Here is a 144,179-nt window from a genome sequence, read left to right as displayed (position 1 = left end):
TTTTGCTAAATAAAGCCTATTCCCAATTGTTTTCATTGTAACTATGAACCCATCACCACAATTCTTGTTTTAAAAACCCCTGTGAATGTAAAAGAGCAGCATAGTCCAATACAGTGACACTTACTCTGTTTATTTATCAAATCAAACTGTGTAGACCTGGCTCAGTGGATTTCAAAATGCAGTGTGTAGGAAGAGATACAAAAAAGTACAATAATCAACCATCACTTACATTTCTATACAGGAAAACCAAGATTAAACAACCTTTTCTACATTTGAGCAAGAACCTTAGAGGAAAAACTACCAAAATTTTTTTTAGATAATGCGACCTGATAAAGGGGGTGGGAGCATTCTGCTCGCATAGGACTGAGCCCACATGGTGGAGTGGAGCAACCCAGGAAAAGGTACAATTGTAGAAGAAGACGCCACATCCCCATCTCTCTGGACATCAGTACACTGCGACGACTAAAGAGTTAAAAGGCACCACACAATACAAGTCACGAGGAGATGTTGCCACACATTTGTAATGCTGTAACCAACAAACTTTAAGGCGGATGTCATGTGCAAAAAACATCTGGACTATGTGTCACCCGTCCTGCTCAGTGCCTCTCCAGTGAACTGTGCTTTGATTCCTTCTTTCAAAACTAGTTGACAGACATGTGGGAAGGTTGACAGAATGATTGCCTCATCACTATGTTGCTTGGTATCACAGGCGTGTTCCAGGCTTGTGGCAGGTGTGAGGGGGAAAGAAGGACTGGAGGAGGAAGATCTAGTTCCTGTAGCTTTTGCGTCCTTCTCCCTCCTTGAGGAAGGTCCATATGAGGGTGTTAACGATATCAGGCTGGTCCTGCTGCAGCCAGTGACTGGCACAGGAAATGATGTTGAGACGGAAATGGTTCCTTATGTAGAGGCGGCAAGCTTCGGCCATTTCCTGCTCCAAGAAGGCGTCGCGCTCCCCCCACAGCAGCAGCACTGGAGACCTGACATGGTTCTGATTCAGGGGGAGAGAGCTATGGGGGGGGGGGGGGGGGAGGAGAGAATAGGTTCATAGTGCTGTGGTATGGGATACTGCAGCTGAAAGCACAAGTCACCCGCTGATTTTGTGACTTCCATCAAAAGGAGTTTTATCTGATATTCTCTGAAAACCTTGAGCTCATGTATTTAGCTGTCAGTTCAAGGCCAACTGGCTGCCTTGTTAGTACAGATGTGAAACTGTCAGCAGTTTGGTCGAACAGCTGTTATTGGGCCAAAATATCAGACAACGGGCCAGATAAGGCCCATTTAAGGCCTTGTTCTGTCTTGAATCAATGTTTGAATATATTCCTCAGAAGTGCCACAATCCCATATTTACCCTGGTGCCAGTAACTCCAGGAACGTGCTGCAGATGGAATTTGTTGTCCTGTGTTTTTTGGAATGAGAGTACTTGTTGCCTTTACAGTATTTTAAAGAGAACTGTAAAGTCACAGCGGCAAACACCCTCATGTAAATGTTGTGGGACAACAGTTCCACCACAGAGTTGTAAAAATATTTCTTAGATATTTTCTTTTTTCTTTTTTTTTTTTCCAATTTCTAGTGCTGGCACTGTCTTTCTTATGTGCAAATTGAATATCGAATCCTGCTTTATAATCAGTTTTGTACAAGACTCAGAATTACACAGGAGTGTTTTTTTCCCCGAATGCATTGCATTTTCCTGATACAAAGAACATATACTAACCCTGAATAATGTTGTGATTTGTCTCACATTGCTGGGAGACCCCTGGAGACCCCTGAGAGGACTGTGAGAACTGTAAGAACCCCCCCCCCCCCCCCCCCACTACACTCTTGACAGGATAAGGAAATCTACTGCACACAGAACAGATGGATGGCTGTATGCTTGTGCATGTGTGCCCCTGCTGCTTAGGTACTCTTGTGGAGAGGCTAATTGGGCATGGGTCAGATATATCTCTTTTACGTAAGCAAATAAAAGCTATTCTGAGATAACTCTTGAAAAGGGAGCAGATGGTGAGCTCAACCATGCATGGATAGTTCTCATAACAAAAATTGCTTTCACTGAGCTTTGCTTTGATCTGATTTGCTGTTGTTATTCTTAGGCAGCAAATCAGTCATGTAGACATAAAGATTTGACAATTTTGGGTGCTTTACTAAGACGCTGTTGGGTTGTCTCCCCTCTCAGAGCTCTAACAGCAGAGGGCGCCATAGAATCCGTTAAATCATGTCAATTCAACCTTACAGTATTATGAAGTGTGTACAGTGCATGCAGTAAGTACATGATAAATCTTTTCTTCCCATTTTTCAGAGCTTTAATTTCAGAACATCTCATTAAGTTGACCTTTGCACACAGAAGCATCAGAGCTTTGACAATTTATCTTTCGTTAATTGTGGAATGAGTTCAGTTTTTCGCAGCTATTAGATGCTTGCACTATTTAGAATTATTCAGAAAAACAGACACTGTTATCGTCTCTATTTTCACCCTAATTAGCTTATAAATGGTGTGAAAATATATCAAAATTCATTACTGATAAGCAAGCGTCTCCCAGCAAAACAGTTTAGGCCTTTTCACACCTATTCATCACACCACCAGCGTGCAAAGGCCTTGAGGGTGAATGTTTGTACTTGATCAGGCTTGAACTTTTTTAACATTAAATGCATGCATGCATCAAGCCCTTACAACATCAGTTGCTGATAAAAATCATTGTAACCAGGTGAATCTTCTGAGAATAATGTTGGTACATTAGGCAACATTCCCGTATTGCAGGAGGATGCATATTGGGCATACTCTACGAGCAGTGCTAGCTCTCTGCTTGACTTCCCAAATGTTTTCAGGAAAAATGGATCATATTATGACTGTAACTCAAGTACTTTCACAGGGTCTGTGAGATACCCCAACACAATGAATCCATTCTTTTACAGCTGAAACGATGACGACTGAGTAGTGTTTCCATTCTATTGGTTTAAATTGTGACTCTAATCAGTTAAACCCTAAATTTAGTCTTATTGACAGGGGGTAAAGCTGGACGGCTCTTTGAAACCCCCTGCTCCAGACATCTTTGTCTTCTTCTATCACTCACCCAGACTTTCAAAAAAAGATTGTTGCAAAATTCTACACTACAGCTCTCAGGAGAAGTTTCACATCACTATCGGACTTTACTTCCTTCTTGTAAGCTTGCAATAAAGGTTAAAGTTCTGTCATGTGTAAGAAGAAAAGCGTCTTTTTAAGGTGTCCTTTTGATTTTATGTTTACCTTTGTTGAACATACGGGTTAAAAGAATATTTCACCTAAAAGGTTTGTTTTTTCTTATCAAGTTCTCAGAAATAGGTATCCTGAGGTCACGACGATCTTTTTTTCCCTTCTTCCAGTGCCTTTATGAGATTCCAGAAAGCAGAGTCAGTCATGTATATTTAGCTTTAAGCTAAGTGCAACACTGTGTGAAGTATCAGTTAGTAAACAGCTATTAAGGGGTTTCTTGCGTTCGTCATCTGACACCAATCAAAGTATTTACTGCCACAGGCTACACTACATATGGTTTGATGCTGAAATGGTCTTCTGACAGCAGCATGACTGCTGCACTAGCTTAAACTTAGCCTTTAAAGTGTTGAAAGTGAACTCTTAACCCACCTGAAAACATTTCTGTAGTAGTTGAGGGCTCCTGTCAAAGCTCCCGGCTGGGAGAGTGCATACAGATAGGCCTCCAAGTCCTCAGCAGTGAGCCAACGGCCTTTCCTCCCTATCCCTGTGCTGCGGCTGGTGAACAAAGCCTTCAGAGCCTACAGTGCACACAGCAGAAAACACTGGCTGAGTCAGTGTGACAGGCACGCTTTGATCCAAACAACAGTTTCAGAGGGGCATCCATGTCACTGTGATGTGAGTCAGAAAGGCTACTTGGTGTGTGCAATCGGCTCTCATGACCTTCATTCACAGCTCTGGCTCTGTGACGTAGTGCTGGCTCAACAATCATACCTGCTGTGCTTCACTTCCTGACTGCAACTCTAACACAGGCATATGGGAACGTTATGTCACCAACATTTAAAGGTCTAGTGTGAAAGATGTGGAGGGATTTTTCTGTCAGAAATGGAGAACAATATCATCAGTGTATAATTACATGAAACTAATGTTGCTTTCAATCCTGAGATCTTCGGTCTACAGTAATTCAAATGAACCCTGGGGTGTTTTTCTTATAGTCCATATCGTTTGAGCTGGTGTGAAAGCAAATAATAGAGCATGCAAAAATAGGGATCTTGTTTTGCTTCCATCTGAACCCTAATGCATCTGAGGATCCGGTCATGTGAAATCACATGGGATCATTGTATCATGTATTAACACGCTGTGAGATGGCAAGAGGGGGAGAGCAGAGGATGAGCAGTAGGAGGAGTCGGGGGGCATAAAAAGCCAAGTAAACTCTGTGTTGTAGTTAACCCTTTTGGAAATATAATTATTATACAATTATACTATAATTAGTATCATTATCTATCATCATCCTAATCATTTAATAATAAAAGTGGGGAGGTTTGGAAATAACAGCCTCCTGTTGGAAAATATCGTGAACAAAATGCTCTCAAATAGCTCAGTTTGATGTGCTCAAATGCTATGATTACACATTTTCCGCATGGCTGTTGATGCTGTTGTCCTCTACAGTGTTCCATCTTTAGAATTCCCAACGATCCCCTTAACACGATAAATAGACTGCAATGGCATACACTGATGCACAATGCATATTAACATGTATACATGCGTGTGCACGCACGAACACGCACACACATACACACACACACACACACACACACACACACACACACACACACACACACACACACACACAACCTTGACCTTGAAACGGCTTAAGCCCACCTTGAAATCATTGATGGATAGCATGAGCTCCGGGAAGCGGGGCAGCTGGAAGAAAAAGAAATGACTGGATTTCAGCAGCTGGCTTGGGTGTCGAAGAGCATAATCTGGAGGAGAGAGAGAGAGAGAGAGAGAGAGAGAGAGAGAGAGAGAGAGAGAGAGAGAAGAGAGAGAGAGAGAGAGAGAGCTGTGCTGTTTGATTGCATTTAAGGACCAGTTCTGCAGGGTGGAGGACGTGATAACACTCAATGACGTTGCCACTCCTGCACCAGTTTAACCAGCTGTTCCGGCCTCACATTAGCCTCCTGTAATTAGCTTCTCATCATCCTCCCCACAAGGCAGATGAGATTTAGCCAGATGGACAGAAACAGAGAACTGAAGTAATAATACTATCATTAATTATGATACGTATGGTAATAATCCAGTGAAGTCATACCCGCATACACAGAAGGATGAGGACAATTCAGGACAATGAGTTTGGTCACCATCTCTGGATAGTGAATGGCGAAGAGCCACGCGATGGTGCCTCCCCAGTCATGGCCAACAAGGCAACATCTGTTGTATCCTTGGAGGAAATCAGACATACACAAGACAGTTAGAGTCACCGCTGTCTGACAGCTCTAATAGGAGCTGTTTATGAAAGCCTGCCAGACTCTAAAAATCAATACTGTCCTCACTTCTTTATTGCTGGCTTCCTTCCTCAGATGACATTTACACCCATCAACTGGATGTAATTCATGACACACAGTGAATGCAGATCAAGGTCAAGGCACCCTTCTGATCACATTACTGAAGCATTCCTCTCACACTAATCCCCTTACCTGTCCCAGCAGCAGAAACACCCCCACTATGAATCATCTCCACTCATAGAAACATTCATATAAAATGTGCTTCGGCTTAGGCGACGCTTTTGGGAAATGACTATGGTCACGGAGGCCAGGGATGCGTCTTTCAGAGTTAATAGACCTTCTGACAAACATGGGAAATGGGGAAAGGGAAATACTGCTTGCCATGCATGGCAACCCTAACCCTAATCCATACATGTTTTCTTTAAGTATATGTCTATCCATCTTTTTGCAATCAGAATACAATCAAATTGAAATAAAGTTAAATGAAAGACTAAATGAAGACTACAGGTAACTTTTAATGCATGGCTTGGTGTCTGATCAGAGAGCCAAGATGTGGTCAAATTGTTGCACAGGTAAGTTTGTAACTGGGGTCATAATTTGCACTCCTGGATGCTATGAATCCATCTGTTTTCTGTAAATGTGCAGAAATATTAGTCTTGAGGAGCTGTGAAGCAGCAAAACACATAACACACTTCAGCGAGAAAGATATTTTAAAAGCAGTCGTAAAAAAAAAAACACTCATATTGTCAGATGTTTAATTCGTGTGTTAAAGTTTGGTTATAAGAAAATAATTAAGAAAGAATGTTGCTGCGTGGAAGCAGCTTCAAGCCAGCGAGCAGGCTCCCCTGTGGTTGTTAACATGAAGCCATCACACTGCTGTCTCTCTCAGCACAGCGTCCCGGGTCCAGTAAGAATGAGTCACAGGAAGTTGGTCATGCTGTGCTGCAGGCCTGAGGGCTGTCAGCAGCTTGGGGCTGGTAAACAAGTTTATTATAGACTCAAGACAATGTCACAACAATGTCCTCTCCTCTGAGTTATTTCTTACCTAAGTACTCAACGATATCCTTGATGTCAGTGACTAGGTAATCGAATCGATAACTGTCAGTGGAAAGAGGCAGGTCAGACTCTCCATAGCCCCGCATGTCGATGGCCACCACGCGGAATTCACTCTTGAACTCACGCAGCTGGTAGCGCCAGGAGAACCTGAGACACATAAATGGACAGAAAAATTATTTATTTTGTGCATTTCTACCAAATGCCCCACATATCAAATGAGATAGTCCTCAATTTGTGCCTTATGCATATTTGCTTTTCATGACAACAATGTTCATTCTTTCACCATTTACACTCCTACTTGATAGGAGTAACACACAAACTCAATTCCACTGAGCTTGACAAAAAAAATCGATTCTCTTCAGTCCTCTGTGTGCTCATTAGAGAGTTGAGACCCATATAGACCTGGTTACCACTAGTTAGCTTAGCATAATGAATGGTAGTAGAATTAGCTTAACTTAGACTTTATTGTCCCCTAGGAGAAAATAGAAATCTATCTTAATAACATTAATAAAATGGAGGGGGGGGGGGTCCTTGGCTATGGTTGCAGGGATCAAGCTTCTTCCAAAGTGAAGTGTGCACACCTCCATCAAAAGTTTTCAAATAGATCAGGTTCAGTGGTCTTGGTTTGCCAATAAGTAATCCTCCTCATCCTCTCTTAAAAGGTTGTCCTTGATTAGGAGCAACAGTCGCTTTTCTAGTCGTCTGCAAAAGTTTTGCTGGCCGAAGTAACAATGGGGCTTCTGAAGGGCTGTGTGAAAACACCGCGTCGTGGTGCTGACTATGTGTCTGACTCTATTATCACATCATTTTAAATTGTTATTCCAGTCCTTGTTCCAATTTACAGACCTTGCACATGTAGTATGAGGTACATCATGATGACATTCATATTTGATGAAAAACATAAATGTGACTGAGTGTGTCACCAAGTGATTCATGACAATATTGAATTAAATTAAATAAAATAATGACTATTTGAATTAACACAGTATATTTTCACAATACCGAGTTCTGATCACAGTGAATTTCATTGTCATTCAGACATGATACATACGTAGCACAATGAAATGATGTCACAACAGGCTCAGTTAAAAAGTAAGAGTGAAATGTTGTGAAGACATAAAAATGTAATTATAGTAAGACATCAAATTTATCCTTCAAAAAACAATCAAGCGTGCTACCAAAAAAGTTTAAAGATCTGAACTTTATAACTTGTATCAATCTTGGAACCAAAAACAGTTCAGTGTTGTAAAAATATCAGTTTCTGTATCTTCAGGCACCCCCTGCCCTTTGGCAGCCCACTGCAAGGCTAAGACAACCTTTTCAGCTCCTCCTCTATTAACCTCTGTCAACTCATACACCTCTGGAGATGTCCTCAACTGAAAATGAAAAATGAAGAAAAAAGATTTTGATAAGAAATTCTGGATGAAGCAAAAATGAATGGATCTGTATTGGGAACTGTATTTTGGCACGATGGGAGACCAGCTGAGAAGACTTATTATGAGCTCTTGCCATGGGGACATACAGTGCCATGATAATTCAGGTTTTTTTCCCCTCTGTCTCTCTGCTCTCTGGAGCTAAGCACCTCCACACATGCACGCACGCACGCACACACACACACACACACACACACACACACACACACACACACACACACATACACACACACATACACACACACATACACACATACACACACACAGAAGAAGGTGAGAACAACCAGCATCAGTGTCTCTGCAGCTAGTTAGCTGTGCAGCTGCCAACTTAGTTTGTCGCAAGATGTCGAAGGAGAAACTTTTTTGCAAGTGAATGTCTTGGTGTCTCCTCTGTACAGCAACCAAGCAGCAAGCTAAGCCAAAAACAGGGAGCGTGATGTTGAAAATCCCCCAGGTTCCCAGGGGAACCCAGGAAAGACAGGAGAGGACCAACACAAGCCCTGACGCAGGAAAAGGATGGAGGCCAGGGAGGCAAGCTTGCCAGCAGCAGAGATTCAATTTTGAGCAGAGATGTGTGTGAGGAGGGTGACATATTTAAATATTCCACCTTGTGCACATCACGGCTGTGACTGAAGTGCAACTGACTGGTATCTATGATGCTATTGGCAGGCTGACAGCTGGGGTGAATGACTTCTGTATCCTACATGAACTATGCAACAAACATGGTGCAACTTCTTGAAGGGGCCCTCGAGTGATATTTCACCCCGTAAAGAGATAGATAGCTAGATAGATAATACATTGATAAATGAAAAAAGACCGGAATAAAACGAGCTCTATGTTTTATATCATGCAAATCAATGGACTACTACTGCAGACTCAAAGCCACACTTCTTACAGGACGAGTAGTGTTCCTTGATGAGTACACTGAATCTAAATTGTCAGATCCCTTTCAACTCTTATACGGCACATAAATGAGAATAAACAACCTTTTTAAACATTCAGCTTTCTTTCCAGTTGAGTGAAGGTCACCGCAGTACAACGGAAGCTGTTTGAGATTCTAATCCACACACTGATGTCATGGACTGGGATGATTTCCTAATTGAAGATCTTGTCTGCTACAGAGGCTCCTCATCAGGACTGAAATACCACCGCCCGCCCCCCCGGCCCTCAATTCTCAGATCTTAGAATATAGATGAGGTTTAATGCAAAGCGAGCCCCTCTGACACACAAATAGACTCTGTACCTCCTCATCACTAAGAGAGAATTAGCACATTTTAAGAAAGTGTTAAGAATTCTCTCCAAACCATCTTACTGACTCAGCAGAGGAGTTCCTGTGAAGAGTACGGCAAGTGAAGCAGGAACTGCTCGCCTCCACTGCTAATTAATCCTGTTCTGTCTGCAGCTAAGATAATAGGAGATATGGGCAGCCTTACAGCTCTTGACAACTTCTTTGGCCTCAATACAGGAGCCACTTTTCATTTTGCATCAAGGGGGAAGAGATCTGAACGCTTTGGACACTTTTTACCCAACGGCAAATCAGGCTTGGGGTTTGTTTTTGCAGCCCAGGAGCCAGAACAGAAAGCTTTACTGCTGATCCATTAGAGCCAAGCTATTCACATTGTTTTACAGAAAAACACTGAACACTGATCACAAAAAAAAAAATCTAATACTCTGGTTGCCTTTTTCCCCCTCACGTACCAGAACTCGGGGAAGCCGTGTAAAAACAGCATGAGTGGCTTTCCCCTCTCTCCAGCAGCGACATAGTGAAACCTGAGGCCGGACTCCTGATGGAGAGAAGACAAACATGTATTTACACATGAGCATCAATCCAAAGGCACTTAGTAAACACAGCAGAGGATATTGATCAGTCACCCTTGAATCAATGAAGCTGCACTGCAAAAGACAGGTTGGTTGTCAAGTTTTCATGTCTGGTTTAAAGTAACACATCAACATTACTAGACACAGTAGCTTAGCACAATGAATGCTAGTGGATGGCAAGTGAATAGACGACAAATTTTTCCGGTCAAGAAAGTAGTTCCCATGTATCTGATTCTAAAATTATTCGTAATTCTAAACTTGTTATGTACATGTTATGCACCACCCTAGCTATATACACTTCCCATCCACTATTCTTCACAGTGCTAAACTAACTAGCAGTCAGCCGGACTCCGAGGGGCTCAGCATATTTACGAAGCACAGAGGAGAGAAGGATATCTAACTTCTTGGCTCTGGGAACGATGCACATTCCCAAAAAAGTTGCCATGTCCTTTTAAAATAGTGCTGACTTGTCCATATGAATGTTAGAATCATGTGATGCCCAAACATCCTGTGAGGAGATTAAAGTAATACCATTAGCAGAGACAGTAGCATACTGTTCAATCAACACTTCTTGGTCCAAAATGACCTTTGAAATGTTTCTTCTGCAGTCTGAGTGACTCAGTTTAGTGAAAATTGTTCCTCTTTGATTAATTTCTCCAGCTGAGGCTTGCTTGCTAAGTAGATGCAGAGTCACATGAATATTTCCAGCTTTGTACTCCACATTTTTACTTTCTCTATTTCTTGGATCCAGCTATACTTTACAGATTAACATTTCATATACACGGATTACACAGCTCAAGTATACAGCCGATAAACCGACTTGCTTAAGGGCAGTTCTACAATGCCTCAGTAATCCAATTATGTCACATATATATAATAACACAGGAATGTCCTGTTGGATATTACACTTGTTTTTAGACTATTAAACTATCAATGACTTGTTTTTAGTATGTCATAACATTTACTCTGAATGGTCTTAAAATATACCTCTAAACTTGCGGTATTACACATCTTCCATACGGTATATAACATTAGTTATGAATTCTCATCACACACTTGACTGTGGTCCTCATTGTAAGATGCAGCCATTTTCCTACAATTAGTTCATGGACGTATGTTGCTAGAGCTGCAGCAATCAATCAAAAGAAAATGATCTGTCCATTGTTTTGATCACTGATTAAAGGTCTTTTTCAAGCAAAAAAATCAAACATCTATTGGTTCCAGACTCTTAGATATCACAATATGTTGTTTTTTTTGTCATTTATGATTGAAAATGAAGAGTTTTGGACTCTACTTGAACATGACACTTGGTGCTGCGGGAAAGTGCACAGAGCATATTTTATAATTTTCTTGACATTTTACAGACTGGTTTGTTAGTCTGTCAAAAAAATTGTCAGAACAAAGGATGGATAATATATATATATATATATATATATATATATATATATATATATACACACACATATATATATATATATATACACACACACATATATATATATATATATATATATATATATATATATATATATACACACACATATATATTAGCTGGATAATATTCATATATATTAGGTATTTTGGGGTTTATGAGACTACCCCCCAAATGTCTGCATAATAAACACAAAAAAATCCTGTTCTTTTTGTAATGTTTAGCAATACAGATTGAAGGCTCCTTTCTTTGTAGTCCATTCTAGAATTTCTCCAAACAAGGCCACCCCGACAAAGGGAAGTACAAAATTAGGGGGGGGAGCATGAATGGGTTAATTCTCCTGACTTCAGAAAGGTTTAGTATGCTTTCACTCTCCACAGTTTCTACTGCAGCACTCACTTTGACCGCAGCAAAGGAGAGAAACGTATCCCTTCTCTTATCTAACCCACATCTGGACTACTAGAAAGCCTTGCTTAGCTGCCTCAGGATCAGAACTTAAGGCCAGGTTCAGGATTTCAGATCTCTGCAGCCAGATTTCTGTCAAAGACCAAAAGCTTGTGACACATTAAAACTCTAGCCTCTTCACTCTGGTTATTATTATCATAATTTTTTTTTTCAAAATAAGTTGCCTCTTTGTCTTTAAGCTTTTTCAGCAATGGTACCTCGGCTCTGGAACAGCCTTCCCAAGTAGTTTTGTTCTGCTGAAACTTTCCGCTTTTAAATCTTGTCTGAAGACACATTTTTTTAATAGAATTGCCTTCATATCACACAAGTCTCTTTGTCTTACCTGTCTGACATTTTATTGTCCTATTGTGCTGATTTGTGTTGAATTAGGAATGCACCATAATATCAGCACACCATAGGTATTGGCTGATATTCTTAAAAATATACTGTATTGGTATCAGTCCAATTGCTTGTATTTTTATCTTCCCAGTTTGGCTCAAGTCTCTTGTTTGTTCAGAATCTTTGGGAAACAGCTGTTCATAAATGATTCATGGGCTTTTCAAGTTTTTAGGACACACAGGGTTGAGTTCTGAGCTTTAAAAATCACATTAAAGTGGTGTATTTTTGTCCCCTTGACAGGTTTAAGGTACATCATCAAGTTTTCTATGCAAAATTTCTCTCTTCAAAGGAAAACATTACAATATTTCATTTGTAATTTAGTCAAATTGAAGTAAAAAAAATAATCAAGCAATAACAGTAACAACAAACATAATAGGGTCTTCGCCCGAAGTACCTTCAGGCTCAGGCCCTAATAATACATTTTATTTGTAGATGCCTTTCAGGACACTCAAGGTCATTGCACGAAAATCGTCATAACAATACAAAAAACATCAAAATAATATAAAGTGCAAAAAATGAAACACTAAAGTGTAAATACAGTAAAGAAAGTACAGATACCTCAAGATTATACTTAAAAGTACAGTGAAAAAATAGTTTACTTTCCACCATTCTGTGTACAAAATATGGATATACACATAAACGTGTTCATGTATAGATAACATTAACATGGGTTAATATGGAATATTGGCCAAATCGGTTGTAAAACATCTAATTAAATGAGTCTGTTTTAAATTCTTAATACATACAGCTTCACTTGATTTTAAATACTTTTAGCTTTTTTTTCCCTTCTATTTAAGTGATCTTATAATTGTGTGCCTGCATTTCTGCTCTTCCTGTTCTATATTTGCTCCCAATTTCTTTCAGGCTGTCAGTGGAACGCCTGGCTGGATAAGTGCGAGACAAACACAGTGATTGGCCTGTTATTACTCGCTCCGTCACTGCCACCAGGCTCTGGAGGACAGGCATGCCATATATTGATGAGAACTCATGGCTTGTTGGTTGCCTGCTGCAGCAGCGACGGCAGCAGCAGCAGGCTGCTCTGGTGTGGATGCCGAGGCTGAAGCAGGCGTGAGGCGGAGGAGGAGGAGGAGTGGAGCTGTTCTTCAGCACCACCTGAGCGCGATCCTCCGACACACACAGCCGCCTCACGGCTGCTTAGAGATCGGGCCTGGTTGGTTTCTCACGACGCGACACACCACCAACAAGGTGTATCTGATAGCTGTATATTCTCGCGACGCACACACATACAGCACACGCACGCACACACACACACACACACACTGACCAATAACCTTTCATGTCCAAGTGCATGTGTGTGTGTCTTACCTTGATCCGAACATAACAGTGGGTTCCCAAGGACGTGTCATTCAGACAAGCTGGGGGAGTTTCACGAATCCCCCATTGGAAGGTGGTGGTCGGCCTCAAGACGAGGTTCCAGCAAAGTTTCAGCAGGGCTACGATGGTGCAGAGAGCACAATAACCGTATATCAGTGACCAGTACCCCAAAACTCTGACGCTCAGCGCAAGTCTAAGGAGACACAACAGCAAGTTGTGGAGCACTCTCGCCATCTTCACATTGCCGCAGGAAATCAATCCAGATCACGTTACCTATTGATTGATTTCTGATAGTTGGTGCTTCGTTGTTGCAGAGGCGGCGGTGGCGCGTACATACGCGTGTGTGAACTGAAGGGAGGATCCCAGTGAGCGTCTGAATGGGACCGAGGCAGGATCACGTCAGACTGCACGCTAGCGTGTGACAGCAGAGGTTATTCGGCAGGCAGGAGACGGTGTTGTTGACTATACAAAGCAAGTCCGGAATCGAGCCGTAATACACTCGACGCAGTGGCTCACAGGGAAGGGTGTCAGAGCGGCGTCGAGGCTGTTGGGATGGCAAAACTGAATTAAAAAGACAGCACACACTTGTTCTAACGTCTTAATAGAAATATAGTCCCGTTAACTCCAACCATGCCTCGAACAATAGCGTCATGTCGAATAGCTGATGCAAACACAGGTGAGCGACTGTTAGGTGGCGTTAACCAGGCGACCAGGCACCACTGCTATGGAAGTCAATCACTGCCATCGTGGGCGGAAAAAATCCCCCAAAAATCTATACTGTAATGAGAAACTTAATCAAAAGAAAGGCTTCATTTCTCAAGTAATGTTGGTGTTTCGATCAGCCTATTTGGATGTACATTTTAAAGCCACTGCAAGGAAGATTCGTTTTCTTGAGTTTGGTGGTCCCAGTGGACAAAATTGGTAGCATTTTTCCAAAATACAGACCACATTTCCCGATAGCCTCAGCCCTTAGCATCCTAATAATCCCCACTAGTGTGTGCTTTCATTAGGGAAGTATGTGGAAGCAGAGCTGGCTGCTAGCTTTGTTTTTTTTTATTCACTGCTGTTCGGAGGATGCACAGCGGCAGCTCAGAATAATGTGATGTCACAACAATACATCTGTTTTTTTTTTTCATTTATTTAAATCGTGCCAAAGCTAAAAATGATCCGCCTTTGTGTCACACATCTCAATGGTGGAGCTCGGCTTGAAGATCAACTCCAGTCGAGCCAGATCTTCTGAGGATAATAATAATAATAATAATACATTTTATTTATAAGGCGCCTTTCAAGGCACTCAAGGTCGCCGTACAACAGTTTAAAATAGATAAATAAATAAAATAAAACATGCACGATTTAAAAGAACAACAACAGAAGTCCCTAGGAGAGCACAAGAGAGGGCATTCAACCATACGCCTGTCTAAAAAGGTGAGTTTTGAGATGATTTTTGAAGGTGTCAATGGAGTCAGTGTTTCTGATGTCAGGAGGGAGGGAGTTCCAGAGGCGAGGGGCAGAGCAACTGAAGGCTCTAGCCCCCATGGAGGTTAGACGGAAGGAGGGGACGTTGAGGCTGATGGAGGAGGAAGACCTGAGAGACCAGGTGGGAATGTTGGTGTGGAGAAGGTCTGACAGGTATGAAGGCGCGAGGTTATGGATGGTTTTGAATGTATGGAGGAGGATCTTGTAGTCAATGCGGTGTTTTATGGGAAGCCAGTGGAGTTGATGTAGAACGGGGGTGATGTGACTGATGACAGGGGTTCTGGTGATGATTCGGGCAGCTGCGTTCTGGACCAATTGAAGCTTATGGAGGAGTTTGTGTGGGAGACCAAAAAGAAGTGAGTTACAATAATCCAGACGGGAGGTGACGAGAGAGTGGACCAGGATTGCAGCACTGTTGGGAGTGAGAGATGGGCGGAGACGGTTGATATTCCGGAGGTGGAAGTAGGCGAACCGGATGGTGTTGTTGATGTGGGTATGGAATGATAAGGTGGAGTCGAGGACGACACCCAGACTCTTAACCTGAGGGGAAGGGGAAACGGAGGTGTTGTCAATGGTGAGGGTGAAACTGGGATGCTTGTTGAGTGTGGATTTGGAGGAAATGAGGACTACTTCTGTAGTAGAAGATGGGATGGGCTCAGGGAGAGGGGACAAGGTCGAGGTGGTAGATGGCAGCTAACCAGACAAGCGGGAATCAAGTCCAGGAGGACAGAACACCTCAAATTCACCGATCAACAGCCACTTAAACCTGAAGCAATATCAGAGCCCAGATGTGGGGTACACCCTTGACAATTTGCCAGTCCATCCCAGGGCCACTGATAGAGACAAACACTTACATCTAAAGACAAATTAGACTCCCCAATTAACCCAACTAGCATGCTTTTTGCTCCTGGGAAGAAGCCATAGTACCTGGAAAGCATACAAGGCCCTGCGGTGTGCTGGTGGATTTGAACCAGGAACCTTCTTGCTGTGAGGAAACAGTGCGAACCACTGCAAACTCATGCCTCCCATTCTCCTAAAATGTTGGACATTTTACCCAAATATTTCTCACTGGCATAACAGCTTTTTAACTAAACTATTTAACAGTGATGATTCATAGGCTAAATTATCAGACCTCACTTCTGACCAGACAGATCAGCTCCAAGAGAGAGTCGCATCGAGGCGTCCAGGACTAATGTTTGGAATGATGGATTTGCACATCTGGTGCTCTTGTTCTGGCCCGTGCAGCATGGAATGAGCCAGGCGCCAAGCATCAATAATACCAGCATGCAGGAAATGGATAGTATGTGTGCTGGCCATGCGGGCGTCCAGGTGAAGGTGACAGTCTGATGATCCCCAGCAGCGGCAGAACTGTGTGGAGGATTTCTTCCCTGACACTCTGGGCAACTACACACAGCGTTCAAACCTCGTCAGCAAACGGTGATGTGAAGCAAGAAGTCCAGATTGATGCAAAAATGTTCTTCTGTACATCCTCATGCCCATCCAGTATCTTACACACTGATTTATTTACCAGCATTTGATTGCTGGCTGTAGTTTATCTATTTGTATTCACCCTTTCTGTCAATTTGAGATAACTTTACGAAGTCAAATAGTTGACAGTTCATTAAATTGAGAAATGAAAGTACTGTACTCAAGTTAAAGGTCCTGTAAGTGAGGACAAGAACATAAGTCACTGTGCTCAGCAAGAACATTTTTGTCCTCTTTAGACGTGTGTGAAGGCTGCTGTAGTAATCCAGGCTTGCAACATACAGTATAGGCATGCGAACTGGTTTCTGATCAAATCATGGAGTAGAGTAATATCTTTATATGTACAGTTAAAAGTCTGGCTTAAATCAGGAGCCAGGATTACCAGCACCATGTATTCAGCCAAGTACTCGGTGGGTAGCGGGAGCAATTACAAGAAAGATCTGCCTGGGTCGAGTTCTGCTGCAGAAGAATGCTGCTTTTCTCATCTACGAGGTATTCCTGACAGTTTACCGTTGACGTGGAACAACTCAGCACTGACCAGATGTGTCGTTCTTCCCACAAAAAGTATTTAGAATTGTGTTATTTCCCTATAACAGAAATAACAGCCACACTTGTAAAATACCTACATCCCAGTTGCTATGGATGAACAATAATCATGTATAGCTATTAATAGAATAGTAAGTGTATGTATCCATCCATCCATCGTCATCTTCCGCTTATTCCTACACATTAAGGGTCGTGGGGGGGCTTTGGGGGCTGGAGCCTAACCCAGCATCAACGGGCGAGAGGCAGGGTTCACCCTGGACAGGTCACCAGTCCATCACAGGGCCAACATACAGAGACAAACAACCATTCACACTCACAGTCACACCTACGGTCAGTTTAGAGTATCAATCAGCCTCGTCCCCTCTTGATGTCTTTGGACTGTGGAGGAAGCTGGAGTACCAGAGAGAACCCACACAGGGAGAACATGGAGACTCCACACAGAAAGATCCCATGCCCGAGCCGGGGCTCGAACCCGCAACCTTCTTGCTGTGAGGCCACAGTGCTGACCACTGCACCACCGTGCAGCCTGTAAGTGTATGTATGAGCATCAGAAATTTATACATATCTTGGTCCCCAGGGCTTGACCTAGGCTTTGTTTTATCTAACAAAAAAAATCCAAGGTGATCAGCATCATAATATTTGAGAAACCTCAATCAAATACATTGAGTTTTTTTAGTACGTGTGCTTCACAAACATGTAGTTTTCATAATTCCTCCAAGAACGTAACGAAGTCACACAAGGAAACAACTGTAACTACTACAAAAGTCTGAAGTGAAACCCGTCCCCTCAGTTTCATGTAAGTTTTGATGCTTGCTTGAGGTGGTTTTATCCTCTTTCTCAAAAAAACAAGTGCAACCCTCTGACGCAGCGAATCATTAACTCACGTGACTGACCACCTGTTTCCGGTGCCATCACCTTCATGAACATTCCCAAACTTTGTCTCAATACAGCAACATAAGCAGTACCAGAACACTATTAACGACCACCATAACTTATTCACGTGAAGGTAACCCCGAGTGTGGCTGGCAGGTAGCTGGGAGGAGGCTTTTCTTCTTCCACTACATTACGGTTACAGCCATGCATAATGTTGTATATACCGCCATCTACTGGCGGCATTACGCAGCCTATGTGATTTTTCACCAAAGCAGTCGACACAAAAGAGACAAGGTGACCGAGAATTCCAATTTGCTTGCCAATTAAACAAATACACAATGATGGTTCCACAGTGTCCTACTTTCCACAATAAATGAATCATTATTTTGGAGAATTAGATTAGGACATTATATTGTGATACCAGGTCACTGTCTCCATAAAGCATCTCATTGTATAATTCAGGTTTACAGGTTCTCTTTTGTCACTACAATGGTGGAAATAGGCGTCAATCAGCAGGGCTGATGACGTCATCCCAGAGGCCAACCCTGGAGTTTGCATCACCACATGGGCTCGCTCAACCAAAAGCCAATGTGATTTCTATAGTTGATTTTGGATTATTGCAGAAAATAACTGTTGCAAACAAGTTTGAGAGACTTCACCTCACAATTTTGTTCAGGAAGTTCTTTTAAGTAAATTCAAACATTATTAAGTAAATCCAACCATTAGAGGAAGAAAGCTAAAGTAATGCTATTAACAAACTAAGACTTGAATAGACCATATTTTAGGCATTTATTCAAAATCTAATTAATTTTACAACAAAGGACTCAAGTTAAGCAGTGCTAATTTTTATGACTCATTTCTGCGTCATTCTATAGACCCTTTCCACAGCAGTCATGTTGACATGTAATAGAGCAAACAGGTGAAAAAGATCCCATTCTTCTTAATGTGCCGCAGACATCCAGTGAGATCCAAGATGGATGCGGACAGCTGCCTCAGTGTGTTGGTGCGCGCTGTTTTGTTTTATTTTGTGTGTAAAATTTATTACGCACTAACAGCACCACAACAAATTCCTCATTTGTGTAAAATGGTACTTGGCAATAAAGCTTTTTCTGATTCTTATTCTGTGGGTGGCACGGTGGTGCAGTGGTTAGCACTGTCACCTCACAGCAAGAAGGTTCTGGGTTCGAGCCCCAATTCGGGCATGGGATCTTTCTGTGTGGAGTCTCCATGTTCTCCCTGTTCCTGTGTGGGTTCTCTCCAGTACTCCGGCTTCCTCCCACAGTCCAAAGACATCAAGAGGGGACCAGGTTAATCCAGACTCTAAATTGACCGTAGGTATGAATGTGAGTGTGAATGGTTGTCTGTCTCTATGTGTTGGCCCTGCGATGGACTGGTGACCTGTCCAGACCTCGCCCATAGCTGCTGGGATAGGCTCCACCCCCCCACGACCCTTAACAGGAATAAGCTATGTAAATATGGATGGATGGATGATTTTGGCTTGCCTACACGTAACAAGGACATTAATGGTGTTATAAATCATAAATGACATGTCAAAATGGCTGCTGTGAAAAGGGCCAACTAGAGGCACGTACCCATCGTGATAATGAAGCCTGGGAACTTACCTTGGCTCAAGCCCTAACATCAGTAACAGCTTGAGATTTCATTTAGGAATTTTCTAATTAGAGGCCATACAGTTGTAAAGGTTACTATCAAGTAACCAAGTATCCATCATCACCACCACCAAGTAAGTTTTTCAGAAAACACAAAAAACTGGAGACAAAACATCATTAGGAGTTGTTTTAGGCAAAAAAGAACCTGTCAAAAATTGACTTTAGGCAATTATTTTAAGAAGATGACAATACTATGGCTTCTATCAATTAATGTGTCACTATAGGATTAATCTTGATGTGGGTGTTTCAGTGGTGCCTGCTGGTATCAGTAGAGGAAGGGGCCAGTGGCTGATGTATTTCAGTATACATATTTCTTTTTCCTGTGAGGAAATAAATGTTAATCATATATACAACAGTGCAGCATTGCTGCACTTAAATGAACTGTTTCTTATCTGTACTCACTGATGTTCTCTGTCCGCAGCGTAATTCTTAAATGAAAAATGTATGAACTGCATGAATATGCATGAAGTGTCTATGCACTCAACTACTGTGCGTCTACATCTGCAGATGGCAGGATCTCCTTGTTTCCAAGAGTGCAATTTTATTAACTTGCATTAGATTAAAAAAAAAAAAAAAGTTAACATAGCCTTTTTGGTAATTAGGTCTTGTGAGCAGGCATCAGGCTGCACCTAAAAATGTAGTTAAGTGACTGGATTACAAGACGTTAATAATCAAAAATTTGTTTCCAGGGTCTGAAAATTCCCAGCGGCTAAATCTATCAAACAGCCACCTCAAAGGTTCACCCTATAAGGATCTGGTACTTTTGATTTGCAGGGGGGTTAGGATTGCTCAACAGATCACGTGGATTAATATTGGATTTTGTGATGCCAGATTGCTTAGTGAAAATAGCTTTATTGAGGTTAAAAAAAAGCCCAAAAACTATTATATTAGCATATAACAAACTGGAACATATAATATACTGCTAATGTCCAACTTTGGAACATCCAGAACTGTAAGGACAAAAAAGTGCAGTGAATGCATAGATAACACAATGTTTGGCATTTTCAAGAAGTTAAGCAAATGAGATGAATACAATCCTGCTTTGAAAATACTGGCAAAATATGAATTGTTTGCGCTTTATAAAGAAGACAAAAATGTGCATGTTCATATAAACTAGTGTTTTGTCAACATTTAGAGTCTTTTTTTCAGTCAGGATTTACAGAAACACAGTGATATGGTTTTAAACAGAGCGGAGTAACAGCAAAATTAGAACTTAACACTTCAGATTTCAGAAAATATGACAAGGTGACATCTTAATAACAGTGTACACATCTATGAATCAGCTTGTCGTTCACAGCTGTCAACCAAAGGACGACTCCTCCGAATATCAACCAGGAAACGTGGAGAATTCAGGACAGTGCTTCACCCAATCATCCCACAATCAAAAGTGTATCAGTGCACACATTTCAAATTTAAGTGTTTTTTTTTTTTTAAACATCCACATCTCAAGAATATATAGAAGGTTGAACTGACGGCTCAATCAATTCCCTGAGTCAACACAACAACACATCTTGCACTAATGCCAGATGGTTTCAAGTACATCCCAGGTGGTCTCTAGTCCAGGTTCAGCTCAAATGTGGTCATGATGTCCTGCTGCATGGTCATGTCAATACATGACATCTAGGAGAAAAACAAACCACAGAAGCAGTGATGAATTAGCCAACAGAAACCAAAATATCATCACACCTGGACAGACACCCACAGCCTCTCTCCTGCGACGTTCCTGCTCTTTTTTGCGGGCCATCTCCCGTTCATGGTCCACTGGGAGGGGTGTGACTGGAGGCTGCCTTCCCATGGGACACTTTGGCTTTAGCTGCTCAACGTCTTCGGGAACATCCGAGGTAGTGGTGCAGATGGGCTCTTGTGACTCACGACCCTCTTTACAGAGCTGTAGATCTTTATCTTCTTGGGCAGGTAAACTAGAAAGGGAAGGGCCTTGTCATATGGAGGAAAAACTCATGTTTTGAAATCCTCAGGGGGAAAAAAAAAGCCTTCACAGCGCGTCTGAAATATAAAATATAATGATACAACAACAAAAAACAAAAAAAACAAGAAGCATACTGTATCTATAAAAAAAAGAATCTGCGGGATGTGTGACTACCTCTTTTCAGGATTTTCTTCCATCTGCTTCTTCTTAAGAGCTTTTTCGCGTTCTTCCTTCTCGATTGCAGCCTTACGGAAGTGTTCAAAGCTCTCCCTTGATGACTTGATAGCGGCCGGGGTGACTGACTGTTTTACCAATTGAGCCCAAGACTCTGCATTTTTCAGTACAATGTCCTAAAGAACACAAACAAACAAAAAACACCATGTTGAAACGGGTTAGGGGAGCGGATACAGGAACTATATTAATACAGTATGTATAGCTGGTCTATAGAACAAGTACTGACATGATTTTATGATTTTAGCAGAGATGTTTGCGACATCACTGGTCCAAAATCAACTACTAGTACCTAAAGGGATTCGTTTCAATCATGTCTTCAACATTTAACTACTAGAAATGGATACAGAAAGCTGACTCAGCCAACATAAACCATAATACACCCTCGTCTTTGTTTAGTCCGTGCCCTTCAGTTATTGTGAGGAAAATGTTAATCCTCAGCAGGAGAAGTACTGTACCTTTTTGGGGCGTTGAAGTTTCTCTTGTTTACTTGCAGAGTTGGAGGGAGAAACATCTGTCGTCTGACGGTCAGGACAATCTTCACTGCATCTGAAATCTGCAACAACAATTCTCTTATAAGGCGTGAACTGTAAAAGAATTAGCTATTAAAAACATAGTCATTTCAGTATGTTAAGTGACTTACTAGGTTTCTTCTCTTCTTTCAGGTGTAGTGGACTCTCACTCAGAGGGGACAACACCGACCCCTGAGTGCAAACAAATAAAGGTGTTATTGCAGAGTGATATAAGGAGTGTCACACTTCCAGCTCTAGAGCTTAAAATTTATAGTGTTCAATTTCGGCCATCGAAATCACAAACATGGAGCATAGTCCTCTCTCCACCCGTCTATTTGAACACAGTCGAGGCACAGTTGAGAGTTAATGTGGTTGCTGGTGGCCTATATTTACAAGACACCGCGGCCGCTGTTGCAGTCAGAGATGATGGAGCAAATAAGGCCGAAATCAAAAAGTCATGGGAGTGTCAGAATTCTACAGATCTCCAGTAGTGGTCATGACCAGGATCAGCACGGGTATTTATAGTGTATCCTGCATTTTAGGAAAGAGGTGTCGTAAAAATACAGCAGTGCACGTGTGGAGTGTTGTCGTTTCATCAGTGCTACCTCAAATCTGGTGGCAGCCCAGTCCAACAGAACTGCTGGTGATAACATGGGCGACAACAGGGCAGACAAATCTGTCAAAGAAATGACAATTATGTGAGAAATGTGGAGCTCAATTTGACTGTCCACTCATCCGCAGTGACTAAGCTAACATAACATTAGTCTGTCCACTTTAAATCAAGTAACAGGCGGATGGGGGTGAGGGGGGATACAACTGAGGGGGAGAGTTCTCATGTCCTGACATTGTGCCTCTGAAGGACACTGAACATACGAGAGAAAGAGAGCAGGTAGCCTGAGGAGAGCAGGTGGTGGAAATGATGAGGGTTCCTTTTGTGATGTGGAGCCACCGGCAGTGAGGGGAGGAAATATGAATGTCAATGAGAAACACGTCTAAGAGGCTGAGAGTGACGAAGCTTATGGGAGGTATAGCTGAAGGGAGCTGCTACAAAATGCCAGGATAGAAGAGGAGATGATGCAGAATATGAACAGGCTTTCAGAATCATTAAAACCTGTTTTAACTGTCTAACATGATTAGACTCGTAATGAGTATTGTTTATATTTTGTTGATTCCTACATGATTGTCACCTCTGCTCACCAGTCCTCATCAATCAGCTAACATTCCTGAGCAGTTTTCTCTGGGTTTTTTTTTTTCCATTAAAAAAAAAAACTTTTTAGGCTGGAAAATAACACATCTGCTGATGCGGTCAGGGTGGCATTAATGCTCACATTAGAAGAGATGTTTCGCTTCTGTAACAGATGACAGTGGCACTCATCGTGCATAGAGTGTCAAATACATGTCAAGTAAAGGTGGAAACTCAAGAAAGCGCCATTAAAACCACCACTACTGTTGTTTGACACTGTTCTCTACCTGGAAACTGTGAGAAACAAATGCTGTCATTGATCAGAGGAACTGGTGAGGCATGTGACTCCAGCAGATCAGTCAAGTGAGTCCTACTGTATTTTTGATTGCTATCACTTTTTTTAACAGTATATACAGTACCACTCCTAAATTCTAAGTACAGTATTCCCAATTCCAGAAAAATATCAACCTGCAGTGTTTCCTGGTTTACGGCTTAATGATAAATCATTTCATTTTACTGCTGAAAAACTAAAATAAAAAAATAAATTTAAGGTGCTAAAGTAAATTCACGCAAATTTCGTGGATCTGCAGAAAAAAAGGTGCAGGAGCATTACCAGGAGGTGACAGAGTAATTTCACCGCAGGTCAGATCGGTCTGAGGTGATGTCCCATGACCTTTTGTTTGTGTTTCCGAGGGCTGCACAGCAGTAGGAGGCTGACACTTCTCGACTGAAGCTTTCAACGAACACTTGCTCTCCAATAGCTGCTTGCTACAGGCAGCACCAGTTACCTTCAACTAAAGGAAACATTTCATGAGTGTATTTCATTGTAACATGTTGGTCTTGGCATCACTCATGTTAAGGTCAACATTCAAGAAGTAGATGTGTTTACCTTTTTCTGGAGCTTTGGGATTGACGCCGCTCTTTTCTGCTTCTTGGTTTTTGACACTGAAATACATGTGCATTGAGAAACCATACATGGGTAGATATATTGTACAATATAATAATGATTAACCACAAAATAAAATAAAAACTGATAGTTAGGACAAATGACTGTGATAGGTGCAAAAACATGACAGTGTGACACACATGTTATTACTGGATGGTAAAGACAAGTCTCTTTATCCCACAAATATGCTTTTGTTGTAGCAACTTTATACTATGAAATAGAAAATGGTTTTTTTTTCTCACAAAAGTGGCCAGGAGTGGTTACAAGGGAACATAATAGTGACAAACTCTATGTGCAAGGCACCGAGTAAGAGCAGGACCAATATCTGTGGCACAAGCATGGCTGGTGTTGGTATGATGATACATGTGCTTTGCACACTGAAATAAATGCCAGGGAGGACTGAAGGTTATTTTTACACCAGTACCAAATCCTGAATAAAGATCTGCTCTGACTCCACTTTTGGATTTTTATAAAAATTATCTTTAGATTCACCTCCAATTGTATAAAAAGTACTCTTTACAGTGTAATGTGGTCACTTCTTTGCGCCTCAGAACACAGAAAGAGCTGTTTACAGCTAATTGAGACTGGTGGCTAACAACAGCAAAAATACCCAAAAATGTCAGTTTACAAACTATCAAGCACATCATTCGGTATAATCCACATCTTCTCTAGCCATCTGTTTGCTCAGTAATCCACCTAAACTTTCATTTGAGCTAAAATACAAACGACCACCGGGCGCAACCGGGAATGAGCGAGGATGAGGACGAGGGAGTTGGTTCAATTTAATGTGCCAGTTGGTCGTACTCCAGCACTGGAAGAGTAATGCAGTAAGTTAATTTTCTGCTTTATTTATTTCTTTAAGGACGAAGAGATGTGAACTACAGAGTGAGAGGGCATCTGCTAAGGAGAGCAGCTGACCTGATTCAGAGTCACTGCTGTCTGAAGTGCTAGGCTGACTGCTGCTGCTGCTGCTGCTGCTGCTGTTGTCAGAGCTGGATGAAGAACTGCTGCAGCTGCTGCTGCTGCTGCTCTCACTGAGGCAGGGCTGACAGCTGAAGTCAGGGGATGCAGTATTTTTAGCTGTTGACAAGAACACAGGTAACTTTGCAACTGATGAATCACGTGTACTAGTGACAGTAACACCTATGACAAGATTCAGTTCTTACCTACTGACTTTTTCCTCTTAAGCATGTTCTTCAATTTACTGATAACCAGATGTCTCCCAGAATCCTTTGATTTCACACCCTGCACTCCTCCTGCAGGCTTCACCAGCTTCTTGTCTGCAGGACAGAGAGGAGAATAACATCCCATATTTATAGCTAAGAAAAGAAACATCCGGCTGTTTTTGGCGAGCAGGATTGATGTGGACTCACTGCTAACATTCTTGCTGCCTTTCCTCAGACATGCAGCCACAAACTTCTGCAGGGCTCTCAGTGTAGAAGGCTTGAGCAAGTCAAAGTCAACCTCAAGCTCCTCCAGAGTGGTATCTTGGAAACAAGCCTCCCTGGCATGAATGATGCTCACCAGATTACCCAGTTTGGAACCAGGCAGCTGGTTGATGTCAGATTTCAACTGCTTCTTCTCGTGGTAAGTCAATGGTATTGAGGAGACCTCTGCCTCACATTGGTCTGGTTCTCTATGAAGTTTGTTTCTGTTACCATGATGACACATGCACACACACATCTATTATTATCAAGAGCAAAAGCTAGGAAAATGTACAGTTCATTACTTGTTTGACTGAAAGACTGAGCATACATACAAAGTAGAGCTCTTGCTGTTGGTCATTTCTTCAACATTACATTTGTATTTTGCAGATTTGTCCTTTAACCTAGCAATGCTCTTTTCTTTCTTCCTTTTTTCCTTTTTCAACTTGGCTTTCTTCCTTGGTTTCATCAGGGGGTCATGGGTAAGTTTGTTCAGCTGATCACTTACTGCCCTCAACTGAAAACACATGAAATAAAATCCATTTAAAGTGAGTGTGTTCTCCAACAATCAATCACTGCCACGTATAACACCCACCCGTTCCTCCAGATTGGCCAGCTGCACAGCCACCACTTCGGATGAACTCTCTGACTCTGACGAGCTCTCACTGTCTGAACTTGAAGAGGACGACTGACTGCTAACTTTAACTTCTTGTTCCTTGTCAACTCTTGAGCGAGATGTGACACAACCCTCAGGCTCCTGTGGAACCTTCAAATATCGTGCCTCAAAAACATCCTGCAAGAGATATAATATCTTATTTTATGGAAGCAACAGAGGTCACGTCTAATACTAAACTCACCCTCTCAAGGATGTGGTTCTTATTGTTTTTTAAGTTGCATATTCACTTAGAATGACGCATGAGCAGAGTCTGACACTAGCAGGCTGTTTTTCACCTACATATCTGTGTTCACCAAAAATCTAAGTTCAAAGCCATGATTCTGGGAAATATGCTTATTGCCCATCCTCCCAGAGCCAGAGAAAAAGATCCATAATCCAATCTATGTGTGCATCAGTTTGCTTAGATCCTCAGAGATCAGCTCACAGCTAGTAAGCTCCATGTAATGAATGGTAGGGTTAACAAACAGATAAGGTGTTGGATATTGATTTGTCCAGAGGTAATCCTCCTCATCCTCTCTTACAAAGTCTGTCATGATTAGTAGCAGCAGAGACTCCCGGTCAACAATGTTGTTGTTTGTTTTAGTTTATGTACAATGGGGAGCTGGAGGTGCTGCTTCAAATCACTGCAAAAGTGTATTGAATGAATTTTGATGGCGACACGCAACAGTTCCCACCCGCTACCATTCATTGTGCCAAGCTAAATAGCAGTCGGCTGGTCTCTGCAGGCACCCCCCCCACCCCCCCCAAAAAAAGGCGTGTTCCTTGAATGATGAACATACCAACAGGATTAAGAACATCATCACTAGGGGAGCAGCTAATTCACATGTCTACCGTGAATACACTGAGCGTGAACTTGACAGTCAAGAAGGGAGGTCACTAAACAGATGAATCTTGCATAACTGTTACATTTGGCTTTTGCTGCAGATGGTGATGTGACAAAACTAAAACCCCACCTGCAGTTTTCTTGCCATGTAGACGACTTGGTTTGAGGGTGGATTGTATTTGTAACAGTTTGAGAACATCAGTCTCACATCAGCGGCAAACTCTTTTGCATTTGCATACACTTGCTGATCCATTTTTTTCTGAGGAAAAAAAGGAGTCTGAGTTACTAATTGATTCTCGATACGAAAATACAATGAAACAAAGTTGTGTTCTCCAGTTCTTACCCTCACAGTGCTCAGGTCCATAGGCTGCTTGATGATGTCATGATAGTCTGGCAGGTTTAATGCAACTACATCCACAGGGTTATAAAATGGCCATGCGTATGCACAGTGCCTCTTTGAGAGCATCTCCTTCAGGATGTCATTGCAATACCTGAGCTGTTTGGACGTCTTGCCCTCAAAGGCAGGTAAATCTTTCTTTGGAGGTTTGATAGGCCTTCCACTGCCTCTCCTGGGCAATAACATGCAAGGTGCTGGCTGGTTGTCAGTAGCAGATGCCTCACTGCTGGTGATCAATGAGGTGGAGGTGGGGTCTGCTTTCCGCTTAATCCCTTTTTTAATCTGACGATTCAGAAAAATCAGGTCATCAGTAGATCACTGTGTTAGAGCAAAAAACAAAACAAAACAAAACAAAAAAAACCCTGCATTTGAACTGTTTTTAGCCTTCTTACTGTACATCTAAAACGTTAGATTGAAAAGGCACATGTAGAGAATGGCTAATGACAGGATGGTTGTCTACTGCAGCTGGGATATAAACTATCCTTCAGCAAAGTATGGCTTGCTGTGTTTTATGTTAAAGATACCAAATCTAGAAAAAGATCTTGTGTAAAACCAATCCTCATGTCCGTACACTGGTTACTCAATAAATTCATGACACAATTCAAAATCCTATTATGACATTTAGAGCCACGCATGGCCTGGGACCAGCATACATAAAAGAACTTCTGGTGCCACACAGCACAAGTAGGAGGTCCACTGACCAGGGCCTCTTATTTGTCCCTTGCACTAGGCTCAAAACCAAAGAAGACTGTGCTTTTGAGGTAGTGGCTCCTAATCTCTGGACCATTCACCCTTTAGACTTACAATCATTTTATTCTGTTGACACATTTAAACATTTTCCAAACCAATCTCTTTTGACAGCTTTTTGCCTTTTGTTTCTAGCTGGTTTGGGTTGCATTTTTGTTAACTGCCTTGTCTTTGAGAAACAGTTACATTTGTATTTGAAATGTACTATATAAAGAGAATTTATTTTGATTATTATTGAATTAACTTGATCTTTTACAAATATATCCTACAAGCTGCAAGCGAACCATTCAAATACCTACGGTCGCATCAATCTGCGCAGAGGTGGGAGACATGGAGCGAGGTACATCAGGAGGAATGACTGTCACTGTCTGCTGGAGGACGACCTCTGAGTTGAGCGACCTCTGCTTGATTGTACCTGCGTGACGTAAAATAACACACAATAATGGGGGACGATTTTTAAAAGGGTAAAATGAAGCAACGACTACTGTTCACAAGAAGTCCTTTGTTCCGGTGTGACAAACTTAACATTTTAGAAATCTAAATTTCAAATAACTGTAGCCCACGTTGAATGTTAAAATATAAATCCAATTAACAATCTGAGGTACATTTATGGAAACATAAATATGTAACATTGCATCATGTTATTTTGCATTATACCAGTAGCAGTCTTCCTCCGTTTCATTGGTTCCTTTTTAGCAACCTCGGTAACTTCATGCTCCTCCTTTGGCATGAGGGAAACTTTACTCAAAAAAAGCTTCTCCAAGGTCTGTGCCATAAAAACGACGTCATCTCCAGGCTATTGACAAAGAAGTAAATATATATATATATATATATATATATATTGCAATGAAAAAAAAGTCTGGTATTTTGACAGTAATCACAGCAAGCTTTCTTACAACTGTATTTCAGTAGGCCTATCATGATTGAGCTTTCAAATTGAAGGTGTGCATTCACATTGGTGTAATTAAAAAGCACTAAAAAGTTGTACATTCTCACCCGATTGTACATATAGCAGTTGGTGAACATAGTGTTGACATCTTGGATACATTCAAGAGCCTTCCAGTAATATTTGTTCTGGAGGCGTTTCTTAATAGTGCCCAGATCCATAGGATTTGTAATTATCGTATAATAATCCTGCAAAGACAAGAGCAGATTGCAGAGAAACTGAACTTGTTCACAAAGTTCAATTTTATTTGATGTTCAAGCACTAAATACTTCAAAAAGAGGAGCTTTCATCTCACGAGCACATTTACAGGCAGACAGTGATGCTACAATGAACCGACCAATGAGAACACTTACTGGGAGATGCAGTACCACTGCATCAACAGGCCGGCGGAAGGGCCAGGATAACTGATGTCCCCATAAAGCTTTGATCACCACCCGCTCCAGATATTGCAGCTGATTGGTTACCCGTCCAGGCTTCTTAGGATTTATGACCTCTGGTGGAGGCGGATTTCCACTCATCGGGGGACAGACTTTCACATCAGACATTGTGATGCCTAGAGGCCATGAAGAGAGGAAGTATCTGAAGTGTGCCTTCCCGAAATGTGGCTCACGTCATCACATGTTGTCCTACACAAAAAGTCAAAAGCCTCAGTAACATTGAGGGTTGGGATGCCTTCTATCAGAACAAAGTCAGTCTATATTAATGCCTAAAAATGCTCCACTTTTATACAACTTGTCATTCTGAATGATATAACCATATCACTGTGATTCACAGAAACAACCTTCCTATCAATGTCACAAAACCCAGCATGACATTGGTGACATGAGGAAGTCAGGTGCATTTTGAAGAGCAAACAATAGGATGTGGTCTCATCTAAATCCAGTCAAACAAGGGTCACAAGAATGAGGTTCTGGTGCCTGCAGATGGGATTCGATCAGACAAACCTATTCTGAGTTTTGATGCCACTGCTGCAGGTCATTCAGGATAAAAATATTAAACATTTGCGAATGCAGTAATTATTCCCTTAAACTTATTCAATCAATGGTGTAAAGGCAGAAATGTAAATGTAAAATGCAAACAATCAAGCAAAGGAAGGCAAAAAAGGTGACATCTCTTAACAATCCTCCAATTTATCAATTGACCAAAACATAAACTCAAAGAACCAGAAGCAACAGTTCCACTGAAGGGCAATACTGCCACCTACAGCAAAGAATTGACTCAACATTTTGGATATTTGAAAAACAATTAGTGTTAAAACCCTCCAAGAGGATACAGTCTGTGTCTTGCTTAAGTCATCAACAGAACTTGGTGTAAAAATGCTTAAGTTACAGACCAGGTTCATGCTTTAGTTTGCTGTTTGTCCCTATCGGCTGAGGCTGTGCAAACCATCTCTGAAGGACACTTTACACTTGCATTATTTCCAAGGAAAATTTTGGGGGCAAATATTTTAATACATGGAAAATTTATCTTTTCTCTGTTAATGCAGCAGGATTTGGTGAAAAAGTTACATTGAACAAGACAGTGATATAGTAAACAAAAGGCATCATGAATCTACTTGCTTGTTAAATAAAGAAATGCAGGCATTGCTGTTTTCAAAATAAGTTTTCAAAAAAATGGGAAATTAAAAAAAAAAACATTTATTTTCCAAAACTAAAGCCATTTCTCCAGTATATGTGCAACTCTGGGGGCTGGAGCTGCTGGGATAGCCTCCAGCCCTCCCACAACCCTTAACAGGACAAGCAGAGGAAAATGGATGCATGGATGGATTTTTGCTGGGGTTTATAGTTCCATTTGGAAAAAATCCTGTGCATCATTTATAACAGTACAGTGACAAATTTTACCTTCATCAAAATACTGCATAACAAGACCCTAGCGATTTTGATATGAATGGTGCAGATTCTCAAGAGTAGGGACGTACAATCTATAATTGTATGTGAATCCAGCTGTGCCAGTCCTGTACATTCAAAAATTCTATTTTCAGAGTTTCGGTCTTTCTAACCCCACCCAAATAAATTAAATTACAAATTGTTTCTCATTTACACTTTATTTCATAAAAAGATGACAAATTTTTCCATACATGAATAAATCCAGCCTTCGAACACATCTAACAAGAATCTAACAACTAAAACTTCTACTTGGCAAAGTGTAATTAGTTTCAGGAGCTTTTATCATTCAACTGCAGACTGAACTGTAAGCTAACTGTAATTCTATAAGCATAATCACAACAGAGCAGTTATCTCATGAGTATCCTAGACACGTAACACCTCAGTGGATGAGCATCATCATTATTCTGATTTCTAATCTTTGCAAAAAAGTTAGACAATATGTGAATGTCAGAATCAGCACTCAATTCGGTTTTTTTCAATCCGATATCCCATCTCCCCAAAAAAACTGAATCAAACGCAAAACATTAAGATCAAATAATAATCCTATTATGAACATTATTTGAGATTAGGGTAAAATACATCCTGATGAAACCTACTTTCTATGTTGGCAGCTAATCAGCCTGGAAGCATTTACGTCTGGTATTACAATTTAATTCACCAAGTTTAAATTATGTTGACATCCAGATCCTAAGCAATACCACCTTTGCTTCATAAAGTAGCCATTTGGACCAAGATTGTCTTTCAAGACAGAAAGCTTACAACCACAATACTCTACATGTATTCAGAAAGGGAGTTATACTCCATGGGCATTGTGGAACCCTCTGCTTAACTCATGTAGCTAGCTTCAGGTGGAATTTAAGACAACAGCCACCAGTTTGCGAGACTGGTCCTTTGCATGTCTGTCCTCTACAGATTTCAGTCTAAATGTCGGCGTCCTATGAACACAACATGTCATATGAAAGCGTATTAATCACTTAAACAGCCTCAAGTTTTATTTTGTTTCCAGGTAATAAAACTTTGTTTGCATTTGGATTACTTGATAAGTTGGATTCAGATAACTTGGGCATCTAAATAACAGTTCTAACTTGAATATTTGATGTATATATTGCGTGGTATTGACCAGCAGTATGATACTGCATGCTGCAGTGTTGACAGTGCATGGCTAACACGTGCCGTCACGCCCACCCGGTAAGTTTAGCATTTAGCTAACTTCGACATTGCTATGAGCACAACCAGTTTATGAATTAGTTAAGTATTTATGGTATCAAGAAACAAACATTAGCTGTCCAAACTCTTCTCTAATACTCAGAAGCTTCGTTAAAATTTGACGATTAGAAAATAAGTAAATGCTGGCATCCTTTTTGACATTGGCTGTTTTAATTTGAGTTTGCCTCAGGCAGAGCTTTAGCTTGCGTGTTAACAACCTTAAATCTGTGCTTCTAGTGATTCTAAACGTGGGCTATTTTCATTTTTTCATCGTATGTGTCATTTAGTTTAGCCCAATCCCCCAACGTTAGCATAAGCAACGTAAGCTAACTTCTTGCTTGTGTACTTGAGATGTGGTTGCCTTCCTTTGAAACGTTCAAATTTGCACAAATGTTTGACTGCTTAGTACTGGCCCAACTATGTTCAGTTAAATCCGTTAAACACACAGCCTGGCAAACATACGGAGCTATCGTTACCTTACGAGATCACGGACTCGCGCTGCCATCTCTTCAGTGGCCGACGTCTCTACGGCAACTGCCTCAAATTTATACCCTGCTGCTCCTGACTCTACGACTGATTGGTCAAAACGCTGCCTACACGTGTTTCGCTGCGATTTTCTGTGGCGAAAATCGACCCAAACATTATCTTCCCTGCCAGACAAATAACTTTATACAGCCCACGTTGTCAATTTGTTCCTCACAACGTTTTTAAACTTAGAAGATAATGTTCTTGTCGTGCTGCTCCGGACAAAAAGGCAACTCTCCGAAAGACCGCGAAACTTTAACAGGCAATGCTCGTACCGACGGTCACCAAACCCCATGTAAAGCGTGTCTAAGCTGTGAAACAGAACCAGTTGAAATGCTCCGTTCCCCCACAGTCAATGGAAAGAGAGCAACCACGACGCGGCTGGAGTGGAGCGGAACAGTGGGGGAATGGGCGGAGCGATGCATTCAAGGGCTGACGCTTAATACGGAAAACTGAGTATCATGGAACATTTAAAACGTTGCGATGGCTGCCAATAAATACGATTTACTTTCAAATTAATATTGTACCGTGTTATACAATTAACCTCAAGACAGGTCACATGAAACCACACGTAAGCAATGGAAAGACCTGCGCGGCATTTTCCTGACGGCACATTCACTGTCCTGCATGATTAATATTATTCGGATATTTTAATGGAAAATAAATAACATAGGAGAATGACCAAATGCAGAGTTATAACACTTAAGATAAATATTTGTATGGCGAGAGTTCACAGTATTGAATTCAAGCGTACAAATTGGCATTTTCCCAGGGTACAGCGAAATAGGCACAAATGTACTTCCTGTCAACTGCAAAAGAAAGAAAAATCCAAACAACGTAGGTAGCCAGCATTTGGTGACAACTCTAAAAGACGCACATTTGTATTCTAGGGTCACAGATATAGCACACTTTAATGACCCTAACTGCAGTAAATTGAAATGAATTAAAATGCCAAAAATATGTCATAAGGTCATGGCATTAAATCAGTCAAAATTTAAAGGGAAATGTCACATCTTAAACTAAAACCTTCTCTTTTCTTGTGCACTCTTTTTCCACAAGATGGAGCCATAAGCTCTATGTGTGGGTTAAATTTAGATGCTTGTAAATCTTCATGTCTACCTGAAACCTTCAGGCTGAAAGGGATTTAATACAGAACTATAGATGGACTCTTTAAGGAAAAGTGAGTCTGTTATACTAGATAGTGATGTGATTTTCAGGCAGTGCTGCAAAGCCCAGTCACGGGCCAGTTGATGGACCGAGCCTCCTCCCGCCTGAGCCTTGACGCTTTCTTTCTCAGTCAAAGTTTCAAAAAGTTTCAAAGTCCAAGACACAACTAGGTTCTTTTAGTGAAATAAATAAAGTCCAATAAGCATTGGAGTCCAGCGAAGTGGAGTCCAGAGAGCTTTATCATCCTTGTGGAGTACAAAGCCTGAGCAGTTCTGCAGAAGCTACTACCGCTCTACTGTCACGCTATCAAAGTGTACATGGAGATGTGGTTCTCACAACATCCCCTTTTTACCAATATTTGAAATCATTACCTCAGTTGGAGTCTGATTCAGTGGTTATTTGGAGAGAAACATTTTTCTATTGGAGTCACAAAACGTGTTACTTTGCCAAAGAGGACAAACAGACAGGTTGGTTCAATCAGGATATTAATCTTTAGGGGTCAAAAGTTCTTGCAACCATTTAAAAAAAAAAGAATATACATTCCACAGCGGGCAGTGTGTCAAGTAGTAAACCATGATGAGGAAAAAAAATCACCCATTTAATTAAATCAAGTAGTAAATCATGATAAGAAAAAAAAAATCACCCTTTTAATTAAAACAATTATTAAACCTCGACAAGAAAAATTCACCCTTTTAATTCAGAAATTGGACACCACAATGGCATGAACAGGGGGTTGGCATGGGTCAGCGGTCGTGTGGCAGTCGAACAACTGCAGGGTCGCTGGTTCAATCCTCTCTTCCCCCGGTGACCATGTCAAAGTATCCTTGAGCAAGATACTGAGAACCTAATTGCTCTTGATGGCCCTTCGATGGACTGGCGTCCAGGGTGAGCCCCGCTCCAGTCCGTCTGCGACCCGTAACGGAAAAGCAGTTTAGAAAATGGATGGCTGGATGGAATAGCACTAACGGTATATTTTAGGAAAATATTTATAGAGTCAGGTTGTTTGAAGTTGAAGTATATACAATTTTCTCAAGCGCTGTTCTAATATAAGATTTTTGACATAGTTGCACTACATGTTACATAGTATTTCGATCAAGGGAATATATATTGTAATTTTTCTCCATTGCATCCACATAAGAACTGAACTTAATCATTTAAGTTGCAATAAGCATCATTAATGAATGAGTGTAGAGAAAAGCTAAAAGGAGTTACATAATATGAATACTTGGATATGAATACTTGGACATGAACAGGGTACAAGTGTGTGCGCGCGCACACACACACACACACACACACACTCACACATACATCTGGAGGATGATGAGTGAATCTGTTTATAAAGCCAACTGTTTTGATAGGATAGTAGGTACATGATGTCAAGAAGTCTTGTGAATAATTACTGTACTGATACCTCTTTTCCACCGTATTGAATGCCGTGTTTACCGGAACACATCACTAAGCAGAAAGCACTCAGAGAGCACATACCTCTGTCAAGGAGACAGCGTGGATACCCAATATGACAGGTGCTTGGAGACTAAACACCTCAGCCAAACTCAATGCAAAAAAAAAAATATATATATATATATTTTCTGTGCCGAAGGGATCGGCCTCCAAATGTATTGAGTTCCTCCTTGGCCGATGCTAAACCCCTTCACTGAGTTTTGGGAAAATTGTGTAATCCTGTCAATATTCATATAAACAGAAGGCCCATAAAACAAATTATGAATCCAGTTCTGTAATTTGAACCTGACAATGTGTGCATTTAATTTTAATACCCCAGATATATTTTGCTGGTAATACTGGTTAATTCATACTTTTAAATTTTTTTTGGGAGTGTTTGCATGTATTTATTGTGTTGCTACACTCGCTCAAATAAAGGCTGACCAGTGCTGCTTGTTTCAAATATGTAGATCTTTATTTGTGTGAATGATATGTAACGTGCAGAGAAAGCTTTTCTGTCCTATGCTGAGTCTCCATCCATCCATAAGAGGGCAACACAAACCACATATTTGTGGCAACTCATATGATACTGGTATTATTCTGTATGTGAATTGTACAAAACATGTTACTTACACTTTTAACACAGTTTGTGCAAAGAGCTGCACTCTCAGCAAACACAGAAGGAAGCCTGAATGCATTCTGTACACACTGGGGCTGGCAATGAGAAAGAAACTACATGGAAGAATTGTTAAGTAAGGAGGCTGGATTAGTATGACCAGAGACCACATTTAATGTGCTCCATATGTTGTTTGTAAAAGATGGGGAGTCTGCAAAAAGAAAACCTAAACAAAACTGTCTGAAGTGGGTCATTGTCATGTGCTTTTGGTTTTTCAACGAATGAAAAGGTCCACTCTTAAAATAAAATTCAGATGCGTCTCTGCTGTGATTTAGGTCATAAATCCGTACAGAGAGGAGCATTGTACAATAATGAAAATCATCTCATCTTTCCTGCTACTGATAGGTAGTTGGAACCGAAGAGAGAACGTAAGACACCGTCTGGGTCCACTCAAAGTCACGGTGTGGTACCGTCAGCCAGCTGAACTCAAATGCTTGGAATGATGAGTTTGCCATTTTCGTGGCCTGTATGTGATTGAGAAAGCATGAGGTAACAAATCCCTCCTCACTCTGGCCATCAGATCACGCCTTGCAACTCCAGCTAGCAGCAGGCCAGCAACAATTCCTACACAAATCAAAGATTCAGTGTCTCAAAGATGTTGCTGGAACATTTAAGGCAAAGGTTTTTCTAAAGATAATTTATGATTCAAGATCATTACAACCTGATTCAAAGTGTTAACTCTGTAAAGCACTGCATTACATTTTTTATGAAATTGGGCTCTCCAAATAAATTTAAAACCTTTTTGCTTTAAATATATCCCAGATGGATTCAATGCATTCCTTTGCTGTATACAAAACACATAAACGCTCTTATTTTTAAGTTTTTGTCCAAACAATAAACAGAAGAGGTCGGGGTTACAACCATTGAATCATGTTTTTTTGAAAGAAAAAAAGAAACAAACACACACTCAGTTGAAAATGACCTGAAAAGGGTTCAGATATATTAAGAGGGAAGATTGATAAACATCGATGTGTTTATTAGGGTAAAATACAAGCTCCCTTTTCTGCAGTTGAATAATGAAAGTCATCGTCTCCATTGAGAAAACAGAGATGCTTATGATGATGAATATCCTCAAAAGATATATGTTGCATTCATGATTTGGGTGATATTTCCATGAACAAATGCATGAATTTCAGGTCCAGAGTCTGTGAGACTCAAGTGGATTACTCTCTTCCAAAAAAAGTTGAACACATGAAAACAGGGGTAGTGAAACCCTGGGCGCCCCCCAAATTTCGCTTCCTATCACTGATGTACTTTTAAAATTGATTTCAACAAGCATTTCATTGATTGGCACCTTAGCCATTGCCACATTGGGTAAATTCCCATCCATTCAGGCTACTTTTGAGCATACAGATGTTGAAAAAATAGCATCGGTCAGCATTTTAATGTTCATACATTTAGCTGTTAATCAACTGAACTGCTGATTGTTCAGTTTTCCGGCAACTGAGCTGGTAAACCTGTCAAGCTTTGGCCTGCCATGAAGAAGTCTTGGCCATCTCCAGGTCACTCTGTATATAAACCCTTTGTTTTGACATTGCATGAACATAAAAAACAAAACAAAACAAAAAACTATGAACCAGAAGTACAGTGTCATGGTTGAATGGTTGCTACAGTGACTTTGACCTCAGTATGTCTGTAGTTCTTCCTAAAGTGCCAGTGGGTGTTGTGGCAAATTTGAAGCATTTCCCTCAAGGTGTTCCAGAGCTATTGCATTGATATGAAGAGACAGTGACTGTTATGAGTTGGACTTTTTAGGTGTATTTTATTATTGCTTGTGTTTTGTTTCATGGTTTTTTTTGTTTTCCTCCTGTCTCCACTATGGAGGTGTGGCCTGGCGGTGCAGCAGGCGCACTGCGCACCTGAGGCTCATTTCTTTAATTACCCTCCCTGCTCTTAAGCAGCTTGGCGGCATCGCCTCGCTGCCAGATTGTCTTGGTTGTTGCCTGACTTTCCAGCCATTTTGTCTGTGGTTTTCTAGAGCACGTACCTTGCCATAGTTTCCTTGTACTAGTTTCTTTGTTTTTGTTCAGTCCCAGTGTTTGGAGTGTTGTTTGCTCTTGTATCGTTCCCAGTGTGGTTCCGTCCTTAGTTAGCTTATCCATAGAGTTAGTTTGTTTGTGTTTCCTACCCGCTCGCCACGGTGTAGTAGATTATTTAGTTTAGGACTGATTTTGTGTTTAGTTAGGACTTGGTATTGTTTTGGTTGTTTCTGTGGTTCTGTTTTTGGTTATTAAATCTTTGGTCTGTTCGACGACTCCTTGTTTCTGTGCTTGGTGTTAGCCTTTTTGGGTCCTGCTACTCACTTGGACTAGTAGTCCTAACAGTGACCTTCTCCTATGATTACCAAAATCTTCTGTTTGTCCCTGAGACCGAGTGGACATTTGAGCTTAAATCTAGAGAAACTCCCTCTTGACACTCCAAAGGTATCACGTTAATTAGAAATGGAACTGATGGACAGACGGACAACCTGAAAACACAACAGCTCCAGTCAGCAGCCTTTACCAGTGGGGGCTGTTAAGCAAGAAAGACATCACAACAGAACAGAAGTGATCACAACAATGTCCACATTTGAAAAAAGCAAGTGTTGTACGCACAGGACCTTCAGATTTCACTTTTGAATAGTGCTTGAAAATGCAGGTTGAAGGTCCTCATTGTTTTCTGCACAACTCAAAGAACATCCTGACATGTGCTTCTTAGCTGGAATGAAAATGCTGATTCAAACCTAAATGACTTGAAAATGCAGCCTCTTCCTATATCCACACTGCAGACTTAACCAGCTCTGAGGATCGTTTGTTACCATCTGCGCTAACATTTGGTGGCATTTGCATTGTGAATGTGAAAGCTGTGTCAGAGCAGTGCTGGATGTGACAGCCAGTGCAATCAACTGGGTCAATACAAACTCAAAAACTCGAGTTACATTAATGGAATGTGAAGCTGCCTCAGATTGCAAACATCTTTGATGCACTGTTACGCTTTCTGTTTCCCTTCATCTCAGCTGTATTCACAACCCTAACTGAGTGTAAATAAACAAAGAGGAGCACTTTTACTCAGGCATGCATATGTATGAGATGTAAAATAATTTGATCCCTTTGAGCGCTTCCTTGTCAACCCTCAAAAGCAGCGCATGAGTGTTTTTCTTTGTGTGTTTTTCACAACAAAAGTTTCCTTCCCTCTTGTCACAGGTGCCATCTCATTAGCGCAAAATCACTAAGCTGACATTTACGTTGTACCCAGTCATACAGCATCTCCCTTTCATTGGGAGTCTGATGTCCCAGCTAAGCAAGGCAGCATTTGCTCAAGAGAGACTTCACACTGAGAAATCATTCGGAGCACAGTTTAGAGCTTGTGATTAGGGTTGTGGGGTGGTGGAATGAAAGTATGTGACAAAGATGTCATCTGAGAGCAGTCAGAAAGTGTTGTACTTTCTCATATTGAAATAAACCGAAAATGTAAATATGGAAACAGTAAAATGAACAAATGAAGTTTGTGTGTATTGTGGTTACACACCTAATGAAGTCAGTGTGATCATATTTGTGATCATATTAGCATGAACTTGGTGCAGGATTAAAAGTGTATCTTTGGATACACTGAATGAAGTCAACTCTTTCCAAGCACTTGCCCAACAGTTGGTTTTCTGTTTTGAGGTTCAGTGACTGTCTCAATATACACACACAAAACATCAAACTATTTTTCTGTGAATGTGAATACACTTTTTTTTTTTTGTCAAAACAAACATTTAGGAAATTTTCCTTTAACCAGCATAGTTTGTCTTCAACCTATACCTTGCTTCCACAAAAAGGAGTTCAAATTCCTGCACTCTCTGAGGTGTAAATCTGCAACCAGCCATCATATATTCAGAAACCCATCTTCAGCCTTTGTCGTAGAGGGCTCACTGGACCTCTTTGCCACACACAAGAGGTAGCTCAACAACAGATGTTAGGAGAGAAGCGTTACAAATAGCCATCAGGCTTTGCTTCCTGTTTGTAAGGCTCAATTGAGGGCTAAAAAAGTTGTGTACGAACAAATGCGTGCTAAAAACCACTCATGAATGGGGCCCTGAATAGAATATATGAATATATGATAATTGTAATATTTCAAACTTACTAATTCTACACCGATGATCATCCAGGGCCAACTTGTTCACACTCTGGACATTGTATTTTTAATGTATAAAAAAAGAGGTCAAAACACACAAGATGAATTTGCCTGATAAAATTATGATTATTTTATTGTATTTCAGATATCAAATTTATATCGTTGAGAATTCTTTTGGCCAATATTATTATTATTTTTTAAATTTTTTTTTAATTGCCATTGTGAGAGTCAGTGTGAGGAGTGCAGGAGGTGGTGGTGATGAGAGATTTGGAGACAGTTGTTTCGCTCACCTGATGATCGTTTACACTGGAAGAAAAAGAAGAATGTCCCTGAACAAAGAAGAGAACTCATCCACTTCTGACAGAGACCATTTGGATTTTGAAGGAATATGCAGTATGCTGTTTTTCTAGAGACGATTTTGAATATCTCCTTTTATCACCCCATAAATCTAAAAAATTACAGCTGGAAATCAATGTTTTTAGAAGTAAGATCTCTGTAAATCAGGCTGTACCTAAGCATACCAGATTCTCTCAGGCTAATATGAGAATGCTCCATGAAGGTCACCCTGTTAGAAACTGTATGTTACCAGAATGTTTCGAGAACATCCCCGCCGGTGTCGTCATGTAACATGCCCTCAGTTCTTTCAAGGGCACGGGAGTTAGAAGAATAATGGGAAACATTTGGTACATCCTGGGTATTTCTAAGGAATAATTAGAGCTTTCCCATTCCTTTACATTCCCCAAATTTAATTTGCATGGTATCAAGCAGACACTAGTTTTTTCTGATAAAGAGGCGATGTGAGGCAGGGGTAAGGTGAAGGTTTGCAGTGTGCAACATTACTAGAAGTCATTAAATTGTATGCACTGTTTTGTTTTTTTTAACTTGTTTAATTAAACATTCATTATAGATACAAGAATATCTCACACTATGCAAACAAACAGCACCAAATTAGTCATATCCTTTTTGGCCTACTTCAACATGATTGATTAATATAGATATTACACTATATGTTATCTCAGTCTAGTGGAAGCTAGCGCAAGACCTTGGTCTCACTTTGATTCATTTGACGACTAATAATCTTTGAGTTTCATTTCCCTTCATAATGGGACCTGGTGGTGACCCTTTCACACAGTTTCTATACGGGCCTGTTTTAGACCAGGATCCAACAAGTACAGAGGGAGGATTTCATACTCTGACCACAGCTGGGAACCATTCCTTCTATTTGTAATGGTGCCAAAAGCGCTACACACTGGTCTCTCACACCACAACTGTCACTGAAAACCACGCAGAACTTATTCAGTGGACTAACATGGATTTGAGAAATGTCACTGACTACAGCATGGACTGCAACAGCCTTGACACACATACAGCTCAGCTGAGGGGGTTTGGGTGGAGGGTCTTTCTGCAGGACTCAGCTGAGACAGAGATGAGTGACTGAAACCACACATTACCATGCTGTCTGGAACTGAACTGGCAACCATATTTTCAGTGTGATTCTACTTGCTCTCAGTTTTCTTTCTATTTCAAATCTTCTGTTTGTACAACAAATGTGGAAAAGTAAATCCATGAGTGTTTAACTGTTGCAAAGAAAAGATCAACTGTTAATTGACTGAATAACACTGGTGATGTAAATTTTACTTGGAGGTTAAGTCTGAGGGGGCGTATTCGTATTTGAAAAATCCTTCCCAGTACCAGTGGTACTTTGAAATCCTGTTGTAATCACTCAGGTTATTGGGGATCCAAGCCCGAGGTGGGCTTGGATCCACCTTGTGGAATTCCTACATTAATGTTGAACCTGGGGGTGGTGCCACAAGGTAGTATGACACAGCCAATGATATCTGATATAGACAAAACCCAATCCAGTCTCATTCACCTACTCACACTGAGAGTAAAAAAAAAAAAAAAAAAAAGTTTTGCAACTGTGCAAAGAAAAAAAAATGTATAGGTATAAATCAGTGTGGCCTTTACAGCGAGATTGAGCGCACTTGAACATATGCACGTATGTAAGGTTTTAAATTATGTTACATTGTATGTGAGTGTTGGAAGCCATAATACTAAAAACAAAAACAAAATAAAAAACACACACACAAAAAAACAAAACATTTTCCTACTATACCAGTACTTAAAGTTTCCCATCTGTAGCTCTTATGTTTAGGCTGCAGTATCACATTTATATCCATCCATCCATCCATTTTCTACCACTTGTCCTATTACGGGTTGGGGGGGAGGGGGGGGTGTTGGAGCCTACCTGAGCCGCCTTTGGCCGTGAGGCAGGGTTCACCCTGGACAGGTCACCAGTCCATCACAGAACCAACACATAGAGACGAACAACCATTCACACTCACAGTCACACCTACAGTCAATTTAGAGTATCAATCAGCCTCGTCCCCTCTTGATGTCTTTGGACTGTGGGAGGAAGCTGGAGTACCAGAGAGAACCCACACAGGAACAGGGAGAACATGCAGACTCACACAGAAAGCCGGGGCTCAAACCCCGAAACTTTTTGCTGTGAGGCAGCAGTGCTGATCACTGCACCATGTGCTGCCCCATCACATTTATATAATTCAATATAATTAATATAAATATATTCAATATAAATCTAAGGGTCCCCAGGAATGCTGTTATTGGGATTGATATTGCTTTGCATGTCAGTGAAGGCCCGGTTGGCTTGGACCCCTAAATAGTTAGCAATAAAAATGTCTTAGTGTGTAATTGATCATAATCCCAACAGTTGCACTAGCAGTCATTTAATAATTGATTTGCAATACAGTACCAAAAAGAGTTGTAATGTTTGATCCAAGATTTATACCAATTCATTTTCAAGGTTTCATTCAGACATTCACTATCAATAATCTTCACACCTCTTTCCTGTATTTCATAGAACATATTACCTTTCTTCCTATAAGGATTTTTTTTCTTCTGAGGAAATTGAAATAGATCTTGTGAATGAACTTCATCAGTTTTTTTTTCTTTTTTGGAATGGCAATAGAGTAGGATAGGAAACTATATCAATTATCTAATTAGCAAGATTCAATGTTTCAAAGTAAATTTGATCGGAAATTGAAAGGTCTCTTTGGAGCAATGAATTCAATTTATATAACAATACACAATACATAAATACATGCATAGATACAGAGGCAGGTAGCTATGCCTGAGACCCCTTCTGTCAGATAAAATTAGACAAGAAAAACAAAGTAATGTATTTCTAATCATAATGACATGCAATACCATGCAATGCACACAAGCCTTTAAAAAGTGCTCTTACAAGTGATGACGCAGCAGAAGGGAGGAAGGACATAAGAAGTGGCAGCTAAAGCCCACCCATGCTCTGAAGACAACGGTGAGAATTCACGCCATGATATGTTCTGGAAGACTCAAGACGCTCTGTGTCTTCCTTACACGAAGAGTCCTAGTCTCTGCTCAGCTTCAACAATCTTGGAGCAGACTGTCACAATATTACGGAGGCCGCTTCTATCCTTAACTGACAGGCCATTGAACCAGCAGATCAAACAAAAAGTCGTCAGACTTTCAATTACAGATTGATTAAAAACAACAATTCAGAATTACACTGGTGAAAGGCTTAAAACTCTACATTCAGAGACGGCCGAATACCGTACAAAAGAAACACAGATGACCATTGTGATGTTGTGACGGTTGTGACCACAGTTACTGCACTGGTTCTGGTTGAGCACTTAAGAGCTGTAGGTGAATATACAGAAAGTGTGATTTTAGCTTTCTATGATCCCTTATGACACATTCATTGTGTGCTGGGTTAGGCTACAGCCCCAGGTAAAAAATACTGGATGTGTAAATAAATTTCAGGGAGTTTTACGTGAGTGAAATCTCCAACAGGAAATGTCGAGATTTGATCCCTGTAGCAGTCACTGCGCTTTTCACCCATGCTTTAGTAATGCATTGCAATCCTCCCTTTTCAAACATAAGTCGTGAAGACATATGTGGTGCATTTCAAGTCCTCATTCAGTGCATGCAGAGATGTAATCCCATAAGGTGTAATTAATAACATTAAATATGGCCCTGTTCCATTTAGATGAGCTGGGACACTTTTATTATTATGCTACAATGGATAATGGGTCATTAGAGTTGCTTGCATCCGTCGAAGCGGCTGATTATTATGATACACCTGGATTGGCATCACTAATGTTAAAGGGATACATTACACAAGAAGTGTAATAGTTTGTTTTTAGCTTAAATCAAGGTTTTTGTGAATTACTCAGTGCTGTTTATGGCTGGATAGAAACGGTACCAGATAATTCACTTGAGGGTTTGAAAATGGACATTTATGGGGAAATTTGATTTGCTTTGTAGCTGCTGTAAGCCGTCAGTCTAATGACAAGCGTAAATGGTAGGCTCTTCATACATTCTAAAGTTGCAATAAATAATACATGAGGAAAAATGTCTTTGTGAGCACGAGATAGCTATTTGTGTGTACTTTATAGGGAAAATTTGTATAGCGGGTGAAGTTTAATACATGCATTTCAGCAATCTGGAGCAAACTGTAACACTTTGTCCATTTAATGCTTTATCAAACAGTAATCCTTTCCTGAAGACATAAATGGCCATCAGAAGTGTTTGAGATGAGTATGCATGAAGACTCATTTCCATAATCTGGCATCAAGAACCTGCATAGATACAGATCAGTCTGTGGGCCTCTCTATGATAAGTGACCGACAGAAACCCTGAACAACATTTTAGAGATTTGTATGGAATTGCACATGTCTGCACTTCAAATGAGGGCTGGGACTTCTGAGTATTCAGTCAGGCATTCTAAATTAGGTTATGGGCTGCTGAAAGGTGTTCCTAATATTTTGTAAACCCTCATTCCTATAAAGGAGCTGGGGTTCTAATTCAGTACACTGGCATCACAAATGCATACAGATCCTATAAAATCCCGAGCAGAGGATGTATTGCAAGGCTTTTGTAACACTTTGGTGCCTATTTGACAAACTAAACAAAACTTATTTATAATTATAAGTGAAGAAGAAGTACTAACCCTGACTACAATTCTCATGCGTCATTATCTGTCAGCACAAGTCCCACCCGAGGAACTCCACAGCAAACAAAATGGTTGGATTCATGTTATGTATATGCACAGAAAGGTTATAATACATTTTCATCGCATAATAATTCCGTAATACAAATAGTCCGATGGAGGAATACAATCTTACAAAACTAGCAAGAATGTGTATGAGCAACCAAAACGTCCCTCTGGCACCCCTGCAGGGACTCCTGACGAGACCCCGCGCCCCGCTTTGGGAAGCCCTTGAACGGCCCATCTCGGTTCCAGCTCAGCCTCCTCCCTCCTCGGCCCGCCCCCAGATGAAGTCCGACTTTAAAGGCAGATAGATAGCAAACTGATGAAAACTCAGAAAGAGGGGGTCCGTTTCCCGCAGTCCAGTAAAATATCTCGCCGAAGTCGTCCATGTTTCCTTTGTAGTACACCGGAGCAGAGAGAACGTCCAGGCGGGAGAGCAGCCGCTCTGATATCCGCATCCACCGCCGGGGCGACTCAAGTTTTCTTGGGCATTTTCTGGAGACTCCGTACGATACGTCCGCTGCTTCTTCTGGGATAACGCTGTCTAAAAACACAGGTTAGCTTTTAAGAGGAATAACGTGTTCTGAAAAGACTGTCACTGTACTGTCTAACCTTGAATACAGTAGAAAAATCCCAGAGCTCTTTTAACTCAGCTGCTCGTAAATCCCGCTGAACATCTGTGTCTTGAATCTCTTCCTCCTCTCCTACAGAGCCATGAGCGAACAGCCGTATTGCTGCTGTTCAGCTTTGGTGGAAACTTATGAAAACGCGTAATTTAACTTGACGCCCCCGTTATTATTCTACGTATCCAAATTAGAAGGGAACCGCTGCGTGGAGTGGCTGTCATCCGCTCTTTAGTGGGTAATCACTGTGATTGACAGCGCAGACTCGTGCGACGTTTGCTTTGAAATTACTTCGATTCGTTGAATTAATTTTGTTCACGACCTTGCAAACTGTCAGTCTTTGCTTTAATTATTTAGCCGTTTTAAATACAATGAAATTGTGTCGAAACATCCAAGTGATGTGATATGACGTGTCCACACCTGAGCTAAACCTCTCTCAACATGTTGAACTTCAAGATATCCTGTTTAACAAGAAGTAGAACCCGTGTTGTAGAATCTCCTTTTTGATGCAGGACCTACAGAGCAGAAAGACCTCAAATTTCGTGTCATGGGCAAGGATGCACAAGATTTTTGTCATGTCTGTTGAGTAACCAGTTTGGGTGTTTGCTGATATTCACTGATGTTGACATTATCAGTATGAAAACAAGTTAACATGATTTTGACGTTTTTCCACGTCATGAAAACAGATGTGAACATTGTGAAATTGAATCTTTTTCTGTGTCTCTAAGACATGGAAGTATTTCCATAAATCATGTTTACTGCATTGTTCATAAAGAAGAGATAACGAACCAAAAAGAAGAGACCTGGACCGACATGATCTATTACCAAATTACCACTATATATCTGTGGATTTTGATGATTAAATGGGCTGTGAGCCCGACTCTGCCATATAGCTGACAACCAGGGATACCCGGCTTTTCGTAAGAAAATTCAACTTCCTCAACCTTGTGACATAACACTGCAGGATATTGTTAACTTGTTTAATTCAGAAATAAGTAATTTCCCAAAAGGATGAAAACATGGTTTCAAACATACAAAGTGCATCTCTTACAGGGCAATTCAAGAAATACCTTCAAAGGTGAAGTGTGCGTGGCATCTGTTAGAAATGGAATCACACGGTTGTTTGTGGTGGCGGTGGTGGGGGGGGGGGGGGGGACCCATTTCTGTGTGTTTTTATCTAGAAGTCTTCTTGATATTGGAATCAGGTGCTGGTACTGGTGTCTGTGAAAGACTTGATACTGGAATGATGTTGCAGAGTCACGTACCATTTCCTAACTTGGATTGGACCATGAAACTGCTTTAAAATAACACGAGACCTGTCACACATACAGTTCTAATCCATTTAAACCCATTTAAAGTACATATTGTCAAATAAATTTTGAATTTTTTTGGAAGTGCTGAGTTGTTTACTATAGGCTCATGATTCAACATTAAACATAATGCCAATAATCATGGTAATTAAAATTAAAGAAAGCTATGGATTTAGAACCAGTATCAGTACTGGCAGACGTGTATCAGAATTGGGTGTGAAAATGCGGATCGGTGCATGTCTGTTGTTGCTGCAGCTCATCTGGTTTTTAACCAACTAAATTCTCTCATGTTCTTCCATCCTCTCATCAAATGACGGGCTTCCTATCTCTCTTCATCGGACCGCCCCCCTACCCACTAACCCTCCCTCTTTAAAAAAGCTCACCCTTGTAAAGGTCTTAACTGGGGAATGTCTGCGGTTTGCTGTCACCGCTGTTGACAGTGAGTTATTGTGAGTCGTTATGGGCAAATGTTTCTGCTAAATCACACTGTGCAATCTTCTTCAAAGTCATTTGCCAAGATGTGCATCACGTGTCCTTATATTTGTGAGAATAAACACTGAGGTGTGCTGAGCTGTAAAGGGGAGCTTTGGTGGTTTGTCAGCTTGTTTGCTGCACGCTGTCACACCAAAATATCAGTGTAAGTCATCTGTTTGTGCGACCACAAGGACATCACGGGTGCCGCGAGAGGCAAACCTGTTCAGCCTTTTTTCATCTTTGTGACTCAGAGTGACACTTCCTCAGCCCTCTTGTCTCTTCACTCCTGGCTTGGTGATTGCACACTTAACTGCAGTGTGCGCATTTATGGTGACAATGATATGAGCCAGGCCTTTAACATGGAATTGACCATAAGTATGTTGCTTGGTTTCAGTAACGTGCTGTATATTCAGTCTGGGGTCTGCACGCTCTGATGTATTTTCCAGAGCTTCTCTGGGTGAATTAGCTGCTGGGCTTAGATGGTCAGGGTTGAAGAGAAGTCACATGAGGTGATTTGAGTGTTGCAGCAACAAAGTCAGCACCATGGCAGGGGTCTTTGGGTGTTAAACCTAGACACCCAAAACATGAAATGTCTGTTGATACACTATGTTCGCTTCATTTGAATGGTTTCTTAAAGTGTGAATTCAAAATATGATAGTCTTTTAGTTTAATGCATTTTTTAAAATCATCAGCTCTTTTAATCTTTCAAACAACAGAACAGTAGCCAGCTTAGAATGGCAGTTTCCTTTCATTGCTCTCCAGAAGTACAATTTACCTTGGTTGAGTCAGGAAGGAGATTAAGGTCAAGCAGGGGCATAAATCAAACAGAGGGCACTGGCTTTGCTTCGCTTGCTCAAAGTGTAATATTTGTCATGATCTTACAAAATGACTTCCCAGACCCTGCAGCTGCTAAACAGTGAAAGGCCCTTTTGTCTTGTGCAGCTGCCTGTACCGCGGAGCGATGCACCTTAGTGCTTTGTGCATCACATCCTTCACATTCTCTATGGTTAACAACCAGTGAGATAGAACACATCTGGTTATTCCAACACATCAGAGCTGCTGCCTCTAAAATGTCACAGCACCATATTGTCTTAAAGAAATATATCTTTTAAGTAGTTTGCGTAAACTTTTCAGGGTTCACTATTTTCAAAGAAAAAGGGTTTTTGAGTTACTGCACAGTGCAGCCAGTGCCAAACAACAGTCTCAGCAATGAGACATTATTGTGTTGGATGAGTCCTAACAATAGTGATGTCAGTGAATAACTTTAAAAATTCACATCTTCTAAGTTTAGGGTGGCACGGTGGTGCAGTGGTCAGCACTGTGGCCTCACAGCAAGAAGGTTCCAGGTTCGAGTCCCAGCTCGGCACAGGATCTTTCTGTGTGAGTCTCCATGTTCTCCCTGTTCCTGTGTGGGTTCTCTCTGGTACTCCAGCTTCCTCCCACAGTCCAAAGACATCAAGAGGGGACGAGGCTGATTGATACTCTAAATTGACCGTAGGTGTGACTGTGAGTGTGAATGGTTGTCTGTCTCTATGTGTTGGCCCTGTGATGGACTGGCGACCTGTCCAGGGTGAACCCCACCTCTCGCCCGTTGACGCTGGGATAGGATCCAGCCCCCCCGCGATCCTTTAATGGATAAGCGCAAGAAAATGGATGGATGGATGGATCTTCTAAAATTGCAAATTTTGCAAACAGCAATGATGTAGCCCTTCTGCTCCTTTTGAAACTGATAATATCTTGCTTTTCTGGTCTGGTGGTCTCTCTCTGCTCTCAGCAGTTGTGTTTGGCTTCCTCCTGGTTTGTGAGGCTGTGAGAACAGGCATGTCCATGTCAGCCAGGGCGACGCAAGGATTTTGCTCCTGTGACACAACTCAACAACCTGATGACCCAGAGGCAGGCACACACCACTATGAGAGACAATGCCATGTTATTGGACACTAGTTGACATGACTCTCAGTAACAGTACATGGCTATTTATCGTCCAGTTAACGGTGAATAATCACTAATTGGGTAATGATTAGCCTTCATGGTTATTGGCTGTCCTGAGTTAAGGAAGTTGATGAAAAGCTAAACTTTCTTTTTAAAGATACTTGGTTAATCCGAGCAGGGAAATCTGACGAAGGGAGGTGATGTGTGGATCATGTCATTAGGTTACCATGTCTTCTCAGTGTATTTTGGAAGTGACAACTAATCTGATCTGTTTTTAATGTACTGCCCCCCCCCCCAAGAAAAAAATACATCTTGCAATTATTGTGTATGATATTACACTATAATACAAAAATGTAACTTGCATGGCTCAGGAAAAATGTATTTCTCAACTCAAACATACAAACCTAGAATAACATAATCAAAATACAGAAAAACTAATATTTGTGCAGTACTATTTGAAAAGGAAGATCAAGTTTTCCTAAATTAGTCCATGCTGGACTCCTGAGTTTATTTTGCAACAGGCCTATCTGAATAGAACCAAAAGAAGAAAGTCAGAAACGACATTTGCTGTCTTTTAGTTTGGATGTTAGAAGGATCTCTTAACTGGAAATTTGTGAAAGACTCCAGTTTTTGTTTGCTCGTGTTTAGTTGTGACATTAGAAAATTAACTTTTATGTTTTCCAGCTGCCTCAGGCCATATTAAACACACCTCCTGTACATCTCCAGCCAAACAATTCAGAGGTTGAATTGCATTGTTGGTTATGGACTTGATAAGGAAGAACATTAAAAAGGTACATCTGGTACATCATCAATTTATCAATGAAATGCTTCAAATTACTTTTCACTACATTTGATTCTCCATGATATGTTACCTGTTGTACTTGCTTCATTTAACAAAATGAACTATGAAGCAGTTTGTTTTGGCTTTGTCCAAATGGTGACAGCACTTGAAGTGTGCGAGGAGAGTCGACGAGGTGAGCGTTCGGGGATCGGTTCGTAAAACCGCAATTTTTGGGGTTGGAAGCTGCTGACTCAAGACTCCTTGGTGTTTCCCGATGTTCTCCATTAAAGTGTGCTAATAATTTGTGGCATGCTCCAACATGTTTCACACCCAACAGGCACCCCACCACCACCACACACACACACACACACACACACACACACACACACACACACACACACACACACACACAATTCTCCATGAAGGGGCTCTCTCACTCTGACTGGTTATTTGAAGCATGCATGACCCCCAATTAACCTTCCTGGATTAATCCCTTGCACTCCAAACCACTGCTCCTCTTGTCTCCTACTGGGAATGTTTAGCAGAGCCTCGTCCCCTACTGTTTCTCCACACTGAATCACTCCCTGCTTCTTCTGATTGACTTTCTCTACTTTTGTTCACTTTGCAGCTGGAGCTCAACTCCCCTGAGGTTGCTTCATAGAGAGGGAAACCTTTAGTGAGTAGCAGGAGAAAGCCCATTTCATCTATCTTCTGTGTATTGGAGGCTGCAACATCATAAAATAATGGCTGGAAGAGCCACCATTCCCCTGCTACTTCTTGCCATATGTTGCCTGGCATCTGCAGGTAAGTTGCTTTTTCACATGTCAAACTAATATATAAGAGAATTATGCAGCTGAAGTAGGGAATAAATAACACTGACAACGCAAAACGTAGTCATCAACTTCCCCCACTCACTGGGATTTTCCACAGTTACTCCCAGCATGCCTTTCTAGACAGTGCTTGTCAGAGTAGTGAGTAAGGGGGATTTACTTTTTAAGAAAGTGCTGACAAGTTCAGTTGAACAATACAAGCGCTCAACAGGCCAAGATGTATCTGTCAGATTGATTGGAATGAGAACGCGATACTGCCAAATATCCAGAAATTTACCACCGGTGAAAAGGCTTAGACAAGAGCGAGTAAACATGACTATCTAAGATGAATAAAGTGTGTGTGCTCTCAATTTGTCATGTCAGTTGATATACAGTAAGTTTTTGGATGATGTCATCACTGCCCCAACTAGGGATGTAAATCTCCTGCCATCTCACGATTTGATTCAATTTCAACTCATTGTCAGAATCAGGGATGGCTCAGTGTCACTTTTTCAGATTTGATGCTGATACTCTGGCCGTGAGTATCTACTGATACTTCCCATCTCTGACACAACGGAACAGTTAGTAATGCCGTCATACGTTTGGCTTCACCTGACAGTCAAACGATTGCCACATCTCCTCTGCTTTAACCATCCTCTTCTTTTCCTGGCATGTTGCTTGAGAGAGTAAGCGGGAATTTAGGCTGATCAGCTTCAGATATCTGACCTAGTGACTTGGGCCACTACCTGGCTGATTCTGATATCGCCTGCTGCAAAATCTAGTCCGCTGTGCTATAAAATTGTCGAAGAGGACGTGGTTAATTATGACACGAAAGCAGACTAAAGTGTGGATAGATTTATTAAGTTTTCACGTTTGATATCAATAAACTGGTTGTAAACTCACAAAGACAAAAGTTAACATATGCTCATGCTTCTGAAATAAAACATGGCGCACAGCTGGCAGGTGAAACAAATGGTCTTTTGTTTTAAAAAGTTAATTAATACTTTGTAATTAACTCTCAAACAAATGTTACAGCCTCTTCCTCCTGCATGACAACAACAAAATTCTCCCGGGGAAACGGTCTCACTGTCTCTTTTGTTGACTTCGTTAAATAACGTTTAGAAAGTACATTTTGACACTTGTGAATCGATTCAGAGTCACGATTGCTCTGTGAATGTAGCCCCAACCCACTCAACAAGAAGAAGTTGTAAAATTTCACTAAAAGAAGTGCGCATGTGTACAGCTCCTACCATACAATAAAACTATCCAACAACATTTACAGAAAGAGCACTGAGCTCACTACTACTCACTGTCGCCTCATTCTTAGGTTGTTCCTCATGCTTTTCTACATTGATGAGACATATTTGTTTCTGGATGCAGGGGACACAGACTTGTTTCATACAAGTGCTTTATTTTGACTGATATATTCTATATCCATATACAGGCTCATTCTAAGCGTATGTAAGCTCAAGCCCTCTCTTTTCAGGTCATTTCACACTAATGAAAACTTAGTTATGAATATTACAAAACATCTCTCTAAATCTTACACAGTGGACCTTTTATATCCAACATCATATGATCTGGCAATATTTGTCATCTTAATGGGTGGCCAGTGCTGTTTGAGGATCTGAATATTTTTATTGTTTGAGCATGAAACCTGTGTCACCAGTTTGGCCAAATCATTTCTCACCATTTATTCTCTCGCTGGTGTGTAAGAACAGTTTTGTTAAAGGAAAAGCAGCTCAGCAACACCACGCTGCATTTATCAAGTTCCTCGGCAGTTGTTAAATGTTTTTGCTGAATTTTCTCTCAAAATAATATCGGAATATGAGATTCCCTGTCCAGGAAAAGTCATGTGACAGACGACAAGGATTTATTTTTCTTTACCAGTCAGATGTCGGCAAGAATTCAGAGCTTGATGTCATAGGGTTAAAAAAAAAAAAAAAAAATTACACAAGCAAGTTGAATTGAATGAAAAAAATAAAAGATATTCATTTCGTATGTAATTTCATATTGGATTTTGTATTGCAAGACATATTCTGTTAGAAGTGTTGGCTGGAATTCCAGGATATTCAGAGCAATCTGTTGAATCTGACAGAAACCCCAGTGGAAATGTAGAGTCCATCGCCCTTTTCTGTTTGTCCTGTCAGTAGATGTGTTGCTTTCTCAATGTTCGAGCAGAATAGAGGCCAGCTGTAATCTGTAACATCCTGTGTTGTTTTTCTGTGGTAGCATAGGAATAATTACCCGGCAGGAGGCATGCTAGCTCGCTCTCCAGAAAAGTGTGGTTCGCATTTTTCATGCTTTCAGTCTGATTGCCGCCATAGGTTATTATTTCAGAGCTCCTTTTGTAATCTCATGAGGTTTGAACCGCACCGACTTTTACACAAACAGTAACAGTGTATCCAGTTTGTTCTGTGGGTAGAGCAAACATAATCTCATCCACAATGCCAGGATCTCTAACACAATGAAGTCACGTATGAAGTTTTCCTCTGAATTCTTCCTCATATGGTGGGATGCATTGTTGGACTTTGTCACAAGGGACAGATATTTACAGTTAGGCAACAAATGCCCTTTCCTGCAAAATGGACTGGCAGCAAGTCTGCTTACTGATTTTGGAGCTAATCTTCAGATGATCCCAAGCTCTCCTAACACTTTGGAACAGGTTAAATGCTGGTCATCTGAAGGAGTCTGAGCCTGTTCAAGGTTGACAGCTCTTCTCTCAGCAATTTTTGTTTCTTATCTTTTCCATACAAAGCCACCTCAGCCTAATTTTAAACTCCCTCTCTTTTTCTGTCTTCTTCTGTCATCTCACAACATCTGTGTAAACAGTCACATCTGCCCTTTAAACTTGACAGGAGAGTTCTTACGTAATGTTTAGATTAGTCTGCAATGAGTCTTCTCTCAGTGTAATGCAATCCAGGATCTGTCCCTCCCATAACTTTTAAAACTCAGACTGCACCTTCATATTTTTCTGCTCTGCTACCGCGCTCTCTTTATATCCCCCAGCCCCTATATCCATTTTGTGGTTGTCTCCTCAACTTGCCAAAACTGTGAAAGATATATTGTGGACAGACTTTGGGTTTTTGCAGTGAAATGAAGTCTGTCAGGAGATGTGCCAGATATTAATTTGAGGCACTTGCCAGAAGCGGCTCCAGCAGGATGCTGGTTACACTGGAGGCACAATGCTGGGATGGTGGCTCACAGAAAAAAACACCAGCGAGTACTTTCTCCTCTTGATTTCACTGGTGAGACAGCTTGATGAATGACAAAGCTATTAGTCTGAGGCTACATTCACAATGATAAGGTTTCGTTTCAAAATGCATAATTTCAACCATATTTGTGCCTCACATCCCCCAATCCAGCTTTCAAAGCCTGAAAACCCAGAACCCAGAAGCTGCTGCATCCTGAGTCAGTGTGCCGTGTGTGTGTGTGTGTGTGTGTGAGAGAGAGTGTGTGTGTGTGTATGTGTGAGAGTGGACTCTCTGGAGGTGCAAAACCACAGATGGCCCAATAGCTGTAGTTTGCATGTTATGTGGGTCTTTTCTAGACTGAAAACTAGTCAACACCAGCATTGACTATCAGAGGTGGATTAAGCATTGCTAACAGTTTACAGGTGTTAGGGACCGTGTTGTCTTTGCTAGCAGTAGTTTATTGAAGTTGCTCCAGAAGATTTTCAGGAAAACTTGTTAATGTTCCAATCAAAACACCACAACCACAGAGCGACAAATTTGATGGTTCCTGTGGATGCCAACAGTGTTTATCTTGCATCTAAATTACATCCAAAAATAGATGAAATAAAGCATCTCGTCATTATTTTCCATCAAACACACTGTAGACCACACTTTTTAATTACTGCATCCCTTCTGTGAGTGTTTGTCCTCCATTTCAGTGGCCATTACCTTCTCTTAGAGTCAATAATTTTCCTTCCATCATCCATCCATTTTCTACCGCTTATCCTGTTAAGGGTCGTGGGGGGACTGCAGCCTATCCCAGCCTGCTGGCGAGAGGCGGGGTTCACCCTGGACGGGTCACCAGTCCATCACAGGGCCAACACATAGAGACAGACAACCATTCACACTCACAGTCACACCTACTGTCAATTTAGAGTATTTAGTTAGCCTAGTCTCCATTTGCATGTCTTTGGACTGTGGGAGAGAACCTGCACAGAACAGGAAGAACATGCAAACTCCACACAGAAAGAGCCCATGCCCAAGCTGGGGCTCGAACCCGGAACCTTCTTGCTTTGAGGCAACAGTGCTAATCACTAGACCACCGTGCCGCCCTAATTTCCCTGTTAAGATAAAATATTTGGAAGTACTTATGCTCCAGGGCGGCAGGCGGTGCAGTGGTTAGCACTGTCACCTCACTGCAAGAAGGTTCCGTGTTCGAGTCCCAGCTGGGGCATGGGATCTTTCTGTGTGGAGTCTGCATGTTCTCCCCGTGCCTGCGTGGGTTCTCTCCAGGTACTCCGGCTTCCTCCCACAGTCCACAGTCTGTGCAGGTTCTCTCCCACAGTCCAAAGACATGCAAATGGGTCTCGGATAATTAGATACTCTAAATTGACTGTAGGCGTGGCTATGATTGTGAATGGTTGTCTGTCTATATGTGTTGGCCTTGCGATGGACTGGCAACCCGTCCAGGATGTACCTGGCCTCTCGCCCGAAAGCTGCTGGGATAGGCTCCAGCACCCCCCCCCCCCCCCACGCGACCCTTAACAGGATAAGCAGAAGAAAATGGATGGATGGATGGGTTGATGGATTTGTGCTCCAAGGTCTATCTGTCTGTTTCTGCTGCATTTAGTCACACTTCTACCTTTTTATTAGTCTGAGCAAACAAATTTGTTCTTACTTTTACATCAAATTTTTTTTCTGTAACTGTCCACAGAGTAGACACGCTGCTTCATTTGCATTTTATTATAGATTTAAATTCATTCTGTTATGGTATGCAGACTTTTGTGTGCATGGAGACCATGTTAGTTTTAAATGAATCCTCATTAGTGCGGATGTAGCCTGAATCCAGCCTCAGATATTCAGTGTGTACAGTCGCCTGTAATGACTAAGACAAAGCACAAACATTGATGTATTGAGAAAATGCCACAAACAAAAAAGTGAGAATTTTACAATTGAATCCTTAGCTGCTAAATGTGTCCATTTGCATGTTGGTGCTGAGCAGGTGGTGGACAGTCAGTTTGGGATATTTTTCAACCTTTTTCTCTGAGAAAATGTTTTCTTGCTACAGCCAAAAACAACACTAAAGGAGAGGTGAGAGTGAATCAACACAGTAAAGTTGCTTGCCAGATGGCTAAACAATAAGCTGGAACTCTCTATAAAGCTCCATAAAGCTGAGGGGAGCAGCAGCGTCGGTTGATGACTCTCTGTAGGTTCCTCACCACAAGAGAGGCTGTTGATTATACTGCATCGATTCAATACATAATTACAGGAAATATGATATTGATATTTGATATTTGGCCTGAATTTGTCTTGAGAAGGTCACTTTAATTGAGAATCCTCATGGTTTTACATGCTAGTATTCAAGAAAACAGTTGCTGGATGAAGGACTTGAATTGTACTCATTTTAAAAGTCCATATGGTAAAATGTGCAGATTTACCCCAAAGTAAACAACTTTCTCTCTGTCTGCATTTTTGTAAACTCTTGGCAGACAACAGTCATTGCAAAGCCAAAAGCAGTTGTAATGTTTTTTCCCCTCACACTTGAGCAAAAGGTTCATCTTTATATCCACAGCGCTTTTCAGGGCCAGCTAGACGGGGACTGCCAAACTGCATTGTGCAACCACTGTAATATGAGAGGCTGGGTGTCCGGGGAGGAGAGAGGCAGGCGCAGGCGTGGGTCGTCTGGTCCAAATCGACACACTCCACACACGTACAGCGTGCCAAACCGACAAAGTCCCTTCCAGCATGCTAAACCAGATGTTGCCCGTGATTCATGCGAGGAGCCGGAACAGTGTGTTGCTAGGCAGAGTGGTTTGGATGTTTACATAGCAACGGGAGTCCCGTGTGTGTCTAATTACATGTGTGCTCTCCCCCATGGTGAGGTGTTTGTCTCAACAGCACTGTCAAGGGGATGGCAGCCACTCTGACCCCTGTCTATTTGTAGTTTTTGCTTCTTGGGTGAAGTTCACTGCAGTATCATCAAGTTTAATTAATAGCAGTGCGTACATTTGTTTTTGGGTGGAATAGAATCTGTTTGGCTATGGCAAAGATAAACATCTTAATGAGCCTTGTGTTCCAACTCACTTACTCTGTCTCAGTGACAAACACAAGTGGGAGCACCTGAATGAACCGTAGCCTGTAGAGATGTACTCATATCTTCTCCCATGTTTTCTTCATATCTTGTCAGCCTCCCATTAGGAGTTTGCTTACGCAAATGTGCAGGAGTAAACTGAATCCTATCCCTTTCCCCCTCTCTTTTTCTCTCCACAGTTCCAGTAAGGAGGCGTGTAAATAAATTCAGTCAAAGCCAGTAATGGGAGACAGCTGTGGTGATTGTGCGTTTTCCATTGTGTTTCACAGCCACTGGAGCTGGGGAGGGTTAGAGTAAGAGAGTAATGTGGAGTGTGACCTCATTGAGAGAGTAATAGTAAAATAAGGAGGATACCCACTGTCAGTATAAGTTTCAGAGGCAATGACAATAAAAAAAAAACTATGAATTTTTCTATCAGGAAAATTCAACCAAACTCCGAAGGTGTTTGAGTGGCTCGATCTGTACAGCAGACTGGATGCGAAATACTCGCTGAGGATTTCCAGGTGGCGTCTTTCATCAGACCAGCCCCTCCTGGGGCCTCACCTTCCTCACTCCATTTCCACCAGATGAGTCCTGCTGAAAGACCATGTCCCAATTTTGGAACAGTTCTCTGGAAACCAAGAGTGCTCATCCAAAAAATGACAGCGTGGCCCCTAATGAGTCCTGGATAACAGATTCTGAGATTGCAAACACTCTTCAACTTGAAGTCAGGGAGATCTGAGGTATTCTGTCAACACCACAGTCGTGGTCTTACTTACCACATATGATATATTTAAATATTGCAGAAGGCTCTTACAATAGCTGAGGGAGAGTCCCTACAGTCTGTTGAAGCATCAGCACAAATTCGTGAAAAATGCCAAAAATACATTTAATAATTATACACCACATTTTTTGGTCTTGAGTTAGTAGCTCCTCTGTTTGTAACTGTATCCGCAAAACTTTATACTTAGCTTCTGTATTGTCTAGAGACTGTTTTAACCAAACTATTACTCATCACATTTGCATTTCTTAACTATTCAGTACAGAGGCCCTTCAAACTTTTGTATGCATTCTAATGCCCAATTAGCACAGCATTAGACAAGCCACTCTTCTTTGGCGTCCTTCTTTTGAAGATGAAGAACTCCGGAGGAATGAAGTATCATACCGCTTATGTGCAAAGGTAGTCTGTCTCGCCCTTCTCACCTCTCTGGCTTCTTCACTCTGGACCCACTGATAGGCACAAAGACCCAGCATTGTTTGGCAACATGCTGATTCTCGAAGTCTCCTGTTATTACGTCTGGATGATTACGTTTTCTGGAAGAAAAAAGTCATAAGAAGCAAGACATTATCTTTGGCTATGTTTGATTGATTTTGCCTCGCAATGTATCAGTGCCCTAAGGGTGCGTTTCCACTGGCTCATTTCGGCCCGGGTTGGGTAGGGACGGCTCGGTATGGGTGTGTTTCTACTAGCATTGGGTATCACGTCAGCGTGGGTGGACTCACCGGCCGAGAGGTCCCCGGTGTAATTGTAACAACATGGAGGCAGTGTGACGCCTGTTGCTTGGTCAGTGGTTTTTGCTTAAATAGGCTTTACCAAGCGATGGCTAAGATGATATGAAGTAGACAACGTAAGTGGGTAAGTTACCCAATCTGCGCCCCGCTATGTGTTTACGTCACATGTTAGTCCCAGCTTGGCTTGCTTGGAACCCCAGCAGAGCAGGGACCAAAATGGTAATGGTTAGTACCAGTGTTGTGCTAGTTACTGAAAAACAGTAATTAGTTATAGTTACTAGTTACTGCAATTCAAAAGCAACTCAGTTACTAACTCAGATATTAAAACCAAACAGTAAAGCATTACTATGACAAGTAACTATTTAGTTACAAAAAAAAGTTCAGAACTGTCAACATTGTAAGCTCTGTACTACTTGACATGCATTTTCATCACTGAACTGAACTCTGCTAAGCAATGTGGTCTACATTCATACAAACACTAAGATGTTTCAAAGTGATTGATTAACTTTAGCCTGGCTAGCAGTAGCACTCCCTCATTGAAAAGAACAACTCAGGCGCTGTTGCTCAGGTGCACGGGGTGAGGTGACATCTGTGTCGGTATCTGTGCCGGTCCCTGACCCGCTAGCTTTAGCAACAAGTTTCATCGCCGTCGCGTGCTGCGTGCCTGGATGCTTTAATAGAGTAGAGCTGCTGTTTGCGGCCGCAGAGAGGCTCTTAGTTCTGAGACATAAGTTGCATTTAACAAAACATTTTTCTCCTTCTGCTCAACGAAGGAGAAGTAGTGAGTGTACTTCCACGTGAAGAAACTTGCCCTTGGTTCCACCATGATGTCTTGCACGTTCTTGCTGTTCTAAACAAACACGCCCCCACAGCGCAGCTCACTCTCCTCCTGTCTCTTGCACTTCTCCCAAGCCCCCCCGACACAGGAAGTAAACACAGTGGCTCAGCCGAGATAGTAAAATAACGTAAAATAAAGTAATAAACGGATCGTTTAGTAACTATAACTGAGTCATTGAATTTTAAAACTAATGCGTTTGATTATTAGTTACTGCCAAAGTTACTTTTTTGGCAGTAACTAACACGTTAGTCCCAACACTGGTTAGTACTGTGTTGAGGCCAGTAGAAACGGGGCCAAACCGAGCCGACCCGAGCCGAAGTGAGCCAGTGGAAACGCACCCTAAATGTGCACGGTGCTAGTATTATATCAGTGACATTTTACTTTCCTATTTCAAGTGGCTTGACTTTGAAGATGTCTTTTATGAATTCAACAAATGTCTTTCAAGATTTCTTTGGAACTTTTTCACTGTATACAAACTTTCATGATACAAAATGTCTTCAGCATAAGATATGTCAGTAAATACCCCAGGGTTCAGGTTTCTTAAAGACAGTGGTTGCTGAAAAGTGGTTTGACGAGATTGCAGAGGTTTCTGAGGACACTAAACATCATCATGATGTATTATTATTATAATTATTATTATTATTATTATTATTATTATTATTATTATTATTATTATTATTATTATTAAATGGGTTGTTAGTTTATATTTTTAATTTAAAATTATCTTGCTGTTTATGTGCAAGTCTCACAAACATTTATTTGCCACAGAGCTCATTCCCTTTTCCAAAATCCAGTGTAGAAGTCCTTTTGCTCTTTTGTAGAGGGAACTTCTGCGATGCCACCCTCCAAGCTGCCAAAAATATGTCTTCCCCTTGAGCTCTATTTATGGAGTCCTGCAATTCAGGCGTTTTAACAAAAATAAAACGAGGATAAAATCAAGTGAGACACTGAAGGTGATCCTGAGGTCACCTCTTGCAGGGTCTGAATATTACTGAGTAAAGATGAGGCAGCTGTTCCAGCTCCCTGCCAAGCTGCTGTCAAAGAATATGGCCTTTGCAAGCATCTATTATGGATGAATGACATGTTTTATGAGCTACAGGGTAGAAATCTCTGTCTATGGCCACTTTTAGCTAGCAGTTTGATCAGGTAAGTATTGTAAAGCACTATAGTGCTCGGTGGGCTTATGGAGTCCAGTTATGGTGGACTAGTGAAGTCTTGTGGCAGTTGAAAGCTTTCCAAAACACCGCTGAATAAATAATGCCTGTAAACTGTTGTTGCTTCTGAATAATTTTGCAGTCCTTACCACCCACGCCTTGTTTAGCTTGTTAGCTTGTTAGCTAAGCATGTGACACTATTTGCCTGGTTGCTGAAGGGTCCTTAGCAGAGAATCCTCAGACCAGTTTATGCAAGACGCTCTCAGCTGCTCTTATCAATTTACCACTTTTTAGATACCCGAACAGCCCGTTCTAGCTCTGAGACTGTGTTGACAACTTTTTTCGTGCTTTGATATTTAAGGTCCAGACAGCACATGTCAGCACCCATCAGAAAAGACATGCTGTGGTTGCACAGCCGGTAAAGTTTGTGTAGACATATGCACACATGCTTGGTTTCTCCCAGCTGTCTCACTTTACACAGTGGCTCCTATGTTCCATTAAGAATTAGTCATGTCATGTATCTCTTCAAAGCCTTGAATTTATGTCTGAATGCAGAGGTAGTGAGAATAGGACCCTTCTCTATCCTCTCCACTTGCTTTTGCCTTCAAAATGTGCCTGCTCATGGTTTACCAAAAGTTTAAAAATCCCTTTCAGCACAAATAAAACGCTACACCAGTGATCGTGCTCTCAAAACTGTGCCCGTAGTATGAAATAGGAGACACCTCTGTCTCCTAAGTGGGCATTGTCACCGCTACCCAATCCTCCACCTTGTTCGTAAGTGATGTGAACATCACTTCAAATCATTGTTTTGGGTATAATCCCTTCAACTTCTTTATGCCATTGAAAAATATAGCTTCAAGCACGACAGTGATCCCACACTGACAGTCAAGCATCATGATGAAGGAAAGTGTTGCCAGAATTCAAGAAGGTCTTGATTGACTCTCACCTCTCTTTTTGAACAAGCTTTTTAAAATCTTTTTTAAAATGTGTCTGAAAAATGCAATTTTAGGAACAGAAATGTCAGAACATACATCTTGTGAAAACTGTTTACTTTGGTGGCTTTGCTCTCTTAAAGAGTCCACATATTGTTTATCATCTAGTGTAAATAGTTTGCTTAGATATTACATAAAAGTTGAGGTAAAAGGAATGGTTGCTAGATTTTTTTTTCAAAGGAGATGCATGCTAATGTTCATTTTTAGGAAAGTTGGATGGACTGCGCTCTCATATCTGCCTGCTATGTTGGCAATACAGCTAGCAGGGGCTATGGTTAGCTTAGCCTAAAATCTGCAAGCACTGGAAAAGTGATGGACAGATATTTGATGGTTTTTGAGAGCCTGCTGCAAGCTGCGACTTGGCCAGTTGGGAGAGAGCTCTTGCTGTATGTGTTCTTTTTACATCAAATGTATTAAACCCCCCCCCCCCCCCACACACACACACACACTTCCAGTACACACTGGCACCCCTAGTTTTGAGTGTGTCATACTAGGAAGATCATTGTTGAAGATATTATACAGGGCAGTAACTAACTCAACACTCTTTTTTGTAAGGCTAAAACAAACACACTCAGTAGGGCAGGCATGTATACTGTGTACACTGTGGGGTGTGCAATGGGGTTTTCATTATGACTGATTTACAATTATTTTCTAAACATTTTACCATACTTCATCACACTACAGCATAGAGCTGAAAGAAGCTTTGCCTGCATATCAGCTCATGATCCACAGCTCCCCTGAAACGACTGCCTCTCAACCGTTATGCCAATTAAATGGCAGCTGACAAGATTATGGTTGATGAACCTGTCGGTAAAAACAGTTTGGGTGATACAGGATAACAGTCTTCGGATTTCACACTTTGATGGAGGAGTTTATGACTTCCCTAATAGAGCTTGGGCGGCCTCCCTCCTCCCTTCATCTCATTCCAGTTTCCTTCTCTTATGCCTCTGATTTCACAGCCGACAGATAAACCCTTTTCAGAGGCAAGCCAATGAAGTGAACTTACACTACCCTTATGAAAGGCTTTATTCACTTCCTGTATTAGTGGCTCAAAGTTCAGGGGTGAGTGGGCTGGGCTTGTGTCAACACTGCAGAACTAGTGATGCTTTAGTCCAAAGCCCCTAAGGAAAACTAAAGCGGGCAGAATATTACGATCCCTAAACTAGTCTCTGTGGTTCCTGGTCCATGGGAATCATGCTTCGCAGAAGGAAAGAAAGGAGGCCAGATGATTCCTTTAATCCCGTGGTTCATATGGGAACTGAGCTGTCTGGTAGGAAAGAGATATATTGGAACAAAGAGGCCCCTTTGCACCACTTAATACATATTGTAATTAAATCAGCCTTATTTTAGCTTTGCATTATTAAATCTGTTCTTATGTGCCCTAAGGTGCATTATTTTCCTCATCTGTATAAATGTTCATTAAAGGGAAGCCTGTGTTGACAGTAGTGAAATTATCTGCACCACATTGTCATTCTTATGCATCTGAAGAAACAAAATCCGCCCACTTTCTTAAGGATACTGGGAACACGATGAGTGGAAGTACATACGCACAAAGGCACACGCACACACACACACACACACACACACACACACACACACACACACACACACACACACACACACACACACACACACAGGGGAAGGCTCTTGTTTGTTTATCTTCGGAAATGGCTTTGTGGGAATATCAGATTTGTCCCAAACTGGCACACTGACTGACATCACTTCCTGTGCCCATATCTTGGAAGAGAGCCACATTGTGGAAAGAAACAAAGTGCAGTGTGTGTCTCTTAGACAGCTGATGATTATATTGACTCATAAATGCTACCAGCATGTAGCGTCCTACTTCTGTAGTCTGCCGACTCATTAGTTTGAGTTGTCTTTGTCGGCGTAAAGAAACGAAATGTGAAAACACCCCGTAAGGCCAGTGATACTGAGCCTCACGATGACAAGACACACACCACACTAAGGACCCCCTCCATTGTGTGTTCCTCTGCTAGCTCACCAAAAACTGACACTCACAAGTGGCTCAGATGGAGGCATTTCAGTGTAACATTGCTACCAACACACAGCAGGTGGAAAGCTTTAATATATACCTGAAAAGTACCCTATATTCCCCCAATATCCCCTATCTTTTTTAAGATGTGCATTTTAAAAAGGCAGAAAAATGTATTGACAGTGGCCATTTTTGGACGTCTCCCCAGCTCACTGCCTTCACTTAATCACGTGTCATATTAGTGAATGTTGGAGTTGAATTCTGTTAGATTACAGCAACATACGTATGATGGATTGAGTAGTGCTTAATGCCCCAAGGTGGTGGTCTGGACCTCATTTTTTAGGTGTGTTGCCTTTTAGAGTATTTAGAGTTTCTTGAGTTTTGGGTTTACTGTTAACCTGGAGTTGCACCTTTAAAAATATCCCTGTCAAGCTCAAATGCATTTCACACCAGTTATAATAATAAAAGGGTATAATTTTTATATTCTTCATCTCAAAATTAATTCTTGATGTTGTAATGCCATTTCCATCACTGTTATTTGAACTGTCAGTCCATGTTTGATGCTAATTTCCCAAAATACATCTTGAAGAATTACTTGAGATGGAGAAGAAAAAGGAAGTAGGGAAAGGTAAACGCCAACTTACTTAAGATTATCATGGTCAGTTTTACTGCTTTCATTATCAACTTCAAACACAACAGCTTTTTCTTGTCCTGCTCCACAACAATAAATACATAGCTGCGACATAGTCATACTTAATAATACACAATAGACCTTCAAACTGAAGATTTAACCTGGACCTTTAAACTCAACTCTCAATTTTTGTTGTTTAAAAATGTTTTGGGAATATTTTCACAAGTATTAGGGAAAAAAGAGGGAACACCCAGACATGTCTTGACTGGCACACCACAGATGTGTAATACACACAGCATTTCTTTCAAGACCTTCTTCAAGCATATCATCATCTTGCATTACTACACAATATTTTGGCCAAGATGTTAACACACATAGGGCAGTAGTGATTGAAATGGAGTATTTATAACTATGTGTGTTTTTTTTTTAATTCTACTTTTTATATATGTATGTTATTAACTAAAGTATCAGCGACATATAGTGTTCCTTCATAGTCGCCATCAGTTTGAAGAGTATCCCCAAAAAAGGCCAAGTGGACTTTAAGGCATACTAATCGAACCTTATTGTCCTGATGAAAGTCCATGCTTGAAATGAATAAAGCAGAAAAAAGGGAGTGCAGAAGTATTTTATTCATTCTTAATTATGAAACTAATGTATAATAATGCCTACTGTGTCCTGAATCTAATGAAGATATTTCCGATGATTTATGAATGCAAGGGTAAGTGACAACATCATGAATATATGAGGTATGCCAGCTGCCAGAAAATAACCCACTGAGCTTTGTTACAACAAAGAAACATCAGCTTTGAGTGAATACAGCACAAAATTCTTCAGATGGACAGTTAATCATACCTCTGAGTTTCAAGACAGATGAGTTAAAGTTTATTTAAACTATTTAACTTTTTTCCAGTGTCACCTCTTTCCCCCCATAAAACAGTTCTATAAAGCCCAACATGCAATTTGTGTTAAAACTCCTCTGACACTTTAGTTTAATCACATTTATACTGTACATTTATACATTTCTTTACATTATATAATTCAAAAGGAGATAATCTGCACTTGATTTAAGTATTTCACATCCTATTTTATGTAGACTAGTCTTCCAGACGGAGTGAACAGCAGCTTCTCTCATCCCTCTTCTGTAGGCGTTTGGCCTGCCCAGTGAAAAGGCACGATAGCAGCAAGACAGGATGTACTCTCTCCTCCATCTATGGCTGAGAAAAGAAGAATGGCTTGAGAGGAAGGGAGACAGAGGCGGGGGAGAAAGTAGACAGACACGGTGACAAAAGACACCTGTGATAAGGGCAAAGTTTTAGTTTGTCTGTCCCTGGAGGTTGATGATGATGATTGCTAAAGCAGGGGATTACAACTTAGTTCATCATGATAGAAATCAGTAGTGAATGACTGATAAAGATCTATTATCAATGGATATATTGAAGATCCTAAGGATGTTTTTTTTTCATAGATTTTTATAATTATCTCAAGTATTGTGGTTCTACAGAGTAGTCCTGGTGTTAGAATCATACTCGCCATGCATGCTTCTCTGTGTGGAGTGACCCGCTGAATTTGCTTTCAAATGGCAAAGATTTTGGGTTGTCAATCGCTTTGTTACTGTTATGGCCAGACTGTGGCGCTAGACCCAAATGCAGGGACAAGAGCAAGCAGAACTTGATGCAACTTGCCATTTATTAATCAAAACAAAACAAAAACTAAACTGAGAAACTTAACAGAGGAACACTCCAAAGTCTGGGAGGCAAACCGGCAAGATCACCAGACAATGACAGAGCTTTAACACAAACTCTATTGATGACGCCAAAAAACAAAAAAACAACAACAACAAAAAAAAGCTAATTACAAAAGAAACAGGTGGAAGAGCACAAAGTCAAGGAAGCGCAGATTGGGCAAGAAACCTGAGGGCTGATTAACTGACAAGACACAGACAAGACTGTAAAAAGGCGAGAAACAGACAAAGACAGAAAATGTAAAGCTCATGAAGACAGGAGGGAAGAGCTTCAAAATAAAAAAGGAAGTGACTAGACTAATACTCTTTTCACACTGAAAAATGCATGTCAACGCGGGTTTTTGGACCTGCGTTTGCTCGGCATTAGGGTGCATTCAAGCCTCCAGAAGACCTGGGTCTGAACTGTGTTTTTGTCTCTCGTACGTCATCACGCTGACAACATCATCATTTCACATAAACGTGCACCGGAACACTGAGATGTAAACAAACGACAACATGGATGTCGCCGAGTCGAACGTTAGCGTTGTCGTTGCGTGCATTGCAGTGTTGTCTCTTTTGCAAAGCATACAAACTCGGTGCAGATTGGAAAATGTCCGAGGAGTTTTTGGCGAGTCTGGAAGGGAGCCGAAGAAGCTACAGTACAGGCGAAACCTGACAGGTGGCACAATGACAAAATCAGGATGCAACAGGAAGGTCGCATGAAACTTGAGACAACGCGGGTTGCCTTTTTCACACCGCAGGCGAGCTGAGCCTGTTTTTGGTACAGTGTGAAAGGGGTATAATCAACATCAAAGTATAAACAAGTAACAGAAGAAACACAAACTAAAAAAACAGTAACAAAACCATGAAATATCACCAAGACCAGAACTGCAAGATCAAACAGTCAGTACTACAAACTAAAACAAAAAAACAAAGCAAGAAGTTCATAACTAAAAGTGGGCAGGGGCCATATGTGAGCATGACAGTTCCATTCTCATGAACACAACATGTCAGGGTATCTCTTCAAACTTTCTCCAGACACACACATGCACGCATTCACACACGCGCGCACACACACACACACACATACACACTCATATGCTAATCTCAGCTGTTTTTGGCATTGAATGTTTTGATCAGTTTGCGTAAACTAGCCTCGCAATTTAGCTAGCTTTCGTATGCCATTGAGCAGCTAAAACTGGACAGATGGGCCTAAATCTCTGGATCTGCCTTATTTTTTCTGACGGGAAAAAAAACTGTCCTAACAGTGGTTAATCAAAATGAAACCAGGAGTATTGTGTTCCCTCTGAAAGTGACAACCATGATAATGATGTAATCGTAAATGTTTGCATGTTACATAGGATGTCCCTGTTCTAGAAATAATCAAGCAGCGCATCTTAGGGCTAGCTCTTTTATTGCTTTTGACCAATCTTGCCTTCTTAGTAGAAGCATGCTCCCAATAAGCATTCCAATGATCTTCCTGGGCTCGGAGTGAACTCAAGAGCAACAGGAGACAGCACAAAGTTCAGGCTGAGACGTCTGTAATAAGTTAAGGATTGTTTGTTGAGGGACAAATATGGTAATAATAAATCATCAGTGTTTTTCTCACAACAATGAGAGGGGAGTTATGCCATGCAGGATTTCTGGCTTTATGCTGATCTACCATAGGATAACATAATAACATAAGGATAACATAACATTTGCACAGCGAGGAAAGAAAACAATAGCTTTGTGTTCCGAGCAACAGAGAAAAGAAAAAAAACCTTTTCCCCCTTACTGTACCCCGTTGCTGAGGCACTGTTTTCTGATTCATTTTGGGGGGAATTTAACATTGAAATCTAACTGTCTTTCACCTAAATTATTTCCAAATGTTCCATCCGAATGCTATTGGCAGCCCTTGCATGTTTAGTATGATGTGTTTGAAATGTGAGTGGGCCTGGGCTGGCACAAGGCTGTAGGCTAAAACACAAGGTCAGACCCCTGAGAAGAAAAAAAAACCTGGCCACAGACATTCGCATAGTATACAAAACTTTCTAATGGGAAAGAGCTGTTTGGAACCCCTCTCAAACCTCAGCGCTGTGCCCCCTGACTTTTGTGCATTTTTGTGTATATACAGGTTACGCCCTAAATGTGGTTAAGTGGGTCATACATATGTAACATCTTAGGAAAATTTGCAGTAAAAGATGATCTCAGGCTGTCATGTAGCTTATGAACCACCTCAGAGGCTTGAGGCTGATGAAAAGGATGTGTCATGTTGTTCAAGAGCAAATGCCAAAGTTAAGTACAATCCTGTAAACATAAATGAATCTGCAAAGTCAAGTAGGCCAGATATCCACAGATCACTAAGCTGTTACAGCTGACTGTGCAGTAGACAAAAGACAGAAAGACATATAAAAGGCTGGGCGTCAATGCATTTACACCCTGCTGAGTGCTGATCTGCTAGACCAACTGAATTCAGTCACTCAGTATGTTTACATGATGGTAGAAAATGTTGAATTATTGTTTTAACTCGACTAAATCTGGACTTTGTAAAAAATATTCGTTTGACTGAAATTGTACTTTTGGTCGTTGGCCTGACGCTTGCAGTTGAAATTGATCAACTGCTGTTGTAGTATTTAACCCAGAAGTCAATCAGAAAACAGTCAAGGGGTTTAAACCATGGTGAAATTATGGTGAGCACAACGCAAAAGAGAGTGGTCTAATTAGAGGTTAAAAGGAAACACCTCCACTTACAGTTGCCCTTTTTAGAACTCTTTGCAACCGTGTGTTGCTCATTTGTTCAGTTTTGTGACGTCTTGACAATAATCCTACCCCAGATGTTTTGACTGTTCATTGAGTCACCCTTTCCAGTGCAACATATAGAGGATTGGACAGTGAGCAGGATTCTCACTGGAGACTGCGGTGTTCAATTTTTCACTTCAAATTAGCAAGTAGCTTCTTACGTCCCCAAGGTAACAATGTGGACAAGGGTTGGTTCTCCTGATAAGTGATTCTAGGAGCTAACATTTGACATTCAAAGGAAATAATAGATGGTTAAAATTGCCTTAAGAATATAACCCTCTTACACATGGCTCAGCCTACAGAAGATCAGACCCAACCCATTGTTAGAAAGAGAGAGGACTAAAGTACAAAAGTACACATTTTTTCTTAGTTATTGTTTTTAGTTTTTAGGTGGTACATTTTCAACATTTTCCTCTCGTAAAATGATTTTCAATTATACATATTTAAAAAAAAAATCAGTGAGTGCCTAAATAAGGAGTATGCAATTAACAAATTGTTTTTTAATAAATGGAAGAATAGGGGTTTCTTTGTCTGCTGATACATCATTATGGCTGTTGATTTTTATTTTGTTTATTAAGTGCTCATATGTAATTTGTGTGAAAGCCACCATCATGTTTGACAGCATTTCAATCCTGCTCAGACTGAAGCATTTTTACTGAAATGTTAAATTTTCTTTACTGCAGGGCCATTATTTCGCAGCCCCTGTGAATTGCTGCCAGTGGGCACTGGACACCCAGTGCAGGCCATGTTGAAGAGCTTCACCGCCCTGTCAGGTTGTGCAAGCAGGGGCACCAGCAACCTCCCCCAGGAGGTCCACATCATCAATCTGAGAGGACACACCCCGGAGGGACCTGATCACAGCCCAGCAGAAGTGAGTCATGCCTACTAAATGAAACTAACTTGAGTTATATACTCTACAGTCGTAATTAACTGTGTAAATCTAGTCAGGTTTTGTGTTTGTACCCTAACAGTACCTCATCAATTATAAGAAGTAATTGAAGTCTCAATATTGCAGTATATGCTGACAGCTCAAATAGGTTTGTCAACATTTCCTTAGATGACATCCCTGTGATTGCTGATCAGCCTTGCATTCAGAGTTACAGATAACACATACTCCAGCACACGCATTTTTGGCCTGATTGTCTTATACCTTGCTGAAGCAGGAGTGCCCCCACCCCCCACTGTCCTGCACTGACATTGCTCTCGTCCTGGCACTGAACACGCTTATGTCATTACATGCTGTATGAGCCTGATATTTTGTCGGGAATCCTTTTGATCGGATTATGTATTTCATCACAGGAGCAGGAGTGGGACGTGCTAGGCTGTACTTAAAACACTGTGATCCCAGGGCTGTGAGTGACATGAGCATAGCAAGGGTTGTTGCAGTCAATTATCCCTGTAATCAACTGGAACGGCTACACTGACCACAATTGTTGCATGAGACAAGTGCATGACCGTGTGATGGATCTCAATTTTTTTGCTTTCGGCCCATTTTTCCTTCCTTGTCATGTGACAATGTGGCCCTCCAGGCATTATGAATGACAGACTCCATACTACTCAGCTTGTGCTGAACAAATGGTGCCTTTTTTGCAGCCCAAAAATCAATCTCCACCACAAAGGTTGACAAGTTTGTATACTAAACTGTATATGGGTCGTGTCATCAAACAGGAACATTGCTTGCTTTATATATACGGACAATTTACCATTGCATCTGATGGAGTGTGCTGCAACACACCTGGTGATTGTTGATGTTAGGTGCTTGTACTTGTGCCCTGCTGAAATCCGCCTCCTCCAACCAATCCAGGACCAGGGAAGCATGTCATGCTTGGACTGCTGTGACTGGTGACCAATAGGCCACATGATAGAGATCTAGGAAACATGTTAATATTAGTTGTGGACAGTCACAAAAGCATCTTTCTGTTCTCTTTGCTATTTACTTAGCATTTCCAACCACATTGTTTGTTTTGAGCAAATGTCTTGGTACTCTCATTTAAACTGTGGTGTCAGCACTCCTTGTCTTCAGGGGTCATGCTGCAAATTGAATGGCACGTCTCCTCAAAGTCAGCCATAGTTGTGGGATGAATCATAGGCCTATGGCCTTCAAAAACGCTGTGTCTGGATTTTAGACTGGCCCAAGATCCCATCCCCCTTAGACACACTGGAGTGAAACACATGTATGGACTTGCCATTGCAATTTTGCTGCCTAAACTGCCAAACACAGAAGAACACAGTGTGAGTTTGCTGCATCAGCAGGCAAATCAGGACAACTCAGGTTTCAGAGATTTGTGAACTTACAAAGGAGAAGGATTTAATCTGTCATGTACACACCACTTAATTAAATTTCAAGGATTTGAAGCTTCACACATTTATACATATTTGGGAGGATGTAATCTAGACTGTGCAATATTTTGTCTCTGACACTGATTCACACTTAGTCGGACAGTGTGAAGAGGTAAATTAGGACCTGTATGGAACAGTTTAAAAGTATTTCCCACTGCATGATAGAAATGATTTACAGCCAGAGTAGAGTATTCCAATGCCTCTGTGGCTGTAGGCATTATGTTTGTCTGTCCAACCATTCTTCCCATTTTTGTGTAAGCAACACCTTAGGCCTACCTTGCCTTGAGAAAGGGCTGCTGAATGAATGAAATATTTTTGAAATCGCAATAACGAGGCTGATTGATACTCTAAATTGACCGTAGGCGTGGCTGTGAGTGTGAATGGTTGTCTGTCTCTATGTGTTGGCCCTGTGATGGACTGGTGACCTGTCCAGGGTGAACCCTGCCTCTCACCTGAAGGCTGTTGGGATAGGCTCCACCCCCCCGTGACCCTTAACAGGATAAGTGGTAGAAAATTGATGGATGGATGGACGCAATATGGGTGAGTGCAGTATCCAAATGTGTAAGCTGTAATTTTTCATCAAGGTAAAATGTGTCACAACATACCATCTTAAATAGAGAACTGAGGTGCAGACAGTCCTATTCTCAGAACATTATTTTTTTAAGACCCCAGCACAACCCACATACTGTTTTGTTAAAAGTTTAGTTTGGCTTAGTTTATTTCATTTATTGACAAAAGAAAACATCCATCCATTTTCTTCCACTTATTCCTGTAAAGGGTCGCGGGGGGGCTGGAGCCTAGGGATGCCTGGAGGGATGCCTGCGGCGAAAGGCTTAGGGTTCACCCTGGACAGGTCACCAGTCCATCGCAGGGCCAACACATAGAGACAGACAACCATTCACACTCACATTCATACCTACGGTCAATTTAGAGTATCAATCAGCCTCGTTCCCTCTTGATGTCTTTGGACTGTGGAGGAAGCTGGAGTACCAGAGAGAACCCACACAGGAACAGGGAGAACATGGAGACTCAACACAGAAAGATCCTGAGCTGAGCCGGGGGTCGAACTCAGAACTTTCTTGCTGTGAGGGGACAGTGCTGACCACTGCACCACCGTGGCGCCTTCAAAAGAAAACAATGTAATATAAACAAAAGTTGCCAGATCATGAATGAAAGGGAGCAGAAAGAGGAAAAGTCGTGTTCTTATCTTATCTTGTTCCCCTTCATGAAATCAATTCACAATGAGCATAATATCAAACACAAAAATTCAAACATTATTATTGCCACTAAAATCACAAGTCACATTGCAATCACAACAAAATTATCACAATATAATCTTTGTTTCTTGTTTTTTGTTCGTGTGTGTTCAGGATGAACAAAATAGAGGTGAAATGTTACTTTTCTAATTCTTTAAATGTGCAATTTGTAACATCTGAAATGCTCCAGGCTTCATATTTCATAGTAAGGGGCATTTTATGACCAGAAAATTTGTGTATCCATCCCTTTTGTAAGAAACCAAGAAATGCTAACTTCCTTGGCATGAGCTGAGGGTGAAACTATGAACATTCTAACACTGGCCTACCTGGTCATGAGCTTTCAATAGTAATGACATTTTTTTTCTCCACATTTTCTTAATTTTCCTGCCATGGCAGAGTTTTCCAGAGAGATAGTTGACTTTTTCATGCTACAATGACAACAGCAAGGGGATGATTCTTGTTTCACCAGAATTCCATTGTATTTAACAACTGGATTTACACATTGTAATTAATATGGCGTCATACTGTAGTCAGTGTTTTTTTAATGGCTGCATGATGGAAGACCACACACGTTTACCGTTGAAATAATTGGTTAGGAAATGATGACAGGAAACAACGGTTATTGTTTTTAAAGGACTTTCTTCTTTTAAATTGAGACGAGGGGGATTAAGGGATTTTTTTTGCAACTGATAATTGCAAAAACCAAATTTCAAGCAAAGTTTGTGTAATGCTCCTAAAAGTTGAACTGTTTTTTGTCATATCACTAGAAAACCTTTGATGCATGGCTTCCATGTGGAGAATCTATCTTTACTTAATTCAAAACATGTGCTGCTCTTCATGCGCTGTACTCTTTGCTGACTACTGGAGTGTCCTCTGCAGTCAATCGTCCTCCCAAGTGAGAGGTGTTTTTTTGGTGCTTGATCTAGCCACAGATATATATGATTAAATACACACATATTCTCACAAAATGAAGGTAACTGGATTTTGTCCTCTCCTGCTGTCAGATAAGATGCTCTGCTTCGGATCAACTTGGTATCTTCGTGAAGGAAAGAGTATTTTTTACTTATTAGGACTTAAAGCAGAAAGATGGATGAATGGGATGTGGTGATGCGTCTCCTGTGTGACCAAGTGGGAACTTCTGCAGTGGAGGCATGCATCCAGTTGTGCTCTCAGCCTTGGCTGAACAAAAGTCACAGTTGTGATTTCGTGACCCTGTTGAGACTAAGTCTGTGACCGAGGTTACTGATTGTGATTAGATAAGATCTACTAGAGGGCACTTGGACACTCTGACCACATAGGCTCCGGCCATTCATGGGCTGGCCATCTGGGTCATGTGCTTAAGTTTAACCTTCAACAGAACTGTGTTGGTGGGCACACAGTGCTCCAGACTGTGGCCTCGTTGATACAATCTGTCCCAGATTTTTCGTGACTGGGAGATGTGATAATCCATGGGATATGCATACCACACGGCCCAGTGGAAAAAGGAATTACATGTTAATGGAGATCTTGAAGTGTTTGACTCTGAAAAGGCTAATACATCCACACTTGAAACTCATTCCCAATTATGAAACAAATTGAAAGTCAGCAAATTTAGAAGCAAATCAAAGCATGTTGTGTCTGTTCGAATTCCATGAAAGCAGGCTGTTTGAAACTCCACCACCCTTTCACCAAAGAAAAAGAGAAAAAAACAAAATTTGAAATTGACACCATCACCACCTTCAGACTTGCTCCTGTGTGGTGAACAGTAGAATTCCATAGTCACAGTACATTTGACTCCCATGACATGCATAGTTTAATGGTGAAATAAGAATCAAAACACCCACATAAACCTCTTAAGCTGTATAATCGATTTCTTCTCCGTCCACTTTAATAACCACAGTATGCAAAGCACTCATAGCTTTTCAAAAACATAGTACCGGTAATATATGCAGCTTCGCTGGTGTGTTTTGAGCCGTTAGGCTAGCTGATGTGTTTAGCTCAAGATTCTTGGCTTGGCACTGTCCTCATAACCAGCTGTTCATCACACATTGCTCCATGAGTCTGCATACATTTGTTGAAATGGTATTTGTGGTTGAAAACCTGTCACTTCCATTGTAAGTCTATAAATTTAAATAGGATGCTTTGGGGAAACGGGCCTTTAACCTATCAAGCGATGGTAAGTATATCAGTGAAGGTAATCAATGCAGACTTTAAGTTCAACTCAAGCCAGTGTTGGAGCCCCCTGGCTTGAACCCTCTTAGGTTGTCAGGTTTGGAAGATTGCAGATTGATTTCACTATAAGTAATTGGTCTTTTCCCCAATTTGTTTTGGCATGTATATACTTTGCTTGTTTTGCAAGTCAGCAGAGATGTGTCTGCTCCGTCTGTGATATGTGCACTTTTTGAACTCTCCTCTTCACCTCTCCTCATGGGGGAGTAAGTATGTCTGGGCCTTAGAACAGAGTGTGTATTTGCGTGTTTAGAGCGACAGCCTGCAGTACATAAGCTGCTGTGCTGGAAGGCTTGTCTGCTGGAGAGAACACAATGTGCCACAGTGATTCCTTTACCAGGTAGGGGAATACAGTTGCTACTGCACACTGTCTTCAGGACCTATTTCAGACAAGGGGGATTTATACACTCACAGCCACATAAACACATCCTGCAGCTGCAATGTGTGCGGCCTGCTTCACGTCGCATTCACATCCGTGTGACAGGGTCGTGGCTTGCAGTTTGTCCATATTTTCAGTGAAGACGTGAGAGCAATGAATTGTTTCCTGCCTGCACCAGGGAGCCCATTTGGTACGGGTATTAACTGAGGGGTATGAACTGCTATCCACGGTCAGAAATGCACAGCTGGACTTGACTCAGAATACACACTTTGGCTCCTGGCCAAACTCCACACCAAAGCTGACTTATTAACTGCAACAGAAAACCTCAGCAGTTTCGGCGCATGGTGCTTCGTCGAAGATTTACAGAGCTTGGAGTCACCGATGGAATAACTCACCAGAGGGCCAAAATATGCTCAACATGCATTCAAGAAGCCTAAAATACCTTCAATAATGTTCTGAAGTCATGTATAAGCCATGTGTTCAACCTGCTGTGATCACCGCTAAGCCTGGATCTCATTGGAGTAATAGAATAACATAATGATTGTTTATAACTTATACAGGTCTATTCATTTTAAGCCTACAATTAACCCCCCCTTCCCAAAATGTTGAAAATAGTAAAACCCGTGTTGCTCATATCCCTAGTATGCAAATGAACAAAGCTGAAGTCTCCTCCATGTTGTCTTCATGTCTCTTTTCCTCATGCTAAAACAAATCTGATCAGCCTGTCTCCCACGATGTGAAACAAAGCCAACAGACGACTGAGCATAGAGGAAGTGCAATAGCAACAGTGTTCTGTTACTAACTGGCCTTGGCGGGCAATGGGCCCAGTGCACTCTGGATATTGAAGGTTAATTGCCTTTTGAGCAAAAGGGCATACTACAGCCCTTTTGCTTGTGCCTGTCTACCGAATAGACTGTCCAGTTCTATGAAAAGACCATCATTCCAGCGGTGAAATACTCTTTGAAAGTTTAAGATTTATTTTAGTGCCGTTTCAAAGGGTTACTTGCTGACTCATATTTTTTAGGTTTGATGACAGTCAAATGACAGATTTTAACAGAGATATGTTGTAAGACAAACTGAAGTTTTTAATCTGGGAAATATCCATCAAGAATTGATGGACCTCTTTTCTGGACTCATATATTGGTAGTTAGAGGAAATGTGACGTTTCCAGATGATAAGTTATTCTTTGTCTGGTTATTTTGAACAAGAGTTCACAATAAGCAAGGGACATTGGTTGACCAGAAAATGGTGCAATGTAGTCTCTTTTACAACCAGAAATTATGTATATCCCAGCAAAATGCTCTTAAAATATCATATTGCAAAACTTATCATTCTTTGGTCTATGAGTTTTGCAGTGGACTGTTTGTTTCACTCTCTTTTTCTCTTTCTATAAAATGACCAACTGTCTCGTCTGAACAATATCTTTTTTCCTCACAAATGCTATTCACATTTGTCTGAAATGAAGGGTGATGATTTCTTCAGCTTCAGTAGTCCTGATCAAAGTAACAGAAGCCCCTTTCCTCTGTAATACCCTCGTGTGTCTTTAGAGGAGAGAACAGCCAGACTGTAAGGGCTGCATCCTGGAGTAGGACTAGTAAAGTGTTTGGCAAGTCATTGGTTGGTCTGTCCGTGTTGCGCTGGGCCAAAATATGTCAGAGGGCAATGATTTCTTCAGAATAATAATTTCACATTTAATCAAATTTTGACAAAATTCAACATCGCTTTAAGAGGCAGATCTAATCTCGCCGAGTAAGAGCACAAATGAGAAAAACAGGCAAGTCTGGCTGATCACATTTCACCCGAGCGGAATATCTTTTCATGTGTTGACTGCTGACCTGAAGGTGTTTTGCCACTTTTACCTTTACCAAAACAATGTCGTCACCCCTAAGTTGTTATTTCTGTTACTCCTCCAGTGGTAAGATTGCAAAGGTATCAGGTTTTCACGATTATTCATACGCTCCCTCTGTTACACGCCAATCCACATTTGTGTTGTCGTACAGCCTAGCAATATGGAAACCTCCTGCAAAAATGCATTGCACAAAACAAAAAACACCAAAAAGGGGCTTGCCTGGGCATACCGCTGTGGAGAAAATAAACAAAAATGGCTGGTGATATCACAAGTCAGCCATCTTTGTCTAATCAGTTTATGAGCAGCAAACATCAAACCTCCGGCCACTGGCTCTGAATCAGCGTGAGGCAGAGCAGATGATTGTTTAATCAGCTGGAATTTGTTGATATCTTTTACTTTGTGTGTGTGTGTGTGTGTGTGTGTGTGTGTGTGTGTGTGTGTGTGTGTGTGTGTGTGTGTGTGTGTGGCTGAAGGAGCAAACAGAGTACAAACAGCTGGCGAGAGCTCTGTATCAGTTATAAGTCAAGCTCACACCCACAAGATAATCTGCTCACACAAAGCCAGCAACGTTTTGGTTTTAACTTTGCTCTGGAACTTTTGCATGTCATTGTACCACTTTATAATGTCATGCAGTTTTTGCAGTTCACTTCATGCATCACTAGCTCACATAACCTGTCCCATTTCCGTTGATTGTGGGGATAATAAAAGTAGATCATTTTGAGACTCTCAGAAACAGGTAGTCCAGTTAGTTTGCGTTGCTACTGGCTGTTGGTGGATAGTCCATCCAAACCCTACATTTCACATGTTTCTCACTTGTGCATCAACACCAGTCTTTGCTCCCTCTGGTAGTCACTCAATCATTTGTTTTTTTAGTACCTCTATTTTGGTCGCTCAGAGTTGAGTTATTAGTTTAACTTTGTACCTGCCCACTTCAACTTGTAAGCGATTATTTTGACTGTCATCACTGCTACTTTCTTCTTGTATGTCAGCTTTATACAACACATTGACAAAGTTGAACATCTAGATACACGGGCTAACACGGTCCCTAGCTTATAGCCAATACGGATTTTAAATAAATATAAAGGAAAAGACTCTGAGCAAACAATTAGGGTACATTTCTTCTTTTTTGATGTGTAGCCCCCTAGCCTGCTTGGCTGTTCTAAGTACAAGTGTACAAGTTGTATTCCGCTCACTTTAATCTCGGTTCATTCTCATGACCCTCTCCTGCGTGTCCTGCCATTCTGCCCTATCACTCAAAAGATGGCTATCCAGAGGTTCCGCCTCGCTTGAGGTCTTTTTAGTCTGTTCTTATTTTGTTTTGTGTTTTGGCAGTTGTGATGTGTTGAGGGGAGTGCAGACTGATTACAATCAGGCACCAGGTAGCATCCCCATCAAGCTCAAATATGTGGGTGGTGCTGATAAGAGCGGTCACCAGGTTTTGTTCTTTCCCCTTCCTCACCACTGAGCTCCTTAGCCCCAGCTCCCTCTCCTCCGTACACCCTCAGTGATCCAGAAAGAACCAAGATCCAGACAGACAAGACACACGCACAAACACACACACATCAGATAGCAAAGTATGAGTGGTTCCAGGCAGTGCGCCTTTTTTGAAAAAAAATTCCTGCAGCCTTTGTTTTCAACTTAAAAGACAGACATTTGCAGCAGTTTGCCCAATTTAGAATTTTTTGTTGTTGTTTAAAGGTCCCATGTATTGGAAAGTACATAATTTGAGTTTTTTTTTTAGTTTTTAATACTGCATCCCTTTGTTAATTATGAATTTAATTCATGTTTAACCTCTGCAGGAGATATCTGAGCCATTGGGGAATTTCTGCATTGTTTGCCAATGAGGGGCTGTTTTTGACAGAAGTGCTAACCACAGCTAGCATGCTGGCAATTCGCCTTACCAGCCGGGCCTCTCTGCTCACCTCTTCTTACATTGGTGAATCATGTTGAGGTTATGGCTGGCTGGAATGTCTAAAGTGGTTATACATCACATGTGAGATCCTGCGAGCTGGGTGTAGTTTTTTTATTGTTTATATCACAGTTCTTCAACTATCCCCTAATTGGTTCATGCTAGCTGACCAGTATCACTCGAGAGTGACATCAAATGCTGTGATTGGGTACAAATGAGGACTCCCTGCTCAGCAACGCCTGTCATGGGAAATAGCTGCAATAGGAACCTGAACTGAATAAGGTATAGTGACACTAAGTACAATTCAGTTTGTGAGGTTACAGTCTGTGCTACCAGTTGATGTAGACACCACTCAATTTCCTTTGTTGGGGATTGCGAGTTCAGATCCGAGCCAGATAAAGTACCTGAACCCATACATTGGCTTATTCTTTCAAAAGAGATAAACCGGAATCATCCCATAGAGAAGACTAACTTCGGAGTGCTATTGTTCGTCTTTTGTAACCGTTGTTTCCTTGTTATCAGATTTTACCAAGTGTTTGTCAGACACAATGGTGACAATCAAATCTTAATCAATCATCTTCCTTTATAGCGGTGTCAGGAACTCCCAGGATGTCACCGTTTTTGGGAGATATGGTTCTGTAATGGAATGGGCTTTTTGTTTTAGGAAAGGATTCAGGTTTCTCCCCCTCTACTGGTGTGAGCCTGTTGTCGATTTGTCGGGCCTGTTCCTGCCACCATTACAATTCAACGTTGTTCAGTTCAGGCTACATGCTAAATGAAACATAGTGTCTTAACTTGATTGCTTTACACACTTGACAGTTTTTGGAGGACAACTACATGCAGACGGAATCTAATTGACATTACAACTAAGTGCATTTTATACATATGGCCCAACAGAGTACATTTATTAAAGCCATAATGATAAATATGTGATGATCCAGCATTTGATTTTTCCACACACCTCTGTAATAATAGCATTACCATGGCTTTACTGAAAACACAATCCTCCCACAGTCCCTCCCTAACGTAGTGTTTCTACTGGATACATGTAGACATAAAGAACAACATTATTGTTATTGAGGCACTGCACGGTATTTTTTATATCATGGAATACATTGTTTTTCATGTTGATTATTATTTCCTGGGAGGGAGAGAGTGTTCCAGCAGTACATTAGCCTGTTTTTTGGCTAATTAAAGGATGTTTTGGGTTTTCTCTGAATCATCAGGCACTTAATTAGCTCTGTCAATAAAGGAAACTCCCTTTTCCTGCAGGGACTCTGAATCACGGTGAACAATATTTGACTGTAAAAGTATCATGTTACAGTATTAACGGACAGTGTTTTGAAGCACACAAAAGTAGTTTAAGTGGACTGAATGATCATGAAATTACAACCACATGTTAAGACAGGACAAACAAATAGCCATTACAATAACAGTGTCAAAGGCTTCAGTTGTCTCTGAATCTAGCCGTGTGGTGTAGGACAACAAAGGCTGGTGTATGACTTATCACTTGTGTTTGTACTCAGTTGGAGGCTGTTTGTTTTTGCAGCTCATTTAGGGTTCTTGAGTTGAAGCCGTATTTTTTACCATTTCAGTTGTGTACACATGCCACCACCACTAATGGTATGCTGTGCTCAGTGACTAGCATAGCTTCTACTGCTTACAGCTGTCGTCCCTTGTGGAGAATTCAATTTCAGTAATGTGATAGGTCTAGACAAGGCTCCATCCCTGGCTGCTGGTAAATGCTTCCCCTAACTGCAATGGACTCTGGACTGCCAAATCCTAGTACCAGCTTCCCGATAACCATTTGGGTGTGGCTCTTTCTGAAGGTGGCTGCATCAGGGACAAGTCAGTGCCACTTGATCCTTGTGAACACCATTTGAGATACTTTGATTCCTGGTCCTTCTGTACCTCTTCTTTCCACACCCTGGCAGTGTGACAAGCTCTGTTGCAATGTGCATCAGTCTTGGCTAACGATGGCAGCTCCAGTGGAATAAGAAGCAAGCCAGCTGCCGATGAGTCCTCAAGCAACCCATCTCTGGTTAATCCTGACTTAGATGAGTTTACTTGCTAAATCTTGAATAACAGCAGATAATTACAGCAGATAATTACCACCATTTTCCCCCTTTTTGCTTCTCAGTGCCTCTTGGCACTTTGATTCCTTCGTGCTTTGCTCATGCCTGTTTTCAGGTGACTCACGTCTTCTGGAAATGTTTCTGTCTGGATTTCAAATCCCTAGTATTTTACAACTCTCTCCCTTATTCTCCATTTTCCAAAGCCTAGCCAGGTATGATTCTATCTTGGTTGTTTTTTTCGATGCACAGGTTTTTTCCAGAATCCAAGTCTGGACTGAGGGGGGAAGCAAATATGTAAAAAGAGAGACGGAGACAGTTGCGAGTGTCTGATCTGTTTGTTTGGATCACCATACAGTTTGCATCATCTATGCGTGTTGAGTAATTTATTCCATTTTCATCTCTCCAAGGGACTTTTTAATGATTATTGCAGCACTTTCATGGACCACATCACTAAACACTCTCATTTGCGTTCCTTTCCTTTAGGGCCTACATCTATGGAGGATGGATAATTAGGCTTTGATCCTTCATGCTCATTCTGTATACGCTGACACTGTCGCTTTCTAATTACATGGTTTTATTTAGTATCACAGTGACAAGTCTTTCAGCTGAAAGCATTTGTCAAAAGACAAAAACATCACAGGTTCCATTAATGTCAAGGAAGAAAGAAGTTTGAGGGATCTTCTCGCCTATTAAGTGTTAAATATTTTTAAGATTTAAAACTTTTGAGACCAGTACTATGTTTCCAATAACAATGTATGGTGTCCATTTGTTAAGGGGCTTAAAATGCACATTTCCAGAAAGTTGCGGCATCTGCCTGTGCGTCCTTTTTTGCCATAATCTCATTTGGCATTGCACATGTTGCTCTCATTCACATATTATCCAGAATTCACCATCTGTCATATTGTGTTTCCATTATAAGCTTTAATGGAATACAATAGCTGTATTTATTGTGAAAAGCTAAGTTCAACATTTGTATGAGCTGTGACTGATTAAGTAACTGTGGGGGTCTTTATATCATATTATGTGAGTTCTTGTGGGTTGAATTAGTAATTTACAGGCTTTTTCCAATAACCCACTGGAAGGGGCTAATATGATTAGTCTGGAAATACAAAGAGGAGGAAGTGTAAAGACAACCAACATGTCCACTAAAGCAGTGGTTCTCAAATTCTTTTATTGAAAGACCAAGTTTTATAAAACATCATACCTAACAAACAGCTGTCACAGCTGGCAGAGAGGCAGAGCTGGGCATTTTTATTGCTATCCATGGATTTATCAACATCCAGAGAAATGCACTTTGTATTTTTTGTATCATGTGCCATCTGCGTCACCAGTAATTCAGTTCTCCTGGTTGCAATGGAGTTGGTTAAGAGAATCTGCTCAAATTTCTCAGACGTCTCCTGTTTCCCCTTAGAAGTACTCACTCTCCAACAAGGCTTAGTTACTTCATGCACTCCATCACCTCTTCAGCATCACTAAAAGGCCTTTTGTATCTCCCTAAAGCCCAGACCTCTTTCAGCGAGGCTTCGTTTTCTCGCTTGGGCTGTCGCAGATCTGACAAACAGTTGGTTTTTGGATTGAAATGAAGATTTCAAGTGAAAATGCTTTGCTGGCCTCTCTTCTGAGTTGTTCGTGTGAGGCACAAGCTACACCAATCAGAGTGGGGTTTCATATTTTTTGCTGTTAGTGATGCTTCTGTTTCAGTGCAAATCAAGCACATTGGTTCAGTGCTGGACGATGGTAGAATAAATGCATATTTCTCCGTCAATTCACGTTTCATTTGATATGTTGAAAAACTTTCAGAACAACATGATGCTATGTTATCTGGCTGATGGCTACCAACGCTGACATGTATGATGAGAAAAGTCACGTCACACAACATGTCAGACGAAGAAAAAAATTCCTAGATTAATTTTCATTAAATCTGACAGTGTCTGCTGTCTGGATTGATAGGCGGTGTGGTCCAGATTGGGACTTTGAGAAGCCCCGCACTGAGGTATCCATTCTAATTAAAGCTTGGGAGAACAAAATTAGATGACATGAGATGAAAATTAGATGTTTTACTTATTACAGTGTGCAATTTCAAAGCTTATTTTTAAAAAGGAGGATGGACAAGCTGATTATCGTCTGGGAAGAGTTTGGATTCAGAGGTGAACGGCCAGGCCATGAACCACGTAACTAGATTCGGTCCGAAGCATCCAGACTAGTCTACACCAGGAACAAGGCAACAACAGTTTTCAGAGTTTGTTTTCCTGCTTTCACTAACAGGCTGTGAAAATCTATTTTAATGAAAACCAAAGGCATAGTCGCATGTTGTGGAGATGTTAACAGAGAGCTGCCACTTACTATTTTTTTCTCTTTTAACAAAGACTCCACTGTGTGAAAGTTCAGATCCCACTGAGGCTACATATCAGAGCTGAGCAAGTGCCTTTTAGGGAAAACACAGCGTGCCGTCTTTGTGAGTTTATCAGCCAGCAGAGTGCATAAATAACTACATAGCTTGATAAAAAGAACAATCCTCAACATTATAGCACTGCAATTACAGCAGGATAGTACGGTTTACCGTTTGATATGTTCACTCATAATCGGTAAACAACAGAAAATCAAAGCTTTGACATTTGCACTCTGTGAAATGGGATCATGTGATGTACTGTGACTAATCTTTTTGAGTCTCTTACTTTGATCTCTTTTCTCAGTCACCAGTGTGTTGTTCCATTATGTGACCCCAATGTCTTCCTTTTTTTCCTCACCAGGTTGAGCTGCATCTGAAGCCCATTCAGTCTTTGCTGCGCCACCAGAAGCCCCTGGTCTTCGTGCTCAACTCCCCCCAACCACTGATCTGGAAGATCAAGGCAGAGAACCTGGCCATGGGCATCAAGCGCACCTTTCATGTGAGTCCAGTATCTCTAAATCCATTTAAATCATACTTCCTAAAACTGTGTATTCATTTCCTCTTAGGCTAAACTGTGTTCCTACTTCAGTGGACCTCTTCTCTGAGTAAAAATATTAAAAGTCATGTTAGTATGCAGGGAAAGTCTTTCCATACTCCAAACGGGAGTTCCTGTAATACTGGTTTGATTTGGACCACTCATTGTGTCATGGCGTTATTCTCTGCATTTGCAGTCATTGTATTGATATTATTTTAAATTCAAACCAATTCCTGACATACTGGTGTATTTATCTAAACTCCTTGACAACATAATGTTTTTCAGAGTTGTATGTTTAAAAAGCCCAGGGCCATTTACCCCCTACCCCCCTCCTTCCTCTAACAGGCCTGCTGATAGTTTGGCAGCTGTTCAAATCAGACAGGGTGTATCCATATATACCACAAAAAGTCTACCAAAGGGGGAATGTGTGGTTGCAAACCTCCATAGCTCTGCTCTTTGGTGAACTTGTGTGAATAGTTTAAAATACTTTGAATCATTAATTGTCCTATCTGAGATGGAATGAGATGGAAGTGACCTCAATTCCACTAAATCAAAAAGTCTTTGTCAGAATTTAGTTCTGGAGAAGTTTATGTAATTCGTACATTTTTTGAGAGGGAGAGAACATTTCTTTTAAGGATATGTCAGTTACTATGGAGTCAGGTCCCCTGGAGAGCCAACCATTTTTAGCAAAGGTACCAGAGGGCTTTGCTGGGAAATAAAAAACGTACTGCTTCAGTGCCATTGTTCAAAGGTTATGCATCACATGAGTAAATCATACCAAACTGTGACCCAGAAGACTCAGCTGTGGCTTAGCCATACTTGCTATGGCTAAGAAACCCCTTTTTGTCTCTATATGCTCTGAAGGCTCTTCTCCATCTTTGGCTTCCCAGAAGTAATCATCTTCAATTGTATAGTAGGTTAATGCCACAGCATTTTGCAAGAATGCAGTATCAGTACATAAATCATTTCCATATGTGGTGCTCTTTCTTCTGTCTTACTTCTCACACAAAATACATCTCCCCTATGGAAGCCATTGAGACAAGGAGAACATACAAAGTGGAGGAAAAGCTTGAATACCTAAGAGTAGAAAAATAGGGAATGCAGAACTGAGGGCTTACTGATGAGTGTGATAGTGATGCGAATCATACACTATTGCCTTCACACTCCCCTTATCCAGTTGTACAACTTTAGGAGATTCTGGGCCAATGTGTACGACTCTCCATCTCTATCATCAGAACACCAAATTATTGTAAAACACAGAGCACAGGCCTGTGCCAAGGCCAATAACCCACCCTCTTATTATATACAAGTCCACCACTGAAACCATAAATGTTTGAAATATTTCCAATATTGTAATATATCCTGAGGAATTCATGACTTGAACATTTTTGTGTTGCTTTTTTTCCGACTCAAGTCCTCAAATATACATTCAATATGAATAGTAGTATATAATAGTAGTATATAATAGTAGGAGTATATCTCAATATGTTGCAAAACTATTTTCTTCAATTTTATAGATAACAGGACGTCATAGATGAGCAGTACTGCAGTTATAGCTGAATCACTATATTGCTGTAATACTGTTACTGTGCACAAAATAGTGTGATTCTATCACATCAAATATAGTTCCATCCATCCATTCTCTTCCGCTTATTCCTATTAAGGGTCGCAGGGGGGCTGGAGCCTATCCCAGCATCTACGGGCGAGAGGCGGGGTTCACCCTGGATAGGTCGCCAGTCCATTGCAACACAGAGAGACAAACAACCATTCACACTCACGACGATTTAAAGTATCCAAGTAGCCTAAACCCCGATTGCACGTCTTTGAACTGTGGGAAGAAGCCAGAGCCAGGGAGAACATGCAGACTCCACACAGAAAGATCCCGTGCCCGAGCCGGGACTTCAACCTGGAACCTTCTTGCTTTGAGGCCACAGTGCTGACCACTGCACCACCGTGTAGCCTTCAAATATAGATGAGCTTTCAAAAAGTAAAACTAAAGCTAATGTACATCTAAATATGATAGAGAAAGAAACTGGTTCAGCAACACTGCCAGCTAACTTGCTTCATTTCTGCACTACTAAAATTCAAATTTAATGATGCAGCGTCATCAAACAAAATCTCTAGACACATCATTGAAAAAGGGCAACTGTGCTGGGATTTTATATGTAAAAAAACATTAAGCTGTGCTATATTTTTACATGAAAAATGATCACCCAAGAGAGCATTTGAAGTAATAGAATATCATCAAATGTGTAGTATATACTTATTTGTCAGCTGCCATGCAGTCTGCTTTACATCATTAAGCACAGTCAGTACAGACAGAGGTGTGTCTCCTATGCACGGGACAGCAGGCCACAGGCAACTATCTACTGTGGAAAGTCCCCTTTGTTTGTCGGAAAAAAAGTGAAAGATTTGGCAGTCTTGTTTTGATTGGGGGTGTCATGACAGTTTTTACAGTAAGCCTCTGGTGGGAGTTCCATTTGAGACTGGTTCCCTTTTGCACAACCCGAATGATAGATGGGCACTTGGGAGAGCAAAGACCCCCACCATTACTAAGAAAAAAAACCCAACATTTTTTTGTCATATCAAATGAATCTAACCCAAAATGCCATGAGTTCCTCCTTGGCTCAAGCTACATCCCAGCACCAATTCTGTGAAAATCAGCTTTGTTGTGTAATCTGCTTGCAGAAAAATGGCACTGAAAACACAACGTCCTTGAAGAAGATAATGAGGGAATATCTTTTGGAAAAACTGTGTTCATCCCTTCTACAAAGTTCAAGAAGCTTGTCCACAACATTGAGACATGAGACCCAAGTGCCAAATATCTACTTTAATTATGTCCTGTTCTTGTCTAGCAATGGAAATGTTCTCATGTCAAATGGAGCTGATGCATATAATGCGGATGGATGTGCATCTGACCTTCTTGTATTTTCTTAAGCAGTAATGATACATGGCCAGCAAGATGGGTGGATTTTTTCAGACCAGCAGGTCAGCATCATACTGAAACTCTTTCTGTCATTGGCAGACAGAACATGGCTGACAACCATCATTAAAATCGAGTACAGACAGAGCCGTGGCTGTGTTTAATGAGGATGGACTTTTGTAGAACAAGAAGTTGTAATGTCTCCAGTACCAAAAAGAGGGTTAGAATTTACTGTTCTAAATGATAAGATTCATCTGTGCATTATAAGAGTGTGTATCTTCAGATTGATTTACAGTAAACTGTAAAGTGCTGTAAAGTGCTAAACATGCAGGGAGATAATTTCTGACTGCAGCAGCTGTGTATTTTCTGAGACATAATAGAAATATTAGCTTTCTCTGTGGCTATTAGTCTCTCTGAGAATCTTAACATGGTGGAGGGGTTTGTGTGTCCTTGTTATCCTGGGAGCTTCTCTATGATCTCCCAAGGCAACGTGATTTGACATTAGGATCCTTGCTAATTCAGATATTTTGTTGTTGGGAGTGTTGAAATCTTGTGTGGGAAAGGAGAGACCAGGGCACACTCCTGGAGCCAGGCCTTGGAAGGGCTCTCACTGGCTAACGTCTGGTGGCTAGGCCTTGACCAATGGGGCCCAGTTGGGCACAACCCAAAAAGTGCCATGGAAGAAGAAGTTTCCAGGTTCGAGCACGGGATCTTTGTGTGTGGAGTCTGCATGTTCTCCCTGTGCCTGCGTGGGTTCTCTCTGGTACTCCGGCTTCCTCCCACAGTCCAAAGACATCAAGAGGGGACCAGGTTAATCCAGACTCTAAATTGACTGTAGGTGTGACTGGGAGAGCCAATGGTTGTCTGTCTCTATGTGTTTGCCCTGCCATGGACTGGTGACCTGTCCAGGGTGAACCCTGCCTCTCATTTGAAAGCTGTTGGGCCCCCGTGACCCTCAACTGGATAAGTGGTAGAAAATTGATGGATGGATGGATGGTAAATGAATGATCTCACAAAGACTGAAAATTGGAACTTAAATAAAATACAAACTGAACTAATCTACAACAAGAAACAGGTGAGAAAATACAAGTACAGAGAAGGATGAGACAGGACAAAAATGATGGGTCTAATGGTCAAATCAGGCACAGGTGGGCACACGAAAAGGAGGGAAACAGACAAAGAAAGGAAGTACAGACACAGGAGAGAGGTAACTTTCAAAATAAAAGAGGAACTAACTGGAAGATGGACGCGAAGGAAGACACTGAATAACACGAAGATCTCAACTGAATCCAAAATGATACAAACCGGAGTCCAAAGATTAAGTTTAAGTTGCAACGTGGTCCTGATGGACCGTGATAACGGGGGAAATACAGGTGTTTGGATGCTGAGGAATAGCCTGCCTCCTGTGAACCCAAGCTGCATTTTTCTGTTGGAACTCTGTGTTGGACAAAGCGAAAGACAAAAACTTCTGTATTTTTACCAGATGGTAATTCGTATAGAAGTCACAGGGATAAAGAAGCATTTTTTAGCACAGAAAAAGCAACTTTAAAAGGTCAGATGTGAAAAAAATGTAAGATAAAAATGTTTGGCTGCTTTGTAGTATATTTTTTCTTCTTGTGAGAGAAGTAGCTTTTAGGTTGAGGACTAATTGAAGTTTGAGGCAAATAAAACAGTATTCCTGGTAATGCTGGCTGAGGTTTTTGTCTTGTAAATTTGTCCAAATCCCATAAAGAACAGGACAGAGCTGCTAACATAAGCCTAAACTCTGACATCATCCACAACACGCTCCCGCGCAGTAGGACAATACAATTAATGTGCTTGTTCTATCATAAATCTGGTCTTTTTATGTAAATGTTAACCCAATAAACATTAAAAGGAAACTTTTTTCTTATGCAAATAGCACATTAGTTTGATCATTTCTGTTTTGGGTTTTTCACCCTCCAGACTTTTAAAATGTGGACTATTGCATTCATTCATAATGTTGGCAAATGGTCAGTTAACACCTCATACATGGCAAAATACTGGTGTTGTTGATGATGTTGCCAATAGCCACACTTTTCATGATCTTGGGTGGAATTGATGCTGGTGTGCTTTGAGCGTGTCCTTACACAGTCCAGAGGAACTGGTTTTTGAGACAGAATCCCACTGCCAGACCTCCCTGCCTCTGCCTTGTTTCCTGGGACTAATTGGGCTCTGAATCAGGGCTGCCAGTCCTTGTTTCCTGGTCCCTTTGCTTTGGGCTCAGCAGACACAGATGGGCTGCTTGGAAAGGCTTCAGAGTCGTTGACTACACTGTTTCTGTTGGCCAGTGGACCCTGTTGGCTTTTAAAATGTAAGATTTTTTTTGTTGTTGTAAAGCATGTTCTGCCCTATACTTCTTGACAATCAGCAGCAGGAAGAGTCATCATAGGTCCAAAATGACATGAAATATGAACATGGAACTCAAAATTTTATTTTGCTCAAGGATTCAAACACATGTGAGTGTGTTGACTTTGCAGATAAATCTATAGCATTCCTGTTGGGGTTTAGGAGAGGAGGGCGTTGTAGCATCTCTGCTTGAAAGGCTTGATCTGGAGCAAATGTTTTATGACTTGATGGAACAACTCAGTAAAGTTGTGCTTGTTGGCATGTCTTGACTATTGTTTGTTTGCCAAGCTGCGCCTTTTTGCTTTTGGATTTGTTTCATTAGTGAAGGCCTGTGTATGTTTCCTCTCACACGCTGCGGCACTCTCCTCAGCGTAGTTTTTAATGGAAACCATGGGTAGCCACTATTGGTTTTTTTATGTGGAGACAGAAATGGCAGACGAATGCTCCATAGTGGCGCTGAGACATATGGTATTGTTTTCTCCACAACAGAGCTTGCCAGTTCACAGGAACACACGCACATCTGCAGCAAGCTATTTGATATGCTCCTCATATCTCACCAAGAGAGAAAATCATATCAGCCAAAAAAACATTTTCCGTACTAATATCACCAGTTTTTGCGTGTTCATATTATCTGTCAACACAACATTTGAATCACTTCTTAATTTCCATCTTTTTGTGATTTTCCCAGACTCTGGGTGTTGTTCAGTGGGAAGCCACGAGGGGATTATTGCTCTTTCTTGTAACTGATGTCAAACATGTTGCATGACATAACCAAATATATATGACTACAATATGTTTTTGCTCACAGAAAATGCTGAAAATTTTCTTTAAAATGTTTTGAACCATGTGGGAAACTGGCAGAAAGTTCATCTTATTTTAAAAGTCGTTGGAGACATTTTGAAAGTAATGATCAGCCTCAGTAGGCTGTAATGTTCAGTCAACATTTGAGATGTCAAACATGAAGGCACGAGTGTCGCTCGCTCGCTTGGTCACCCAACTTCTCCTCCACGTTCTTACTTACAACTGTTAAATCTGTGGAATTCCTCCTTAAATCGAGTTTATATCAAGTTTTCATGTTCATTACTGCTTCTGAAAACATTACGGGCACATTTACTCCTGATTTGAATATAAAAAAATAATATGTTTTATTGCAATTGTTTTGTTCTAATATATGATGATTTGCTTTATCTGGTAGATTACTACCACGTGTAACACATTGAGTGGTGATAAGCTTTGTAAACAGCATCCAGTATTGTATATATATATATATATATATATATATATATATATATATATATATATTTAAACCTAAATGAACACACCACCCTCTTAGAAATATAAGAGAAGAGTCCTCCCCTTGTCTGTGCTTCAGTAGGGAGCCGAGACCCACAGAGACCAACTGAGTGCTAAGATGGCTAAGCACTATGAATGGTAGTGGTAGGGAAATGTTGACTTCTCTTAAAAGTTATTAGATATACTTTTCTCCAGTACAACCGTTGCTTCCTTTAATATAACTAGGTCCGTGACGAGCACTTGCAATGAACAAATAACAATTTAAAATGTGGAGACTGTAACTTTAGAATCAGACACGTAGTCAAAAGTAATTTGCTGACTGGGGGCAGTGATTTGATATCGCTACTCAAAACTTCAGCTAGGGCAGCACGGTGGTGCAGTGGTTAGCACTCTTGCCTCACAGCAAGAAAGTTCCGGGTTCGAGCCGAGTGGAGTTTACATGTTCTCCCTGTTCCTGCTGGGTTCTCTCTGGTACTCCAGCTTCCTCCACAGTCCAAAGACATCAAGAGGGGACGAGGCTGATTGATACTCTAAACTGACTGTAGGTATGAATGTGAGTGTGAATGGTTGTCTGTCTCTATGTGTTGGTCCTGCGATGGACTGGAGACCTGTCCAGGGTGAACCCCGCCTAATGCCCAAAGGCTGCTGGGATAGGCTCCACCCCCCCAGCAACCCTTAATAGGATAAATGGTAGAAAATGGATGGATGTCTGTGTAGGTTCTCATTCATCCAGGTCATCGTAGATCGAAGCGAAGAAAAATCTGGTCAACTGGACGTAAGTTTATCTTGAAGACGTTTCACCTCTCATCCGAGAGGCTTCTTCAGTTCTAGTGAAGAGTGTGGAAACTCCAGCTTATAAACCTATGTGGGAGTGGTCAGTGCTATTGTGGTGGAAACGACCCTCCCGAGACTCACCTGGCCTCCCCAAACGACAGTCGTTCCTTTCACCTATTTACAACCAAGTCCTTTCAAAGCTTCCCCAAAGAGCTCAGCTGAAAGACCCATGTGGAACGGCTGATGCCAGCACAGCCCATTATCTTCTGAGTGGTCGGTGAAACTCCCTAACGACCACCCCTGAAACTCCCTGACACCGCACAACGACTGTCGTTTGGGGAGGCCAGGTGAGTCTCGGGAGGGTCGTTTCCACCACAATAGCACTGACCACTCCCACATAGGTTTATAAGCTGGAGTTTCCACACTCTTCACTAGAACTGAAGAAGCCTCTCGGATGAGAGGTGAAACGTCTTCAAGATAAACTTACGTCCAGTTGACCAGATTTTACTTCGCTTCGATCTAAAATGGATGGATGGTAAATAAATGATCTGACAAAGGCTGCTGGGATGACTCCAGCTCCCCCGCGACCCTTGACAGGATAAGTGGTAGAAAATGGATGGAAATGGCGACTTTAGTTAGTGAAACAAAGTATTCTCACTGACAGACAAAGGTATGCTAACACTTCCCATCCATTGCTATTTATTGAGCTGAGCTGACTAAAGCAGGTCTCTTTATTGAGTCTCAGCTCCCAAATGCAGCTCAGAGGAAAGATCCCTCTACTTTTCTTGATCTGGATGGATTGAATTAAACATTTTCTCAACAAGTTGTTATGTTCCTTTAAATTCTATTTAAAAGGAAATACTTTTTGCTTTCTAGCGTTTTAGGTAGCTTTGGTCAATGAACTAGGCATAAGGTATACAGAGAGTTTGTTAAAGCCCAGTGTTCCCCTGCTTCCCTGTTTCAAATTCCTGAGGTTTTCAGCACTTTGGAAAGCCTGGAGCTGATTTGGCTTTCAGGCTTTCCCCTCTAATTCTTTGCGACTAATTACAGTCATATTCCTGCAATTAAACTGATAAACTCTTGTGAGCTTGGTTAACAACGCCCACCCCCTCCTCACTGGCTCAGGGTACCACCCCTCTCTCTCTCTCTCTCTCTCTCTCTCTCTCTTTTTCTTGCTGAAGTAAATGCACCAAAAATAAAATCGACCTGAATTCTTCGACAGAGTCTGCCTCCTAGGCAGCAGTATTTACTGCCTCTGGTGACAATGCCAGGAACGTCAGAGGAGTATCCAGAGGTCAGACAGATGTAGCACATGAGCAGATTTGATTTGAGTTGAGTCTGAAAAATTCTCAGAAGGGATATGATACTACTATCAAGAGAGAATGATTGGAATTTAGGAACAACTTGGTAGTGATGTAACAAATAAAAGGTATTTTCTGTCTGATTCAAAATGATTTTTTGGGGATTTCATGTTTTAATTGGACTTGCAGTGCCATGTCTCCTGAACACACACTGGATAACTTTTGAGTTAGGGAAGTAAGCATGGAAATAAAATGATGTAGGCTGTCTAGACTGTGTGCCTGGACTCATTTGGTTGTGCCTTTTTTTCAGCACATGTGAATGTTTATCGCTCTGAAATGAGGCATAGGGGCTGAGCTACATTAGGTACCAAAGGGGCGGTTCCTTCTCAGTAGTAACAGAAACAGTTTCCCTATTCGATTTCTTCTTTCAGTTCATATTTTTATAGCATCTCCCTCATTTTTATATATTTTTACATGACTGTTGATATTTTACAGTTGGATTCAGTAGAACAACTTAGTATTCATCACTGCAGTTTTCATCTTTAACAGTGCAGAAATGTGTAATATGATGCTGTAATGATGTTGAATGTGTTCTTCTCACCTGGCAAATGGCTGGATGTTTTCAAAAGATGTGTCCCTTCTTTCACAGTTTGTCCACCTACTTACCTCCTTCCTTGTTCATCTTCTCTGTGACTGATTGTGGCCATTTTGAAGCAGACCTACACATTTATGATGACGCATTTCAAGGCAGCATACTGTGTAAACATTGGAAACTAGACACCTTATTGTGTGTGGGGGCATGTGCAAAAATACACTGAGAATATTTGTAGAAGCTCTGACTAACAGTTGGGACGGAGTGTGAGAGATGGGTTTCACTAGTGTTTACAGAAGGAGTTTAATTTGGGAAAGTCAGTCTGACTGAAGGTTTTTCTTTTTACAATCTTACGTTTTTGTGTGTACTGTAAGGATGATTAGACTTTTGTGCAGATAAAAGATTTGACTTCTGGTCTGGAAAGACTTTTTAATCTAGAAAATGTAATTATATTCATAGCATGATTTCTTAAATTGCATCAGAAGTGCGTTAACTTATCACACTGCAGCAGCTCCTTTATGCTCTAACATACAGTGTTTTCTCCTCCTCCAGGTACCTGAGGGCTCAGAGGTCCACTTTCAGGCGGGAAACTTTTCCCTCTCTTGCCAGATCCAAAAGCAGACCCTTCCCCATGGCAACGAGCACCTCCTCAACTGGGCCCAGAAGATCTACAGGGCCGTCACCTCTTTCTCTGAGCTCAGGATGACCCAAGACATATACATCAAAGTTGGAGAAGGTGTGTAACAGAATTCCGAAATTCCCAAACATAGCTCAAGGCTTCATAGCCCACCTCCCAAGTCCCTGCTCGATTCGAAGAACTTTATTGAAGCTGTTAGAGCCCAGACTGGAGGTTCACACATCCACTGTTCAGGTTAAAGAATTCCCTTCCTTCAACAGACATTCACCTTTACCACATCAGGAATTTAAAGTACACAGCCAAACAAATACAAATGGTTTTACAGTACATTTTACAAGTATACATTTATACATTTTTAATGTGATTTAGTGATCCTTATGTTGTTTTTGGTGAATGGGCTGCAAGTATTATTTTTTAACTGATGAGCAACAACTACATATCTATCAATCCATCCTATGTCTAGATATCCGGTTTAGGTCACAGGAGGGCTGGGGCCTTCTGTGTGGGGTTTGCCTTTCTCCTGGTGCCAATGTGGGTTCATATTGGTTGTTCTTCCTCCCACATATCAAAAACCTGTGAGTTAGTTGAACTGGGGACTCTAAATGGCTCAGGAGTGGGATAATGAATGGTTGTCTGTCTATAAATGTAGGCTCTGTGATGGACTGGTGATCTGTCCAGGGTGTACCCTGCTTCTCGCCCAACGATAACAAATTAACAGTGACTAAAATGTTAGAATTTCATATTGTGCTGATTTAACATGATCATGTTTAGCATGTGGTCGCAACACCTCGACATCAAGATGCTGTTGATATTCGATGTTGGATTTTTGTCACTGAACAGCAGCGTTCTACATCGAGTTGGCACCAGACATTTTCCTGACAAATGGTCCTGAATTTTGGTCATCCAAAGTCTCAATCTTTATTCAACCAGGTATCAATACCACAATGATAGTCTGCATCAATGACATCTTTTTTTTTTTAAGTATATTTTTATTCAAGAAAGTACAAAGTAAGATGCATTTAAATACAATATCTGGAATTAGATTTTTTTCTTTTTAACAGACAAAACCCACCCACAACACCCATATACTGCTGCACAAACAAACAAACATAAGCATAGATAGCAAAGTTACATAAATGAAAGACATCATAAATTAAATAAACAAATAAAGAGGAAAACAATAATAATAATAATGATAATAGTAATAGTGGCAAGAATTAAAGTGTCTGTACAGTGGTGAAGTTGAAAATCAAAATAGAATAAAATAAAAAAAATTATTATAAAATATTAATGACAGACAATGAGGGCATTACAGGTTCAAGTACATGTCAATGATGAGGCAAGATCAGATATATATCTCAGGGCTCCATAGGTTCATGGAAGGGTCTTGAGATCTTTAAAGTACTCAATCAGAGGGTCCCACATCTTGTGAAATTGTTTCGTTGAACCTCTAGTTAAGTATTTCATTTTCTCTAATTTCAAGAAAAACATTAATTCAGCGAGCCAGACAGACACTTTGGGTGGTTCAGGAGATTTCCAATGTAAGACTATATTTCTACGGGCTACCAGAGATGCGAAGGCAAAAGCGTTCATCTTGTTAATGGGTAGCATGTGCTCATCAACCAACACTCCAAAGATGGCCATATCTGCAGACGGTTTGATTTTAGTGTTAAAAGCATCATTTAGTGTTTTACAGATAGATGACCAAAATTTTGTTAACTGAGGGCAATTCCAAAACATATGGGTCATATTTGCTGGAGCAGAATTGCGGCGCTCACACCTGTCATCAACATCGTCGTAAATTCTTGAAAGTTTAGATTTTGTATAGTAAATTCAATGAAAGACTTTGAATTGTATCAGGCTAAGCCGCGCACAGGATGATGTTCCGTTAATTCTTTTCTGAGCACGTTCCCAGAAGTATTCAGGAATTTCATAGCCGGGTTCGTCAGACCATGCAGTTCTAAGCCCATCTAATGATGTTTCCTGAAGAGAGGTAATTATATTTGAGATGTTTGCGATATGCCTCCCAAAATGCATAGGGTTACGCAAAATCTTTTCAAGTCCTGAGTCTGCTGGAAAAGCAGGAAACGTTGAACTCTGTTTTTGAATAAAATGACGGACCTGAAAGTATCTGAATAGGTCAGATTTTTGTCAATGACATCTTTTTAACTCAAAAATAAACTGCATACAGTCTCTTTTCACAAAAATGAGGTGCATACGGAGGTCTGAAAGCCAGCATAAGGATCCCCTTCACTCAGAGTGATTGAGCCTCTAAAAGAGTTTCTTAGTGCCTAACCCCCGCACTTCAAGCAGTTTGTAAGCAAAAATCTGGAACGGGCTTAGATTGTGTTGAGGTTTTTCTTTGTATTTACTTAGCAAAAGAACAGCAAGTCCTAAGTGTGCAGATGCAGGTCTGTGGAGGACAATGCTGTCAATTATGAGCAGCCATAGATTTTTCCTGTGCTTTGCCCTGATCTACAGAACTATGGAATTGTTCACAATCTTACACACACACACACACACACACACACACACACACACACACACACACACACACACACACACACTCTCTCTCTCTCTCTCTCTCTCTCTGTCTTATCGCTCCACACATCTGCAAGCAGACCTGTAGCTGCATCAGCATTTGCAGCAGTTATTCTGGGTTGCTAATGTCCTTTTAAATTCTTGGCAGACACTGTCAGGACTGATTATGGAACATTTAAGATCATGTCATGTTCATACACAGTACATACTGTATTGCTAACTTGTATTTATTACCGCATCCATCAGTCAAAAAAACAGCATGCAACCAGGGATAGGAATGTGTAGATATTGTATATGGCATTGCCTGCATGTTAGCATGTGTTAAACCACAAAAGTAAATGCAGTAAGATATTATTTTAAACTGATCAGTAGATGCAGCTCCCAATATATCCTCCCTAGATTCCTAGATCCTTTTCAATGCCTGTCACTTCTCTCCTTCATGAAATGCTGTTACTCCCATAGTTTTCACTAAGATGGTAAAACTATAATAAAAAGAATTGCTCAAAGGCATGTAGGGGTTGAACAAATCTTATTAGAACAAATAGCTTAAATGAATAAAGATTGCCTCTGTCCTTTTTGCTCGTAGTGTATAAAGTAAAGAAACACTGGAGAGAGTCTCAGGGGAATCTCTGATTTGTCTTCTTACATCTTGAGCCCTGGACCTGATTCCTCATTCAGTGCTCTTCAACAGACATCTGCCTTCATAATGTATCAACTTCCAGACAGCATAGAAATGTATCAAGAAATACTGGTTCATTTGCTGCCAGTGATGATTCTCTCTGTAAATAGTTGCTCACTGTCAAGCCTTTGTCATACAGGACTGTGGTTTGGCAAAAGCCCACATTATCATGTTGTATACTGTGAGCAAAGAATTGTATATTTCCTCTTCACCTCAACTGCCGCAGCATTTCGCTAAGATGGACAGATGCTCCCTTTGCTCCCAAACCAAGTGCCACATGGGTTCCAGAGAGGAAGATGCCAGCCTAAAGTTTACACTTTGTCCTAGGCTCTGTTTGCCAAATAAGGAAGCATCTGTCTTGTGTTTTCTCTGAGTGCAGAGAAGGGGTCTAACTTTTCATGTTCAGTGAAGGTGCTTTCTCAGCAGAATATTTTGACAGTTGTGATAGTGGAGGAAAAACAGTAGAGGGGTTTGGTTTAATTTGTTTATGAACCTTTTTGTCCTGTTATTGTGCAGAACTTCTGGCAAAATTTTGGTTTTAGCTTTCCCACGTAAACTGAAAAAAAGAAATGTCCCTGTTGATAGAAAGATGGGTCGTGCATGCCTCACATCCAAGCTTCTTAAATATCCGTGAACAGGAACACAAGGGCTGCTGCTCTGTAGCGGACTTTGGAATTTTACCTCTCTGGTGTAGGAGCAATAAAAAGTCCTCAAGAGTAGCAAAATGGCATCCGAGAAGAACCTCTGACCAGTAACTTCAACGTCTCTACATTTTCAGATCCAGTTTTTTCTGACACTTGCAAGATTGATAGCAAGTTCCTGTCTCTGAACTACCTGGGTGGCTATGTGGAGCCCCAGACATCAAAGGGGTGTGTCCTGTCTGGGCCAGACAAGGACCAAGAAGTCCACATCATCGAACTTCAAGCCCCCAACTCCAGCAGGTGAGCAACTAAGACAGCCAAAGCTAAGAAGAGGTATTGTCATAGTTTATTTTTCACATCAGGATGCTCTCAGTAATCCCTGTGGGGTTTATTTTGGGTTACGTGTTCCTTTTGAGAACTTATTTCAAAACTGCATCTTAACATCCAGGAAATTTCCTCATTCCCCCAGTGGAGTTATTGTTCCGTACAAATCTGGGAATGTGCTGGTGGCTGTTCTCTGTCTCACCCTAGCACAATCTGCAGTGCATAATGTCTGTTTATTTCTGGGAATAAATCCAGCTTTTTAATTATTTGGCCAGACACAGAAAGCATGATAACGCTACACAGAACAAGCTATCCAAAATTCTTTGTCTTTTTCTCTCTCTTTCTGTAGTGCATTCCAGGTAGATGTGATAGTGGATCTACGGCCGCTGGAGGATGGTGCCCCGCTCCATCGTGATGTGTTCTTGCTCCTCAAGTGTGCTAAGTCTGTAAACTGGGTCATCAAGTCCCACAATGTGATTGGCAAACTGAATGTCTTGGTAAGCTGCAGCATTTGTTGACCACTGAGATTTCTAGTCTTATCACACATCGCAGTGACTCACATATCACAGACAGAGCGATCATCACTTGTCATCGGTGAAGAATTTGTCACACCAGCGCAGTTGTTGAATTGGCACCTGGACCTCGCTGCTGGAGGGAGTGGGCGATAACATGTTGGGAGGAACTTTGAAATTTCGTTGCATGTCATTCTTTTGGGTTTGTAATAACTGAGTTGGAGGCAAGGGTGGTAGGGTCTTCGCATATTTTCAGAGGCAAGACCTCTGCAGAATTATAGCTTCACATAAAATCCAAGCTGCCTCCCATTAGAGTGTGACTGTGTGAATCGTGAGCAGCTTTCACCTTGGGCCCTTCCTGAAGCTGTTAGCTGTTAGGACGTATTTGCACAGAGGAGAAAAAAAACGAGCTGATGACTGCAGATTACTCAAAGATATGGCTTTCTACCTAGTACACATTACACAACATCAAATCTTCATCATCATCATTATTCACACCTCTCAGGCCTATTAGGAGCAATCAGAATATGACTCCCATTCTATGTACACTTTGGAAGAATAGTGTAAATATAGAGCATGTAAATTGGAATCCGTTCAACCACTTCTTGCTCCAGGGTTGGAAAAAAAAAACGGTGCTGTAGAATAAAGAGTAACTCAATAATATTGAGAATTTCTGCTGATATTCTGTTCTTACTGTGTATCGCTGTCATGGCTGCACCCCTCCGTACTGGTGTTAACTGATGCAGGGGTCTCTGGTTTTCCTCACTGTGTAATGCTGACACTCCTACAGGGCTGATGCAGCCATGACTCTGCATTTCTGCCAGACGATGTGTTTTTACAGCTGCCTGGTCACAGCTGTACAGTCAGTCAGCTTGTGTGAGTGTAACGTAATGTGAATACAGAGCTGTTTTTGCCTCATCTTGAGTTGGGATATACGGACAGATTTGTGAGCAAAGATAATGCATGTAGTAGATGTATTAAAAGGCTAGTTTAATTTAAAAATATATATATTTGGGCATTGCAAAAGCCGTTAGCCAATCATACGCTCAGGAATGTAACTACGCATGCCAAAGCTTGTTAAACTCACAGACCTAATAGGAGCACAAATGTTTGTAGACTGACTTATGACATTGATTATGTCAATGTACGTCTTGATGGATTAATGTCATTTGTTAAAGTTTAGTTCATTAGATGTTTAAATCTTTCTGCTGAAGGCCGAGATGAGGTCATCAAACAGTTTTTTTTCCCCCAATCACCAGTCCGAAACACAGTAACAAGAGACAATAACATTCTTGTTTGGAAAGGAAATAATTCTGTTTTTAGAGCAAGTATCAACTCTGAGTTTATCTAGCTATGCCTAAGTTTTAATTTGAAGTCTTTCATTTGTGACATTTAAATAGTTTAAGTGTTGGCATGAGTTAATAATTCCATTTTGCACTTAACCCCCTTGTAAAATAGTGTTTGATGATGATGAGGAGCCTGTGCCTATGAATAAATTTGAACTCTAGTGCAAGAATTAACAATTTGGAATGAATGGCAGCTTTTGAGGAACAATCAGTCATATCTAATTGGAGTTAAGTAGCTATACATATTTCAGCAGTATTGACATTCTCTTCATTTCACTGACATTCTGACAAGCAAGTTGACCCTTGACTTTTTGTTCGCTGTTGCTGAGTTCGTTTGGCAGTTGCACTTTATCATATTTTTTGCACAAACTTTAACATCTCTCGATTTGCTTCATATTTTTGTCAATTTTGTCAACAGAAAGGGAGGCCTTCATTTGGAAAATGCTTTTTGTTACTGTACCTGCCACTGCTACTCCTGCTACCCGCCCCATTATATCAAACATGGTCGAAGGTGGACCCCTTTTTGGTTTCTTTTGCTAACTTCCTGTGATCACAATGTCTCTTAAATGCCTCGATGGAATTTGTGGTGTGTGATAATTTAGCGGGGAAAGGTCGTCGAATAATAGTGTGAGGATGAGCACGCTATATTCTGTGGTTACATCTGGCAACTCACCATGAATAGTTGTGATGTATTGGGTTGTATCTACTTTGAATCTGTTTACGAGGTTTTATTTCCCAAAGCTCAGTGAGTGGCATACAGGATGCAGTGCTTGTGCAAAAAATGTTGGGAGGGTGTCAAGTATGTGATAGGATGTGTCGTGAAAGTGAAGCCTGAATTCAGATAGAAACAGGATTCATGTCAGAGTTGCTTAAGAGACTCAGATTTTGTGGGAAATGGCAGTGACAAAAGAGCACTCACTAAGGGAGGGTGGGATGTTAAAGACATGAAGTCTAGGATCAAGCTAACAAGTTGCTTTCCTAGCTTTGATCAAGCTGCTACACGCTCATTACCTCATCGTCACTCAACTGATTCACACTTGACTAAGCACAGGACTGTACTTGAAGCTGAATATCTGTGCTAATACCTGAATGATAAATCATGGTTTTTGTTTCTAAAGATCTGAACAGAGCTGCTGCTTGTGTATGATCCATTTGATTTGTTTGATGCAATAAGAGAAAAAACAAATGTTCTTTTCCACAGGCCTCTGATACTGTGAGTGTTAGTTCAGACACGGCGAGACTGATGCAAGTGTCCAAGATCCCTAAGCAGCACTTGCCATTAGGGTCTCAAGCCTTGATCAAGTGGGCTGAGGAGCACAACTATAGTCCAGTCACGACGTACACCAGCACTCCTGTGGCCAACCACTTCAACATCTGGCTTAGAGAACCAGGTAATTAGTAAAAACCTCATCGGAAGCAACTGAAAATGTACTTTAACAAGAAATACTTTTGTTGTATGTATATTGAAGTGAAATACCTACATAGAGCACAAATGACAAGGGTGATTTTGGGAAATGGTTTTACAGTGGAAGTCCTATGCATTTTCCATGTCTGTAAAAGCAGCCTCATGACTCTCATACCATATGTCACTTCCAGATGTGGTGGATCATCTGGAAAGCATGTTGCCTCCAGAGCTCTCTATCCTGCGTGACTCTAGTCCACCTCCAGGAAGGGGAACCACTTCCCGCCGCTCCAGTCTACCCTTTCCTTTCCCTCCACCTGTGTCTCCAGACCTGCCCCACTTGCAACTGCCCTCTCTGCTCGACGACCGGCCCTGGGAAAACAGGGAACCAGAAGAGCAGCAGGGCGTACTGAGCGTCGGCCTCAGTGTGCATTGTGAAGACACAAGGATGGTAGTCAGCATCAGCAAAGAGAGCCTGCAAGTGAGTGCACAATATTCTGAAGCTACTTGTTATTTTTGAAATAGTGAAGTGTAATTTTGTGGTTCCCATCTCCAAAAACCAACTTACACATCATGTATAGCGTATATCCTCAGAAACACACAATTAATCAAGCTGGACAGGCGAAGACCATAAAAAAAAGAAGCAGGGCTGCAGCTTTGCCAAACACTGCAGGACAGACATAGACGAAGAGCAGATGTGCAGAGGTTGACTGTAGATAAAATAAAAAGAGATTTAAACAAAAATATTGTACAGGCATTTCTTGAAAAGTGTAAGCTAGGTACAACTGAGCTGTACAAAAGGCACCGTAAGCCTGACAATTCAGTGTCCAGAGACCTAAGATTTAGAGGTTTATGTAATAGTCTGTATCCATCTCCTGTTAATGGATGTCTGCTGATTCCAAGACAGTTTTACTCATATTCCATTCTTACTAATACTTAAAAATTTTCTTTCATAGTCTGAACAGTGACAAATGGAACAGAAAATTAAAGAGTTTCAATCTTCTGGACCAGACTTCATTCATTATTGTCCCCAGACTTTTGGATACTTGGTTGTTATGCATCTCTGCTCATGCGATTCAGATGACGTAACAAACTGTGACAGGAGGAACAAAATGCAACAAACACTGTAGACATCCAGCAAAAGAATAATGATGTCTGGATCAATTAAGAGGCTGAATGAATCATATTTCCTTGGCTGAGCTGAGCTGAGGCCTTTATCGTCCCTCTCTCACTCCTAAACACATTGACAACTGAGCCCTCTGCAAATGAGCTCCAATCAAACTCATTCGTCTCCACATCCAAATATGATGGTTACGTATAGATTAATATTTGGTCTGTCAGCTTGAGAGCGCAGTTCTGCCTGCTGGCATGGTCTCATTTATTAAGATGAAGTGGTTCTAGTATGTTTCAGATCTACAAAAGTAAAACAAGAGGAAGAAATGACAAATTTCTTTTTCTGTTTAAATGTCAGCAGCAGCAGCAGCAGTGAACAGTATGGGGCTCAACATTTGGCCACATCACAGAATGGAAACTGGCATTGAGCGTAATTAGGAAAAGCTGGGGTTGGAGCTAAACCACCTTGTGGGTTTTGTTAATTCCTGGGAACTCAAAGTCCCACATAGCCACTTTAACTTTTCGTCTTTTTTTCACAATTATGAAAATAACCTAATAAAGGAAAAGGTTTTTATCTGTGTCCAATAGTGCCATTTATTTATGTTTCCACAGGCACATGGGTTTGTTCATGCAAACCTCACGCTTCAAGACCCAGAATGCAAAGCAACAGTCAATGCTACCCACTATACACTGGAAACTCCACTGACTGGCTGTCAGACCACCATATATCCCATGCAGAGCAGTTCCATGGCCCTCCACATCAACTCCGTGAGTACACTACCCTACAGCTTCATTGTAAGACAAGTTATTTGACCTGAGTTTTAGTGTTTCAGTGTCCCCACACTCATCTTCTCCAGCAGGCTTAAATTTTGGATTCCAACTGACAAAATAGGCACTGTAATGTGATGGGTGCATTTGCTCAGTAGATATTGACTTTGTGAAATTTACTTTTCAGCTCATGAATTGAATGTCTGGCACATGACAATTGAATTTAATTGTTTTATCAAATTTTGAAGCTTTGCTGCTTGATTACTAAAAATAATGTTGTTAAAGGACAAGAGAGTGATGACATGTTTTTATTTCAACAAAGGAAAGAAGAAAAAAACTCGTATTATAAAACATTTACATGGCAGTCGGTGACATGGCTGATGGGGGCTAATTTCAGACCTTGAGCGCTCATATCTGTGACTTGAGCTTTACCTCATCACTCAATCGTGCCACAGAGTGTATAACTTGACACAAGAAAGAGAAGCACTGAACTCAGACCCTCCCCCTTTCTGTTAACCTTATGAGGTCACAATGTCACAAGATCATGTGAGAAGCCATCTCCTCAGGCTTCAGGTTACATGTTTATCTCAGAAACAACAACCTTTTGACCAGCCAGATCCTTTGAGAGAATTAGGGCATGGTATGTGTTAAACAGCGGAAGGTGACTATCATACGGACTCTGAAAGAGGTTAGCATAAATGCTGCTATATCAAAAGTCACATTCTGATATGGATTGGAGAGTATTCCCTATTCGAAAGAAGACCAGAAAACACCACTGAAGGCTTTTCTACAAGGAAAAGACATTTTTGTTTTTCTACCGTCGGTTCATTGATTAGACTGGTGTAAGTTTGTCCTTAAGAGAGACACGGTTCAATCCCTTTTCAAGTTTTTTTGTAAAAGTGTCGAGCTACTTCTCTGGGAGACTTGTGAGATGGTTCGGTGAAATAAACCGTCAGCGTTGGCTGCGTACTAAATAGCTGTATTTGAGTATCAAAATAACTTAGTTTGCTTGATCTGAGGTTTGAAATGGTTGACAAGTATCTTACACCGCAAATGCTACAAAGAATACTACCACTACAAAAGAAATTACACCAACTTAGCCTACAGGGCTATAAGGTGTTCAAGTCAGCAGTGCACTGCTGGCCCTCAAGTGTAAGTCAGCCTTTGCCTGAAGAATAACCCACTCGAAGGCTTGCCTTTTCCAAAAATGTCTAAAAATCATCCATGATCATGATCTTTAAAAAAAATACATGAACAGTAGCTACCGTGTCATATTTTCTTTTTACTATGAGGGTACATTAATATCAGCTAGTAAGGCTAAGCTAACTGTTATAAATGGTGATTTAACTGTTAACTAATGTGTTTGTTAATCATTAGCTAATGGTCTCCGCATAAGGCAGTAGGGTGAGGTGTTACTCAGGGGATGCATGTTGTGGTGAGGGTGGCAGAGGGCACGAATAAATGTTAATGCTCTCGTAATGTTTATTTAACACTCTTATATGTAACTAAGCATTAACTAACTGTAAATCAATAACAAAATCATTGTGAAATGTTATAATGTTCTTGAATAAAATGTCAGAATTACAACTTCACTTTTTCAGTTAAAAGAAAGTACATATTCATATAACTGTGGGAGGGTTTGGGGGATGTAGGGCTCACACTGGACATCCCCAGTTATCTTTATGATTGTGGAATGCATTCAGCATGGTTGTTCAAGCAAACAAGGGTGAATGCTCCCAGGCCTTTTCAAATCTTCTTTGTGGGATATGTCTGACGACACACTCTCCAGCGCTTATTAAAAACCTGGGCGCATGTCCAAGCTCCTCTTTTGTGTGAGCACTTGGATGCAGGGATAACCTCTGACCTCTGGTCAAAAGAGATTAATTTTCGTAGTCTCCGCACATCAAAGATCATCACTTTTATCTGTTGTTTCTTCTGTCATGTCATGATGATTTAATTCAGCTGTGGCACCAGTGGCAGGTCAGCTCACATGTGGCTGCAGTCTTAAGAAAAACACTCTCAGCTCACTGAGATTGTCCTCTCACCTCGTTAAATCAGACATGACTTAAAGACGCGTAGACTTGTCTCAGAGCCCTGACACAAGCAATGAGACATATGCTTTATGTTTTTGTCCTGGGTCAGTCCCCCTGCAGAAGCCACGGGACATTCCCACATTTTGAATCCAGCTCATTGCTTGTTTTGCTGACCCTCTCGTGAACAGACATCTCAGTGCCTTTGGTTTTCGACCTAAATCCAGCGACTACATCTATTCATAACTGCATCTGCATTTCCTTCTCTTACTAACTGATGAAAATTTGATTGCATCAGTAACAGTTTCCTTTGTCGAATGCAGGTTTTGATAACTCATGCTGAGACTAAGGATGGGAGTGGTGGGCCACTGGATTATGAAGACCTGGAATCTGGAGAAGTGCTGTTCCCAAGGGAGCTGAAAAGGACTTTTAAGCAGCCCACAGAGCACCAGTCTGTCTTAGTGGTAAGAGAATGGACTCAGTGGTTCTGTGTCTGGGAGAGCAGCACATCATTACATATGAGATTCACATGAATGTAGCAGTAAACAACTGTGGAAGGACATGGTAGAGTAGTCGTGTCGTAAGCAGAGAATGAAGTCAGAGTCTGAGCTGGAGTCCCTCCCAGTGATGGCAAGATGGTGAACTGCACTTCAACAACTGCATTGAAGCCGACACACTTTCGTTACCTAAAACATGTTCAGGGCTCATATGTTCATGAAAAACCTGGGAAAGTCATGGAATCGAAATTTCCAGACATGGAAAAGTTATTGTAAAATCAATTTTGGAAAGTAATGGAAAATTACCTCACATTTACCCAAATATTAGAAATATATCACACACAAACGTGGGATGCTGTTGTTTACTATGACTTCTAGTGGCGGTGGATCTTTACTCATCGAAGCTTATCAGCCTTTAACAAAGTGAGACCACAGATCATTCACAACTCCATGTAAATCATGCAGTTGGAAGGAGCTGCGTTTCCCAGAGTCCCAGAGCTAGTGAAGACTCATCTGGCTCTTGCATTCTTGCCTTCTTTCCGTGATGTCTGTTTCATGAACTTTACATTTTCCATTTTGAATTTTCTCCACCATCGTTACCTCTGCTGACTTATTTTCCTTTGTCTCATCCAATCCTCCCCTCCTGCTTATTGTTCTCCTTCATACACCATCTCTTTTGTCTCTCTCCCCCCCCTCCCTATTTTCTGCTCCATCTTATTGTGAACAAAAAGCATGATAGTGTGTGTGAGTAATTGGATCTGATTTCAGGTCCCTGCTGTGCTGACATTTGTATTGGCTTTTTCTTATTCTCCCACCAGTTCAATTGTACATACCGACAGAACCGGGAAACCCACGAAACACTTCCCAGGATTGTACCGGGCCCTGCGAGGCTGCCAGTCAGCAATATGACGTTCAACATGGAATTGCACAACACAATGTTGTTCAACAGCCCATCACGCCAGGCTTTCTACACTGTCTCACAAAATCAGCAAGTCTTTGTGGAGGTATGTTTTGCGTTGCTAATACATGTTTTTGTCTCTAAGTTAAAGCCTTCATAACAGCAGAGGAAGCTGCTGTTTGTACACTGTCTGGGATTTTAGCTCTTCCTGCTTTGATCTCTTAGTGTGGCATCCACAGGGTCAATCTGTCTCACATGGTCTAAAAACTAACACTAACTCACAGTCATTGTGTTGCCCCTCTACGTGTCCATGTATCCATTCCCCCGTTTGCCTCAAAATATTTGTTTCGCAACAGCAATTATGGGGGTCACGTAACCGATGGCAAAGACTTATGGGATGGATCCCTTTGAAGAGATGATTCATGATGATATCAGCAGGAGATGCTGCACTGACAGCGTGGACCCCGAGCCAGCAGGTTACAAAGACTTGTCTGTGAGAGAGACTTTGGCGTTCCCCTCTCTTCAAAACTCACACTGTGCTGAGACCTGACCTGAGGCTTCGGCCAAAAGGTGTACAGACAAAGACTGGCCTCATTGATTACATAAAAGATAGAATCTCACTGTATAGATGTCCAACTTTCACCTCTTTAATCTGGACATGCATAAATGATACAGGTTGTATCAGTTCATAATTTCTCCTTTAACTACTAGCACTGATACTAGTACGTCAAAATTTTTTTTTTTTCTGGCAGTGACCTTTTTGATGAGGATACCATTAGACATAATAACTCAGTGGACTGTCTTGTGGTTACGGGCAGAGAAATGTTCCTGCTATCAAAACGCTATGTTCCTTCAAGGAAGATGCTCAAGGCTGTCTCCTAAATACTAATCAATGAGAAGAGTCAACCAAGTTTTAATTTGTCAGTGGGGAACAGAGGAAAAAAATCAAACTACAAAAATAGTCAGTCACAGAAAGACTGTGGCTCAGGAGTGTGTGTGTGTGTGTGTGTGGGGGGGGGGGGGTGTCTGTGTCCAGCAGTCCTCATTCCACATGATATCTTCTTTTTACCATTTGTTTTTGTTCAGATTTACTTTAAAAAGGAGCATCTTTCTTTATGTATATTCCTAACCTTCTTGATTTTTTTAATGACAAACCAAGTTGTGGTAAACTATCGCTCCCCATTTTAACTTCAGGCTAATGTTTAAGCTGCAGTATGTAGTGTGTCTGCAGGTCATTGCCAATAATAATGCTAAGTTTATTGACAATTATAATGATAATTAGTTAATTTCCAATAATAATGATAATGCGAATAAAATGTATTTATATAGCAACTTTCGTACCGGAATTGTAGGTCAAGGTGATTCACAACAAAGAGAGAAAAACAAAAAACATGTTAAAAACAACCACCTTAAAGGAGAATTTTGAAAAGAGTCAAAACCAGAATGCATTTCATAAGATGGACATCAAAATCTAAGTACAATGAAAACAAAAAATTGTGAAATTCGTAAAGATACACAGAGCCTTAAAGAAGTGCGGCAGACGGCATTGCAGATTATGTAAATGCTAAAATAGAGAAATACGTTTCAAGCTTTCTTTTGAAAGAATCTCAGCTGGCTGCCCTGATCTCTGCTGGTACTGTGTGTCACAGATGTGGCATATTGACAGAAACTGCATCATTCATCTCAATAACAATGATGATCAATAATCCAGCAGCAGGTGATGGCAGTGTTCTCGGGGACACGCAGCCAATTTAGGAGTTCGCAAGTTTGCTCGGTCCTTGCCCAATATGGGCTTTGTATGTGAGGAGGAGGAGCCTTAAAATCTTTTCTAAATGCCACAGGAAACTGAACTTTATGTTAAATTCTTTCTAAAGTTGCATAGAATGCCAATAATCTGTCAGTGCAAGAGCAGAGAGGGTTTTGATCAACATTCAAACCCAGATCAAACAATGCTGCAAAAGACTGGGATATTTATCCACTTTACAGGATTGGGATCAACACAAAAGTCAGTGAACAGGGTGAACAATGCCCACTTTTGTTGTTGTTGATGCTTTGACTCCGACAGCAGCCCTCCAACATCTTTCAGTCAACATTGAGTGTAAAAAATTGACACATTGAATAGTGATCACGACAAGTCTGTCACTTCCCTCCATCCTGATTCTACTATTCTGCTTGTTCACCCAGTTTTCCTTTACATCCTTGGCAGTAAATTTATTGTACCAAAAAACAAAAAAACAAAAAACCAAAACAGAAAAGCATCTCATCTACCTTGGTATGTGCAATGGAAAGAGTATGTAAGTCTTACTCAGTTTCACTTGCATGAAAAGGCTTGTCGAGAAAAATGATGATCAATACGTTTCATGAATAAATGTTTTTTCTTTCTCTCGCATACACCAGATCACATCAACCGCATCCGATGCGGACTTGGGGTTTACGATCATATCCTGCTTCATTTCTCCCAACTCCAACCCCAGCGTGGCCTCTCAATACACTCTCATTGAGACGGTGTGCCCCACAGACGACTCCGTGAAGTACTATCCTCAGAGGGACTTCTCTTCCCCGCATGCCCAGATAAATAAGAAAAGCTTCAGCTTCACCTTCAACTCAGAGTTCAACATGTCCCTTCTTTTCCTGCACTGTGAGATGTCTCTGTGCACCAAAAGACCACAGAAGAACCAAAGACTACCACCGGTATGCAGTCCAACCATTGTGTGTGTAATGAGTTTTACTGTACAAGCCATCCGGGCTGTTTTAGTCTCTCCAGAGCTGCATAGTATTAGCAGTGTTTGTTTGAAAGGATTTCAAGGCTGTTTTCTCTTACTGTGTCATCTGTCCAACTTTTACAGTTTCCTCAAATGTTTTGATGTTAATCGTTCTGATTATCATCTGAGTGACGCTGAGGTACACGAATGTAATTGCGTCTCTATCGCATTAGAAACGTTTGAAAAAGGGAAACAGAATGTGGAAAAACTACTAAGAATGCTTTTACATTTGTTGGGTGGTTTTCCCTTTTATGCCAAACTGGAGGTGGAGCTTTTTCAAAAAAACTCTGACATAAGGAAACCTAACTTACGTGACTGACCAGCTTTTTCTGACGCAGTCATGAATACTCCCATACATCTTCATCAGCATACTAGCTTGTATTGAAGAACAGTGACTACTTATCACAACAGATGTAATTCTAAAAACATCTCTCCATTTTGCACTGGTAGATGGCTGCTTCTTTTCTCTTTGTTACAGTCATGGGTAACATTGCCTCTACCGCCCATTCTGACGCTTTTGCTTAGCTTTTTAAAAAAAAACAACAGAAACTCACTTAATACATGTTTCCTTTTTTTAAACCTTTTCACAGTTCTTTTAAATTTGTTTGACAATCGGCAACAGGTTTTGTCAGGTATGACCAAAAACAATTTATTTGAGTCTGGAAAAAATGTTTTTTTTTTTTTTTTAATTACTCTGAAAAAAATGCAGCAAATGCTTTTCTGAGCATAACATGGTCATAATGTCTCATTTCTAACCCCACAGTGTTTACAACCCAGCAAGAACTGCGATTCTCTTTCTCTGGACACCATCCTGGCGATGATGATGAACACCAAGGCCTCTACCAAGCCACTGGTTGTAGTGGATGGATCTCATCAGCCAGGCATAACGGGTTAGCCATGTTTTAAAACATTCTCATTTTAAACCTACTTGTATATAGAACTCCGCCAAAGTGAGTCATAAGAAGACTTGTCACTTGTTCATTGCTGTTTTTGTCATAGTTACACCTTAAGAGTAAAGCTCTGGCCCAGTCAGTATTTTGTGATAAGGCAGTAAAGAGAGCGAGAGAGAGAGATTGAAAGAGAAAGAGAGAGAGAGAGAGAGAGAGAGAGCTCAGTCTGATTCTTGGAGATCAGACCAAACCACAAAACACTGAGCATCACTTGCCTGCATCTGGTCATCATTAACAGCGTGCGTGTGTATGTGTGTGTGCTCATCTGTCTGTTTACATGAACCGCCTGTACACAAGTGTGTGTTCAGGCATGAGTGCATATTAGCATGTGGTCGACTACAGTAGAGGGGGTGTACTAGCACTGAGGCCCAGTTTTTGTTGCTCTGGACTGGTCTGGGATGAGGGAGAGGTGGAAAAAGTGGAGTCATACAGAACTAAGTTCCAGTTGTTTTCACTTAGGACCTTTACTGTTACCTCCCCTTTCCACTAGAATGAGGTTGAGGGGAGGTGTATGTGTGTGCGCGTGCGTGGGGGGGGGGGTAAGGTCCTCTAGTTGGACCATCACTCATTTTGTCTCATTAGTCAGTGGCTGTGTCTTGACCTTGCAGGGGCTGTTAGTGTAATCAGAGGGAGCTGTGAGCTCACCACCTTCATTTTTGACTGTTTATGACCTGAACTACAAGATGGGGTGATATCATTAATACCAGAGAGTTTCAAACCCGCATCCCCCTGAGCCATGATATTAACAAGAGACCTGTGGTCAGGTTGAGTCAACTTCACTGACTCATGGGTTTAGAATGAATCATGCCATTCCATCGGTGTGAGCTAGAACCTGACTGATACATCCGAATCAAACAACGTCTTAAGCCTGTATAAGATTTACTGTCAAGGGACAGAACATGGCGCACCCACTGGTTTCCCACAAGCCCATTCCAACGTTGTGCTAATGACCTGCTACATATTCAAACTTAACTGATATTAAACGGTGTAGCAGTAGTTGTGGTTCTATCATTCCAAGCCTCTATGTTTCAGCTTGACGACCGCATTTGTGTAAAATTTCATTCACATACAGGAAAGTATTAGTTAAACCAAGGCGGTGAAGTTTTCAATGCTCTTTGTCTGACTTTTAGCTGGATTGCACAAAAACTCTTGAACGGATTTATTTAAACTTGTTGGGAGGATGACAGATGCTCCAAGGAGGAACACATTCGTTTTCTGAAGAGATCTGAACAAAAAGGACAAGCCAAGATTTTTTAAATCTTTTTGTAACATTTTTAGTTTGGACAATTTTTTTTTCCATCGGTTTCTTGGAAGCTACCAGAAATATCATTATGAAAAAATGCAGGCATGTGTATTACAAGAAGCGCAATTAAAATGTTCATTTTGGTACACATCCAGGATTTCTTTTTTTTTTAATGGAATTTGTAGATGAAAAGAATTGTGTGTACAAGATATGCAGTATGTCTGCTTATTTGGAACCTGTGTCATTACTGGCTTGCAGATCCAGTAAAATTGAATGAGGTGACAGTTTCTAACACCCTTGAAAAAATTCACCTCTCACAAATTCACTGAAATGTCTCTGGTTGTGTATAAGCACAGCTGGAGTGGATGATATTATGTGTTAAAAAATTGCAAACCTGGTGATAAATGTGGATGACACAACAATTTATGCTTCTAAATATAACACTGAGCAAGGTAACATATCCCTCCAACAAAAGTTAATGCTGGTTTCTAAGGAATTACAGAAACTAATATCTCAAAAAGGAAAATTTTGATACTGGTCGTTAAACGGGCACAAAGGTCAGATCATTAACTCTCCCTGCCACAGGTGCTGCTGTTGAGAAGGTTAAAGATGTCAAATTGTTAGGTGTCACAGTTGATGAAGTGCCATCCTGGTCAACTCTTCAAATAGTTGGATTGTTGGAATGAGCAGCAGCATCAGAGTGATTGCTCATTTTTTAACAGACACTATAAGGACTCAAGTTATGCCAGCACTCGTCAACTGGCCAATAATCTAGTGTGTCAAATCAGAACGTTAAGTTGGAAATACATTCACAGATCCCAGTTTCTCTCGTCAGTAAATCATGATTCAAACAGTGTGTAAACACAAGTGATGCATCTTTCCAGCTGTGGTAAAATAAACAATGAGCTTTAATTTATTGTTCATCCAAATGAGCCGTCCTCTGCGCAGCTGGCTGTGAGATAAGCACACAGAGACTGTCTGCTACACTGAAAAGACAAATATTTAATAATTTCACTCTTGTACAGTGTAGTGTTCCCAAAATCTCTCAATACATCAGTGGTGCAGCGTTGGTTGAAGTTTAAATTCTATTTTGCATAATGTCATGTTAACAATTTTCTAGATCAATAAATCCAGAAGGCGGCACGGTGGTGCAGTGGTCAGCACTGTTGCCTCACAGCAAGATGGTTCTGTTGTTCAAGCCCCTGCACGAGCACCAGATCTTTCTGTGTGAGTCTCCATGTTCTCCCTGTTCCTGTGTGGGTTCTCTCTGGTACTCCAGCTTCCTCCCACAGTCCAAAGACATCAAGAGGGGACGAGGCTGATTGATACTCTAAATTGACCGTAGGTGTGAATGTGAGTGTGAATGGTTGTCTGTCTCTATGTGTTGGCCCTGCGATGGACTGGTGACCTGTCCAGGGTGAACCCTGCCTCTCACCCAAAGGCTGCTGGGATAGGCTCCACCCCCCCAGCGACCCTTAACAGGATAAGAGGTAGAAAATGGATGGATGGATGGATATCCAGAGAACAACGGTCATATTAATTAATGTTGAAAATAGTTAGATACTCAGTGTCAGTGTTGATCACATTTCTTTTTATGGATCAGAATTTTCTTTCTTCACATATTTTGATTCTCTTCAAATTGTGCTTGTGCCAAAAAAGGCGAGCCCTAACAGATACCAGTTTATGATTTTTTAAATCTGAATATTGACTTTGGTGCCAGTCTGGGTCTGGTTAAAGTGGGAGTAGAAGGAAAGAGCCGAAGAGAAGTGGGTGGAATTATGACATTTGATGAAACCCTCCTAACACTTGAGTTTTACTGCTGTGTAGATGTCAGATGAAGTGCTGATGTTGATGTTAGAGGAGTTGCTGGAGATACTTCTGCAGTCGGTGAGTGAGTGAGCTCGTAAGAGTAAGCCCTGCCCACACTTCTGTGCCAGTGCTGCTGGGTTATTTTCCATGGAACACATTGAATAAACACAAAAATACAGTAAACAGAGTTTTAAAACACAGAAAGGCATCTCTTATCCTAGCATGGCAAACAAAACAAGCAAACTTTTCAGGGGCCACAGTGGTCTATTGGACAGCGTCCCAAAGAATTGAATTTGAATTTGACCTTCAAATCAAAGAGGAGTTCTTGTGGCAACTTAAAAATACATAAAAGCTTCCATCAAACATATTCAAAGCTATACTTTCACTAGAGCAGCTAAAACCTTCGATTAATATGTTGACTTTTCAGATTGTTTCTCACTGAAACCCTGTCCTGTGAGTGTTTTGTTCTCCACACGGGCTTCTGTATTCACTGGCCACGTGTCAAGAAGTTTCCTTCATCATGGAACCTCAAACTTATCATAGAAAATGATGTTTCTACTTGTGTGCCAAATATTATTCATGCTATTTAGATAGTATAAATCTATGAATAATAAACACCTTTACCTGTTCTGATATCATTTATGTGTGTTGTTATCTAGAGTGAAATAAGTTCGCATTGTTGAAGATCTACTTCCCTCCTATCAAAGTCAGTGAGTTTAAAGTTGTTAGTTAGAGTTGTACTTCTATATGCATCTTTATGCATTGCATTTACACTTTAAAAATCATGAAGGTATTGTTTATTTGTCGTGCTGAACAAATTATGTTATGTTGCCACTGCAAAAATTCCATTGCAATAGGCAGAGGGAACCAATGGCGAGTCATTCCTGCAGCATTCTGTGGTCTCGTGGACCAAGAACTGTCAAGTTGTACTGTTGGCTTTTTAAGTATGGACCCCCAGTGTCAAGAGACATGCAGAGGGAGGCAACATCAGGGGTTTCTGCACTCCCCAAGGAAAGGTCAGAGTTGAACAAAAACAAGGCCCTATGTAGGAGGGCTCTTTCATTCCTCAACAAGCAGAAATATCCAAACAAATGACGTTCTTTGAGATATAACTTTTTGGGGCTGGAAATATAAAGCTTCAGACTTTATGCATGCTATCAGGGTCTGTTCAAGTTCTAAACACAAATCAATCAATTCTATCAGAATTGTTCCACGTAGACACTGAGAAGTTGTTTGAAAGGTACACAGACATTCAGTAACCATGTCAGTTCTGTAAGAGTCCTATAAAGTGTGTTGTTGCTCTCCAGTGTGCTGAATGGTCACTGTCTGCATTCTTAGCATAACAAGTCCCATGGGACAGATAACGCTGGAGAGATGGGACGGCGGCGGAGGGTGTCAGTGTGGACGTCCTCTGGACATCATCCCCGCTGAAATTAAAGTGTTCCCTGACGACCTGTCATCATCCATTTCACAAGATGAAAACTCAAAGGTGTTCTTTCTAAGAATAGCCCCCATTGTGCCAGAGTCTTGGATATGGACCAGACTGGCTCTTGACTTTGCCGTACACAAGAGCCTTTGTGTTGTTTGTTAAGACATCATTAGAGCTAATTTAGCTTTTGAAAGCGTTCCAGATGGCTGGAATCAGTGGCTCAGCAGAGCTTCTTGGAGTCACTAGGTTCATCCTTTACGACGCTGTCAGCTTACAGAATAGCTGCTCTTTCACCATTTCCTGCTTCAGGTCGCTGTATCACATTCCTCAGAGAACTGCTTATCAACACACTGCAATATCAGCAATCTGCCCAGCCTCTGGCTAGTGGCCGACCAACAGCGAGCAGTGGGCTGCTATTTTTCAATGTATTACGTTCATAATATAGCAGTGTTCATTATATTCAGTTTAAAATTTGTATTTTTTTTTCAGATATACCCAACCGCAAAATACCAGAGGGCACAAAGGCGCCTGTTAGTGAAAGTAAGTCATCTTACTGAAGTGTCAGATGTGTACTTTGTATTTTATTTGACTGCTCCTCTTTCCATTTTTGTATTCAGGCATTATTTTTTAATTAATTTATTTTTTTTCATATTTGCTTCAAGGACACTTTCATTTCATGGCACATTTCATTTCACAACATCACTTCATGATACTGATGTTATCACCACTCCCCACCACCGATCACATGCCCCCCCTTCTCACCACACATCTATACTGTTGCTCCTCGGAGTTCCATTTAGTCTCTGAGGAACATCTGAAATAAACAACTATCCGTTTACACCGTTGCTAGACTCACGGGTCAGTCGGGTCTAAATACTTAGAGACTGACATTCCCATTCAAGCCTCAGATTCACATTCTCTGAGGTTTAGTTGCTACTAGTGGGTGGAACAAATTAGAGATTTACAGAAGAAGCAGTTGCTTTGCAGAACAAATTCAAAGTCTGTGACAGACATGCAGCAGTTGTGTACTGTTAAACACTGTCCTCCCAACAACATAAGCAAGTATGATGTCACATTGGCAGCAAACCTTTGGTAACACTTTACAGTGAGTTTACTTTAGTAACACCGAGTTAACAGATAATGATAACCAATGTGTTTACGAATCACTCACTGGTGGTGTTCGTGTTAACTTTGTGCGGATTGAAAATGGATGGAAAAACTGGGGGAGGCTGGAGTGAGGTTGGGGGTCAGAGTGAACTGTTTCTTCAGGGATGGATGTTCCCCACTTTACAAGAAGGGTCACACAGAGCATTAGCAGGGAAGGGTTAATTATGCTGAAATATTGATAATATAGTGGTCATACATCACAAAGCATCAACCAACTAATAACTCCTACTTTATAGTGTTGCTATGTCACTAAGGAAAGGAAGTGCCACAGGTTCATCAGTGGCTGTTCCAGCACCTTCTGAACAACAATCTGGCAGTCAGAGCTCCACTGATACACACTGTTTACCATCACGTAAAGGGGTACTGCTGTAACATAAGCCTGTCAAATAAGCTTAGTATTCGAAAAGCGTCTGTACCGGCATGACAGTTTTATTTAGATCCCAAATATGAGCCACATGGAACCAGGTTTAGTCCAGATCTGCGATGTTTTCCGGTCCTTGTCTTGTGTCTAAAGTTTCTCTGGTTTTTGGCTATCAAATTATGGGAAAAAGTCATCATAAAAAACATGTAATGACGTTGACTATATTGCATTTTTTTTGTCAAGTTACTGGTTGATTTCTGCATTTTCCAAAATTCCTATGTGATGTACTTTGTAGTAGATGATTTTACTTTTTCTACTTGATTTCATTATGTCTGATTTTTCCATCTATTTTTGTTCATTTTGGGACTCCATTAATTTGTGTTGTGTTGTATCCTCCAGTATGAACTGTGTGCTGTTTTATTTTCTAGCTACCATGTACGTGCTGGCCACTCCAACGTTGGTGGGCATCGCATTTGCAGCCTTTGTGATCGGGGCTCTGTTGACCGGAGCCCTGTGGTTTATCTACTCACACACAGGTAGGTCGTTTACCTGCTGCTCCAAGGTCCCACCTCACTACAGATAAGATTTAAAGGAATGTCCAAGGGACTTACTGCCAAAAATGTGCCGCTGGGATTGCCAAACATCCTGCTGCTGACAGAGGCCAGTTCACAATAACATTTTGGCCCCTCTACTGTAAATATATCCTGTTGGTCAGCAGCGAGAGCTCTTCTCTTTCCTGCCTTTGAATGTTTTGAGGGACTGCGGGGTGGTCAGCAAATATTCTCAGCACAATGGCTGGGGACGAGCTGGAAATTCCCCTTGTTGGGTTTAGCTGGCGCTCACAGGAAAAGACACACAATCTCTCCGTTAGTTGCCAAGACCCTTCCCCATCATCCCCAGCCCGCTGACCCTGGCTGACCCCTGAGAGGAAGTACGCTCCCAGCAGTCCACGGAGTTCACCTTTACATAGAGCTGCCCTGTTCTCCTCAGCCTGTTTGACCTGTTACCCCATGCTGATGTGTTCTCTCTGGACGTCTTACATAAACGGGCGCTGGATGTTTAAGTCTTGAGTCAGGGCTTGAGTTTTTGTAGGTTTTTAGGAGCTGGATTAAAAAAATCTCCTCTACACCGTAGTTCAAGACAATACTGGCATTTTTCTAAAAACTTGCAGTTTTACAAACTAATCAAACTGCAGTTATAATCAGTCACATCTACAAGTGTGCACTGAGTAGAATTTCTTTGAGCAGGAAAGATCAGCTGTCAGTTTTAGCAGGCTTATCTTTATCACAATATTGGTACTGGCAACTCTTTAGAAAGCCACTTTATTGGAGCTTTACGACCTTCCTAGAGTGACTAATAAACAAAGACCAGCCTTGAGAGTATCTGCTTTTCCAATTTGATTTTGCTGGTTTTCACATTTCCTGGTCAATATGAACATACACAAAGAACAGGTTTAAGGATATTAGTTATGAAATCACATGACCAGACCAGCCTTGTGAGGCTACAGCCATAGGATCCTGCTGACGTTATTAACGGCCTTTGTGCAGGGTCACTGGACCGTCCGGCTCAAAATGACCTTACATGGCAACATTGGCGGCTCCTTTTAAACCCCAAGAATGCAGTTCCCCCAAAACAACCAATAAAAATACAAACTTATTTTAAAACTGTAAAATGAGATGAAACATGAAAATAGAGCTTCGTCTTTCCCCTCAGGGTCTGAGTACAATATTCTTGCTCTCATGAGGGAGAACGTTTCCCTTCTTTCTGGACGTGTATTCAATTCGATTGTATTTGTTTTTAATCCATTACAACTCAACTCCTTATAAGGCCTTCAGAAGTACGAAAGCTTCATAAAACACCTCCGCAGTTCATTATTTGACATTTTGCTCATTGTCTCAGTGTACACGAGAGGTCTACATCCTGACAGAACTGCCAAGAGATCAACTCTCCTCCTCTGAGATGCTTCACTATCAAGCAAATAAAAATAGGGACTAGTTATTACAACCGAGCAGAGTCACAGGAGGATACATTTGACAAATTATCTGCTTTAAAATCAGCAACTCAGAAATATTTTTTTGGAGCTCACTTTCTAGAAAAAAAAATCCTTGCTGAGGCTGCTGCCCCCGCGACCCAGATAAGCGGAGGATGACGAAGACAAAGACAAAGCTTTCTTTCCCTCTCATTTTGGTTTACAAGGAAGGATTGAAGAATCAATTCATTACAGATAATTGAAGATCAATCTGCCTCCAGAACACTAGATGGCAGTACGTAGCTGGTCGCTGTCAGACTTTCTTCCTGTTTCGCTGTCAAGACTTTCTTCCTGTTGACATTTTCCTTCATAGCAGACAAGTTGTTCAGGGCACAACTGTCTTAAATTCAAAGGTTGAAGAAGTACAGACAGCACCTAAGGCTGAGAGACTGGTGCTTCCAATCTCAGACCCACTCACGAAGAGTGGTCAGGGCACAGCTATTAGCAATATACATGGAGGAATGAAATCGTGTAACTTCTGCTGGAAACTTCTTCGCTTTTTGTCATCTCAGGCAGAAATTCAACCCATCCGTGTTCAAGCGCTTGTTGCTCTAATGTGGTTCTGAGGTTTAAGTTTGAAGAACGGACTGGAGCAAATTTACAACAGAAACATCGTCACTGTCCTGCTTACTGCTTGTACTACAGCTACCGTTACTCTGTGCTTCGCTAACACCATTCACTTCTTTCTGGTGTGGTGACGTTGAACGTGAGGGACTTTAAAAACAACCCCCAAAAACAAAGGAAAAGCAACTCCTTGTCTCCTCACAATGGGAACATTATCAGTTGGCTTTGAAAGTGGGTTGTGAAACAGAAAATGATGTTACAGCCCTTGAAGGTAAACAGATTAAAAAAAAAATTAAAAAAAATATACTGCATTCCCCATAATGCACCTCTCTGTAGTTTTGTGTTGAGATTTCCTGTTGGGTAAATCCATCTTACAAAACACTACACCTTACCATTATTTATTGATCTCCTCCTGTCCTCCAGGCAGACATCTATCACAGCAGCTGTTTTTTTAAATTTGTTTTGTTTTTTGACACACATCTAGTTTTCCCACACACTATATTTCATTGGCAGACAAGCAGTCTTTGTTTCTCTGGAATCATCCAGAAAGATAGTATTGAACCTGGAGATCAGTGTTTCTCCAGATAGATGAGGTGAATATGAGTCCCTTTGTTTAGTAGAGCTCATGGCCCAGTGAGGGAACCGGTTCTGGCTCTGATAAACATTAGCAGATGAAGGGGGCCTGAAGAGGGAGTGAGACGCCGAGGACACATATGCATGCCATATATGCAAGCACATAAACACACACACAAATCAGTATAACACACAAATTACAGATAGGAGCGTCTTTATCTGGGAGGGAATGTTTTATTGTGTATTAGAGCCAAAACTTTAAATTAAACCCAGACTTGGCAGAAGGCCAAACGCTGTTCTTTGTCTGTTTTATAAACAAATAAGCAGTTTCATTAACATGTTGGATCCCACGAGTGTAGGAGATGAATTGTACCCTTTGACGTCGAACAATAAACCCGTCAGCGGTTTGAGATCCAGGCACAAGGTCCTGTCTTGTGTGTACTCTCCTTGATCTTCTAAATACAGTCCAATTGATTCCAGATAACAAAAGAAATGAAAACATAATAAATGAAAATAAGTATCATCTGCCTGTTTGGATGTGGCCGGCTGCTTCACAGCTTTCTGAGGGGACTTTTATTTTTTGGATTATAGCACTTAAAAACACTCAGTAAATCTGTCATTAAAAATAGAGTAATGACGTGTTCATCCATACAAGTCTGTGCACAAAACACCAGAATCAAGACAAACTGATGGATACAAATCATATTTTAACTCTTGGCCAGAATTAGGTTTATTTCAGGAAGCGATGTCACAGTAGGAGATGAGACAGTGCATTTTGCACAGAGTAGAGTACACTATGGTGCTAAGATGAAATCAATTTCTTATGTTCTCTCTATTTTGTTCAACCCTCCTCCCTCCTTCCTTACCCCTCCCCGGCCCTTGTCTAGGTGAGACAGCTGGCACACAGCAGGTCCAGAAGTCACAGCCCGCCTCAGAAAACAGCAGTGCCGCTCACAGTATCGGCAGCACGCAAAGCACCCCCTGTTCCAGCAGCAGCACGGCATAGCCCAGGGCGACACAGGCCGCCCAGCCCTGGCACACGAGGGCCTGCACTGCTCACAGGGACCAGGATGTGGACCAGAGCGTTTCTTTCAATGAAAGGACTTATTTTGGGGTTGTGGTAGGAAGGATTTTTTTAAAGAAGAAATCGCTCATATCAGCTTCACTTCATGTGTAAATTGTATCCAAGCATGAGCCAAACATACAGTCCTGATGTGATTGGTCTGTAATAGCAGTGTGACCCAACTCAGCAGCATGACCTCATATCCAACACCTTACCAAACTGCAAGAAACAAATATGTTTCTTTCTACTCCCACAATGCAGCCTTTTGTTTTGACCTTAAATGGTTTGATTTGGGCTTTTTGTGAGAAACAGATATACTCCAAGAGCAAGGAAAAGCAAAGTCGGTGATGGTAGTGTTAATGAGACGCCGAAGGCTGGATTGTAACAAAGGCAGCAAAGCCTTCATGTAGATCTACCGAGACCTGGCTGACTGAAAATATTCACTCATGTATAAGCAAAACAACCACTATTAACATTCAGTCAAGAGAGTAGCATGATAGCGGTGCTTTCTCCCCACACACTCGCCGTGAGAAAGACCTTTAAAAGAGATGTAATTGAATGTATGCAGAAGTTTAAATGCCAAACAATGTGAAAGAAAAATGTGAAAACATACTGATAACAAGCCACGTTCTATCCTTCACTAATTTGTTCCCTCAGAATGGATTTTTTTTTGCACCGTATGTTGCCTTCCACACAGTAGTTAGACTCTAACTGTTAGAGTGATGCATGTCAGTAGATCTAGATCAAAGCTAAGGTTTCAGCTTCACAGGGGCATCGTGGGTCCCTATTACTTGATGAACACTTGTTCATGAATGCTTCTGCATTTTGGTAAAAACACTCAGAGAAGGTTGATACCATCTCACGTCTGTATTTTTGGTTCAGAGCTTCCAACAGAAAATGAATAGCCTAGCTTAGCACAGAGACTGGGACAAAACCTGTTTTAACGTTAGCACTTCATATGTAGCACAGAACCTTGTGTGTCAGAATCAAGGCAAAGCTAACTTCCTTAGCATTAGCTTCAGAAAACTTTATTTATTCCTGTGGGAGACAATTAAGGGCTTTGCTGAGGGCAAAACTCAATTTACATTATTTAGATTTAAACTCACCTATGAAGACTAGCTTTGGAAAGCTGGTATTCAATGTTGTTCCCCCATGCTGCTAAGGTGTCACTGTCATTTGGTGAAGAGACCATGAATATACTTCAGTCCCTATGGTGCAGCTGTGGCTCTGAAATTAGTTTAATTTATTCACTTCAACTTGCAAAAAAAAAAAAAGAATTATGCAGAATGTACAGTTTGAGGTAAAATTGAAATGGGCATAGATATTATGTACAACATCAAAAAAACATGATTAAAATCCCCAGTCCTAATTTAGAGTAAATACTGTATGAATTATTTATACTACAGGTTATTAAATAGCCTGATACCACATGAGATGGTGGAGGTCTCCCAATAAAGTTTCATCAGGATAAAAAATAAAATGATGAAATCATAACGACACTTGAATTCTCCCCAGTAACTTGTAGCGAGGTTACTATCAAAAACCTTGCAGTACTAATTTAAATGTATCATTATGGATTTGTTGGCCCTGTGATGAACAGGAGGTGTGTCCAGGGTGACCCCACCTCTTGCCCAATGACAGCTGGGATAGTCTCAGCTCTCCCATCCCCCTATCATCCCAAACAAGACATGCGGAATAGAATCAAATCTCTCAAGAACAAACAGTTCAAAAAGAGTTAAGCAGAGGGCAGCACTCCTTCCAAGAGGCAAGAAGAAAACGTGACAGCACAAAAATCATCCAGAAAACCAAACCATCACTTTACACATAACCAGAGATCATTTTTCCTCCAATTTTGATTAATTATTGGCTTTTAGAGTCATTCAGTAATGCTAGGCAAGATGTTTTCCCCCTGCCCTTCATGCCTTATGACTTATGCTAAGCTAGGCTTCCCACCCTCTGGCCCCTTTCTCCAAAACACAGATCGAAGTGTGGTATCAGTCTCTAGCTCACTTTCAGAAAAAAATCGAATGAGCTTTTCTCCCAAATTGTCAAACTACTCTTTCAAAGCATGTATATTTTGTAAATATTGTAAATACTCAAAATTCTTATGAGTGTGTGCAAATGCTGTTGGATTTGCTCGTCTGTCTAAGGACAGGTTCAACAGAGGGATGTTAAAGCTATTTCTATTTTTTCTTTTTAAGTGATTTGAACCACATTGCTGAACTAGCAAATCAAGTGTGACTGTAAAATAATGGTTTAGTATGGTAAATATTTCTTTATTAAATCATCTGAGTACTTTTTAGTTGAAAAAAATGTCAGACTATTATGAAAAGATCCAAGCCAGATCTTTTTAACAAGTTGCAGAGGAACACATTTTTAACAGTGAAAACCAGCACGTCTTCAAGTTTTTAAAGCTGTAAACAGTGACATATGAATAATTGTAGAACTACTTATCACATTCAGCTGTTTGAATTCAGGTTTTTCTTACATACAAGCCACATATACAGTAAAATGTATTGATTTTCCTCTTCCAGCTACTTTTGTATAAATATCAGAACTGACAGAGTATTGTTTTTAAAGAATAAGCTGAAGCTAACGGACATATATTTACCTGTTCTGCCAGTGTATCGCGGCGACTACCCCACCGTCTCAGAATTATATGAATGTTCGCTCTAGTGCCTTCCTTTAGCCTCTGTGTGTGTTTTTTTGTTTGTATGTTTATTTTTTCACCTGACTGTGTGGGACAAACTGGGGCCTTAGAAATTGAGAAGGGAAACTTCCCTGTAACCGTGTCTCTAAGGAGTCACAGGAAACACAGAAGTTTATCTCAAAATGTATTTTCTTATGTAAACATGTATAAAGCTTTCTACAGAGTGAACAGAGTATAAATACATATATATATATATATATAAATATATATATGTATAAATTATATTTAGGAATGTATTTACCAAGAGAAATTATTGTCCTTATTGAAGTACTGTGAATTGTTGATGTGCGCATACATAACACGTGTTACTTTGGTTTATCACTTTGGTTCATGAAAGCTTTTGACATGTTTTATGACACATTCACTGATAGAAATGAAATATTATTAATACACCATTTATTACAGAATGACATTGTGAGTCCGCTCGACAAAGAAACCAAATCAACAGTACATATTTTCCTGGCTGCATCGATACTGAATGACCTAATTCAGAGGGCGCCTGAGTATGCTTCTCCTTATATTGTGTCATATATCACAATGACGGATGTTCATAGTAAACATGGCCAAAGTTTTTAACAATGAGGTAAATGTATGTACAAGAAACCTCAGGCCTTGACTGCTCTGAACACTTCAAATATTTTTTCTACCTGCGTGTCAAACCCAGACGTCCGCTCATGTAATGGTCATTTCCTCCAGGACGCTGCCCCTCGGCAGGCTTCCAGAAGTTGGCCTATCAGAGGAGCTGAAACAGATTTTTTTCAGACAGAGGGAACAGAAGGCTGCAGAAAGAGCCAGCATTAGATAACGCATGTCTTTACTTATTATTCTAATTAAAAGAATAAGAAGATATACATATATATATTTATATATAAAAGAGAGACAGAGACCAATATAAAGCAGGAAATGACCATAACTGCCCCCTTTAATAGAAATTAGCATTAAAGCTGAATGAATCATATTTAAAAAATAGTTTCGAGTGATAATGTTTATTTACCTTCCAAACTTTTATATGTCATATCTTATTTATCCAGGCAAAACTTTACCGCATGTCCTATCATGTAAAATCAATATATATGTAAATGCTTTTTAAACAGTGATAAAAATGAATCTTTTTTTTTTTTAAGAATTCCCTTCTTGGCAAAAATGACTCATCAGTGACACTTTTGTTTTTGTTTTACAGATAATTACTAGCTTGTATTAATACTACTTTTACTTAGATAAGTTCTTATAAAGATAATAAATCAGATATTAAGTTGCCTTACAACAGATTATTTTACTACATTTTCCAGTTATTTATTTTTTGATGATTTTCATCATGGTATAAAACAATTGGCTTTAATTGCCACGTGAAATCAGTTTTCGGTCACAAAACCCAGCTCCTTCATTAACCAAATATACTCCACCAAACATAGACTTTAATTCCTTCAAAACAATTTTTTAAAAGAAGCAAACGACTGATGACAACATTTAAATTACATAATTATTGCCAGAAACTCAGATCAATAAACGCTGGAGAAATCATTTGATTGTGTTATATAGGTTCTCTCAGTTGTAGAGCAACATTGGATATTTGTTTGCATAATCAGTCCTCTTGCCAAAATGTGTCCACTGCCAAAGCCGAACCTTTAAACTGGCAGCATAAACGGTGATGGTATGGAGCAATGTTACTGAACACAACAGTGCTGCAAACACTCTCTCCCTCCATGCTTTAGTGAGTGGGAATGCACCACAGCCTATAATCATTGGTCATTGTGGGATAACAGATTTCGGACATTCTTGCAGTTGTGCGGTTTCTCTTATCGACTGCAGCGAATCGTGCTCACATCTGTAATTATCCCCCCTCTGCCCCTCATGTCACGCTGTTACGCTGCAGAGCCTCAAGTTCTGTTCTGGATGTAATCTTTTCATTCGAGACAATTTGGGGATTGGTTTTTCTTTTCTCTCCGACTGATGATATATTTTTTGAGAGTTGCTGCTCATTCCTTCTTTTAGCCCGGTGTATCCCCTCGTCATGATTACCTAACTAGATAGAAATGTTATTATCAATATGGAGAAACACTGTAAGAATAAGTATGTTGAGGGAACAAAAGAATTGGACTCAACGATAAATGCTGAAGACAGCTGTAGTCATTACCTAGTTATGGATTGTATGTTTTTTGTATTTGACTACCTCATGTTTGTCTATGAATGTCTCTTTTGTGTATAGTGTTTGTAAAAAAGTTTAAACCCCATCACCCAATGGAAAGTAAACATGAAGAGCCCCTCCTCCCATGTTACAATTGCCTTCTTTGGTCGTTGTTAATGTTTCCTTTTGTTTCTTGGCACTTTTTATACGCTGTAAATACGCATGATATTTGTATAACTATACATCCATTAAATTTTCATTATAATTGTAAAGGTTGTTGTGTGATTTTTCCCGGGGGGGCGGGGGGCTGTATGCATGTACAAAAAAGAACAATGAAGTATAATAATGATGTGATAGTGAGCTCTGCTGTGGTGAGGTCATGACTGGTGAGCTCATACAATGATGCGGACCATGGGGGGGATGGGAGTGGTGGGTGGGCACTTAAACAGGCGCAGTCCCCCATTCTAGCCTCACCACTCCATCTATGGTTTTCATTATGGCTCCGTGGAGACTGGCGATGGTAAGCTCAATGGTTGTGAGTGGATGATAAAGACCTTTCTGTGTGTGACCGCCCAGGTTTGATCCCCTTCAAGGCCTCAGTGATGTCACATATGCTCTCAGCAAAGCATCCCTCCTAAGGTGAGGCTCGTGTCCAGCTGATGACTAATTTACTGACCCACCACGTTGAGCTGGAGATTGTGATGCAATTGTTTTCATTTCCTGCATCCCCCCCCCTGAGTATCTTGGACACATATTTTGTTGTTTCATTGTTTGTAGCTAATACATTCAGCCAGTGATTGCATGTGGCTAATAGTGCAGAACAAATGCCAGCTCAGATACATGGTTTTTGGGGAGGCTGATCTAATTTAGACCAGACCTTTGGCTCTAAACGTGATCATTTTAATTCAGTGAGATGTTTTGGAACTTTTGTTCCAGGGGCCAACATCAGAGTGGGATGAGAGCAGATTAATTGTGTGTTAACTGTTTATATCCCACCCTCAGCCGATGCTATGGCAGCCTGCGAGGACATTCACACCACTGTCTCTCAGCTGCAGACGGCACATCCACAGTCCCTTATCATTATCTCTGGGGATTTCAACCATGCCTCGCTCTCCACTTCTCTCCCCAACTTCACCCAGTATGTTGCTTGCCGTACAAGGGACAGTAAAATCTTGGACTTGCTGTTTGCCTACACAAAGGAGACTTAAAGCTCATCACCGCTCCCCCCGCTTGGCCACTCAGATCACAACCTGGTCATCCTTCACCCCACCTACACCCCCATGGTGACCAAGAAGGAATAAGGATGTGGTCTCAGGACTGCAGTGAGGCCCTGAGAGACTGCTTTTGAATGCACAGACTGGCAGGAACTTTGCGGGCCCCATGGTGAGGACATCAACGCCCTCACCCACTGCATAATGGACTACATTAATTTCTGCATGGAGAACACTGTGCCAACCAAGAAGGTGCTGTGTTTCTCCCAAAATAAACCGTGGGTGACCCTGGAGCTGAAGGCCCTGCTGAATGAGAAGAAGAGGGCTTTCAGAGCCAGAAACAAAGAGGATCTGAGAAGGGTGCAAAAGGATCTTAAACATAAGATCCGGGGGTTGGGGGGGGGGGGGTGAGAGTTCCAGGAGGAAGATGGAGGAACAGCTCCAGCCCAGTCCGAGAAGTCTGGAAGAACATGAACAAAATCTCTGGCCACTTTGAGGACAACGGAGGAGCCACAGCTTCTGCTGACCGGGGTTGGGCTAACAACCTGAACCTGTTTTTAAACAGATTAGACTCTGGGCCTCTTAACACCTCCCCCACTCCCATCAACCACCCTTTGCATGCTGCCCTCCCTCCCCTCTCCTGGTGCAGTGCTATTGCTACCTGCACTCTCGTCACACCACCCTGTTTCACCCCTGACCACACATCCACACACATATCCACCCACAACAAAGCCAGCTACCTCACCTCCCCCAGCCCAGCTCAGCCTCTGCCTCACAGCTGATCAGGTGAGGAGTCAGCTCAGGAGGACGAAGACCAGGAAGGTGGGCCCGGACAGAATCAGCCCCAGACTGCTCAGGGACTGTGCAGACCAGCTCTGTTTGGTGGTCCTGCACATCTACAGTGAGTCTGGAGAGGGTTCCTGAACTGTGGAAGACTGGTTCCAGTGTCAAAGATCGCTCACCCCAGGGAGCCAAACCATTTCAGACCTGTGGCCCTGACTTCGCACTTGATGAAGGCCATGGAGAGGCTCATCATGCACCACCCCCGGCAACTAGTGAGCTCAGCCTCGGACCCCTGCAGTTTGCCTACCGGTCCGGCATCAAAGGTGTAGGATGCAGTCATCTATCTGCTACACCGCTCCCGCTCTCACCTGGAGCAGGTGGGGAGCACAGTGAGGGTCATGTTCTTTGATTTCTCCAGTGCCTTCAGTACCATCCAGCCTGCACTGCTGAGAGGGAAGCTGTAGGCAGCTGGAGTGGACAAGCAGTTGACTACATGGACCATTGACAATTTCACCGACAGACCACAGTACACGAGGCTCCAGAACTGTGTGTCTTATGTGGTAGTCTGAAGCACGGGGGTGCCGCAGAGCACAGTCCTCTCACCCTTTCTGTTCAGTCTGTACACTTCAGACTTCAGATACAACTCCAACCACTGCCACCTACTGAAGTTCTCGGATGATACGGCCATCATCAGATGCATATCGGACGAGAACGACCAAGAATACAGGGGGGTCATTAGGAACTTTGTCAACTGATGTGATGTCAATGCCCTGCTTCAGGTGGAAGTCACCCCCTACTACACTGGTGAACATCCAGGGAAAAGCTATCGAGACAGTGGACTCGTACAAGTACCTGGGCGTTCACCTCAATAACAACCTGTCATGTTCTGTTAGTGTTATATTCATTTATGTTATTTATGATGCTTCATGTTCTCAAGTTTTGTAATTTTTTTGCCTTTTTTATATATTTGTATTATAAATGCCCAACAAAGATACATGGAAAAAAAAGTAACCAGTGACTGCTTGTGCAATTGTGAGTTTTGTGTGAAACCTATGGGTTAACATAATTTTTTGGGGTCTAAAACAAGATGGTCTGGCCTCATGAAAACCTGAAAAATGTGTTGCTTGTTTGCTATCCATTGCTCTAAATCTAATACACACACTCACACTGACTGAATGGATTAACTGAATGCATGCAGGCCACTGACAACACTGTAAGAAAGCAAGGGCACCCCTAAACAGCTGATCCTCACCATTGGGAGAACGGCTAGAGGATCTATCAAAGAATTCCTGGAAAAAGCCCATGAAATTTGGAGCACTGGTAGTGGGAACTGAACTGTCCTAGAAGGAAATGAGTACCCTGTGATCACAGTGGCTCACACCATCTGTGTTGGTACAGTACAAACTATAAGAGCTGGAAGAGGTTTTTTGTTTATGTTATTATGGTTTCATCATTTATGGAGCTGTTGGATTTCTGTTTGTCAACATGCCAGGCGTGTTCCTTCATTTGCATTTATTGAGAGTTGTCAGGGAACTTTTTTATTCAACCAAATTAAAAATCTATTTTCAAGGCTCATTACCAGAAAATATAAACTGAAGCAGAAAATTTAGTTACATTGAAAAAAAAAAAAACTGTGTTAATTTTGAAAATTACTCCATTTAGGTTGGTGCAGGGCGGCACGGTAGTGCAGTGGTTAGCACTGTCGCTTCAAAGCAAGACGGTTCGGGGCTCAAGACCTGGCTCAGGCACAGGATCTTTCTGTGTGGAGTTTGCATGTTCTCCCTCTCTCTGGCTTCCTCCCACAGTTCAAAGACGTGCAATTGGGGACAAGGCTAATTGATACCCTAAATTGACCGTAGGTGTGACTGAGAGTGTGAATGGTTGTTTGTCTCTATGCGCTGCAATGGACTGGCGACCTGTCCAGGGTGAACCCCGCCTCTCAAAATCTGTCCCTGAAGGGACGGATGAAAAAAAATGGTGTGAATTTTGAAAATTACTGCATTTATGTTTGGTGCAGGGTGGCATGGTGGTGCAGTGGTTAGCACTGTTCTCTCACAGCAAGAAGGTTTCAGGTTTGAGCCTGGGATCTTTCTGTGTGGAGGTTGCATGTTCTCCCTGTGACTGCGTGGGTTCTCTCCAGGAACTCCATTTTCCTCCCACAGAAGGACAGTTTGTTTGTTCTAAACAGTGCGGACACTTCAGTGCTAATTGACTGTCACTGTGTCAACAACTGAACACCTGGTGCAAACCTACAGAATAATCTTTCTGGTCCAATCATTTTTCTTGGTCTGAAACCTTCATAAACCGAATGCAATTTTTAAAAAATGTATATTAAATAAATTATATGTTATGTATTTATAGATCCTGCAGTTACTGTATGTAACTAAAAAGTAACTAAAACTGTAACTAAAAGTTTTTCTCCAGATGATATTGAGTCACTGTGATGTGAGTGAGTGGCAGTCTGGGATAGCCACCTGATGCGCCAAACAGTTTCTACTAATAATTAGATGGCAGTAAAATACATTTATGCCATTTGAAATCCATCATTTCATAGAGGAAGAGGACTTCAGCGTAGACCATCAATAGCATCCAACTCTATGACGGCATTCAATGGCTGCTTCTGGTTTCACGAGCGTATGTCAGCATCCAAACATGAATCGTACAGCCCTTCTGTGCTGCTCACAATGGCTGCTTTAAAAAGTAGTCAAGTTCAAGAAGATCAGTAAAAATCCATCCATCCATTTTCTATACCCCTTATGGGTCGGACGTCCCCCCCAACTGGTCAAAGCAGATGGGAGTTCCCATTGAGCCTGGATCTGACAGATTACACGATCAGGACAATATTGATTGACAAAAGGTGCGGTAAAGGCAGAGCTATGCTGGGCAGTTGGCTGCGGGTTGCAAAATAGGCTATAATGTCCTTCACTCAGGTGGCAGAAAGTGTGACCGTCATGTTCTGACACATGCCTGAGCGTATGGGAACTGACCAGCACCAATCTTACATTATAACTGAATTCAAAGCCTGTAAAAACATCCTCGTCATAATGCTGCTTGACTCAACCTTTCACTCTTCTCTTGGTGTTGCTAATGAGAATAGCAATACTTAATAATTACTCCTCTGCCTTCTTTAGTGGTACTGATAAGTGTGTTAAATGTAGTTTGTTTAAAGCACTGGAGGGGAGGCTTAGTGAGGTTGAATTGGACCTGCAGCAACTCCACACTGCTGGATCCAAATAATTAGCCACTAGTGCTTACCAGCCCCCAACAGCTCTTCAGTAGCTTAGCCCTGACTAGCGTTCCCCTGGCAGATCCTGAGCAGCCGGCAAACCAATGTGACTGGGTCACTGTCTGAAGGAAGCATAGTCCTAAGCAGATGCCGACTGTAAGAGGCCTGGGGATAGTTGCTCCAGCTTGTTCAGGGCAGTTCTGATGTGGTTGGTAGCTGTGCTCTGAGGTGGATGTAGACCAGGACGAAGAAGAGTTGGGTTATTCCCTGGAGAGGTAGAATGGGTGGAGAGAGACTGCCAGGAGCTCAAAGTCCGGAGTGCACAGTTTCTCTCTCACATGGATGGTGAAACACCAGCGGGGTTCATGTAGAAACACACACCTCTGTCCTGTAGTTTCATAGTTAGTGCAATGTCACTGTCATGGTCCAGTCTGATGGGAGAGCCGAATCCATCAATGTGCATCGCACTGATGTCAACATCCTTGTTGAGCCAAGTCTCTGTGAATGCCAAGATGCACGCGCTCCTGTACTCATGCAGGTGGTTTACGTTTGCCTGGAATTCATCTGTTTTGTTCCACAGCAAGCGTACATTGGCAAGGATGACTATTGGGGGCGGCCAGTTTCCAGGTTTCACGCGTCAGTCTTGCCCTGATACCTCCCGTCTTCTTGCCGTCTGGTTCTCTTGATGCTCCTCTGCTTCATGGCTCTGTGGTCAGTTCCAGGTTTGTGTATTTCCATGGACAGCAAGTCGAGGGCAAGCAGAGCCAAGCTGAGGCAGATGCACTGCAGCATCTCTCATGTGTAGGTGATCCTTGCTGCCTCCAATGTAGAAGATCCCATGGCAGTGGTGGTAGTGTGGGGGTGTGTGCTCAGGTCTAGCCAGCCTTAGCAAATGAACTCCACAGGCTTCCTGGAGCTTGTGAGCTGACATGAGCCAGAAACAGAGAACACAAGCCGGAATAAAAAGCGGAGGGAAAAAAATAACATGTAAACAAACAAGATGGCGGCTCCACTGGCATGTTGGCCTAGTGTACAGGATGAATTAATGCTGCAAGCAGCGTTGTTAGGGCCTGAGCTTCCTCGCGCCTGCGACCGGGTGCCACAAGCCGGCCCAAATCCAACAGCGGAATTGGCAAATAGGCCTTGTAGTTTAGGAGTTACAAGCCTTAGTCTGCTGCAGTGTGAGAGCAGAGCTGAGAGCCGGCCCTTTAAGAACTCCTCCCTTCTCTGCTCTCTCTCTGCCATCTCTGTCAGAGTGGAGAGCAGAGGAGGATTTTGCCAGTTTTACTGTGAAAAACAGTTATAACGGACCGTATGTTGGTCAAAAGTGGAATGTAAAGCCATCATTCGGTAGAGTTTTTTGTCAGGAATTCAATGGTGGTTTTTTTTGAAGGTGTGGGTGTTGTAGTTTTCAAGCTTGAAGCGTTTGTTTGAGAGTATGTACCATGAAGTCAGAGACGCTTTTGGTTTCCATGACAACAGTAAACAAATCTCTGTCATCTGTGTTAGAGTGGAGAGCAGAGGACAATGTGACATTTTTAGAGTGTGAAAATCAAATAAGTCTGCATATGTTGCTTAAGAGTGCAATGTAACACCATATTTTTGTAGGGAAATTTCAGAGGAATCCATTGGTGTGTTTTGTGTTGCTGTGTTGTAGTGTAGACGTGTGAAGCGTTTGTTCGAGAGTATGTAGCATGAGAGGACACAGCCTCCCCATTGGTTTCCATTGTAACGTAAAATGTGTCTCCCCGACTTTGACGGCTTATAAAACGGAAACCGAGTAATTCATATAAAAACCTTTCTCAACTTTTAAAATTGGGAGAGTAATGTGATGCAAAGTTTGGAAGTGATACCATTAATGCCCTAGGAGGAGATGGATTTTGTTCGGGCAGTGAAAATTGTCCTGTTTTGAACAGTTTTGTTCAAATTGGGGATATTGTGTTGTAGAGAGGTGAGGGGTCAGAGTGTAGGGATTATTCGTCTTGATGAGACGAGTTCAACGATGTTTGTTCCCATGTCTGTGGGACATTCGTGCAAGCAGTTACAGCGCTCCAATTTTTTTTTTTTGTGTTTTTGCTCCCTAGGTGGCGCTATTGACTTAAAAAAAAATAATTTTAATATGAAATTTTTCGCGGACCGGACATGCGTGCCAAATTTCAGCGAATTTCATGCATGTCTAGGGGTTCAAATTAAGCGTCAAAGTAGCAGCGGAAGAAAGAAAGAATAATGAGCAAACATAATCGCACCTTCAGGCCCTAATAATAATATAATGTTACAATTTCAGATAAAATTTTTGCCAACATTGTTTTCTATGGGAGACCTCATCCCCCCAACCCCCCGAGTGCCCCTATGTGTTTTTTGGGGGGCTCGGATACTCCTAAGTGTGTGTTTTTAGTGCTCCTTCTGTGTTTCTCTGCCGTGCAAACATAAAAGGGTCTTCACCTGAAGTACCTTCTGGCTCAGGCCCGAATAAAAGGGAGTGAAGGTTGAGGGAAGTAGGTTCCAACAAGCTCACTTGAACTCCATGTTTCCAGGAGCTTGTGAGCTGACATGAGCCAGAAACAGAACACTCAAGCCAGAGTAAAAAGCGGGGAAGAAGCCCCGCCCCCCCCCCAAAAAAACAATTTAAACAAACAAGATGGTGGCTTTGCTGTTGTTTGTGTTAGCTGAGTGAATGGGATGAATAATTATAATAAAAAAAGTGGAGGTTTATGAATTAGGTTCCAACAAGCTCGCATGAACTCCATGTTTCCAGGAGCTTGTGATCTGACATGAGCTGGAAACTGAAACACACCAAGCCAGAATAACGGGAAAGGCCGACATAAACAAACAAGATGACGGCTCCATGGGTGTTAGCAGTAGCAGAGTGGATGGGAATGAAAAAGGAGTAAAAGTTGAAGTACGTAAGTTCCCATGGGCTCACATGAACCCCGCAAAATCTTATCCTGTCAAGGGCCGCAGGGGGCTGGAGCCTGTCGCAGTGGCTTTCAGGCAAGCGGCGGGGTACACCCTGGACAGGTCGCAGTCCATCGCAGGGCCAACATATATAGACAGACAACTATTCTTGTTTGTAATTGCCATATCTAATATTATATCCATATACAACAGTCAATACACTACCATGTTATTATATCTCACATCTCATCATACCCAAAGCCATATCAATATACCACATTTGTATAATACTAGATTTGTTTGTTTGTGTACTAATATACAAGAATCAGAATAATCAATAACATACTAAAATCAATACCATGTTTATATAATAACGCAGATAGGACTGCTTTACAGTACCCATGCTACCCCTCTTCCCTATATTTGGCCCAGATCGATAGCTTGTATTCATTTTTAAATTGGTTGATGGTTGGCCATTGTTTCATCTCCATGCTCAGGCTGTTCCATAGCTTCACTCCATAGGTAGTTATGCAATGTTTTTGATTGTGGTCCGGCAATTTTGTACCCTAAAGTTTAATGGCTCTCTCACTTCATAACCTCCTTCTCTATCGGGAAACCTTCTCTGTAGTTGTCTCAGCAATGAATCGTTTCTGGCTTTGTGCATGAATCGTGCTGTCATTAACTCTATGGTGTCGTGCAGTTTGATTATCTTTGACTTGATGAATAACAGATTGGTGTGTTCAATATAATTGACTTTATTAATAATTCTAATGGCTCTTTTTTGAAGGATGAACAATACCACACGGGTGTACCTGGGCTTCAGCCCAGGGGCCTTAACTCTGGAGAGATGTAAAGAGGAGATTAATGACATCTCTACAGAGTTAATTTGCTTGAGCGTGGATAACTGTGTTAACTAACTCAAACACTGAACACCATTTGAATCAGAATGTGTTAAAATAACACTTTGAGAGTGGAAATCAACTCTGATATGTTTAACCCTGAAATTTCAACACTCCAATTTTTGCTGTGTATACCTCAATTGTGAACCTTACTCCATGGACAATGTTGTTTGACTGAACCACTTTCCTTTAAATAAGAAAGGCTTTGATGTAGACACGTTTTGGTGGTCTTGTTGCACGTGGGTAACTTTCTGTTTTTTAACAGGTTTTTCTGATGAACTCAAATCAGGAAAAGGGTCTGACGGATTCAAGGCAATCAATGACTTTCAGCTTTCAGACGAAGAGGACAAAAATGGAAGAGTGAAAGGGCTTTCCTACCTGAAAACCCAAAAAAGGAGCTCTAATTCTGAATCGTTTGGAAAACGCAGCAGCTCCACTTACTCCTCTTCCTCACAACACTCAAGGAGAAGTAAAGAGCTAAACTTATGCAACAATGATGTAAGATCAACCTATCCTCAAATTATCAACTCAGATGATATAATGCTGGATCTGCCTTTGCCAGTCCTGTCTAAAAGTGGTGTGACAGTGTCGGGGTCTGTTTGTTTTCAAGGGTAAAGAAGAACAGAGGGGGGACGTAGTTCACGAAGAATGTCCCCGGATTTTACCAGGAACCGACCGAAAACAAGTGTCTGCATCAGGTGTTTTTCACTTTTATGATATAAATACAGTCTCATGGCACATTACTTGTTAGAACGCACATTTTTTTTTATAAACACATCTATAGACTAAAGCCTTGGAAATTTGAACAAGGTAGATGTTTCCAAAGTATCATGATTTTTGCTTATTTTAGCAGAAGAACGTCATTTCTGAGCTACTTGTTAAAGCTAATGATTGATTTCCGTCTCCCTCATTCTGGGAGGGCCTTTCTACACATCTTAAAGGATGCCATGTAGAACAGCCTCAGTGGTCATTTGGCAACAGTTACATATGTTTCAGACAAATCTATTATAGTATAATCGTTAGTTATAATAGAGTTAGTAATAATAGAGTCCAAAACTTATGAATTCCCCCTTTTTTTGTATATGGTAACTTTGAAGTTCTGTGAAACAGTAGTACGAGACTAGTTTGGCTTAATATACAAATAATGATCCTATAAAGGTGTCCAGAAGCTGAACCATTCCAAACATTGTCATGTTGCAATACAGAAATCAAAAAAATGATGGGAACTCTCACGGACAACTACTTTTTAAACCTTTTTCATGGTTTAGGTGTCAAAAGAAGAAAACGCTTGCGGAAAAGGAACTCCAGGAAAGGAAATGTAAAGCAGAGAAGGATCAACTAATGAAGGAAGCTCGGGCTAAGATGGCCTTAGAAACATATGAGCGTTGGCTGGTGTGTAATTAGATTGTGATTTATTTCTTTATGAGGCAGAATGGCCAGTTTGAATATTTGCTCATGTGCTCATGTTTTTGTTTTTTGGTAAAAGGATGAGAAAGATGCCAACAACGTGGGACAAAGAGAAGAGAGACAGAGGACAGCAATGATGCACAACAGTCGTCCACCGTGGTACCCTCCCAACAAAGTGATTCCTTTTCCCCGGATCTTACCAGGAGCCAACGTAAAACAAGTGTCTGCATTAGGTGCATAATGAATTCCAGTTATTAGTTGTTTTGTTAGTTATGCTGGCTGCTGTTGTGCGGTTAAATTCTGTATTTTATCCAGCAAGTGCTAACCTGTACATGAATGCCCATGGGAAACAAGATGTTATTTTTTTAAGTAGTAATTTTGGGGGGTTCAGCTTTCAATATCTGGCAGTTTTTTAACATTACTGTATGTGTGTTTTAATGTCAAATCACAATTACAGAGAAGACAAACACAAAATGGTGTGTTTGATCAGCAGAGTCTGGAGAGACATGTATTAAGTTTTGGAAGCGATACCATTAACATCCTAGGAGGAGATAGCATTTATTCGGGGCGCAAAATTGTCCAAATTTGGACATTCGTGTCCAAATTGTGGACATCCTGTTGGAGTAAGGTCAGGGGTGTTGTCAGAGTATGATTTATCCTGTCTTGATGGGACGAATAAAACGTAGTAAACGAAGCTCCGCATTCCTCATCCAACATTAAGTCCATGGACACCCACTTCTGGAGCTCCACCTCATTGTCTGCTAGCATCAAGGCCCTGTCCCTTGAAAACAACACACATATTCTGCACATACAACCTAAATGATATAACAAAAAAGAAGGGAACATGAATGAATAATATGGACAATGAAAAAGAAGTTAATAAAAGTCCACATGAATGATTTAAGCATGGCATTAGCATCACCTTGCAGTGACAGGGCAGCACCTGTACAGTGTGTGTGTTGAGGGCACTGTAAATAAATAATGTAGTGCAAGAAGGAGTTGCAGCAGGCCTTATCTGATGTTTAACAGTCAGATCCCAATCTGATGCTTCAAACATTTAATTAGCTGATTCTTTATTTCTTCCATTTTTGGTATCCGTTTTTCACATGAACGATGTTTTATTTAGTGTATTATGTCAGTGAATGACAAGCAGGTAGAAATCTCCTTTTAGAATCAGCTATTAGCTGCACGCCAGCATTAAACCAATGTGGCACAACGGATACACACCAGCAACTGACACAGACACATTTTTTGCTAATGACCAATGTCCATCAACAGGGTTGATATCGCATTGCATTTGCATTTATGTGACTGAGGAGCACTTTTGTGCATCTCCACGCCGCCTTTGTGCACTGTTTGCGCACTTTTGTCTTCTTCTTCCTCTTGAGCCCCGAGGCCTGATGGGATCGTTAAGCAATTATTTTGTAGAAACTATTTTAATATTAAATCAATCTATTAAACATTGCATCTTAATAAATTGATTTAGATGATAAAAATGTAAAATATGTAAAATGTATTTTTGAAGAATATTTCTTCAGTGCGTGTCCTTCGCGTTCTTGATGTCAGTCATTTGCGGTGAAGCGATTTCCCTTCTCCGAGAGAGACCAGACTTATCTACTAGACTTATCTATCAATACTTGCGTGGATCTCATTCTAAAAAACTGTGGTTGCAAGAATCGCAAAAGTTGCATACACACAAAAAAACCTGCTTTGCTCTCCACTCTGACACAGACAGCAGAGAGCAGCGGGGGAGGGGCTCTTAAAGGCACAGCTCTCAGCTTTGCACTCACACTTTCATCACACTGAGGCTTCTTTCTCCTAAACTAGAAGTCCCACTGCTCTCATACTTATACCGTTGGATTCGGGGAAATATGTGCTACCCAGACACGGGTGCCAGGAGGCTCAGGCCCTAACAACACTGCTTGCAGCTTTAATTAGGACCTGAGCCCAGAGGTACTTCAGGGCGAATACCCTATCAAGTTTCCTGGACACACTCAAACACTAAAACCTCAAATTGACACACTAAACACTATCCCACTCTAAAAAAAAAACACACATAGGGAGGGTTGGGGGGTTAGGGGGGTTGAGGTTTACCATTAAATACAATGGAAAAAGTGGGAGCAACTGATTTTGCTTTGTTTTTTTCTTATTCTTATTCTTTCTGGTTCCGCTACCACTTTAATGCTTCGTTTGACCCCCTAAACATGCTCAAAAATCCACCAAATACTGCATGCAGATCCGCTCTGGCGAAAAATGTGATAATGTAAAAAAAAAAAAAAAAAAGAGTTAAAACTCAATAGTGCCACCTACATCAAGTCCACTGCTGAATACTACTGTATCACAGTAATTACATGGACATGGCAACTGTGACCTTAGGGTAAGGTTTTGTAGTGTTATTGTAAACTACTGTGAAATAATTAAATTGCTGTAAAATATTTACAGCAAATTGCTGTGAAAGTAATGCAATTATTATCCAATTTTGTACTGTAAATTTACAGTGAAATTTCTTACAGTGTAGATTATTAGTGCCTAAATGCATTAGTAAGATGAAATAATTCATATTAATTCATATATTTCTGTGAACCTCCAGTGTGAGTCCCGGCTCAGGCACAGGAGTTTGCACACTCTCCCTGTGCCTGTGTGGGTTCTCTCTGGTACTCCAGCTTCCTCCACAGTCCAAAGACATCAAGAGGGACCAGGTTAATCCAGACTCTAAATTGACTGTAGGTGTGACTGTGAGTGTGAATGGTTGTCTGTCTCTATGTGTTGGCCCTGCCATGGACTGGTGACCTGTCCAGGGTGAACCCCACCTCTCGCCTGTAGCCACTGGGATGGGCCCCACTCACCCCTGCAACCCTTAATAGGACCTCCAACTCCAACCCTCCACCCATAATTGCAAACGTTCATATTTTGGTGTCTTGCATATAGTGTTTGTAACTCTGTATATAATGTTCCTCTTCTCTTTTTTTGATATATTTAAATTGCTGTTTCTTTCTTGCAATTCAGCTGCGGTGGGATCAATAAAGTTCTATCTATCTATCTAACAGACTGTTTTCAGTACACCTGACCCATCCCAGCCCCATTTCCTGTCCCATAGCAAACAACTGTAATGTGGCCAGGAGGAAACCATTGTGTCCTGAGCTGAGCTTGGACCAAATGCACTATGAGGATGTTTAACTCAACTTTTCACACAACCATCAGAAAGGAAAAACACAGTTTGCAGAAACTCTGGACTTTCCCCCTGTTGCTACATATCCCATACCGCTTATAAATGAGATAATAATAATTTGACCTTTTTAGTTTGTGCATTTGGAATTGACCAGAATTAAGTCATAGTATTCCCAATCCTGATTGTAAAATGAGTGAGAAATAAAGCCTTTGCGGCATTGAGTTCAGTTCAATGGCTTGAAATAGCAAAGTACCTCAACTCCACTGATTTAATGGCCACTTGGGGTGACTCTGACTTTGTAGAATAGAAGAAGAAGAAGAAACCACTGAGACACCTCTGTAGTTGGAGGCCATTCACTCCTGTCTGTTTTGAATTAGGACAAAATAAATCTCAGAATACATCTGTACATGTTGGCATACAAAAAAACTGCAAATCCCGAGGAACATTTTGAGTAAATATTTTGGCTGCAAGCGTGAGTCCACAATTAATATCCCTTTTAGTTCTGTTCTGGTCACCAGCATCTCCAGCTCTTCTCGACATCTAATATTTTTCTGACTGAAAAGCTAAATAGTGAAAAATTTAAAGGAATTTCCAGAGGTTTTCATGAGGATATAACATTGTGCTGTCTTTAGTCTAGAATGAGACATTTGCAGTGTAGCTACTGTAGAGGTTATTGGTTGTATTCAACAGAGCCTTCCATGTTGCATCAGGAGCAAAATTCATTTTTTATCCATCCATCTATTTTCTATACTGCTTATCTGTTAAGTGTCGTGGAGGAGGCTGGAGCCTATCCCAGCTGCCATTGGGTGATAAGCAGGATTCACCATGGACGGGTCACCAGTCCGTTGCAGGGCCATCAAGAGCAATGAGAGGCTCAGTATCTTGCTCGAGGATACTTGGACATGGTCACCGGGGGAGGTGAGGATCAAACCAGCGACCCTTCGGTTGCTCGACAGCCACTCTATCCTATTGGTCTCATTTTATGAATTTTGTCATACTTATTTATTTATGATATTCAAGATGTCCCCTCCCTAAACATATTCTTAGTCATTTCTGTAAAAGAAATGCTGTTAAAGTGACAGTATGGTTGTTTACATCAGCCACCACTGACCCTGTAGCAACAATGGCCTCAACACAGCTCTCAGATGGTTTGGATGGAAATAAATAACTATGAAAGCATAACTAATGAAATTGTAAGACTAATGGTGGAGAAGACATAATTACTGTGGGACTACAGGACTTCTTACCTCAGAGGTTCCTTCATGATCTCCAGGAACTTCAATCATGTGAAAATAATTATAATAATAATAATATGATTTCATCTACAAAACACTTTTTAAAAAAAAAAATGTTACAAACTTCTTAACAGACAATCCAGGTAAATAAAATCAAGACCATGTGATAAAAACAAGAACAATAATATCCAACAATAAAGAAAAAGCTAAAGGGTAAAAGTGAGTTTTAAAAAAAAAGATTGAGTAGAAGTTGACACAGACTTTGCCACAGTGGGATCTCCGGGAAGGGAGTTTCAGAGTGAATGATGATGTGCAGTATTTTCCTGCAGGGATCAACTGCATTTTTTTCTGATACTAAATGAGAAAACAGGTGCTTGCTGTTGCTGGCCAAAACTTCTTGTTGTGACAAGTTTTAGAATGCAGTTTTTGTATCTTAAGTGAATGTCACAGCAGGCCACCGTCGGTTCTCTAATGTTGGGGGGGGCATCCTCACTCAGTCTTACACAGTGGTGCTTTAACTCAGAGAGAGGTTGTTCTATGTAACATTTTGATTGGGTTTCACCCTACAAATGACACCACTCAGATTACTCAGTCATTTGAATCTATGTTAATACAGCAGTTGCAAACAAAGTGAAACATTCCTATATTTTCAGAGGGAAAATATGCCATCATTATTGGGCAATAGGAGTGTTTATCTGCAGCAGTTAGCTTTGCTGTGGTGGGAATTCCTCTGCTGTTCTGGCTGAGGTATGCTAACTTTAGCAGCACATCACAGCTGGTTCCTATGCTGCGTAAAAATATGACAGCGCTACATTTCATATTGCTGCCAGAATCCAAAAAAACATTTTGCTGAATTGCAAATTCTGCTTTGATTGTGCACATGGGCACAGCATGTGTTTGGGTTTCAGAGACTTCAGACCTTGTACTTAATGCTGGAGCATTTCCAAATGCAAGGGTGGAAAAAGTCGCCTAAAATTACATTGCTCATAATAACAAGAGACAATCGTCACGAATGTTACACAAAAAAACGTCCCCAGTAAATTTACATTAACGTCTTGAATTCAGGTTGACTGCTGGATTTGCGGTCTGTGCCACAAATCTGAACAAAAATATACAAAAAAAGAAAGGATAAAATGAGCCAGCAGTTACTCCTCAAGCTCATGCGTCTTTCTGTTTGGACAAACTCTAATGTCAGAGAGCTGCTCAGGGCTTTAGGCACCAAAATTTAAGTGATAGTTCATTTGCCTTTCAAGCGTGCACAAATAGTCATGTGCTAACTCCAGAGTGCAGAAATAGCCAGCCACATAGATCAAGCTTGAAGCAGATCGGGACCCTCTTGACTTCTTAAAACAGCTACGACTGAAAAAGCAAAACTGTCCAAAAATGTTCGCAAAATTCTAAAGTACATGCTCCATGATCCATTTCTTGATCCAGCTCTGTGCTGAGTGATCCACAAACACTTTGATTTGTGATAAATTTTCTAAAATGCATTTTGTAAACAGATATTTTTTTTGGAGAATTTTGCTGTTATTCGCCATCAGTCACTATTAACTTCAGGCTAAATGTATGTGGCTGCCTCTTTTTGCATTCAGTTGTCACAAAGTAGTCGTGCCTGAGTGGAAAAAAACATCTTTGTCAACTCAAAACACCTATTTGTGTGTACTTGAAAGCAAATTCACCATTAGTCTCATCTTATTTACATAAGCCTGATTTACCACTCAGCTCATGTATATGCAGGTCATATTTACACCTAGCCACATCCTGGTCTGACTGCACCCACACAGCAGTTTCCTGTGAAAATAACTTGTTCCATTTGAGGTGGTTGGAAGTTAATCTTTCAGCACTTTTTTAAGAGGAGTGCAATGGCGCACATGGCCTCAGCAGACACATGATTCATTTACACTCAACCAAGCTGTGGCTTCAACCCCAAAGTGTCACAAGCCACCTTAGGAGGTGGATTTTAATCAACAGTATATCATTTATCAGAATCCGGCAGAGTAATGTGTTTTGGTTGCACATTCATGGTTTCTGGCTGTGTGAGTGTAAATGATTTGTTGCCTTTTCGAAATTTTTTCTTAAACATTTAGAGAATTCCAAATTAATATTTCAGTGAGCTTTTGAGCATCCTGAGAGAGAGAGAGAGTTATGTGTCATAGAAAGTGGGGTAACTGCTGTTTATTTGTAGAAGGAAGAACTTTTACCATTCTTATTTGGCCTTGTGCCAAGACCAGCATATCATCTGTGCAGCAGATGACATCCATGCATCAGCCTGCGTGTGTGTGTGTGTGTGTGAGTGTGTGTGTTTGTATGTGTGTGCTGACTAGTTAAAAAAAACTACTTAACTGCCTTTTGGTTCCTCATTACCGTTGCCTCATTACCGTTGCCTCATTGGATGGTAATTATATCTTATTTTTTACCAATAGAAACCAGTTGTCTATTTAAACAGCCTTCGACCTGCGTTGAGTCTATTCCAGTCTGCACGGTGGGAGATGTGCAAATAATTGCAGCATTTTTAGTCTTCGTCCTCTTCAGCTTGTTTTCTTTTTTTTTAGCCATGGTTATGTTTTTAGTATTTAGTCATGTTATGATAGATTAAAGGCCTGAGCATTTTAGACTCATCTGCGTCAGTAAAAACTGTCATTATTTTGATCTTTTAGTCTGAAGGCTGCTGATAGTTTGGTCGATGAGAACTTGTAACATTATTCTTAGTTGGAGAAAATTGTCCATGTTTTAGTTTTAATCAATGGCAATTGTTGATGTTTTAGGCTTGCTTTGATTACTCTTGACACATTAGTCTAGTCGATGACTACCTTTGTCGTTTTAATCAATAAATCTTAATTTATTTAATCAATATTTTAGTTAAATTAAAGCCAGACCGACGTAGATATTTTAGTTTACTGTTAGTCAAACACGTTGAGGTTTTACTCCAGTTTGGTCGGTGATAAATTTTGACTTAGTAATCTAGTTTTAGCTGGTGAAAAATGTTTCAGTTTAATTTAGCTTAAGTCTATGACAGCTGTTGACATTTTGTCTAGTTTTTGTCAATAAAGCAGGTGAAACTTGGGTCATGGAACTGTTGATGTTTTAGTCTAGTTCCAAATTGATGGAGAGCCTTAATGTGTTTCCTCGATTTTTTGGGGGGCCAGCTGATTTAGTTATAGTCTTTTGAATAACATACATATGAGTTTCATATTCAGTCATTTATTTGTTCATTTTATTTTATTTTAGTCATTTAAAGTGCAAAGGCAGGTCCAGGCAGAATGAAAGGAAGAGGCTGCATCATCTTGTCAAATATCTGGAAAACCAAATGTATTTATCAAATGAAGATATTTGAAAGACTGGGATGGACGAGCTGCTGTGGAGCAGTGGTTTGACTGATTGGGTTAGGTATGTTTGCAGGATTGTGCCAAATGTATGCATGTTTCAAGAAAACATGACAAACTGATGCAGATATCCGTCTGCATTTAGAGCCTCGACAAAGCTGGGGTGTTTACACATGTGGAACTAATGTGTACACACATTAGTGACTATTAGTTACAGAGTAATAGAGACTTTCGAGCAGTAAACTGCTGCTGAGCTGATGTAGACTGAGTATAGTGTTAATAGATTTCAGCTGATCTCCAATAGCTTCAGAGACAGATCAGGGTGAAAATGGTTTTGGATACATAGAATTATTCTTATGGCACGTGCACACAATATGACATCATCTTTTTATTCCATGTGAGCCCCAAGATCAATCTTTATGAAGCATGAAAGCAATGTTCTGAAAATCTGAGTGAGGAGCATCTGATCTGCATCAGTTCTGCCATCATTCGTTTTCTGCTCTAGCTGAATAATCATCGGTGATATTAAGCTGATTTTGAATGGTCAAGGATGTTGAACATCACATCAGCTAAGTCCTCTGT

The 144,179-nt window shown here is 41.1% G+C and overlaps 3 protein-coding genes across 4 annotated transcripts; 1 reads left to right on the top strand and 2 right to left on the bottom strand.

Moving 5' to 3' along the window:
• Positions 1-114: 114 nt before the first annotated feature.
• On the bottom strand, positions 115-14,128 carry ephx4 (epoxide hydrolase 4). The gene is made up of 7 exons (XM_086223907.1): positions 13,378-14,128; positions 9,657-9,742; positions 6,515-6,672; positions 5,277-5,405; positions 4,844-4,947; positions 3,614-3,762; positions 115-1,007 (listed from the first exon to the last, which is right to left on the bottom strand). The coding sequence occupies exons 1-7, from the start codon at positions 13,618-13,620 to the stop codon at positions 767-769; spliced, it is 1,110 nt and encodes a 369-aa protein (XP_086080033.1). The 5' UTR covers positions 13,621-14,128; the 3' UTR covers positions 115-766.
• A 5,829-nt stretch (positions 14,129-19,957) lies between these two features.
• On the bottom strand, positions 19,958-33,259 carry brdt (bromodomain, testis-specific). 2 transcript variants are annotated; one of them, XM_086225218.1, is made up of 20 exons: positions 32,817-33,259; positions 29,602-29,874; positions 29,299-29,436; positions 28,960-29,098; positions 28,602-28,717; positions 27,502-27,837; positions 27,289-27,417; positions 26,255-26,452; positions 25,995-26,176; positions 25,609-25,886; positions 25,402-25,515; positions 25,154-25,315; positions 24,179-24,234; positions 23,903-24,083; positions 22,712-22,782; positions 22,238-22,298; positions 22,053-22,150; positions 21,538-21,713; positions 21,139-21,355; positions 19,958-21,056 (listed from the first exon to the last, which is right to left on the bottom strand). In XM_086225218.1, the coding sequence occupies exons 2-20, from the start codon at positions 29,791-29,793 to the stop codon at positions 20,991-20,993; spliced, it is 2,910 nt and encodes a 969-aa protein (XP_086081344.1). In that variant the 5' UTR covers positions 29,794-29,874; positions 32,817-33,259; the 3' UTR covers positions 19,958-20,990. The 2 variants fall into 2 exon arrangements, with proteins under 2 accessions (XP_086081344.1, XP_086081345.1); XM_086225219.1 differs by having other exon boundaries at positions 29,602-29,801.
• A 12,330-nt stretch (positions 33,260-45,589) lies between these two features.
• Positions 45,590-125,715, top strand: tgfbr3 (transforming growth factor, beta receptor III). The gene is made up of 17 exons (XM_086225220.1): positions 45,590-45,852; positions 51,042-51,217; positions 69,770-69,957; positions 83,853-83,990; positions 93,829-94,012; positions 97,912-98,074; positions 98,448-98,595; positions 101,158-101,347; positions 101,553-101,839; positions 103,084-103,239; positions 105,593-105,733; positions 106,585-106,770; positions 109,062-109,355; positions 110,190-110,316; positions 115,347-115,397; positions 116,814-116,921; positions 120,439-125,715. The coding sequence occupies exons 2-17, from the start codon at positions 51,157-51,159 to the stop codon at positions 120,555-120,557; spliced, it is 2,541 nt and encodes an 846-aa protein (XP_086081346.1). The 5' UTR covers positions 45,590-45,852; positions 51,042-51,156; the 3' UTR covers positions 120,558-125,715.
• Positions 125,716-144,179: the final 18,464 nt, after the last annotated feature.

This window comes from Aulostomus chinensis, chromosome 14 (genome assembly GCF_037954235.1).
Source record: "Aulostomus chinensis isolate RoL2024-O1b breed Wild chromosome 14, RoL_Achi_v1.0, whole genome shotgun sequence".
NCBI classification, from domain to species: domain Eukaryota; kingdom Metazoa; phylum Chordata; class Actinopteri; order Syngnathiformes; family Aulostomidae; genus Aulostomus; species Aulostomus chinensis.
The sequence above is the reverse complement of the archived record's forward strand: the minus strand, read 5'-3'. Positions and strand labels throughout refer to the sequence as shown.

Bases quoted from the DNA above. Each gene is read 5' to 3' on its own strand.
- tgfbr3 (XM_086225220.1), top strand. From the start codon at position 51,157: ATGGCTGGAAGAGCCACCATTCCCCTGCTACTTCTTGCCATATGTTGC. The intron at 51,218-69,769 runs GTAAGTTGCTTT...TCTTTACTGCAG, and splicing joins ATGTTGCCTGGCATCTGCAG to GGCCATTATTTCGCAGCCCC. The intron at 101,840-103,083 runs GTGAGTGCACAA...ATGTTTCCACAG, and splicing joins TCAGCAAAGAGAGCCTGCAA to GCACATGGGTTTGTTCATGC.
- brdt (XM_086225218.1), bottom strand. From the start codon at position 29,793: ATGTCTGATGTGAAAGTCTGTCCCCCGATGAGTGGAAATCCGCCTCCA. The intron at 28,718-28,959 runs GTATAATGCAAA...TACGTCACGCAG, and splicing joins ACGGAGGAAGACTGCTACTG to GTACAATCAAGCAGAGGTCG. The intron at 27,418-27,501 runs GTAAGAACTGGA...TTTTTTCCTCAG, and splicing joins TGGACCTGAGCACTGTGAGG to AAAAAAATGGATCAGCAAGT.
- ephx4 (XM_086223907.1), bottom strand. From the start codon at position 13,620: ATGGCGAGAGTGCTCCACAACTTGCTGTTGTGTCTCCTTAGACTTGCG. The intron at 9,743-13,377 runs GTAAGACACACA...TCTCTCCATCAG, and splicing joins ACTGTTATGTTCGGATCAAG to GAGTCCGGCCTCAGGTTTCA. The intron at 4,948-5,276 runs GTATGACTTCAC...TCTCTCCTCCAG, and splicing joins TCATCCTTCTGTGTATGCGG to ATTATGCTCTTCGACACCCA.